Source organism: Episyrphus balteatus, chromosome 3 (assembly GCF_945859705.1).
Source record: "Episyrphus balteatus chromosome 3, idEpiBalt1.1, whole genome shotgun sequence".
Classification (NCBI taxonomy): Eukaryota; Metazoa; Arthropoda; class Insecta; order Diptera; family Syrphidae; genus Episyrphus; species Episyrphus balteatus.
Genome location: NC_079136.1, coordinates 101,437,327 through 101,573,207, shown reverse-complemented (window position 1 = coordinate 101,573,207; position 135,881 = coordinate 101,437,327). Strand labels below are relative to the sequence as shown.

At 31.0% G+C, this 135,881-nt stretch overlaps 5 protein-coding genes across 15 annotated transcripts in view; 3 read left to right on the top strand and 2 right to left on the bottom strand.

Moving 5' to 3' along the window:
• Window positions 1-31,939: 31,939 nt before the first annotated feature.
• On the bottom strand, window positions 31,940-35,058 carry LOC129915604 (protein TAPT1 homolog). Its single transcript, XM_055995222.1, has 2 exons — window positions 34,753-35,058; window positions 31,940-34,670 (listed from the first exon to the last, which is right to left on the bottom strand). The coding sequence occupies exons 1-2, from the start codon at window positions 34,940-34,942 to the stop codon at window positions 32,920-32,922; spliced, it is 1,941 nt and encodes a 646-aa protein (XP_055851197.1). The 5' UTR covers window positions 34,943-35,058; the 3' UTR covers window positions 31,940-32,919.
• A 3,185-nt stretch (window positions 35,059-38,243) lies between these two features.
• On the top strand, window positions 38,244-49,368 carry LOC129913977 (peroxisomal N(1)-acetyl-spermine/spermidine oxidase). 2 transcript variants are annotated; one of them, XR_008772121.1, is made up of 5 exons: window positions 38,244-38,808; window positions 45,529-46,694; window positions 47,108-47,228; window positions 47,300-47,537; window positions 47,602-49,368. XR_008772121.1 is itself a non-coding variant. In XM_055992994.1 (4 exons), exons 1-4 carry the CDS (start codon window positions 38,572-38,574, stop codon window positions 47,480-47,482), a joined length of 1,707 nt encoding a protein of 568 aa, XP_055848969.1. In that variant the 5' UTR covers window positions 38,244-38,571; the 3' UTR covers window positions 47,483-49,368. The 2 variants fall into 2 exon arrangements, 1 of the variants encoding a protein (XP_055848969.1); XM_055992994.1 differs by having other exon boundaries at window positions 47,300-49,368.
• Window positions 49,369-52,687: 3,319 nt separating this feature from the next.
• On the top strand, window positions 52,688-120,112 carry LOC129917149 (protein CREBRF homolog). Of its 6 annotated transcripts, XM_055997529.1 has the most exons (8): window positions 52,688-52,920; window positions 91,184-91,205; window positions 114,870-116,227; window positions 116,294-116,804; window positions 116,863-117,080; window positions 117,193-117,448; window positions 119,540-119,659; window positions 119,780-120,112. In XM_055997529.1, the coding sequence occupies exons 3-8, from the start codon at window positions 115,019-115,021 to the stop codon at window positions 119,902-119,904; spliced, it is 2,439 nt and encodes an 812-aa protein (XP_055853504.1). In that variant the 5' UTR covers window positions 52,688-52,920; window positions 91,184-91,205; window positions 114,870-115,018; the 3' UTR covers window positions 119,905-120,112. The 6 variants fall into 6 exon arrangements, with proteins under 6 accessions (XP_055853504.1, XP_055853508.1, XP_055853506.1 ...); XM_055997533.1 differs by lacking the exons at window positions 52,688-52,920; window positions 91,184-91,205 and adding an exon at window positions 96,992-98,312 and having other exon boundaries at window positions 116,863-117,071; window positions 119,798-120,112; XM_055997531.1 differs by lacking the exons at window positions 52,688-52,920; window positions 91,184-91,205 and adding an exon at window positions 96,992-98,312 and having other exon boundaries at window positions 116,863-117,071.
• On the top strand, window positions 54,355-56,546 carry LOC129917150 (BUD13 homolog). The gene has a single exon (XM_055997534.1). The coding sequence runs from the start codon at window positions 54,881-54,883 to the stop codon at window positions 56,465-56,467; it is 1,587 nt and encodes a 528-aa protein (XP_055853509.1). The 5' UTR covers window positions 54,355-54,880; the 3' UTR covers window positions 56,468-56,546.
• An 11,535-nt stretch (window positions 120,113-131,647) lies between the features above and the next one.
• The window catches only part of LOC129913145 (extended synaptotagmin-2), a 19,466-nt gene continuing 15,232 nt past the window's right edge, over window positions 131,648-135,881 (bottom strand). For all 5 annotated transcript variants that reach the window (XM_055991675.1, XM_055991673.1, XM_055991672.1 and 2 more), the window contains 5 exons: window positions 133,811-133,859; window positions 133,571-133,747; window positions 133,049-133,504; window positions 132,501-132,986; window positions 131,648-132,436 (listed from right to left, as the gene is read on the bottom strand). In XM_055991675.1, coding sequence (XP_055847650.1) covers window positions 132,350-132,436; window positions 132,501-132,986; window positions 133,049-133,504; window positions 133,571-133,747; window positions 133,811-133,859 — 1,255 coding nt within the window. In that variant the 3' untranslated portion in view covers window positions 131,648-132,349. The remainder of the gene's footprint in view (window positions 132,437-132,500; window positions 132,987-133,048; window positions 133,505-133,570; window positions 133,748-133,810; window positions 133,860-135,881) is intronic.

The following is a 135,881-nucleotide window of genomic DNA, read 5'->3' as shown; positions in this document are numbered from 1 at the left end:
CCTTATTTTCTCTCTATGTAGAGCTGGCTGGAAAAGCTTGTTGGTTTAGGGCCAGAGTAACTGTAGTATGTTTTATGGTCATGCAGTTTAAACCGTATTTCGTGGATTTTTGCCTTGAAAACAGCGGATAAGTATAATATTGGGCATTGTCTTCGTAGCAAAGATTTTTTTTGCATGTGTGGTGGTTGTTCATAATTTAGCTTTTCAAATACTTACGCATGAAGATCCTAAAAAACGATTGCCAAACAGTTACGCAACCGAAAAATGCAATACGTTATTGAGTCTTAAACAAATTAACATAATTGTACATATTGCTTTTGAACAGTTACTTGTAGCCGAGTTTAAAGTACACTATAAAAATTCTTGCGAATCTAACAATTTTTAATTATTTAAAGATTATGTTTTAAAGGATCCCAAACGCTGAATTTCAAATTAAAACAAATAAAGATCATGACAAAACTATAACGGCTCTCAACGGCGCCAGTTAAGTACCAATTCACACTTTAATGACCCCAAGGAAAAGTGTTACCCAACGACACGAATAGAGTAAACACCTTATACTCGTCACAGTGAAACCAAGTTACCTACGTTAAAGACGATGTGCAAAGCTGTATGCAAATTTTGTGTTTTCTTTTTGTCTTAGCTTGTTCAACTATTATTTGTTTAATAGTTTCTTTTTTTTAATGCACACGAACCTTTTAGGTGCTACCAAGATGGTCAAGTAATTCCAAGCTTATCTTTCGTTTGTGATTCTCCGGCGCGCATCATTGAGCGGATCCAAAATTATTAGCGGAATGTCTATAAATAATAATTTAAATGACAGATTAAAATCATCTTAAATAATTTTTTTCTGGGACAGACACCAGTGCGGATGCAGAAAAGAAATTGACTTCCATCTCGTGAAAATGTTAGCTCAATTAGCAGACGGCGACGCAAGACGGCTGATCGTATTCCAAAAGGTCTAGGGACTTTGTTTTATTTTCCGGTGCGCGTGAAGTAAGAAGTTATGACAACGGTGATAGTCAGCAAGTTGCAGATTAGGGAAATGAAGAGAAATGGCTCAATACCGGTTAAAATTGAAAATCCAATTTAACTGCTTTTATTTGGTTATTGGTAAAATGGACCGTGAAAAATCATGCGGAAACGTTGTATGGGTAAAGTGATTTCACCATCAGTTAAGGCTTTTTGTCCATAGGAATAAGATGGTTTCTGAAGAAAGCATCTTAAAAAGTTTATTGATTTTAGAATTATATCATGAAAAGGTTCTTTGATCGACCGATAAAGATTTCTCGAAGGAGGAAATATGTATGTTATAGAAAACTTTTTTTGGACTTGGTAGCTAAAAATTAGTTGTAATCTGTTGTTTATAGACTTTACACCTGCTTTGAAAGAATTCATTGATAAGCTTAAGCCATGTAAATATTAATTTATTATTAATTTTAATATGGGACGTGTGAATAGTTATATATGTGCAGGTAATGGAATGTGTTGTTTGTAATGTTTATTAATGAAGAACTAAGTCGATGATTTTGAAGCCCAAAATTTAGTAACAATAGTTTTTGCCGAGGATGGAAAGAGTTTTTTTTTGTTAAAGATAAAATGTAAAACGTTCATTTGCTTTGTGATAAAAAGATAAAAAGTAAGTGCAACCGCAACCGATAATCTGAAACGCACAATAGCTTACCTTGTAAACATTCTGAGGTCCACCTGAGTAAGATTGCACCACCACCATCAATGGAAGATATAATAAAAGATCGAGGGATTCGAAGTGAATAAAAGATGCTATGTGGTAGAAGAAGAAATGCAGTTGGTTGAAATAAATCAGCATTCCTTGTTATTTATAAAATTTATAAAATTTGATTTCTAAGTGTTTTTAGTTAGGTAGGTATATCCCCTAGTAGCTTTTACTATTGTTTTCGCACCCAAGTATCTTTTGAATATAATCTATTTAAAAGAAAGTCTGCTGAATATACAAAAACTACTTACAAGCTAAACTGGTGGACACATTTTTCATATAGGTAAGCTGATAATGTCAGAATACCCTCTTTATTATTAAGCACACTTATTATCGATCAAAGCACACGATTAAGCACACAAATCGTTCAAAGTAAAATCATATACATCGAACGTGTGTCATGTATACTTTGTGAACCAAACAATTTTATTGAATATTTAATTATTGCAATCATTTAAGACCCAAAGACGTGTGTTGTTTATCTTATTTAGAATAAAGCATTTTCTTCCTTTGGAGTTGCATGCCGCTGAGTTAAGATTTTTATCTCTCTTTTAATGAGAAGCTATGGAGACTCAAAAAAAAAAAAAACAAAACAAAGGTACCCAAAAGTTATATTATCTTTCCATCAAACTTTCGAACACAAAATTATTACAAATTTATTAAATAGAAAAAGAAACGCTTCATTCTTCTAAGATGTTTACTAATTGCATTCCAACAAACGGTTTTTTTTTTACATAGATTCAACCAAATGATTTTGATAATATTAATTAAAAAGCGATTTTTAAATTAATTTCTAATATGCCCCCTGCTTGTTTGATAGGCGACTGGTCATTTAATTAATACCTTCTTCTCCTGGTGGGCTCGATTGGGAAGTGTCGATAAGGAGGAGCTTTACAGAAAGGTTACCGCTAAAAGATTTTGACAAAAGTTAAAAGACGCTCTATGAATGAAGTAAGTCGCAGGGCCGGACCGCAGCGAAAGTTAACAGTTCCAAAGGAAGTTATCAATTTTTTTAGCACTATCCTCAGGCTAAGACTTATATTATATTAGGGCAAATTCGAATAACTATCAAATATTCGAAACCTATTTGCACTATCTTATGCCTCAATTCAATTGATTTCACAAAGTTTTTAAAAAAATAGTTTCGATTGTTCTTACCAATAAGATCAATTTTTTTTTTTAAGAAAGTGTAGTATTAATCTTCCAGCAATCGATGGTAGGTGCTATAATTTTTTTGATATTGCAACGCCTTTACCAACTAACCCATGAAGATACAGCCGTTTAAACTAAATTTATCATCACTTGTAAAATAGCTTTGCTGAGTCTTTATGTCGCCCTCAAAAACAAACTTTTCATAACTTTGACCGTCTCATCGGTCAACCTATTATTTTCGTTACATGATAAAGATCAAGATCAAGGTTGAGGCTTTTCCCTATAGTTCTTCATGATTGTCTTACAAAAATGTGGCGCCAATTTTTATTTGAATACACAAATATTTTATTTTTTTTTTTTCCTTTTATTAGTATCTACATAGTTTTTATTAATTTTTGTTTATCTAAATTGGGAAAGAATTTGTAATTTGTGTTTAAAAGTCGAAAACTGCACGCGCCCGAGATAAGAATCATTTCGAATAATTTCGATGAGTTATGAGTATTTATTTAACGGTAAAACTTGGCATCAGGTTGAATTCCATTAGGGATTTGTATGGAAAGAATAGTGGATCCCCTATAAACTCCCTCACATGCATAATTTGCATTTAAAACGTTTTGTAAAATTAACCAAACACACAAATTGTGTATAAATTTGTATCTGATGAATAGATTTTTGAGATGATAAGTTTCGGATGTATCAAGCCAGAAGCTTTTTTCCTGCCTTTCGTTCAAGTGATGATGTCGTGTGTTGCTGATGGAGTGTTGGTGGATTTAAGGTGCAACGTTTCTGACAACAAAGTAATGATAAAGTGGTCGTTTTGGGTAATTTTTTGAAAATGAGAGAAATTTGTGTGTGAAACAAACTGATGATGGTGCCGGGGAGGTGTTGTATCATCGTCGCTGGTGGCATTGGGCTTTGGAATAAAGCTGATGCATAATTTGGGTGGTCATTAGTAATTTGAGAATATATGAAGGTATTGACATTTTGATATGACCAATATTTTCGTTAGTGTCTTTAAACAAAAAAAAAACAATAAAAAAGAAAAATATAATTAAGTTCTAAACGAAGAATTTCATATCATAAAATTAGAAATTTAGTCAAGATAAAGTGTCAACTAAATGTATTAGTATTAAAGGTTTTGTGAACCTTTTGACAACTTTATTGGGCATTTGAAGTGTTGTTGGTTTATAAAAAAAAAAATAAGATATTTTACATAGAAATTCCTTTCCTTTTTTTTAATTTAAGCAAAAACAGATAGAAACGGATATGGAAGAACACAGTACATTTTGAGTGTGAGTGTTGGCGCACTATAGGTACCTATTAATTGAGACTTAAATTAAGGCATTTGGAAGTATGTAGGTATATAAGTTAACAGTTTTTGATGATTCCATGGAGAAGAAATTGAATTCATTTTAGTACCAAAACTAATTGTACCTGTCATATTGTGAAAATATGTATCAAAATTAATTTTTTGGAAAAATGGCTCTAACGATTTTGATTACAATTTACATACGTAATGTAGCAAATAAGTTGGTAGGTACTTTTGTAACAAGAAATAGAACGGTTTTTTTTATTTCTGAATTCCTGTGAAATCAACTTAAACGTGAATTTTTATACAGAAGTGCTTAAGTATTTCCAATACAAGAATTTTACAAAACAAAAAAAGAAACACTTTTTGGGATCTACTTACATTTCATTTTTATGTGTTAATTAATATTTCATAAAAAATAGCATATGTTAAAAAATGTTAGAAAATACATATTTATACAGGGTGTCCCAGGAGTAAATAGTCAAACGAAATATGCTGATAGGCTAATTTGTACTTGTGAATCCCAAATCCTTACGGGTTTCGATTAAATGCTGTTCCTGTGAAATTTCGGAAAATCCGTTTTTTACAGTATTTTGCTATTTTGCTTCCTCAGCCCATAATAGATTTTTATTTTTTTACAATTCTTTCACTAAAACATTGCCTAATAATAAGAATTAATTAATAATTCAAAATATTTTCTATTTCATACGCCATTTCGCTGCAAATTTACAGTTCCAAGTTTTATAAAAACTCAATTTCTTACACTGAGGGAAAAAACAACTTAAAATCAACGAAAGCCACGTTGATTCAACAATTTTTCGGAATGATTTTACGTTGAAGACGAAAATTTTAAAATCAAAGTAGAACATCGTTAATTTAAAGTGGTTTACCGTAATAAAACATCTTTAAATCAAAGTTGTTTCAACATTAAAAAAAGGCATCAATTTATTAAAAAAAAAAGAAAAAATGGGCAGCCGCTGGGGATCGAACCTACAACTCTTGGGTTACTAGGCGAATGTTTTACCAACGTACTATCTCACTGTTGAAAATTAGAGTGATAAAATGCAACAAAAGCTGAAGTCCGACAAAAATAAAAAGATTTCTTACGTTGTTTCAATTTTATTTTGAAGAAGTTTCATGTTAATTTTTTCAACATTAAATCAAAGTTGAACATTTTACATTTTACGGTGCGTTTTTTCCCTCAGTGTACATTTATTTCAGAGCAACACTGTTTTATATAGAAACTTTTCCTGTTATTAGATACAGTTTTCAAAAAAGTATAAAAGTTTCCAAAGTTGAAGTAAGATTGAAAAATATTACAATTTGAATTCAACAAAACAGGGCTTTTCAGAGCGAAAAACAAACATGCATTTAATCGAAAACCGTAAAGATATGTGATGAGTTACCAAATTCTGAAAGCCCTTAAGTTGGTCTATCAGCATATTTCGTTTGATCCATTACTTTTGGGAAACCCTGAATAAAAAAAATAATGTAAGACGACTCTAACGATATTCGAAATTTTTGTCTGAAAATTATATGTTTTATTCAAGGAATCATATAATACATAGTATATGATTCCTTGAATAAAATATGCCATATTATGGCATATTTCGTTTTGTGGTCAAAATCATTTAAATCGGTGTTTAAGTCCCTAGTTCTAAAAATAAAACTTCATATTTGCTTTTTACAAAAATCAAATTATTGCATACATTTTTCCATAACAAAAGCTTTTTTCACCATATGAGCAAGAATTTACACTGGAAAAAAAATGGAAAGTAAAAAGCAAGTCTAAATCCTTAAGTTTGTCATTTGGAACCTCTTGTCAAGGACTATTTCCCAATTTCCCAAAACTTTTATTTTAGCCATGGAAAAAAGATCTGTACCAATTTTCAACTATTACTATTCGAGCCAAAATTTAAAATATCAAAACTTAGCCTATCTGGTCATAAAAATAACTTCCAACAAAGTAATCTTCTTCCTTCTAAATTAAATTCCTCATATCTATTTGTCACACACACTTAAAAATAAATGTTTAAGTCTTCTTTGAAATATACCATAACACTCTGAAAATGAAACTACCTACATAGGTGTGGCTAAGACGAAAAAAGTATAAAAACCTATTTTTGTGACCATCTAGTAATCGAATTTTATAGCAACACCAGGAACAACGCATATAAAATCTTACCACAAACTCTCCTGACAAATCGCCATCATTTATATCATTTAACGATCTCTGCTTCTTTAAAGCTGACCTTCAATATTGCCTTATTAACACCTTGGTATTCACACCATCTCTGCCATCTTCTTCCATCATACCCTGTCCATGTTTTCGAGTTAAACTAAAAATCAAAATTCATAACCGAACTCTTGACCATATTAACTAAATCACTTTAACGATACCCGGATGCTGTCCTGTGGCTTATACCAGGGTATACTTCTTATTCCTTCACTGCTCTGAGCAGTGAAAGCGAAACAGCTAAAAAAAAATAATATTTAACTGAAAAACTATAAAATCAACATCCAGCTCCTCTTGATTTGAAGACCACTCCATCAGAACAAATAGCTTTGAATAAGACTGCAGAGCTATATGGCTCCAATAAGCCGCAACGACCACAGGGGGTGCCTCACTGTTATGGTCACTGTTTTGCGGCACTTAATTGGAATACAAACAATCACAACAAACCATGTCAGGAATTCTTTTTGGGGTCATTATTATCAATGAAAAACTATTAGAGCTTGTATGGGGCCTTGGATTTAACTGCAGAGATTTTGTCATTTAACAAGTCTCCATATTTCAACATCCGAAAGGTCATGATCACTAGAGTCTGCATCTTATACAAATGCACCTGCAAGTGACAGCGTCATATGGTTTATTTAATTATTGAAATTTTTGGTGCTCCAATATATTGTTTTTTTTTTTTAGAATTCCTGGAGTGCTGAGGTGGATAACAAATTGTGGGTTTCTTTCAAATTCCATACGGCACGTGAGGTTATCAAAACGCACGCCTTACACATAACAATTACTATTTTATGTTTGAACAGGCTTGACGCTTGAGTAGACTTTGGAGGTGCTAATGAGAACAGAATGATATTTTATTTTGTTATTTTTTGTGCAATAGGTCGTTCTTGAGAAATTAAAAACTACTATTTTCTTTAATTACGCAAACTGAGATTGATACTAAAAACATACCCCTCTTCAATATTGCATTCTAACCTTGCTGACGTCAAAACTTTTTTCAGATCCTCTACATTTGACTCCACATTGTAAAAATGCACCATGACATGCAACAAATTAATTTTTATGTGCTATCACTGGTTATCAGAGTTGAGTTTTTTTTTTTCTTGAAATATAAGTTATACATTTTAATAATAAAATGTTTCACTTCATAAATCTCAAGACCGTTGACAATTAAAATATAAAATCACTTTAGCGTGTGCTGACCAGGACCACAACCTTTACCCAATGCCTACTATTTAATGATCCATGGTAAAAGCGGAGTTTCTTTATTGTGGTGAGTAATTTCTTAAAGTTGTAGAACAGGCGATGACAAGAACATAAAAATGATTGTCGGCAGTAAAGGATTATGGGTTCTTCTTATATTTGCCACGCTTTGTGGCAAGTATTGATTGTTGTTGTTTTTTTTAAGCGAAGACGGAGATGAAAACGTGTACCATTTTGGCAATGTGTTTAAGTGTGCGATACTTTAACCTAAACGAATTGACTTGAAACCACAAAAGAAAAAGCGACTTAATCATGGATTCTGCTTATACACTGAGGGAAAAAATAACTTAAAATCAACGAAAACCACGTGTATTCAACTATTTTTCGTAGAACATCGTTAGTTTTACGTCTTTGCCGTTATACATAAAACACCTTTAAATCAAAGCATCAATTTTATTTAAAAAAAAAGACGAAATTGGCAAAAGGGTGTAAAATGCAACAAAAGCTGAAGTCCGACAAAAATAAAAAAAAAATACTTACCTTGTTTCAATTTTAATTTAAAGATGTTTCATGTTAGTTTTTTCAACATTGAATCATCGTTGAACATATTACATTTTTTACATTGCGTTTTTTCCCTCAGTGTATTACCGAACCGAGTGACTATAAAGATGTAAGTAAATTCAATTAAAGATTGTTAAATTGAGAAAATGCATTCGTCAAAACAAAAGGCTTAAAAGTCCGGTACAATTACTCATATATGTCTTTTTGTAAGGACATGAGCCTTTTACTCGTTCAGAGAAAGACTTAAAGCGATCTTCTTTCAATTGCATTTAATAAGGGAATCAATTTAATCTTCCTCCTAAGAGTTGTATGATTTTTGCTCTAAAAAAACCTGTTTTGTTGAATATTTCTTTTATCTAACTTCAACTTTGGAAATTTGTATACCTTTTTCAAAACTGCAATATCGGGACAAGTTTTTAAAATAATAAATTTTTTTTGATATGTTGCTCTGTAATGAATGTAAGAAATTGAGTATTGAAAAAACTTGGAACTATTTATTAATTTGCAGCTAAATGGTGTATGAAATAAAAAATATTTTCATCAATTAATTGTTTCTTATTATTGGTGGGCAATGTTTTGGAGAAATAATAATAAAAAACATAAATCGATTTGGGGGAGAGGAAGCAAAATACTGCGTTGGAAAATAAGGATTTTTCGAAATTTCACAAATACTGCATTTAGGTAATTGAAAACCGTAAGGATTTGGGATGAACAAGTTACCAATTTCTGAGAGCATTTATTCATCTCTGCAAAATTTGTTTGCAACTCTTAAAACAGGTCTTTCAAAATTGTCACCGCAGATTCTTCTAATATTCCAACAACGTAATGTTAATCGACAATTTTTGAATTTTTGTTGCTAGTATAACACTAGTCAACGAAATTGAACTTTTTTTTTGCCACAAGAACCAAGATATACTTTTCTATAGGTTTTAGACTGTGCTGAACTCGAATCTGAAGTCAAAAAAATTTGATTGGCCTCCGTTTTTTTAAATATTACCGTTATAAAATGCTAAAAAAAAAGTATATTTTGGTACTTGTGGCAAAAATCTTGTTGACCAGTGTAATCAGTGGATGTGGTAGGCCATCCCACTTGCTCTGTTTCTTCAAAGCTTTCTCCATCATCTTTAAACATTTTACACCATTCATATACCTAATTAATAGTATATTTGATAGAGCGGTAGCGAATAGAGAAATTTGTTACAGTTTCCTCAGCCAAAATTTGATTTCACAAGCAAGGCCTTGCAAAAACCGAGGAACTCACTTTTGGTTGTTTACAATTATTTAAGAAATTGAGATGTTGTTATAAAACTCGGCACATATTCAAAGAAACAGCTACCAACTTAAGGGGTAATAAGTAATAACACTTTGTAAGCACGAAATCGAGTGTCATTTTCATCAGCGTATAACACAACTATTTAAGTTTATAAAAAGGTAACAGAATAGGCTGTAGCTTAGCAATACTATTCCCCACTGAAGTACGTTTTTTGAAATATTAAAATTTAACGATTTTATGGTCTTTTTTTCACCGAATTTTGTTTTTGGAATAAATGATTTTTTTTTTTCAAACTAATGCCATTTCCCTAAAAACCAATAAATCATAAAAATCTTATGTACTTCACTGGAGAACAGTATTGTTAATCTTCACAAAACTGTAGGAGTTAGTTGGTCGCCCGATAGAAAAACAGGAGTTTACGATCATACTGAACAACGCCGCCATTTTATCTTTGAAAATTTTCGCATATGCCTATTCCGTTATCTATTGATAAACATAATCAAACTAAACAAACTCCAAAAAAAAATAATGTTTCTCCTTTGTATTATACGCTGATGAAAATGGTGAAATGATTTCGTGCCTAAAAAGTGTTATTACTCCTTAAAAATAAACTGTCCCTTTCGAAACACAAATTTATTTTTAATTAAAATCTCCCGGCGATTTTCGCCCACAGTAGAAAAATATATTGACAAGCTTCTTCAATAATCTTCAATTCAATTCTAACATCACCATTAGTGAAAACAATTATTATGCGTGTTTTATTGGTAACTCAGTACTTAGCTCAGTAAAATTTTACACGATAAACAACAACAAATGATTGCTAAGAATAAACAAAAGTTTTTTATTTAATGGTTTACAGAGAAATATTTTGTATAGACTTATACATTTTTGACCCTTAAACAACATAGGATTATAAAGAATTAATAAAAGTAATCCGTTTTTGATGTTTCTAGCATAAAATGTTTACTCAGTAAAAACTGAGTACCAATAAAACACGGCTATTGTATCAGTTTATGCAACGTTCAATTGCTGACATTTACGACCGCATTGCAAATACTCATACACATCAACATCTCCCATCGTGAAGGAGTGTCAAAAAAAAAAATTCACAAAGGAACGCACACAACACACTTTATACTAGCCAATTTATTCTAACAAATACAGAACTGTCTGACCTCCTCCTTTTTATATACACTATCTGAACTTATGGGGCAAAGAACGCGTCAGATAGATTACAGACTAGAAATAAACGCACCTTTTCTGGTCGAAAATTGTTGCAATATACCAGCAAGTAAACGCATTTGTTCCATTCAATGTAACAAATGATGACTTTTTGTCCATTTCATGTCAGACAAAATGTCATCTTTACATGGTTTCCATTTAATATGATTGTGTTCGCGCGCGCATCATCCTCATCTGCGTGGAGCACATTTACTTTTATAAGAAAGAAAGAATCTCGCAAGTTGAGCGAGAAGATCGTCCACGTCCACCGAACAGGAGTGCAATGTTTTAGAGTTTATAGCTTTGTGGAAAGCAAGGTGGGGCTGTCGTATTTGTATTATAGCATAAGCAACGGAACCACTCAGTCGCAAACCGTCTTAATGCTAACTAATAGTTTGACATGGATTTTTTTAAAGATACATATTAATTATTTTCCCCATCTTTAAATCCTCTTACACTTTACATGTCATAGCGGACGCCGCCATCGCCACCACGCCGAACCATTGTGCATATGAACGCAACGATAGTGTACAGTGTAACGATTTGAAGTGAAAAAAAATTGAAAATTGTTTTACTCGGTTTCATGTAGGCTAGACTTCACAAGACCTCTAAAAACCACATTTTTTTCAGGAAATGTAGATATTGAAATAAAAAGACAAATTTCTTTAAACTTTTAAAAATAGCATAATTGTTAAAGACATTGAAGTACTGTGACGGCCTTATTTGTTTTACTCATATCTTGATGTGATTTGTTTTAAGTTTTATGGCCACAATTCTTATTCTTCCTCAATGTCACTCATAGTTATAGCTCACAAGGCACAAGAATCCACTCTTGGACTGTTTTTTGCCAGATTTGAAGACAATTCATCCTACTGTTTAACGGCCCTGATAAGACATTCCTCGAAGACTGATAGGTATGAGTACGATGAAGGCTAAATAGCTATTGTGTGTGTCAAAGAGGATTGTGAACGGATTGTTCTTTGTTTGGATTTGTTTACATTTATTTTGTTTTTATTTTTAATTGGGGTTATATTTTGGGTATATTCTTTAATGCAAGTTTTCTGGTTGTTGGTCAAAAGTTTTTCACACATTTATTGTTCATGATAAATCATCAACCAAACAAGACCTCAGAAATGCCGACGCATGGTGTTCGAAGTTTTACAATCCGAAACTTTTTAATTTAACGTGTTCGTTCCTTAATTATTGTAGGTAGTAGGAATAGGTACCTAATTTACCGTAGCCGGCTAACCTTGTGAAAAATAAACAAAACTTTTGGCTATGGATCGTCTATGTAGACATGTAGGTATTGCTTTTTAATTATTTTACGAAGGCGCTTTATATTTTCAAGGATTGTATGTGCCTACAACAAACTACAACAACGACTTTTAACATCAATAGATATGTCCCATTTTAGAACAACTGAACTATTTCCACTAAGGTACAATAACATGCGTTTATTGATTTTTTAAAGCCGTTACTGTATAGCTGATTTCAATAATGAGGAAAAGACCTCAGTCGTTAAAGAAGATAAAGTTGGGCGCCATTTAAAAAAAAGTTAATGTTGGGCGCCATTTACAAAAATTATATCGTTTAATTAAGATTAAACTTAGGATAGTTAAACATTTTATTAGATCCAAAATTATCAAAAACTTGAATTTATTTTTTTTTTCAGGCCAACAAAAATCTGTGCAATTCAATAAATTAACATTACAAATAAAAACAAATCCCTGAAAGCTAGTTTTACTCGGAAAAAAAATAAATAATTTTATTATAGGGTTAACATTTGGGAGTATTTAACATTTATTTAGTTTATTTATTTATGTTTGTTAAAAGAGTAGGTATATTCTATAAAAAATCTACTCAATAAAAAAGAAATGTCATTTAATTTTTAGATCAAATGACTATTAAGGTTTGCGATTTTCTGTTTATACATTATATTTAGAAATGTGAAAAAAATATTTTTAAAATAAACAAAATGTGACTTGAGTTCTTGCCCATTATGAAGATCAGTCAAGATCAAAGATAGAGCACAATTCAAAACACATAGTCATTCCATTGATGAACCCATTAACCTGATCTAACATTATTATGTATAAAAATATATAGAACGTTCTCGAGTAGAAACTCTTTCTAGCGTTAAGATTGTAAAGAAATCGTCATCCGTGGATTCGTTTTGAACCAGCGATCTTTGAAATGAAACGTTCACGGATCACCAATAAAAAGAAGTTGTGTAGAAAACACAAAATAGAGTGAGGTCTGAGTCAGATTTGTCAGTCAGCCGTTCAGACGACTCTAAGTGTGTTTTTTATAGGATTTTTTTTGAAGAAGGAAACTTCATCTTTACGATCAGCATCGTCTTATAATCCTGTAGATCGCACATCGAACCAAACCTTCTTTCTATTTCCGGTCGTTTATTTCAAAATTTATCTTTATATCGTGTAACAATTTTTTCCTTTGGCTCCGCACCCTCGCAGAGTTGCAGAGTAAATCAATGTGGTGTGGACTCCACACATGTGCAAAGCACAGGAGGACTCCGAATCCGAATGTCATTATCCATCTCTCCTCATATGCCAACCTGTTGGAGCAATTGAATAGAAGTCGATCATCATCGTCGTCTTATTCTCTTCATCCACGGTATACAGCCGAAAATGAAATTTTAATGTTTTGGCACATGGAACCGCTTTCCGAGATTGCTATCCGCGTAATCTTAAGAGACCTTCCCTGGGGGGATATGCCCTGTTTGGTTCTTTCTATCCCCTCTTCCCTTCATTTTAACAGCCCATGGAGTTAGTATTTTTTTTTTATTTACCTGATGGTTGCTGCTGTAGCTGCTTCGTCATTCTAAAGATTGCTCAGCTGGTGGCTTTGGACAGGCGCGTGCTGCCCGTCGAAGAGGCTTGGAGTTTACAGTCTTTTTGCTTGCTTGTTGTTATAGGTTTGTATTTTCTTGTGTCATATGCTTTGCACGGAGATAAAAGTTTTCATATTGTAATTTTGTATTCGTGTTTTTTTTTCTTGCCAGACTTATTATAGTTTCATTTGGGGTTGGGCACATCCGATTTGTTCGCTCGGTGAAGATTGATGGGTGTGGAGTTTTTGTTAGATTTAGATAGATGTACTTGAAATTGTAAGAAATTATTCCGTCACTCTGGTCAATTGGGTACCAGTTCTCAGTATTTGTATGTATTTTGTGTAGAATATACAATATACCTACATAATATATTTCATCGAAATTATCTTAACTGGCAATACAAAAATTGATTTAGTTTGAGATGTTAATCTAAAGAGACAGTTTCTTAATTAACTCAGACTCAGATATGTTAATAATTTTAGAACCCATCAACCGATAAAACAAAAACAGCTTTTGAGTAGAGGATCCACGCGGAAGAATCTTACAAAATTTTCTGTTATGTTAAGTTGCTTAAGTGAAGAAATTGGCAAGAAGGCTCCAGGTTAAACGGAAATTAAAAATGAAAAGAGTTCATTATAAATAGACCAGTGCCGAAGCCTTCAAAAACATTAAAAAGTAAAAAAAAAAATCAAAGTAGGATGTAACCCATTGGAAAAGGAGATGAATATAAAAATGAAAAGAAAAATAAATTACGGGCGAGCCGAGTTCGGGAAGTGGGTGGGTTTAGTTTTTAATGGTGAATAATGGTATATCTCGATTTCCGGCAAAACTACAAGTCCTATGGAAAAAAGGTAAATGGTGTAAAAAAATTTACTTTAGTATACTAGGTATAGTAATATTTCATGTTCTCGGAAAATGCAAAAAATGAAAAAAGCTTGAATTCGAAATTTTTTTTTATCATTATTCAGAATTTTGGCCTATTTATTAAAAATTTACACTTTAATTACTCAAAAACCGTAAGATTAATCAGAGTGACATGAAATGGGTTTCTTAGAACTTGAGACACTTTTATATCTCAGTTTTTTTTTTGTTCCAAATTTAATTTAATGATAAGAAACCTAGCACCTTTTTATGTTATGTTTTTTTGATGAAATTGATAATTTGGCCCAACATGGTATGGCCAAACACTAGGTTTATAAAGCGTTTTACTGAATTTTTATATTGTGAGCTTTAAAACTGGTCTGCATAAAAAAGATTCGTTGAAAACGGTTGAGCCCTTTATGAGAAAGTCAGATATCTCTATCATCGTAATGTCATTTTAAATGTATTACGAATTCAGGGGTCGAATTACGGCACACGTTCGTTAACGAATGGTTGCTATGTGTCACTATCGTTTTCTAATAATTAAATAGAGACAGAAATAGTCAAAACGTTAACGTATGATCGTAATCGTGTGCCGTAATTCGACCCCTGAACTTTAGCTATAGTACCTTGTACCTACATCATCGCAAGTACAAAAATGAAAATTCGTTGCCATTAATTAGTTAAAAAGGAAAAGATATAGAATATTTAACTATAATACTTAACTACAATCATTTAAGATTGATTTATTGACATTATCTCAAACGTTTGAATTTACTATGCGCATACATAATTTAGATTTCAAGACATCATTACTGTGCCAAGACAATTTTTTACTAAAGGTACTCAATGCTGATGGCTTTACATATTAATTATGCTAAAGAATTAAATTATAGGTATACTTCCAAATCACAAAAAAAAAATTCTCTAATGAGAATTGAAAAATGCACATTGAAACTAGATCTTTTTTGTTTCCTTCATTGAAACTCTGTGGGCGGCCTCTCGTTTAACCCAATCAATCTCATCATCATCGTCGTCAATATTCAGATTCAGGTGTAACTGTGTTCCATATGTAACAACATTTGTAAACGCACACTCTACTAATGTCCCCACATATAAAAACTATTAAGATACTAATCTCATGAGCTTTAATATCTTCATTATAGCATTTTATCTATACAAAAAAGATCCTCGGATGGTTAAAAAAAATATCTTTTCATTTATTTTTTATGAACGGAATGCGTTTGCTATTAGTCAAACGAACCCCTGTGAAGTTTTTATCTCTTTTTATTCTGATAACAATCTTGGAAACTCTAAAAACCTACAAAAATAAAAGCAAATAACCCGCTCAAAATGACGAAGAGATGCAAACAAGGTTCAAACCTAAATACCTATTTTGTTAATATCGGCTCTTAAATAGCTTTGAAAGATACATCAGATCACAATCTTATACAGTTTTCTCTTTATACTCGTTTATATTCTTTTTTTTAGTCAAAGAAATCGAATAGCTACTGTTCAGCGATGTCACCCTATGTACTTGCTGCTATCTCAGCCACCCATCAGAGATTCCTCAAGATCTCCCGCAATCAAAACGGTTGCATTTTAATGCGTTTCAAGCCCGTAGATATAAGATAATGAAATGCTAATATCACCACTCTTAACTACTTAATCTATAAGACATAGAGAATTTCACCGTTGAGTACTTTAAATTTTTAAAGCTCCTGATATCTCTATGTTTTATGTCGAGGCTAATTGTTGTTAGTTGTTACCTACCACATTCCTGAGACGAAACGGTGGATTGGAAAATGAACATGGTTACGATATCACCGCTAGAATTGATAAACTAACGTTAATGGACTTCAATTCATCGATGGTTTGCCCGATAACTCCACCAACTATTTTTCGTGATGTGTAAAAAAGCCCTTCTGTTTTCGCTAGTAGAAAGGTTAGTTAGGTATAGTAAATCAATCAAGTGTTTGCAAAAAGCCAAAATCAAGTAGAAAACAGTTTTTAAGTTCGATTTAATTTAAACAACAAAACGGTAACGACTTTTGCAAATAAAATTTATTTCCAATAAGAAATATATTAAAATTTTATGTGCTTTTATCTGCTTCTACTTACATAAAGTCATAAATAAAATCTTGAATCTTTGGCCTAAGCCTTAAGGATATGGTCTTAATGTAAGTCTTTGGAAATGTGTAACTACAAATAGGTTGTATGTCTTGCAAGTTATTTTATCTCAAAGTATTTTAGATGCAAATCAAATGCAGGAGAAATCTCCGCTTGCAGGAAGTTTTTTTTGTCTTGTATTCAACGCTATTAAACAAGTGAAAATTCTCAGATTTCAAATAAATAAATCGCTGTAATTTTCAAGGCTATGGGTGATATGCATATTACATTTAATAAATAGTAAATGCTTTTACTTGAAAAATTGTAGGTAAAGAATGAACTTTTTATACACATTTTGTGCATATCTCTGCATTGTTTACAGTCGGGGCCCTGGCGTGTTGGGGGCCCCGGGGCGCCGCCCCACTTTCCCCAATGGTGTGTACGCCCCTGCATAGGGTAATGTCTGTTTTCTCAACATTTTATTATTTTCGGAGGATACGTGATTATTTGTTTTAGGAGCTTTAAGTTATTCTTTTTTTTAAAATAACAGCTATCAGTTTTCCTATTTTTCAAATTTCTCAAAAACTAGAAGGCTTAAGAACATATGGTTTTCAGTATTTGATAAGGAATTTATTGAGGTAGTTTATATTATCGATTTATCCCGTATTGAAATTCATAGTCTTGACAAAAATTGTATTCAATGTATCGATTATTTCGAAAACAACTGATTAAAATAACTTGAATTAAAAACTAAAATTAAGGGCCGGTTTGTTGACACTCGATTATCTTTTAATCAAGGATTTTTGTATGGAATAATCCTTGATTAAAAGATAATCGATTGTGAACAAACCGGCTCTAAGTGTACAATTCTAGCTTTTGAAAAAGGTATTATTAATAACTGTAAGTGTGGCTGTTGTTTTTAATAATTTGTTTAGTAGTTTTTTAGAATATTGTTCCTCCTTTTTAAAAGGGGGCACAGTGTGTCGTCCCCTTATGATTAATCACTTTTTTTTTTTTGTTAAAAATTAATATTTTTGCTATTAAAATATAATTAAGAAGTGTCAACTCATATGAAAACATATTTTTCTTAGAAAATAACCCAGGTTATGTATTCAAAATAAGCTCCGAAACATGAGTACCTCGGAAATCGAAAATATTTTGAGGAATTTATGGGAATCTTTGAGAGCGTATATTTCACGTTTGGTAATTGTTTGAAAAATTTTGTTAATGTTATTTTGTTTATTTGAGTGTTGTTGTAAAACGTATAACAAAAAAAATTAAATTTATAAAATTATATATGAGTTGTTAAAATTTCTTTGACAAATGGCCAAAAAAAAAAAATTAATTTTTAAACTTAATTTAAAAAAAAAAACCTATAAAATCATATCGATAATTTTTTTATATTATTTTGCCTTAGGCCTATACTTAATATTGGCAAAGTTTGGTCTGCTTCTGTTTGCGATTACCAGAGATATTCACATTTATGTGCTACGAGTCAAGTACTCAAAATAATTCATTTTTTGAGAAACATCTTCAAGGGGATCACAAAAATGAAAAAATCGATGTTTTTAATAATTTTTAGCCATACAAAAGTAACAAAAAGCTGTTTATGTAATTAAAAATATTTTAAATATTGTTTTCAACAAGAAAAAAATTATATTTTTCTGCATACTAATTACTTGACCCGGCCACGCTCTACTGTGTATTATAGCGTATTTACCAAACTCGCCGATATAAGAATTTACGAAAATGCAAATAAAACGTTATTTCAAAATTTGAAAGAGATTGACAAAAAACTATTCGAGATTTGCTATGAAACGCAAATAAACATACGATTTTTTTGTATAGAGAAGATAAACAAAACAAGTTGACTTCAACTTAAGATTTCTCAAAGTAAAAAAAAGATATTAAAAAGATTTAAACGGGCTTTAAAAGAAAACATTTAGTTCTTTTAGAAACTGTCACAAATTTATTTAAAATAAATCACCACGTTCAAGAACATAACCTCAAAAACTGTTAAAAAACGACATTTCAGATTTTCTAACGGGTATATTTCAAAAACGTGATATGATAGAATTTTTCTGACTTCGGATTCGAGTTCAGCACACCAAAAACCTTACGAAAAGTATATTTTTGTTTATATATAAAAAAAAAATAATTTTGCTCACAAGCGGCTTCTTCAATAAATGTTAATTTCGTAAATTATACTAAAAAAAAAGTAATAGGTTGTTTAATTTGTTAATTTGTAATTTTTTTTCTATTCCTGCCATAAAAACACAAAAAAAGATATTAAAACTCCAAAACCTTAGCTGCAAGTATTTATGATAAACTTTTGTATGGGCTCGACACACTTTGGGGGGGGGGGGGAATAGACCCTCCCTCCCATAACAAAAAATGATTGTATTGAATACCTCTACAAAAAACCGTTTTCACTTCTCGGCGCCTAAGCTATCGTACTCGAGCCTTGCGTTGATATGAATTTTTCTCGAAAAAAAACACGTTTACGGGGGGTAACTCGAAAAAGGAAGCTAATCCGATTTTGGTAAATACGGATTATCATTGCTGAGGCCCTCAGGAACAAAGCCTCATTTTTAGTTTTTGTCGTCATTTTAGGTCAACCTTATAAACTTGTTCAGGCTCACTGTGCGTAAAAATATAAAATTGAATACTTCAACAGTCTTATGAGCACAATGTTGAATTTACAAAAGATTTAACTAGCCAAATAACTAAGTTTTAAAAAGTATCAGATTAACCCGAATTCCAAAAAAAAAATTTGCAGATCTTTGGCTTAATTAAGCCATTTGGGTTTGTACCTATTACAGTCGTTAGTTCAGAAAGAAGTTTTTTCAAGCCAGTGGCGTAACAAGGGGGGGGGGGGCTCATACAGACTGCAGAGTTTAAAAAAAAAATGTGACATCCCCCTACAAAAATAATCCTTTTATAAAATTAAAAAAAAAAAACAAAAAACAAAACTTTTATGGATCTAAAATTATAATACATTATGTAGGTATATTATAGTTTACTCATGGATGCAATAGTCGATTTGAACGATTTTTATTTTTCCTGTTGTGAGATAGAGATATCGCGATAGTAACAGAATAAGATTTAACAGCATTTTATCAGACGAATTTTTGGCAGGTCAGGTTATTCTCAGACTTGATAAAAACTTATTGTTAATTATGAATTCACCCTCTAACTAATCTATAAAACTACTTATGTTGCTTCTTTTGACAATTCTCAAAACAGTTGCCAAACTCAACCTTAAAGGCATTCTTCTTCGATCCATTCATAAATAGAAAAGAGCCAAAGCCAGCATCAATTGGTTTCTAATCATACACATTGCAAATCTACAAATGCCGGTGACGTCAATGATGTAAGGATATCCTTGTGACGTAGTTGAGCATTGCGTAAAAGTTTCTCTAATCATTCATAAGTATTCTCTTAATAATATAAAAAGCAAAGAAAAAAGCTTTTAAATCCATGACGCTGTTTGTTTTAATTTTTTTTCCCAATTCTAAAAATAGAAAGGACCGCTTTCTCCTGTTGGTCGCCGGCATTGTTATTTTGCAGATTCAACATGTCAGATGAAACAAGCAGAACGCATGTTCCTCCAAGCCTGTCACTATATTAATTCGTTTTCAACCTTTCGCAGGAAGGAGAACCGGAAAACGCTTTTCTGTGCGTCAAGTGCAAGGTAAAGTGTGCTGGGTGATGCTTCAGGGCCATGATAGACCGGCCGGCTGTTGAATATAACCACGATGTACTTATAAAAGTACTGATGCAAAAGCTATGAAGAGCTTTTAAGCTCATATAGAGGAAATTAACATTTGCATCATCAGGAGATAAAATCCTCTTTCCATTCAAGGACATGCACTTGCACTTGAACTTAATATCTTTATAGCCAACACGGCTACTTCAGCTTCCATACCTAATATATTATCCGAAGGTGGATGAGAAAGAAATTAGGTTTGACAAAGAGTAGATATGTACATATTTAGGTTCAATCACAACTGGTATTGTAAGCTCTTTCTCAAGTAGCACAAAAGTCTAAAATACACCAAAATATTTGGTGTATTTTTTGCACTTTCGTGATATACATTTTTAACATAAAAAATACACCATTTGCTCGTATATAATAAACTCCGGTGGTTAAAAAAATATATCAATTTTTGGTGTATAAATGGCGCTAGTGGTATATTAAATGATCTGGTTTTTGGTGAAAATTATCCCTTTGGAATTGAAAAATACACAGTAAATCTATGGATAAAATACACCATTTAAATTATTCTGATTTAAAAATTGAGCCAAAGTTTATTTTTTAAATCAAACAGTTCGATGAATTCTATTTCACACCATTTCTTATGAAATAAATGAAAATGAATTTTTTCTGTCTACTAATTTTAGATACTACCCCCTCTAAAAATCGAGCGCCTCAAAAATGTCAGTGAATTAATGATTTTTTTTTTCAATTTTAAAAATCAGTTTTTCAAAAATTATAATTTTGTTGTTGTTTTTACATTTTTTTAGAAGAGTTCTTTTATAGTATAATATACCGAATCGAAAAAAAACAAGAATGCGGGATAATTAGGTCGATAAATATACTATTATAGGAAAATAATGAATTGCTGTCTTCTTTTTTTAAATGGCGGCCAGTGAAAAATATGTCGTCTCCCACTTATGCATTCTGGTGAATTTTATGTCCACAGGGTGTACTTCCTACACCAAAGAGAGTGTACAAAATATACCGTTTTGGTTGATTTCAGAATCGAATAATTTTATGCACCATTAATGGTATATTATAAAAACAACTGAATATAGGTGTATTTTTTGCACTGAATCTTAAAAAAATGTTTAAATTTTTTACAGAAAAGACAGTGGTATAATTTTTATACCAATAATTTTGAGAAATACACCATATTTTTTCAATTTCCTCAATTTTACACCAAAATTAATGAATTTACACCAATTTATACACCAGTGTGCTACTTGAGTTAATGTGAGTTTACCAAGCTTCTAACGGATAGACACTGCGATATATGTAAATGTTACAAAAAACGCAGAGAGATGAAAAAATCATAGCTACAAATGTGCGAAAAATTTAGTTTTTAGTTTCATTTAGGAACAAGTATAATTAGTCCAATAACTTTAGTACTTCAGTTAGGTATAATTTTTTGTTGAATTGCATTTAAAGCCTAATAAGAAGACAATATGTGCTCTATTGAAATTTTTCACGTTTTTCCGTTCGCTTAATTATTGTGACCGTTAAAAAGTTGGAAATGAAAATGACTAAAGAGAATTTTGTATTGCACCTAAATTTTTGTTTTAAATTAATTAAAAAAAAGTTTAAAATCACAAAGAAGTCAAAAAATTAAAATTTTTTGTTGATACATAGTTTTAATTCTAAAAGACTAGTAGTAGTTAGGTATTTAATATAACTGTGGTAATATGACCTAATATAAACTATAAATCCCATAACATAACATATCACCTCGATTACATTTGTGTGTGTGGAGAAAATCTGGTGGTACATATTATGCACATGGTCCATACATGCCACAATAACTGAACTCGTTAAATGTTGCTCTCAAATAAACTGAGAGACTTTCAACCGCTCGTTTAAAAAAAAAAAAACCCAAAGCAGTTTTTGTCTGTTTTAAAATACCAAAAAATATCCCCCATTCTTCTGTTAATCTCAATATTATCCGCATAACCTAGAATTTGGACGAACTTTTAAACATTTTACTGATATTATCATGTGAATTTACCACAACTATATACGCTTCGTTGGCGAAAGGATCTTTATACTTTATTTGTATATTATTTGTTTTAGTGGGTCACTGTGGTGTATGCGTAACTTTTTTTTAATTAAAAAACGTGAGTATGAAGGAAAATTTGAGTTGTATTTACATTTGTTTGATAACAAATTAACTTAACTAAGCTTTCTGTGTATGGTACCTATGTATTTTAACTATATTTTTATTAATCCACTATTAAAAATCAAAGAAAAAGTTGTTGACAATTTTCAACAACCCTAACCCTATCAAATCATTAGTATCACTACATTCAACCAGTGGGGTTTCTAAAAAATCGAGTCCTTGAGAACCCATTCCTATAAAAGCCCCAAACCATCAATCAGTAATGACATATACGGTAAAATTTCCAGTGTTGCCACTAACACCATACCCACGCCCCCTGACTTTTTATTTTAAAATAGAACTTTAATTCATTCTACGCGGTGTTTATCATGCAGTTTAGGTGTTATTTTCCGCTTTTTTGTTATTGCTTTTTCTCCTATTTCTGCACAATGTCGTCTGTCCTTTAATATGGCGTAGGTGCCCGTGTAAACTTAAATATAAATACATGCATAACATACAACGGCGTTCATTTTCATTTTTTTATTTTTTTTTTTTTTGTAAAAGCATGGTTACAATATTTTAAATCAGAAATTTTGCGCAAACTCGATATCAAATAAAAGATGATAAAAAAAAGTAGAACAAATCCTATTTCAAGGACACCCCGACTGACGTTTGCCTATTGCCTTATGTTTGCCTGTTTAGTTAGTCTTCTTTTAAAGCAATGGCGGCTCGGTATTGTATGACACTTGTTGCCGAGGGATTTAACTGGAAAAGTCGGAGAGCTTTGCCTGACATAAAATGATTACGTAATTATTGAAAAATGTGGGTTTACGAAATCATAAGGGCGTTGGTTTTTGCCAAAGAAAAAGGCTTGGTGTTTAATAAGCCCATTAAATCCCAGTGATTTTGTATATTGTTTTTTTTTTTTTTTTTTTGTTAGGGTATTTTCTTACGAATAAAATGCTCTCTGGAAATATATTGCAATCTTTTTTTTTTATAATGGTAAAATTTTAAGTTTCCTAATAATTTAGAATATGGCGTTAAACATGCGTATTGATTCCTGGGTTCAAGCTTTTAGGGAGAGAAGGTTCACTAAAAGTATCTACAGTGAACTTGACTTGCCATCCTCAAAAATGCTTTTAGTGAAACAAGCTGTGGTACATGTGTATATTGGTTGCGTTAGATTGGGGTATGAGTACTTAGAATTGGTATATTGTAATAAATATATATTGAAAAAAAGGCCTGACAAGTGAAATGAAAAAAAAAATACCTTCTAAATAATATTCAATTACATCATACCTACAGTATAATAGTTTTTAATAACGTTGAAATGCTTAAACAAACTTCAATAATTCTATGCCGCTCACATTTTTTTTTTTTTTGAAATTTGATTCCATCTAGGACCTAAATTATAGATCCATAAAATGGTCATTATTTCAAGTTTCATGATGTACAATTGAATTGTTTTTACGAATGTACAAAATTTCGTCCAGTGAGAATTAGGTACTAGTTGTTAAAGTGTTTTTGTTGCTACCGATTAGCACACAAAATACAGATAGAACGCTTCTCAGAAGAGAAATTCTCTTCTCGATTTCAAGTCAGAATCCATTCGAAATCACTAGCGCCGTGTGTGAATTGGGTTAAATATTTAGCCGAGGATACATTTTTGACACTATTGGTTTGAAAAGATAAATTTTCAGCTGTCAACAATATAGCTTCTTCTTTAGCTGTGTGAATTGGGATAAATTTTTGACGTGGCTAAATAATTTGTTTAAACTGCAAAACAAAAGAATTAATGGTGTTAAAAACTTTTATAAATCATTACAATACACATACTTCCAACACGCATCGTTCTGCGGAGTTTATTTTTGATCCTCATGCACTTCCATTTTTTTCCTTCATCAATTAAGTGAAATATATAAAAATATATTTTTGTTTCCCTTGATGTACCTACACTAGCGTGCGTCACTTTTGTATGGCGGAAAAAAAGTACTCTAATTTTGCAATGTAATAGGGGTCAAAAGTTGTATTAGGGTCTAAGGTTTAATAATATGTAAAAAAAAAAATATAATATCGTTCGCCTTTAGCGCGCTCAAATCGTTTGAAGTTGTTAAGAAAAAAAACGATTTTATATATGAAAAAGTGATTTTTTTCCTTCACTTATTATTTCGCAGCGTCTTTACTAAGTGTTCAGTTAATTAATATTAATATTAATAAAAATGATAATTGTAAACGCAGAATTTAATTTTGATAAGCAATGCAACTTTTAAAAGCTATTACATTTGAAAATTCCATAGTTGAGCACTTTGACACACCCTAATGTACACAAGTACACTCATAATATCGTATTTTTTTCTCAATTTCAATATATTATTTTAAGTTTTTGATTATTATTAATTTAAAAAAAAATACATAAATCCTTCTGTCGAAAATTTATCCTCTGAAGATAAACATTTAAGCAGGATAAATTTTTGACAGCTGAAAATTAATACAGTCAAATAAGGAGAAAAAAGGGGTAAACCTCGGAATGAATGCTAATAGAAATTTTTTGTGCTCAATACCTTCGTTTTGGCATTCTATAACATACCTCAAAAGTCTAGAAAAATCTCATGTCCGCAAGTCGCGATTTTCAAGCTCAAATCGCGAAATGGAGATTTTCAAAATTAGCAAAAATAGATGATGGTATTATATACACATATGATACATGATATCAAGGTATTTTTTAGTTCTGATTCCAAAAAATCTAAAATCAAGGCAATCTGACGTCTATGAAAAAAATTATATCTGTTTTTCATCTGTCTACCCATATTATCATAACAGTTGCTAACTTACTACCAAAAAACCCTTAAAAGTTATGGTAGAGGAACCAAATTTTGCATGAGGGTTCTCATATCCATTATCATTAAGAACCAAAACAATGCAATGAAAAAATCATATAAATCTATTAACAAATGGTATTTTTTTGAGAAAAGGGGAAATTTTGGGATATGCACTAAAAAACATCCTGGTACAATCTTGGAATTTATGCTAATAGGCTTATTTTTTTGTTTCTATGTTTTTTTGGATATTCTATAATTTATGTCAAAAATCTAAAAAAAATCTCATGTCCGCAGTCCTAATTTTCCAGGTTAAACTAAAGTTAAGTGCAGATTAAAAAAAATAATAAGAAAACTTTAGATTCTTACATGTATAGATGTATACCAACATAACTCATATGATTTCAAGGTATTTTTAAACCCTGATTCCAACAAAACCCACAAACAAATCAATCTGACCATCCCTGAAAAGCAATGTACCTTATTCATGTTGATCTGACACAAATATCTGAAGTGTAGTTTTTCGGGTTGGTGATGAATGACCAAAACCCATAATCCCAAAGAGAAAATCCCCAAGACAATCCTGGGTATAGACAAAATCTCCAGGAAAAAATCTCAAAAAAAAAAATCTCCGAGCGAAATTTGATTGCTTGATACACAACTTGCGCATCTTCATTTTGGAAAGACCTATTTTTACTCATATTTAATTGTATGCTGTGATAACTTGCCTCAAAAGATTATGCTTAGTTCAACTCGCTGTATCCTTCCAGTTTATTAGAATCATTGGGCACGTTCAGGAAATATTAGGGACTAGATATTTAGGCAACGTCACTTTCTGAACGGAAATAAAGATAAATTGACTAAATTTGTTTGGATGTTTCATTATTGTCAAATATGGAAATTTACTTAAGATTTTTACAGATCGCGTAGGGCAGACACCAAATTTCACTATTCTTTAATAAATAAATAATATTAATAATAACAGATAAAGCACTTTTTACTCGTTTTTCAAACAAATAGATTTAATTTTGCTAACGTAATTCATTAATTAAAAATAATCAGCTGTCATGTTGACAAAAAAAACTTTCCTAAATGTTTAGGTAAAATTTTCTTGCCTAACTTTCCAGTCAGCTTTCCAATAAAATTACCTAAATTGGAAGGATTTTTTTTGACAGTTGACCAATCAGAGAGTGAGAAATTACCTAAATATTTAGGCCCTAACGTTTCTGAACCTGCCCATTGTTAAGGCACACGAATGGTAGGTCAAACAAGGAAGGTTCAAGTCACGGTTGTTTACACAATTTATTTTTTCTATTCCGTTTTAAAAGAAGAACCTTTATGATTTTAAAATTGTAGTGTTTAGTTCTGATTTTACTTTGACTTACAGTGTTTTTTTTTATCATTCTATTACCTACGTTTTTGTTTTTTCTAATTGGAGATTTTTGGGGATTTGGAGAAAATGGGAGAAAAAATTATTTATTGGAGATTTTGTCCATTGGATGCCTTTCCCCATGGAGATTTTGTCCATGGGGTCAAAAATTTTCTGGAGATTTTATCCGATTGAGATTTTATTTTTTGGAGATAGTGTAGGTTTCCCAAGTTTTCAATTTTTTAAAATCTGCACCTTATCTTCAAACCAGGAAAATTAGAACTTGCGGACTTGTTATTATTTTATTATCTTTGATTATACGTTCACCATTTACATAACAGAGCCGACATAAAATTGACACATTGTGAATTTTGATAATTATTTCTATAAAGTGTTAGCTACCTGAAATAGTACTCAAGTTTCTTAGTGAAATAGTTTTCCCTTCACGGGTTTTCGTTAAAAGTCAGTTTAATAGCTTAGACAAAAATTAAATAGGTAGAACATGTAAAAAAAAATCATTAAAGAAAAACTTTAACAAAACAATAATTATGTTGCGTAACTCTTGAATTCATTGCAAACCACATTCAACAGCTTGCTTGTGATTTCTTCCCTATGAAAAAGCAAGGTACACACAGACACGATAAAATTTATTGATTTCCGGCCGGCCATATTTTTGCCTCATAAACCCCTATTTTTACATAACTGACATCATTCCATCTCGCTCTATTCTATCCTCTGTATCACATTTATACTTTCCCTAAATATGCCTCACCCTCTCGAGTCCTGAGCAAAGACCTTGAAAAAAAACCGAAAACAATTTCATTCATGAAAATTGCTCCTTTGCAGACCGATTGTACTTCATTCATAAATTCAGGCCTTGATGGAGATGCCAAAATTAGAATACCAATACAACCAAAGAAATGGGGAATTTTTCGTGCTGTTTTGAATGGGAGAAATTGTTTGCTTAATAATGCCCCCTTTTCGAACTTAAAAACTCACACAAACACATTGAAATGAGACACGTGTGTATCAGAGCCAAGCAAACTCAGCCCAAAACCGCCGGCCGGGATGGTGTAAAATGAGTATGAGGAATGACCCTACCCTTGCAAGCAAGCTCAAGGTCGTTGTGGTGGTTTAAAGTTCCATTCAGTAGAGAATTTCATTCACAATTTAGCCGGAACCATCCACCGTGTGTTAGAGGGTTGCGGTGGGAAAATTTCTGCAAATAGGTGGATTTAAAGCTCGAGGTTAGTTTTACGGTATCTCACCTAGTCATTGTCATGGTCCTTTCACGTTTCACCCCATTTTTCTAGAAGTTACCAACCAACGATGCACATACAATACTTTGTACAGCAATGTGCATACCTATATTTAGGATGAATCAGAACTGCGAGAGGTCGGGTTTGATATATGCAACAGAAATAGATAAAATGGATGCTCTTTTTGTTCAGTGGACATGTAGGATGTATATACATAGGTTTCTTGAATTTGTTTTTTTTTTTTTTCTACATTAAGGGTTTTAAAAAAGCAATCAATATAATTTCGTATAATCTTTTCACAAATGTAGGAGGATAAATTGATTTGGCATTAGGACCAAAAGAGAATTCCGCAAAATACCTACCTATTTGTTGTACAAGCTAAAAAAATGTTGGAAATGTTGCGAAAAAAAATATCACTTTCTTAGATATTTTAGGTGTTTATCTATAGGTGTCAAGCAAAATAATTGTCTTTCAGCGTTTTTTGATACTAACTTAATCATGCGAAGCAAAAAAAACAATATGTTACGACGTTTTTAAATAAACTTAAGGTTAAGTAGGTTAGGTATCTACATTGTAATTTGTATAAAGTAAATATGGCCAAAAAATACTCTATATCATATGTTTTGCTCAAAATGATCACAACATGTACATATTTTAAAAAGAAAGTGTATCAATCAAATTTGCATGTCCCTTTTGGAATCCATTTTTATATAACTAAAAATATGACAATGTAATATCACTTTTATGTTATTTGAGGTTATGAGACCAATGGTAGGGCATAAAATTCAGTTTTGAGCTATGTACGAGAGATTTAAGAAACAGGGTTTTTCAAACTAAACTTTTTTGAGTGCCATCTAGTTTTGAATGTACATATCTAGCTGCATAAATCTATTTTTGTATTAAAATAGTTATATTAATAGACCCATTTTTATGAAAAACTCATTTTTGAAAAAAAAAAAAAGAGGATTACGCCACTATTGTTTTCCTAGCCTCATTTATAGTTCGAAAATATGACTTAAAAGTTTGCAAAACAGAATCTCAAAATTATGTTTAAAACTAAGTTATTAGAGAGGTTTCACAGCTATATTTCATAAAGATTTGGTTAAGAAATTGCAATATTTTCCATTAATAAAAAACCGAGTTTATCTAAGAAACGTCAAACGGAATAAAAAGCGATGGATTTACGTTGTTTTTTTTTAATGGAAATTAATTTAGACGAGTAAAACACTTAACGGAAATTACAATTAATTAATTAATTACATTTACGCTACTATAAATCGTCATAGTTCCGGGGATGGTTTTCTGAAAGAAAAAATTCATATTCGCTATCTTCGACGAATGCCCTTTTAAGCCGTATAAATATGTAGGTCTCATTTTCATATCCATCGTTGAATCGTGGGTCGTTCGAATGTGGATGGTAATATAGACCTTTTAACCTCTTATGCTGCATAAGAGGATTCAAGGTGAAGCGTGTGACTTGCTACAGGATGGTTTACTTTCAAATTTTCTTTCGGCTATTAAAATATACCTAAATTAATTCACTTCTTTTCATGTGCCATAAATATCGTAGGTAAAACCAGATTGCCAAGGATAGGTTATTCTTACGAAACAATATTTGAAAGAAAGTGAAAGCTTTCAGGTGGCGTTAAGAGCATCAAGGAATTAGGAATTGCTCAGAAAATATTTGTACCCTCAACAAAGTTATAGGGGCACCTACTATGTAGAATGTATGGGTGACACTGGCACCGCCCATTGCAGATGGGCAGTAAAATGACATTTTTGTTGTAGGTGTGGGTTGTTTTTTTTTTATTAAAAATATAAATTTTTTTAAAATACCAAAGGACACGCATTCGAATATTGGGATAATGTCTAAGTTGAATTTTGTGCAAAAAGTGCTATGAGATAGAGAGGGTTGAATATGCCTGAGCATATGTGTCTGTGCTCGTGTAGGTGGAATAAAATTCAATATAATATGTTTCATTGATAAATAGTATATATTTTTATATTAAATAAACACCTACACACTTTTCTTACACATATCTAATAGAAATTAAAAAAAAACTTATTGTGTATAAATCAAGATAAAAAATACTTAGCAAATTGTTTTTGTTTTTCGTGTGAAGTTGTTTGGGCTCTCCAAAATATGAGGTGTGTTTTTTTGAACATTGATTAATCCTTTAAGTAAAGTCGTTCTCATTCTCAGGTGCGATTAAAGGTTGATACCCCGCCACCTTGGTTTTTTTTACAAAGTTCAGTCTTAAATTACATCATTTTTTTTAATTTTATTGAAACATAAAAGTTTGTGCCTTTAGACCTAAAAAAGATTCAAAGATAGAGAAGCTAAACGTTTTAAGAAGAAATTATAATAGAGTCACTTAGGTGTATGCGTACTCTTTTTTTCCATTTTTTCAAGGAAAATATTTTACCTATCAAATTTTCAAATGGCACTATTTTTGTTAGCAAAAATTATTTTATGTAACATTTAAATAAAACTTATGAGGTATTATTCAATTATGTACATACAGATTTAAACCAACAAAAATTGATTTTTTGGAAAAAATAATTTTCTGGGTCGAAATTTTGAAAAAAATATAGGGGAGAGTGGGGCACTTTTGAACACGGGGCACATTTGAACACTGCATATAAAATTTTAGTTTATCAATCTTTTTTAGAAGGTATTCGATATTTGAACCTATTAACACCACATCCAAAAACGACAATGACTTTCCTTGGATATCTTAGCTGGCTTTCAGATTTATAGGTGAAAGGTGATTTTTATAGGTAGTGGTTTTGCATTATTTCAGTTTTTTAGTTGTAAGAGTTTAAAAAAAAAATTGGTGCGTGATTTCAAAACGCAATACAATTTTTGTTAATGTTTAATAAATTTTAAACTAAATCAGGGTGAATTTCGGAATGAATATATTAATGTTAAATATTTATTCAACATTTTCTGTCGTTGACACAGTTGGGGCACTTTTGAACATGTTCAAAACCGCCCCCAGCAGTGTGTATCAGACATTTTAAGGAAACTTTAATGTGTTTCATTTAATAAATCGTAGTGTTCTTATAAAAAGAATAATGAAACTACCAATTGTGGGCAAAATTAGAGAAAAAATGAAAATATGTACAAAATTATTGAAGATTTAAAACAATTACTGAATTCTTCAAGTTCTACGAGTACTAGACTGATCTCGATGAGAACTTGATTATATACCGCTTAAGCGGTATATAAATTAAAGTCAAGCTGCTTACAACAATTAACGGTTCTGGAATATGAAGAACATCCACTTTGTTAACATTTGTATTTAATGTCTAGAAATATATAGAAATATAGGTTGATCACAAAATAAATCCATTTTACTCTGAGAAGCATAAATGGTATGAATTCCGTTTTTCTAAGTTATGTTTAAAATTAATTTTTCTTGTTTTTTGTTTTTCTTTTCAACGAATAAATGTGATAACTTAAGTTTAAATTTAAAGGTTATTTTTTCTGAGTTTTTATTATTTTTTGGTTCCTTGAATATAATAATAATAATCAATTTTGAGTTTGTGTACCTATGTTCTTATTAAAAACTAAATACTGCTGTTCAAAAGTGCCCCTTCCATGTTCAAAGCTGGGCACTTTTCAACATAAGAGCCTATATTGGTTAAACATCAAAATTTAAAAATTTCGTCTAACTAACCAAATGTTATTTGAAATCGAAGTTCAATGTTACTGTTCAATGTTAGTAAACTTTACAGATCAAGAAAACCAACATATGTATATCGTTCAAGCAGCTGCGAAAGCAAAAAGTGTTCAAATGTGCCCCACTCTCCCCTACTTATTTTTTTCACTTTTTTTTATTAAGAATTATTCCTGTTTTTAACATTCATTGCTCTAAGGTAATTCACCGAAATGCAGAACAACGAATTTCACTTTCGGCATGTGAATTCGCAAACAAAAACACGCCTAATGAATTGACCATTGTTTCAGTGGATATAAGGTTCAAATACAAGTTTATATCGTTTCCCAAACACCCTACAAAAATATCTATCAGAGAGATGGAAGTATTTTTTGTGATAGAAATTAAAACTAAGATTTCATTTTTTTATTATTATTATTATTATATACATAGTACTTCGTACATGAATGTACGAACTACTGACACTTATCAGCGCGGCAACTGAGGCCATTTGGCTGAGACAACACCAGACAATGACAAAGAGAAGGACAGATAGACACAAAGAAAGAACATATAACATAGAACTACGTGGCACAGAGGAGGAGACATAGTTGAAAATTGTCTCATATTATCGCACAGGTGGCTTCAGTTAAGCTGGCGATTTAGAAAAAACTTCTGAGCCGACCGTTGGGCTCGAACCCACGATGTCTGGCTCTGAAGTCATCTACTTATTCCTCTGTGCCATGGCCACCTGCTTCATTTTTTTACTTTTTGTATATGTATAAAAAAGCCATCAAAGTAATATAGTATGTTATTCCAAGATTTAATTTCTTCTAATTAGGTCTTAATTATTTTCGAAAACAATGGGTATTTTCAAAAAAAACTAATTTGGCGACATTTATGATCCCCCTGTTGGGTTCGCCTCAGAAGGTGGCGGCAAGTCTCTCGTTTTTGTATTGGTCCATTTCTGAGACCAACTGAATGCTTTTGTTTTTGCACATGCTCTTTACATGTCTCTCAAGGTCCCTCATTTCAAAATGGCAGTACCAACAGAATCGTTCGTGCTCTCTATTTTGAGAGCAAGAGGCATAATAATAAATAAAAGTAAATATTTGTTTTTGTTTAAGAGTTTGAAATGTTTACTAACCTGTACCAATCAAACACGGCTTACAAATTGAATAGAATTGATCATAATTTAAGAAATGCTAGAAGGCCATTTATTATAAACATTCATAAAATTCATTTATGTATTTTAATTATTATATAAATATTATTTTTTTTTTCAATTAAACACAATATGTTATCAATATAAGGTTTTGTTTATTAATGCTGACAGTGCCACAAAACCGTTAACCGTTTTCAACAAACATACAAAAGGAATAGTTTTTTTTTTTTAAATAAAAACCACAAAAAGCAAAAACAAACTTGAATTGAGTAATCTCTATTACGCTGGCGCTTCCTTCTCTCCCATAATGCTCTGCATTGATGGCTCTGATTCGGAACGCTTATGCTTTCGCACGATTTTCTTTTTAATTGGTCTCTCCGAAGACACATTACTCCCCACACCACTCGACTCCTGTTGCAAGTCTGGAACACTACGAGTCAGTTCCTTTCCCTCTTCAAACACTTCATCGCTGCCAGCCGCAGTCGATGATTCGAGGACTTTCTCATTTAAACAAACATCATCCAAGTCAACGTCACTATTTGAAAACAACGCAGTTGCTCCAAGTTCAAGAGAGTTTTTCGCATCCAAAAGCGAATCCAATTCTTCAACATTAACCGATTTGTTGGGAGTAGATGTAGCTCCCATAGAATGACCATCATTGATATGCGATTGTGAACGACTTAATCCTGAAGATAAAACTGTTGATGATGATGTCGTCTCTGGTACTGGAATCGGCGCTGCTTTTGGCCGCGTCGGACTCTGAACTGTTGGCACTGGGCATACATTAGTTACCGATGAACCAGGCGTTGAATTGTTTTTCTCCTCTTGATGCTGCTTCATCAGCTCACAAGCTTTTCCCAGTGCGCATATTGTATTCAGTATTCTACAACCCATCAATGTCAAATAAGCTATGAAAAACAAAACAATCGCCGCACAGTTATCAAATGAGACGGCACTGTGAATAGCTTTAATTAAAACAACTCCCAGAGGAAAGGGAATGAATCCCATTCTTCTAGCCACTAAATCAGAGTGATCGGAGAATGCGTGTTTTTGACGCGTCTGGGTCATGTCGTAGGCCAAACTAATTGTATACTCTCGATATACATCCACTGGCAGTTCATTAAATCTAGTGATAAATGCATGCTTCACCCAATCTATTAGAATCTCAGTGACCAGAACATAGATGCAATCGGGTAGCATGACATAGAATTGCGTGGCACTCCAATTGAACTCCTTCATGGTCTGAATGACCACGATAAACAGGAGAACAGAAAGATGAAACCGTTCACGTACATCGCTGCAAGTAAGCTGGAAGAGATTGTTCTTATCGAACTTCTTAAATACACTCCCTTTCAATTCTACAAAATTGTTGGAAATCATAATTGTAAGAAGTCCTTTGTTATTGGAGTTCACAGCCACATTGAGTGTGGTTGCTTGGAACATGATCAAGAAGCTATGCAGCACAACATAGATCAATGCGAAAATAATGTGTGGAATCAAACCAAAGTGCTCGCGTTTCTTGTTTTTCGGCTCAGTTGCTGTCCAAAAGAGGGCATCTATAGTGTCCTGCCCAAATGCCGAAAGCAATCGATCACCTACTTCTAGCATATTGTAAAAAATGTACAGTTTAATGATACTCTGTGATTTAATAATATGATAGATGCGATTTGTGTCTACAGAGAGCATGAGAAATGTACACGCAATCCAGATGACACCTTTCAACAAGTCACAAATCTCAGCTGGCGTTAGTAGTTTTTGGGTTCTTCTTCGCAGTCCGAGGCAATTGGCTATTGGTCGACTTATGACAGCCCAAACAGCCAGGAAGAAACGTATCGGGAGAAATGTGTGAATATAGAGGAAGGAATCGGCACACTGAATCACTCCATAGCCCATGAACTTTTCCACTTCACGGGGTATCTTCATGAATGAGTATATTTTCTGGCGTCGCGCAGAATAGCGCTCCTCGTCGTGCTCTAATATGTAACCTCGTGTCATTTCTACTTTAACGAAATCTATGAACGATGGTGTTCCTGGTGGATATTGGAATAATGATTTAATTGTGATTGTCTTATCGGAGATTTTTTGTTTTTTTTTTTAGTGATTAGGATTTACCTTTGTATTTGTTTTGCACTTCATCGACATTTTCGTCAGAAGGAGGAGTAGTCTTTAGTTTTCTTCGCTCGCTAACGTCGTCGAATATTTCATCGATGCGATTTTGTAAATTAATTTCTGGTCGAAATCTTAGCTTTTTGGATGTTGGAGTGGATGAGAAATTTGTGTGGTCGTCTTTGATTCGTGACATATTTTTTTATTTTTGTGTGGAACGGTTAGCGGGTTTTTTGTTTTGTTTTTGTGGCTGCGGACTTTGTTAACTTTGACGTTTTATGAGGAAATATAATTTACGAATGAGTGAAGAAAAGGAAAACATGAAAAATAAAGAGACTCGAGTATAGTTTGAAAGTTGCAGAGATTGTTAAACTGTGGAAGTGTGTTTGATTTGATTCATTTAATGGAAAACTGATCTGAATAAGGTTTTTTTTTTCTTTTTTAAGCCTCGAACGGAGTACCGACTTGACTGTCAAAAAAATAACTGTTTTAGCTAGGAATTACTTTTATCCATAGTGAATTAGGACCGTACTGTACAAGTGTGGTTCAGCTTTGGTTTAAGAATTTAACGTGAGTGATTATTTCGGTGGGTTAAGCATGGATTTGACTATTTTAACATAATGAATATTTAGGGCCAGTTGTACAAACGTGGTTCATCCTCGGATCAACGTTTGAACTCGGTTCAACTCATTTCCAGTGTTGTACAATCGAGGTTCAGGTCTTAACACACGGTTGAACCACGATCAGAAGTTACCCACCGATATTGGTGGATTAGCAGTGGACAGTGGTTCAGCCATGGATGAGGTGATTTTTAGTGGAAAAAATGTTGCTTTCTCACTTTAAGCCTGGTACGCTGCTCGCGCTAAATTTTAGCTCCCATACAAATTATCGAAAATTTTTAGCCGAGATAAAATGGATCCCATACAAGTTATCGATAACTTGTATGGGAATTTTATCTCAGCTAAATTTTAGCGCGAGCAGCGTACCAGGCTTTAATCTGAATTTTTGTCAATTCAGCTAAGGTGGTGGAAATTAATGTTGTTTTCCCAAATGATTGGGGTGTACCCATGTTTTTTTTTAACTCCGTAGTGATATGGCCATTAAATCCATGATGGATTCAAAAAAAAAATTTTCACAAAAAAACGAAAACCATACGTATGCTGCGTTGCATCCATGTTAGATTCAAAAAAATTTTTTTTAACAAAAAACCAAAAATCATTTGTATATTCTTAGCTACATTTAAAGACCATGACCATTAACATTTAGTTGCGTCGTTCTTGTGTTATAATGGGGACTTTTCACGAGTCGATTTTTGACGTGCGGCGAAGCTTTTTGACTCGTGTGAACGTAAGTCGCAGGCGACTAAAGTGAAATTCCGCATAGAAAACTCCAAGTCGACCGACATATCTTGCGGCTAAAATCGACTAGTGAAAAGTCGGCATAAGCGTTTGAAGGTAGCCATATATTTATTTTTTGTATTTCTAATTTTTCGAAAAAAAACTTTGGTAATTGTATGTATATATTTGTTCAACAATGTTCAGGATCCGTTTTTATTTGAAAAGTGCATTGCGTATATCTCGAAATATAACCATTTCAATGCAACCATGTCAAACAAATTTTTGATTATTTTTTTCTATGAGAGCTTTTTTCAAACCCCATTTTCTCCCCTTTTTTTTTTTGTTAATATTTTTAGATATTCTGTATAAAATACCTATAACACAGCAAATAAAGTTACTTGGCACTACTGTTTTTATCGAGAGAAAGTAAAATCTGGATAACTATATGGATTTTTCAAAAATCTATAGGTACAGATAAAGTTTTTCTTGTATTTAACACGTAAATTGTTTTTATTTCAAATATCTCGATTTCGTTTTTTTTTTGCACAAAACAAAAAAACTAATAACACAGCATTTACTACTTTTAGTTTAATTTTTTAATACTTTATTATAAACAAATACAATTTTCGTCACAAAAAAAAAACAAAACAAATAATGGCTAAAACAGATGTGCGGCACATCTGCACGCATCGCTGCATGCAGCGCTGCACCCAAAATACAAGTGCATCAATTTTCAAATTATTGATTCCGATTTCTGTCAAAAAAATTGATGACCTTGATATTTATTATTATTATTTTTTTTTTGTAAGAAAACGATAAAAATGGACTATAAGCGGTTAAAATGGAAGAAATAATTGAATTTATAAAGCAAAACAAGATGGTTATGTTTTTTCTTATAAATTCAATTAGTTCTTCCAATTTAACAAAATCAAAACGAACGTTATTTGAATTTTTGAATGATAGATTGTGTCAACTGCCAATATCAGAAATGCCAAATAGCAAGTATTTTGTATTTTTGTTGTTTCTTGTTGTGGCTGCATTGAAACTTGGCATGGAATTTAGAAATAGAGATATGATGCAGCTCTGCCCTGCATGCAGATTTTTCTCCCATAACAGCCCGTGTTTTTTTTATTTTGCTGCAGGGAACAAACTGCACTAAACTTGATCCACAGCTAATCCGCCGAAATCGGAGAGTTAAATTCCTGATTCGAGGCTGACTCACGTTTCAGTTTCAGTTGCTTAGCCCTGACTGTGTTTTTTTCTTCAGTTTAACCCGGTCGTAATAAACATAAAACAATTTTAAGCCTTGTTTTATATATTTATAGCCTGTTGAGATAGTTTCCCAAATGAAGTTAGTTCAGATTTCAAATTCATTTTTTTTTCTATAGAATTTGACTTTTTCCAAAAGTACAAAAATAAAAATATTTGTTTTCCCACATCATTATTGTTACACAACGTCTCCTCTGGGCATTCAGCTGCGCAGCATCACAACCGCAATCCAATCCACAAACAACACAATTTTTTTGCCGGGAAAATTATGTCATGTAGTCGTATTTTATTTATCGTGTACGTGTTAGGTTTTCAGGTTTTCTCTTGAATGTAGAGGTAAAACGACTCATTTTACCTCTATATCCAAAAAAAAAATTTTTACACGTACACGAAACTGGCCATGATTTGAACAATGCTCATGTCATGTTCAAAAAACAAGATTCTTCGACAAGATGTCTTTGCAGGTATGGATTTTTCTGGTTCCATTAGATTTTTTCAAAAAAAATTTATGAATCGGGCATCGTGCATGCCCAATCAGAAAACCATCAAAATATACGTTTGAAAATTTTCACTTATGTACATTTTCAATTTTTTTTTTTATTTGAATCGGACTATAAGATGTAAGCACTGCTTAGGGATATGATATCGAGTCTCGTTTAGAATTTCTTCGTCAGTGAACGCTTTTTCCATTTTCTCTACCTCTTCTTCTTTATTATTTTTTATTTTACTTTCGTTATTCATAAATGAAACAGAATTTCATATTCCCATTTTTCTCCAAATATTCTTGAAAAGGTTGCTTAATTAAAATTTAATAATAAGAAAGATTTTCCAAGACACACACATTACCATCAATAATGGGTTTTTAAAAACCCTTGCAACAAATTACAAGAAAAAAAATAAAAAACAAAATATTTTGACATTTCTCCTTCGCACCGGCTTTTAGTGGTGTTTTGCTTTTTCAGTAGAAGATAAAACAGAGGATGCGCACTTCTTTTTTATCCTTCTTCGCCCTTCCGAACTCGTTGTCAACGCATAACCAAAAGAAATGAAAAAACATTTATTTTTTCTTCTGTCAGTTTTTTTCATTCGTCGTCGTCATACATATGCGAATGCGAAAAAAACACCTTATTTCTTAAAGAAGTGAAAAAATCAGATCCCCTTGGATTGTGGTAATCCATTAAATAAAAAATTGGAAAAACATTATTTTTCCCACCGCAATATGAGTAATTCCGAGGATGAAAATAAACCCCATGCTGAGGACACGGAGTCTACGCCCTCAGCTGGAAGTGGTGCTTCGCCAAGCAATAAAGTTAAAGTACTCATAATTGGTGCTGGCATGGCTGGATTATCCGCAGCAAACCATCTCCTCCAAAATGGCATCGATAGCTTTAAAATATTGGAAGCTCGCGGTCGAATTGGTGGACGAATTGTCTCAATTCCTCTGGCGCAACAAAATGTAAGTCCGAAATATCTATTTTAATTATTTTCTCCACTTTCTCCATTTTTTCGTCTTTCATTTCGGGGCAAGTCAGAAAATTATGTAAGCAGCGCAACAGCAGATTCCCATTCCCAAAACACTCATCTGCAATTTGTTGTATGACTCTGCCCATTTTTCGTATCTAATATTGAAAATAAAATGCACTTCCCTGTTCTATAAATGTAAATATTAGTTTTGCTGCCAAATTATTTAACTACCGGGTGTCTTGCCTTGATATCTCGTCTGGTCAGAATCTTTAGTAATAGCGTAATTTGAATTGTATTTTTATTTCGTCACGTTCGATGACGAAATTCTATAAGAGACAGGAATTTGCTGTGTAATTTTGTTGATTTTAAGAATCATGACCTTGAAAAAATGTGGGTTTGCCTTTTGTCGTTTTGTTTGTGTCATTTTACTCCAAGTGAATGCGTTTTATTTGTCACAAATTAAATCATCAGATTGATATTTTGTTGCGTTTCGTTGTTGGCTTTCTGAAAATAATTTGAATAGAATTCATGAAAACAAAAAAATTACGTTCCTACACTGTATGATAGAATAGAAAACCACTTAGGTGCACTACACTACATAAACTGTCCAATTGGGATCGCCATTAATAAAGAGTCATTTCTGCGGTTTTCTATTGATCACCATCTCTGGCATCCGTTATGCCTTATCTAGTAATAAAGGACATCTTTTTACAACTCAAAATATTCATTCTTGTATCTTGTATCTCGCAGAGGGTTTAATATGCGTTGCAAAGCAGTACAAAAATAAAGAGTTTTCTGCAGCACGCTTCACAGCGAGTAAGCAGTTTATAACCAAGAGGCTTCGTATGAAAATTTTTTGAATGCAACATAACTCAAAGATTCTTGCACTTCAGAATTTCGGATGTAGAAATGTTCCTCGGGAACTCATTCATTAATAAAATATTTTTGTTTTGTAATCCGCTATATAGCTATTCTATTTTGCGTTCTTTATCTATAGCGCAAAAAAATAAAAAACAAGTACACTCCTTTTCATCAGAATAAATACACAACTTTTCAAATGTTTAGTATTAGTTTTTTCCTAATAGTGCAGGAAAAATAATAATTTTTTGATGCCAAGTCATTGTTTAAGATGTTAGCAGAATCAAGAAAATAAAAATAATTCAAAACGTCTGGTTATTTTTCTCGTTTCTCTGTGGCAAAGCATTTTATATAAAAAAACTGAGTTAATTTTTTGTTTTATCAGAATAGGTACACATAAAGAATGAAGTCATAGTGGTCCATGAAATGACTTTAAACTAAGTTTTTCTTGAAAATGTATTTAACTTATTTTGTTATTTGTATAGTGGCCTTTATATTCATAAAAAAATAACAAAACTATCCAGGAATTGCATTGTTAAATCTCTTCATGCGATATATCTGAATCTTTTCTCTAAAGCCTGGTACGCTGCTCGCGCTAAATTTTAGCCAAGATAAAATTCCAATAAAAGTTATCGATAGTGTATGGAACTCATTTTAGCTCGGCTAAAATTTTTCCATAATTTGTATGGGAGCTAAAATTTAGCGCGAGCAGCGTACCAGGCTTAAACTGTTAAATGGTGGGTTAGGAAATATTTTTGTCTTAAAATCGACGATCACAAATTTTATCGGTACGGGCTAGCCATTTCCAAACATTTTCAACAAGGTTCAGATCTGTTTTCTATACTTAAGTACTTCCTTATTTTGCACTTTCTCCCAATATTTTACAGAGCATTTTTTGTGGGAGTTGGCGTGGTCCTGTTCAAAAATTCAGTATACGACCAGTATACTGAATTTTTCAGCAGGACCACGCCACCTCCCACACAAATACTAGAGAATTAAGAAAAAGTTTCTTGAAAATTCATTTATAAATAATTGTGATCATTCTTCACGTTTGAAATTCATTATCAGTATTATCATAGTAGATTACTTTCTTCCATGCCTTAGCACTTCTTTTTACTTGCGATATAGGTACTATAGGGCAAGTTTAGGATTCGTAAAAAAAATCGAACTCGAGATAACAATTTTACATGACATTACGATGATGGAGAATGCCAAAAAAGTGGGTCCGGCAATTCTGTCTGTCTGTCTGTCTCTATGTGGAGCTTCAGCCTAAACGAGTGAAGTGATTTTCTTCAAACTTGGTAGTTAGCAGTTTTTGGTGATTCCCTAGAGGGGAAATTGAAATTTTTTTTATGACCAAAACTAACGGTACCTGCCATATAACGGAAATAGAAAAGTTAATTTTTTTCAAAAACGGCTCTAACGATTTTGATTAAAATTTTTGTGTGTAGTACAACACATAAGAGCCAACTTTTTAAATAAAAAAAATATTTTTTATACCGTTATTAACGGTACCTGTCATAGAACGGTTTTTTTCGTTTCTGAATATCTCGTACAACATTAACCCGATTCAAATGAAAATTTTTATACAAAAGTGTGTAAGTAAAGATAATATATAAAAATTTTAGAAAATTTAAAAAAAACGCATTTTTGGTTTTTTAAAAAATATTTCAAAATTTTTTTTTGAAAAATCAATTTTTTGAAAACGGATTAATGAAAAATTTTGAAATTTAGTTTTAATGAGTAAATTAATTATTTCTTCAAAATGGCATCCCAACTTTTTTTTTGAAAAATGTTAAAAAATTTTTATATATAAAAAACTATTTTTTTAAAAAACGGCTCCTACAATTTTCGAAAATTTTTTTCTAAAAATACCTTTTTATACAAGAAATAAAATGGCATATTTGTTTTTTTTTTAAGATAATTTAAAACGGAGTTTAAATAATTATAAAAACAGATTTAATTTTTTTATACTACTTATGAAATTTCTTCAAAATATCAAATTTTAATTTCTTGAATAAAAAGCTTTAACATACTGTAATGTTAACTTTAAGCATAAGAGCAAGTACGTGCGACCCCAGTCGTGCAATTTATTTAACTATGAAGTTGGGCTCAAAATGGTTTTTCCTTTCGCAGAATGTAAAACTGATAGTTTGACTCACCACTGACATCAAAATTAAATGTTCGGCGGTCCAAAAATAACTCGAAATACCACTCAACTTTTTATGTGATATAGGATTTCAAAAACCTTAAACGCATACAATTCTGTTCGTGGTTTAGTGCTAGTGTCTTTTCAAAAATCACGCATTTTAGAAGATTGGGACTAATGCACTGGTCAACAAGGTTTTTGCCACAAGAACCAAAATATACTTTTCTAGTAGTTTTTGGGGTGCTGAATCCGAATCTGAAGACAGAAAAGTTTGCTTGGCCTTCGGTTTTGAAATATTACCGTTAGAAAATGTCAAAAAACGTAATTTTGGCTGTTTTCGAGGTTATGTTTTTATGTGGAGTAATTCATTATGAATAAATTTGTAACGTTGCCTATAAGAGCTAGTTTTATTCTTTCAAAAAATGTTTAAATCTTTCCGATATCTCTTTTATTGCCCGAGATATTTAAAATTTAAGTAGCGGTCTTTGAATCAGAAACAACACTGGCCAACCAAATTAAACTTTTTTTGCCACAAGAATCAAAATATACTTTTCTAAAGGTTTTTGGGTTGCTGAACTCGAATCCACAATCAGAAAAATTCTATTAGCCTTCGTTCTTGAAATATTACCGTTATTAAATGCAAAAAAAAGGGTTTTTTTTATAACGGTTATATTTCAAGAACGGAGGCTAAAAGAATTTTTCCGATTGCGGATTTGAGTTCAGCAACTCGAAAACCTTCAGAAAAGTATATTTTGGTTCTTGTGGCAAAAATTCTGTGACCAGTGACTTATACTTTAGATTAAGTTTAGTTTCTCTTTGGCTTATTAAATGAAACTTAAGATATCTCGAGCAATAAAAGAGATATCAGGATAATTAAAACAGTTTTTGAAAGAAGAATATATGTTATTATAATAACCGTTACAAATTTGTTTATAATGAATTACCCCACATAAAAACAGAATCTCGAAAACAGTCAAAATGACGTTTTTTAGCATGTTATAACGGTAACATTTAAAAAACGGAGGCCAATCAAATTTTTCTGACTTCAGATTCGGATTCAGCATCCCAAAAACTACTAGAAAAGTATATTTTGGTTCTTGTGGCAAAAAAAAAGTTAAATTTTGTTGACCAGTGTGACCATTGTATTTACTGTCCTACAATTACAAATAACAACTGTTTTTCACTTTTATCCTTGTCGTTAATTCACCAAAACTGGTAGCACATGTAAAAATTTACTCGTCTAATGTCGAATTCCTTTCAATTGAAAAATCGAATTTTCGGCGATCGAAGCGAATTTTTTCTGAAAATCATGTTCCATAGAAAAAAAATTCGCCTCAAACGAAGTAGAATTCGAATTTTTTTTAATCCCTCTTTTTTGAGAGATTTACACGGATTTGCACACACACTTGGAACATTTGACATTTCTCAAACGTCAAGCTGAAAGTTTTCTTCGTGTTGTTTTTTTATTTGAGAACACCAACTTTAAATAAAGAGTAAATTTTAATTGAATATCGTATTTTTATTGCGGAAAAATATGAAATAAATAAAAAAAACAATGTGCGACCAAAATATATTTTTTCCTGGCATAGTTCTTGTGAAAAAGTCAAATTATTGTGACTTTTCTTCTCGTAATTGTCGTCAGAAAATTTTTTCTCTGTAAATTCGATTTTTTTGAGGCGATTCAAAAAATTGAAAGAAATTCGACATTAGAGAGTTTTTTGCCATTTTTTTTTTATCACAATTCATGGTTTTTTACCCCCAGAATGTTTGTATCTGAAGTCTGGATAGAGTATATTTACACTTGGTAATTTTTTTTCACCATACCATTTCTTTATTTTATATAGCAATGTGTTTTCGCCAAAATTTGGCGATGTTAATCCACACATGTTTTTCAAAATGGTAGTATGATTATTAAATTACATTTCGGAAACTCCAGTTATTTGTTTTAAAGGCCAATTTTTCCGAAATCTACAAAAACAATAAAGATAACAAGAGTGTACCTATTCTGATGAAGAAAAAAAATAACTAGTTTTTCCTCAAAAAATACTTTACAAGAAAAACAATGGAAAAGTTATGGTTCATTTTGAAATAATTTTAGCCGTTGCTTTTCCTAACATTTTAAACTATCAAAAAACAATAAAACTTTATAAGGTCACGCACCACTTTTGGGGTCGAACGATTAATGAACATTTGAAAAGTTGTGTACCTATAATGATGAAAAGGAGTGTAAATATGTCGAATGAAATCTATAGATCTGAAAATAATTTGAAAAATATACAGTAGGTAAAAATGAGAATAGAATGTTTTTATTGCCTTAACCCTCAAGTTAACTTAAGTAAAGGCTTAAGTTATATTTAATATATTTTTTAACATAGTATATATTTAAAATCCTGCTTGTTTGTGTATGGGTTCTAGACACTGTTGCCGTATGTTTAATGATGCTTTGAAAATATTTATCTAAAAAATCATTAAAGATGATTTCATTGAAATAAAAAGGTTTTTCCAATACTTCACACATAAAAGAACCCAAAAATATGGACTTAGGAGATCTTACACGCAATTGAGCTAGTCTATAAATCCAATAGTAACCGTACCGAAAAAAGTAAAAGTAAGAATGTTGAATCCCTCCTCAAATTGTTTCATGTTAGCTAAGGAGAAGACCAGGCATAGCAGCATCTAGGAGAAACCTAGCATCTCCAAAAATGGAAAATCATGCAAAATAAAACTATTTTTGCAAATTTGTGGGATCAGTTCTTTGGTCTATAAAAAGAACTTTGAACCATTCTTTTGACAATGAAGCATGCAAACATTAAAAATGCCAATTTATTTTTCTGAAAATTAGTTTGACAGCCGTTTTATACGTGTCCAAACATTCGACAGACGAACCCAAAGACGTGGCCGGGCGGCCACTGTAGAAACGCTTAACTCATCGAGCTAAAGAAAAATTACAATTGGAAGTGAAAGAGGGCTACTAATATTTACGAAAACCCCAGGTCTTCCCGTCCGCATCCTGGCACGTTTGGCGTGGTGAAGTGCATCTCATAGAGCTAAATGACGATATTAGTGTCAAATTAAAGGTAATAATCAATATTCAGAGGTCTTTTCTATCGATTCTATTTCAATTCGATTCCTCGATCTTGTATAGTCATCTACCTGGCTCGAAATTTCGATTCAGATTCAATTAGATCTTTAAATCGGACTTATAAACGGAGTATGTATTTCAATCAGGAAGGATGTGTAAGTTTTCCTGATCGCTGTAAACGACCATCAGGAAAAAATATTCAATTTCATACTGTTTCTTTTTTCCTGATGCATTTTTCTGATCGCTATAACGGACCCTTTAGAGGTCTTACGGATCAAAGCTTGTTGTTTCACCCCCAAGCCTGGAGGAACGTCAGAAGTGAAGAACGCTTCTTACCTTAAAACAGGCTGCGTGACCAAACTTCCAATTATTGACTGGGAAAACTTCTTGTTTCCATAAGTAGACGTTTTTTATCTTCAATTTAAAACTAAACTCGATAAGTGCAAACTACAAATACAAAAATACCACCCACTTTTTCAAATACAACTGTGTGAATTTTGTTTTTTACTTAATTCGAAAAATAATCCGTGTGATTTGTTTTCTTGTCTCCAAACAAATGAAACACTTTACTTTACGAATCATCTTGTATACAGTATTTTCTTTTTTTTTATTTTATTTTTTAGGTTGAACTTGGAGCAAACTGGATTCACGGTGTCCTTGGCAATCCCATATTTGAGTTGGCTGTACAACAAGGTCTTGTAAATATTGTTAACATACCTAAACCGCATAAAGTAGTGGCTACCACTGAAGATGGTGCTCAAGTTCCTTTTGGTATTCTTCAAGAAATCTATGAAGCCTATGTATGTTTTCTTCGTCGCTGCGATGAATACTTCCTATGCCAGTTTAGCCCACCGCCCGACATCAATAGTGTCGGTGAGCATATCAACTATGAAATAGAAATCTATCTAAGTTCTGTTGAAGATCCCAAAGAAAAACGACTGAAAAAGTTGATTTTTAATTGTTTATTGAAACGTGAAACCTGCATTACCGGCTGTCATAGTATGGATGAAGTCGACCTTTTAGAATTAGGTAGTTATACAGAATTGCAAGGTGGCAATATAGTGCCGCCTTCTGGCTACAGTTCAATACTAAAGCCGCTGATACAATCGCTTCCAACCGACTCAATTGTGACGCGGTGTCCAGTAAAGAAAATCTTTTGGAAAAGGAAGAAAACCAGCAGTGGCTTAGAGACAGTAGATGAAGAAAACGACGATACTGATGACTCTGATAAAACTGTAACGGATTTTCCTCCTCCCGGAACTAGCTCGAGCCGGGAAGGCTCCTTTGATGCCGATCCTGTTGAAACACCCGTTCGAGTTATTTGTGACGACGGAAGGGTATTTTTTGCCGATCATGTGATATGTACAGTCCCATTGGGCGTTCTCAAAGAAACAATGAAAACATTATTCGATCCTGAATTGCCGCACTATAAGCAGGAAGCTATTGAAAACCTTATGTATGGTACGGTAGACAAAATATTCTTGGAGTATGAAAGACCATTTTTAAGCCCTCAAATTAGTGAAGTTATGCTCTTGTGGGACGATGATAAGTACGAAAGTGATTTAACTGTAGAAGATCGATCCTCTGACGATTATTTGAGTAAACATTGGTATAAGAAAATATATTCATTTGCCAAGGTTACCGACACACTTCTGCTAGGGTGGTTGTCTGGTAAAGAAGCTGAATATATGGAGACCTTGTCGCAAGAAGCAGTTGCAGAAAAATGCACTGAAATTCTTAAAATATTTCTGAAGGATCCTCTCGTTCCAAAGCCAAAGAAATGTATATGGTAAGTTTTTGAACAAAGTTTTCGAAATTTGTTTACCTTTTTTTAAAAGTTCATAACCAAAATAATAAGTAAATAAACATCCATTCAATCTACAATTCGTTCTATTCCTATTCTCAACTTGCCCTATTCTAAACTGAACAAATGCAAGAATATATAATAGCAAGAATGTGGAGCTTAATCGACCTTAAAAAAGTTTAAATATACTTAAAAATTTTCAATTTTCTATTAATTTTGATTTGGACTGTAGGTGGAGCTCAAACTTTCTAATCACAATTTTAAGATCAAGGACGAAGTAATTTTAACAATAACTTGCAAATCCTTAGAAATTTTAGTACAAGAATAAAAAACATTGAATTCCTTCAATTTTTATATTATTCTCTTGTCTTAATAGTTCTTTACGTTTCACTATATAGCACAAGCTGGAAATCTCAACAGTACACTCGAGGATCATATACATCAATACCTCTAGGAGCATCTCAAGAGGATATTGAAAATCTCGCACAACCTCTTTACGCAAATCCCCATCAAATGAAAGCAAGTGTTTTAATTTATCTAAATAAAAACCAAAAATAATTTGCATTTTTATTTTCTTTATACTTATCTAGCCTGCAGTGCTGTTTGCTGGTGAACACACACATTCAAATTTTTATTCAACCGTACATGGTGCCTATTTAAGTGGAAGAACTGCCGCACAATACATCCTCCTTAATGATGAACCCGAAGAAATTATTATGGAGTCCGATACAAGTGACCTAAGTTCATGGATTCGAGGAATATCATTGGACTAAAATTGTTTAGCAATTAAAAGGGGATATAAAACGCACTCGAAGACAACAAAAAATCGTAAGCTGAAATCACAGTTACTATATAATTCATATTTTACTCTCACATCTAAACAAAATAAAAGAGAAAACTGTCCACCCGCTTATGCTGGCATCCACCCCCCAAACAAATGTCCCTTTTCCCTAACCTTACATCATATATTTGGTCCTGCCACAAACATTAAAAATGACGCTTTAGATATTATTATTAAACAAAGTTATGAAGTAAATGACAAATTATGATGTATGTATATTATAAGAACATGATTATTTTAAATATAAAAGCAACGCAGTGATAAGTAAATTTATAACTAACATTTAAGAACTAACTCTAATTCAACGCTGAACAAAAAAAAAATCAAATTTTATGTATAACTTATAAAATATTATATATTTTCTATTTATTGAGTGCGCGATTTAGTTTTGTAAGGTACGAGTGATTCATATGAATAGAATTAAGAAAACGATACCAAGATTGCAATGATTATTATTTTTGTAAAAGCATGTTCTGTTGTGTATTTGATAAATTTTTGTGCAATATTATTTGTAAAATTAAATTGATAGAAGAACTTCGAAACTTAATAAGAGAGATAAAAGTTTTTTTTAGTATAAAAGCCTTTGAAAGTCAACATTAAGGTGTGTCCATATTATGTCGATCAACACGTGAAATATCATTTTTGAATTCAACTGCCATCACTGTCTGCGAACAGGAACATTTGCAAAATTCTTTGATCTTATCGACTTCAATCGGGTTGCGTTCGGGTGCACAACAGTTTAGCAGCGCTATTGAGCAACATTTCTACATTCACTATACTTTGTTGACCAAGCGTGTTGATTATCACAAATTAACATAATGTGGACGATAGCAAACTATGAAAATCAAACGATCTCAATTCAAAACTCATTTGCAGCCATTAGACTGCCTATTACTTCAATAGAAACAAACAGACAACGAAGAAGTTTTTTTGGATTGGCAAAATAGAACTAATAAAAACAACATAAACAGCTAAAACAATGAACCAAATACAGATCGCTTATGTCTGTTAAAATCTCAATTTTATTGGCTCATTTGGAAAAATAAGCTCAAAAGTAACAACAAAATACATTTACTAGTTCTAAATAAAAGCTAGAGAAACCCAAGGAGTTTTACTGCTAAGTTATGGACATTAAATATTTATACACATTAAAAAAAAAACTTCATCAACTGATTAGAGGTCCACATCTCAGAATTTTAATAACGAAACTTTTTTCTCCATGCGTCCATAGTGTGTGCTTTTGATAAAAAAGTACAATAACTATGCAGTCATTTTTAATTATAACATTTGTAACACAACGACTCCATAAAGAGAAAAGACAACTTTCTTTAACCTTTTTTGTGGGCGTGACAATTCCTCACAAAAGATATCAAAAAGTCTTGTTTCTCAAAGCTTTATAAACCGTCAAGTGTGTTTTCTTGTGTGTTTTCAGTTGGCGATCAACACAAGCCTACTAAAATGTTTCAAAGAGTTAGGCCGTGTGTGAATTGCGTTAAATAGTTAACACAGTGTAAAATGTTGGACACTATTGAGGTGACTAAAAAAATTTTCAGCTGTTAAAAATTTACTGGGCTCTGGGACCGGGTTAAATTTGAGTAAAATTTTTTTTGCAGATGGTTTTTTTTTGTTTTTTTTTTTTTTTTTTTTATTAAAAAGGAGTATCATGGCAGAAAAAAGGCAGAATAAATTTTAAACAATACATTTTTTTTTTTTGAAATTTTTTTATTCATCTCAATAGTGTCAAAAATTTTACACGGTGTTAACTATTTAACGCAATTCACACACGGCCTTAGTTCCGAAGTTCCTAAGCTGCTCTTAGAAACAAGTAGGCCTTCAATTGGCTCCCCAGTTCCCACACTCTCTTAAAAAGAGCTGTTCTCATGAGTTAAGCTCTCATTTATGTAGATTCGGCTAGAAATTGTTGAAGTGTTGTTAAGATCAGAAGACTCACATTCGTTCTTTTGGTGCCGATTTAAAGACAGCAAGTAATTTACTTTCCTCCATCGGAGAAAATCTTTTGATAAGCAAAACACAGTTACTATATGTAGATTTTGTTTAAGATGAAAGGCATCGATATATGAAGTTAGTTGAAGGTGTAGCTTGGCAGAAATGGCTTTTTCAACTTTAGCTGGTCTTTCGTCGGATTTCAGTGGTAAGCCACATAAAATCGCGTTACGATGCCGATCTTCAAGTTGCTCTTTAGGATTTTGATAGATATCTTGAAATCGACAACGTTTGAAAACTATTATACACAACAGAATAAGCAATCAAAAGAAGATAATATATGTATATACATTAGTCCGAAAAATAGGACTTTCTGGTCCACCCTAATATACATTAATCTTCATGTCTAGTCGATATTTTCAGTTTTTCATTTTTTTTTATTTTAATATTATTTTTCATTCGAATAAAAAAATTATTTTTTGTATCAGAAAACTATTTTTGTGCTCCTTATTAAACATTACAAAACAACCAAAAAGTTAAAACGAAAAAAAAAACATTAAATGTGCAAAAATTTGTTATTTTGTAGTTAAGTATTTAAAAAAAATAAACATTTGTATTAAAACATTTTAGTTATAAGATAGTGTAAAGAAATGCATTTGAAAATTTAAATAAACTGAAAATTTGTTTCATAAAATTTTAAATTGTTATTAAGAAGTTTTAAATATAGATTTAAAGAAATAAAATTAAAAAAACACGCAAGAAACAATTAATGTTTCAAATGTATTAGTTTTATTACTTACTTACACGTACTGGGTTTTTTTTGTTCGAATTTATATTTTATGTCCAAAGCGATTTTTTCTGGATTTTTTTCACTGAAACACGGCCACGAATAATATTAACCCTTTGTTGCCCGGAGCAATTTTTTTCTCAAAAAAATTACAAAAACGTTGAAAAAACTTTAAATATTTCTTAAATATCGCACCAGAAAAAAATATATCCATTGCACTAGTAAATATCATTATATTAGTAAACTTCTGAGCTAGGTATTTGCTGATATATTTAATTGGGATAAAAAGTAAAAAAATAAAGTTTAAAAGGTGGTTTCTTATTGTAACCACCGGAAAACAAAGGGTTAAATCATAAGAAATTGGGAACATTTCGTCACGTGAGTTCTTATTTGTCCTATAAGCCAAGAACTTAACTTTTCAGGGGAGCGTTTTTAAACTTCAAAGTGGTGGTTTGCTTATTTTTTGAGCCTAATCACAGTAATGTGATGTTTTTTGAAAGATTAGATATATAGCCCTATCGAGGTATCCGTTTGGAGAATTTTCTATCGAGTTAACCGTTCCGATTGACATATCGGAGAATCTTCCGATTAAACATGGCGCCCATCAACGCATTGCGATGAAGTGTGCTAAGCAAAGACTTTTTGACAGTTGTGCTTTGAATTTCATCGGAAATTCTCCGACACAAAATAGTTGCGGAATATTTTCAGAAAAGTTGAATTTCACAGAAAAAAAAATATAAAAATGAAAATATAATTTTGATTTTTTAGTGTAGATTAATAAAAAACAGCGACAAAGCCTCAGCAAGAGAGGTTGGTTGAAATTAAGAAGACTTAAGCATCACAAGGATTTTTATTTATTGAATAAATCATGCTGACACATGTGTCAAATGAATGCGATTGTATACTTTATTTTTTTGTTCAGAAGTGGATACCTTGGAAGAAATGTAAGTTTCGATCGGAACGGGCAATCGTTTCGGAACTTTCTCCGAACGGGAACCTTGATAGGGCTGATTTTCCATACCATACATAAAGCAATTTGCATATTTTGGTTTTTTAAAAAGTTTAAAAAAAAGTAGTAAAATGGACATAGGTTACTGTTGTAATTACATGGATTAATATAATAAATTGAAATAAAAGAAACACGTGTTTTCAGTTGAACGATTTGGAAACGAGAAGAAATTTATTTGAAAACGAAATTCAAAGCTACTAAGGAAATTCAAAGCTACTAAGTTTTTTTTTTTTTTTGAATAAACAAAATTTAATTCTAAAGCCTGGTACGCTGCTCGCGCTAAATTTTAGCTGAGATAAAATTCCCATACAAGTTATCGATAACTTGTATGGGATCCATTTTATCTCGGTTAAAAATTTTCGATAATTTCCTACTAAGGAAATTCAAAGCTACTAAGTTTTTTTTTTTTTGAATAAACAAAATTTAATTCTAAAGCCTGGTACGCTGCTCGCGCTAAATTTTAGCTGAGATAAAATTCCCATACAAGTTATCGATAACTTGTATGGGATCCATTTTATCTCGGTTAAAAATTTTCGATAATTTGTATGGGAGCTAAAATTTAGCGCGAGCAGCGTACCAGGCTTTAAGTACAAAAGAACAAAGTGTTGTTTTTTAACAGTTACAGACACATAAAAAACCAAAGCTAACATTTTTTTCTCCAGTGGAATTTGTATTGGATATAGGACACAAAATATTTTTATTGAAATCGAAACTCAATACATTGTTTATTATATCATAATTTTAGCCGAGCTAAAATGAATTCCATGCAAATGATCGATAACTTTGGCTTTAAGCCTGGTACGCTGCTCGAGCTAAATTTTAGCCGAGATAAAATTCCCATACAAGTTATCGATAATTTGTATGGGATCCATTTTAGCTCAGATAAAATTTTTCGATAATTTGTATGGGAGCTAAAATTTAGCGCGAGCAGCGTACCAGGCTTTAATTGAAAAACGGTGGATACATACGTCTACATTTCCAAATCTGCATTGAAAGAGTACAAAGTATTAAGGAACCACAGATGTTGGATAGTGAGATTAGATGTAAATGCAGAGAATTTCATAAATGCAGATTATAGGAAGATTATGGCGAAGACGAACATGTTCGTCTGCATCATGCTTCTCCTTTATACGTACGGATTTCAGGCAAATAACCTCCTATTCCCCTTTTTTTCTGCATGCAGATCTAGATCTATGTAAATCCAGCAAAATAGTGAGGATTTCAATGATATCGATAAAATAAAAATCTCCTCTCTATTATTCACTTTCATCGATAATTGTTTACGTTACGATAAGTTTACGCCATGAACAAGTTTCGAATGTCAAATAAAAAGAAATGATGAAAAGCTTTTTTTAGTTAAAAAGTAAAAATATAAAAACAAACATCTTGTTCAGTCTTCTTCAGTGCGGATTCCAGTAAATATTGATAAATTGTATGAACATTGCACGAAATTAATTAAGAAATAAACATTTAAGTGCAATATATTCTTTAAGTAATAATCTGATTGCACATTGGACGAAGGTGAATAGTGAATGTTGAAAAAGTTTTAGTTTTATTTTTGCCTCCACGAAAAAATGGATGAATTCAACTATAAAAAATAATCTTCAACAACTATGATCTAAGGAATTGGGTAAGTGTTTGACTTGTTTGTTTATATAATAAATTATAAATACATACATACATAAACGGGTTATTAAATCCATTAGCATTGACAGTTTCAATTTTAACTCAAATAACTCACTTGAATAATGTACTGTTATCACGCTGACTTTGTTTTTATTACATACATATTGGCCTATTTTTTACTCCAGTTCTTTTTCTTTGTTCAAATCTTGTTTGTTTTTGTTTTGGGGTAAAATTCAACAGTTTATTTTTGAGCTTTGGAGGGAATCCCAACACCCAACGAATTATGGGATCAAAACATACAAAGAAAATGTTATCGAAAGTGCTGCCAAAACTCAAAATTACTTTTTATTTCTATAAAATCTATTTGTGGCCTGTTTTCACTTCCAGGTTGAAGTTTTTACTTTTTTTTTTAGCAAAATTCAAATTTTTATACAAACTTAATTACATATATGCGTTATTTGCACTTAGGTGCCCGAACTTTTGCGAAAACTTGTTTTTTATTTTACGAAAACTCCCATACAAGTTTATTGATAAAATGCTCAGATAAAGCCGATATAAAATTCCCATACAGGTTATCGATAATTTGTATGGGAGCTAAAATTTATCTCGAACTCGTACCAGGCTTAAACAAATAATTGAACGCAAAAGTTCCGAACACTTGTCTTGTTTTTTATTTCTAAAGCCTGGGCTCGAACTACAGCATATACGTTCGTTAACGTATGATAGCTATGTGTCCCTATCTTCTACTAATTAAATAGAGAGAGCAATAAAAAAACGTTAACGTATGATCGTAATCGTGTGCGGCAATTCGACCCCTGGTTTGCAGATCGAGCTAAAATTTAGCCGAGATAAAATTCCCATACAAGTTTTCGATTATTTGTATGGGATTCATTTTAGCTTTGCAGAAAATTTTTCGATAATTTGTATGGGAGCTAAAATTTAGCGCGATCTGCGTAGTAGGCTTAAAAAAATCACTTTTTGATCATATTTATATTTTTGCTTAGTTTTAAATTCCTTAAATTAAATGATTTACTTTTAAGCCTAGTACTCAGACCGAGATAAATGTAAGCTCCCATCCAAATTATAGCCTGGTACGCTGCTCGCGCTAAATTTTAGCTCCCATACAAATTATCGAAATTTTTTAGCAGAGATAAAATGGATCCCATACAAGTTATCGATAACTTGTATGGGAATTTTATCTCAGCTAAAATTTAGCGCGAGCAGCGTACCAGGCTTATCGAAAAAAATTAAGTCGAGCTAAAATTTATCCCATACAATTTATCGATAAATTTATCTCGATCTGCTCCCCTTCAAGCAAACAAGTCCGACCTCGGTCCGAATCCGCTCCGTCTCAGGCGGCGCTGAGTCTGACTTCGGCTCAGAAACGGGTCCGAAGGCGGCTCAAATTAGTATGGAAATTAGAATCACCGCGGAGCCACGATTTCTCCTTCGACTTTGTGTTCATACCCAAGAAGTTGCAAGTGTGTGAGTGCAACCCCGTTTTTCTCTGTCGGAGGTCGGAGTGTCTTTTCTGAACTCCGTTTTCTTGCTTGAAGGGTCATCAGGCTTTTGCGTCAAAAAACACATCGACTTTTATTTATTGTGGATGTCAAACGAATTTTGACAAAACACATATTTTAGGGTACCAGGCTTAAGTAATTTGGGTTTAAAATTTGAACATTTATTTGTTTTGGGGCGTACTCAAACGAACCTTCTGAGTACTGTGATAACAATTTTATTTTCATCCCGGAACGAACGCGATTTTTTTTTTTAAATAAAGTAATTCTTGTAATTTATTTTGGCACCACTTTCGATAACTTATATCGATAGATCTTATGTCACCTAATCTTGTCATTTTGACATTTGTGTTTAAATCGACTGAAGCTGAACGTTTATCGTGTTTGTGTTTTTTTTTGTGTGGAAATTCTGTATTGCTTGAATTAATTAAATAGAATTTAAACAAAATGTCTACAAAAATAAACCAGAAAGAATATTTAAAAAAGTATTTATCAGGTGATAAAAAAAAGAAGAAAAAGGATAAAAAAATAAAGACCAAAGCCACGGTAAAAATTATTGACGATGATATGCATGTTAATAATGATTTGCAAATCGATGAAGAACTCTTGTTAACAGGTGAAGATGCTCCCCAAATTGTTGGTATAGTTGACACCTCGGGACAGCCTGTCGAAAGTAAATGGAAAAGTTTTAATGCCATTAAGAAAGAAGAAAATCTTGATGATGATTTGTGGGGAAAAAAAGCGGAAACTATCACTAACTTAAGAGAGGATTTATCGCCAAAAAGACAGAAGTCGCCAAAGAGCCGCCAATTACTGCCAACTCGAAGAGATTCTGATCAATCTCCTCCTAGAATTGCTCCAACAAAACGTATCCATATAAATGGTAATAATTTACATTCTGAGAAGCCTTCAAGAGATAGAGATCAATCACCACCAAGAAAAGCGTCCTTTGCTCGCCCAAGAAGAGACTCAGATCAATCGCCACCAAGGAAGCGTTCTCCAGCTCGTTCAAGGAGAAATTCAGATCAATCGCCACCAAGGCGAGTATCTAAAACTTCGAGAAAGGATTCTGATCAATCTCCTCGACGAAGACGATCTCCGGATCGCAAAAGAATTGACCAATCCCCTAGACGCAGACAATCTCCATCAAAGAAAAGAAGAAACTCTGATCAATCTCCACCTAGAAGGAAAACGGCAGGTCAATCTTCACCGAGTCGCTTTGATAATTCCTCTGCCATTCGAATCAAGAAAGAAAATTCACCAGATCAATCTCCTCCGAGACGAGGAGAAAGAGAAAATCCCTTCAAAAAGTCTATCAAATTGGAAAACCCATCTCCGGATTCTTCGCCGAGGAATCGCCGCCGATCTGATTCACCACCACCAACACATAAACCTTCTTCATCAAAAATGACCAAAACTCTTGATGGCAAGCGTGCTGGTCTGCAGGATGCTCAAACATTGAGAGTTGAAACCGAAGAACGTCGCCGAAATGAGGATAAAATGTATAGCAAAATGTCAAAGGAAGTCTCTGGACGTGATGCTGAAGTTCAGATCCGTAAGAGTTCTTATCGCCGACATCGCAAATATGTTGAAGAAGATCCAGAAGTTCAACGTCAGAAGGCCGAACATGAGGAGAAGAAAAAAGTACTATACAGTCGGTGGAATAAAGGTGTTAAGCAAATAGAAGCGTTTCAGGCAAAAATATCTGATGATCAATACGAAAGTAGTAAACCATTGGCTAGATATTCAAATGATGCAGATTTAGATGAAATGCTTAAGCAAAAAGAACGCGAAGACGATCCAATGTTGGAGTACATACGAAGTAAGAAAAAGGATCAACAGCTGGCAAAAAATGTTCCAGTTATGCCCAAGTACAAAGGATCATATCCAGAGAATAGATTTGGCATACCGCCTGGATATCGGTGGGATGGAGTGGATCGATCAAATGGTTATGAAAAGAAATGGTTTGATGTTCAGAGCTCAAAACAGGCCGTAGCCGAGGAGGCCTACAAGTACAGTGTAGAAGATATGTAAACAAGTATGGAGATTGTAAATATGTACTATGTAAATAAATATTAAACGAATTTTTACAATAAATGTGCTGTTCTTTGAATTTTGTATATATTTTTCACTTGATAAAGGTTCATTTATTTTTAATTTTTTGCTTTATGGTTCATTTTTTAAAGACTAAGAATATTCGGTTAAAAGTTTAGCGATGCACAGTCGATGTTTTCGATTGATTTCAGTCAAGTATTCACTTATTCTGATATCCAACTCAAGTATGAAATTTTCTTTGCTGTACATGTCCTTGAGATTCGATTTTGTTATAAAGAATTAATTAATTGCTTGGGTACAATTCGTTAGTTTAATGAACTGGACCGCATTTTTTCTCGATGTCAACTTGTTTAAAAGTCCTTAAGAAATCTTAATGGGGAAAACAGCCATTAAGTCAGAGGTCGGCAATTAGTTTCTGATGCGGTCCAGATTATATTATTCGTTTCATACCAAAGTCCAGAAAAGATTAAAACCAATTTTGTATGCAAAAATTAAAACAATAAAAACGAGCAATGTTTATTATTTTTTAAAATTTTTTATTTAATTATTTTTAATTCTTTATTTTTATTGAAAATAATAGTGAATTATGACAACGGAATGATTAGTTATAATGCAAGAATACAATTAATGAGAAAAATGACACATCTGGTCCTGAGATATTTCTTTATAATTTGATTCTCGTGGTGTAGAAGCTATACACAGATTTTCTTCCAAGTGTGCATTTGTTACCCTTTAGCGATATTTATTTTTAACGAAGTTCATTTTTGAAAAAGAACTCTCCTATATGTAGGTGGACCAAAACATGGTAATATGATTTATGGCATTTTTGTCTGTAACATGTGCACAGTGGACCCAAATAATCTTCTATGGGCGAAGATTTGTACAATTGCAAAGAAAGCAACAGCAAGGTGCATTACGCAAAAGTTCCATTAATGTGGTCTTATTTTCTGCTGGCAAATTTTCTGTTTTTCTTGTACTGCTTTTTGCCGATAGTGGAATACCTTGAATAACTGCAGTAATATCTATTTTTTTTTTTTTTTTTTTTTCAAAAAGTGTCTTGCTTTTCTTAACGACCTCCGAGTCTGAAATGGTTTTTGACGCCCATTAAGGGTGCATACACTCAAGGTCGCTTCGGAAGAAACTTTCTATTCTCATCGTCAACTTTGCGCTTCTTATTATTATGCATTTTGTTGTCAATATGTTAAATAAAAGATCACTTGAGATCAGAAAGAAACCGTTACGAGTAAAATAGTAAAACAATAAATTATGTAGTTTAATTGAAAATAAAACATGATTAGTATTGCAATAAAAAATTATCGTCACTTGTTTGAAGAAAAAAATGTGCATGTACGTAAAATCATTTATGATTGGTATGAAATTTTTTGCAGGTGAGTGAATGTACCTTTTTTTCAACAAAGTCTGAAAAATCAACGGTCCGGACTTAAACTTTTCGCTCTTCGGACGCGGACCACGGTCCGCCTATTGCCGACCCCCGCATTAAGTCAATATCAAACCTAACTCACGTTCTCAGGATTGAACGACTTAAAATTGATCCAGAATTTTAAAAATACTTGATTAAACTCAATGATTAATTAATAATTAGTTTCAGATTTTAATTTAGTCTTTAAACACTGTGTTACATGTGCTATAAATGTGAAACGAATTTTTGGGCGTTCCGATTGTAAAACCCTGAGTATTTTCTAGACTTGTGTATTTATTTTGCTGTTATAAATTAATTTTTCTCACAAGTCTTTGGGTTCGCAGTTTAAAATGTGAAGTTGTTCAATATATTGCTGGTTAAAGACATTCTTAAAAGATCTATTTATCGGAAGAGTTTAGGGATTTTCAAGTTATATTATGAGCAGAAAATTGTTCAACTTAAGTCCAAAATAAAAAATTGGAATCCAAAAAGTGCCAAATGGGCACTTTTGGGTACCGCTGCTAGTGGTGTTTTTATTTAATTTGTCTTTGAAGTTAGTTGATGAAATGCGTAGACTACAATTTATTTTATGTTTTTTTCCCTTGTGTTTTTGTAGATAAATTAAATAATCATAATTGGAGTAACCCATAGCTACGGGTGAGCAGTTGAATTTGAATTTTTTTCCCTTTCACATTCTACTCACATTTGTTAAAAAATTACATAGACTTTGACAATAGCAACTATTATATTTGTAAATTAATTAAACCGTTAAAAATATGTATGTGAGCTTAATCTTAGGAAATATAAAAGGTATATTTTCTGTCACGGGTAGATTAAAAAAGAAACGAGTTTTAAGGTATATGCTTACACAATTGCTGCAAATTTATTCTAAATTACTACACAAAAAAAGAATTATTATAATATTGCTTCTTTGTATCAGGTGTTGGGCATCTTTTTGCCACGGGTGAGACACGTGCCAATTTCTTAGCTAGAAGATCAACATTTGTCCACTCGCCTCTGGCATCATGCAGTGCATTGATTCTTCTTAGTAGACTGTCATACCCTTATTATCTCTTCAAGGATGTTTTGCCAGGTTTCTATGATTGCTCCTTCAATTTGTCTTTGTTGTTGTATTGTTGACCGCTTTTCCAAACCCCATTTATGGGATATATTCGCTGTTTTAATTTAACTTCAGTTGTTTAAATCAAGGCATGGAATGTGGAGAACAGAACTGCATAATTACTTTGAAAAAAGCGAAAAGTGATTTTAACCCCTTTTTAAAAGTCACTCCTCATTTATTGCATGTTTCTCATATATAAAATCATTCTCGTAAATTTAATTTAAAAACCAAATTATTTATTTGATCTTTTATTTGAAAGTGGTATAATAAGTCTATGGAAAACTGACCACGTTAAAATAAACCACAGTTAAATGGTATAACATTGCGTTGATTGGTCTTTTTTATTATTGAGCAAAAAATTCGTTCTTTTATTTTTTATTTAAGGAACAAGGAAGGTATTGAAAGTCTTTGTCTTACACTAACTATCGATTAAGTATAAACGATTATTAGGTGAGCGATAGATGTCCTTGTATTTGAATGAAACAGAGTAAAGGATGTTTAACACACGTTAAATATTCGTTTACTCTATTTTATTCAAGAAAAGCTGATGTCTTGGCATCTTGGTGGTAATACAAAATACAAAGACTTAACCTATTTACCTTTATTCAGATATATGTAATCTTCCCCCGTAAATATATGCACATTGTACAATGTACATATTTGCTATTATTTTCTAAACACCCTGTACTTATAAAAGAAAAGTTATATGTTCAAGATTCAACCCCCTTAGTCAGTATGCAATTAAAAACAAAAAAAAATTGAAAATTTATCATTTCAAAGGGAAATCTCCCCTGAATTCAGATTCCTTTTTGGTACAGTTTACCCACAAGAATTCATAAATACATGCCTCTACTCTATATAAGTTCTTTTTACCTACTGACATGGTAATTCAACAAAAAAAAAAGAACTTCTAAGAGCACGTGTGCTCTATAAAACTAGGTTTCTCGCGGTGTTCGGGATTTTCTTTTCTTAAGACTGGATTCCCCTTTTATATCAGACAATTCGTTCCTCAACATGTTAGGTATTTTTCTTATATTCGCGATCCCTAGATGTTTTAAATGATAGCGGGGTGCAATGTTTAATATTCCTGCTTTTTATACAACAAATACACCCTGATTCACTTGAATTGGGTTGTATAATATGTTACTATTAATCAAGAAAAAATATATTTGGTTAAATATAGATTTTATTTTATATTGTTTAATCTCATTTATTCTTTTTATTTCACTATTTTTTTTTTTTTTTTTTTTTTATTATTAATTTATTTTTAAGTAAAAGCTAATAAATACATATTCATAAACACTGTCTGAGCCCATTATAAAAAAGACTGGAGTTTATCCTATTCAAATAACATTGGATTAACCTCTGTTTAAATTAAACTTGAGTCTGAAAATGGCTTTGAATTTGCCCTATAATCTTTCTTCTTTTTCCTTTTTCTCGGCGCTGTTATGATCTCGATGTCGAGGGGATCATAACTATCCCACGTAACTGCTTCACACTAGTGATCCGCCTGTGGGGTTCGCCGGGTTGACCTCAGAAATCGGCGGCAAGCCTCCCGGTTTTGTATTGTTCCATTTCTAAGGCCAACTGAATGCTGGTGGTTTTGCATTTGCTTGTACCAGGAGTTTTTAGGCCTACCTTTCTTTCTATTTCTTCTTCTTCTTCTTCTCCATTATCGACGATAGTCATGATCTCGGATGGGGTCACAACTCTCCCACTCTACTGCTTCACACTACGGCTCCGCATGTGGGGTTCGCCGGGTTGACCTCAGGAAACGTCGGCAGGCTTCTCGATTTTGAATTGTTCCATGTCTAAGGCCAACTGAATGCAGTTGTCGTTGCATTTGTCTTCTCCATGAGTTCTTAGGCCTGCCTCTTCTTCGCGATTGCGTTGGAACGTCGTATGCGATCGCCTTTTGAACTGGGTTCTCAGGGTTTCTTCTTTGTACATGACAGTACCAGCTTAAACGGTCATGCTGTATTTTATCCAAGACGGTATTTTTGACGTGAAGACTTCCTCGGATTTTCTTGCTTCTTATTCGATCAAGCTTTGTTACTCCTGCTGTCATACGAAGCATCTTCATCTCTGCTGCTGTCAGTTTACTCTCATACGTTTTGTACATTGTCCAACATTGTGAACCGTATGTAAGTGCTGGGCGAACAACTGCAGTATAGAGCTTTCCTTTTAGTTTAGGGGGCATTTTTCGGTCACAGAAGATGGCAGAGTTTTCGCGCCACTTCATCCACCCTACACTTATTCGGTGGTTGATGTCGTCATCACAAGAAGCTTGGTTGTTGATCATAGATCCAAGGTATTTGAACTTTTCGCACTTGGGAAGTATTGTGCCATTCAGGTAAATGTCCGGAATAGGGCCGTCTGGGTCAGAAAATGGACAGCAGAGATATTCTGTCTTTTTCGCGCTTATCCGGTACCCACTTCCCTCCAGAACATCCACCCATACATCAAGTGCTCGTTGCAGGGATGTTGGATCTTCACTTATGATGGCGCCATCATCAGCAAAGAATAACTGACTCACTTTCGGATCCGTCACTTTTTCTTCAAGCAGAAAGTGAAGGACGGTAATAAAGAGCAAAGGACTCAGGACGCTTCCCTGGTGCACACCGACTTTAATTGGGAACTCTTCGGTGACTCCTGCGGGGCATTTTACCTTCGTTTTTACTTCCTCGTACATGTCCTTGATCATCCGCACGCAGATTTCCGGAACCCCTCGCTGTCTCAGGGACACCCATATCAGATCTCGTGGTTGTCTATCGAATGCCTTTTCGAAATCAACCAGCACAATATGCAAATCCCTTGAGGAATCACGGTGTTTTTCCATTCGGATTCTTAAACTCTGTATGGCATCTGTGGTTGATTTACCCGAGACAAACCCGCACTGGTAGGCTGTTGCTACTAATTACCCCCCCAACGAAGGAGTGTTCCCACCAAGGCACTCCCAACAATTGACGGTAGCGGAAGAATTCATTTACAGAATCAACGGTAGCGTCACCAGTTCCAGTTAGGCCGAACTACTTGGTGAACCCCTTATATGAGCTACTCCGACATATTCAGAGCACAGTTCTATAAGGAGCAAATCACATCTAGGCAAAATAACATCAAGGTGAGCCTAGCGACACACACCAACATCTAAGAGCTTTCCATTAAGCGTGCATGCAATTCCTTGGGTTAGGCGACTGGAGATCACCGGCGTAGTAAAAGACGATCACATTACAAAAACAGGAGCATGCCAGTGTCGACAATTTGCGAAAAACGTTTCGCGAAATTTTCCGAAAAATTTCGAGCATTATGGAAGTGCTTGCTAACACGAACAGCACTACCCCGCCAGGCAGTACCGCTGCTACACACGGTACTGATCCTGGACCGATTAGAAATAATCGGGTCAGAGCTATACGGATTCCGGGGGCTAGCAAAGTAATGCACGAGGTTAGAAGAAAATTGAGAGTCGCGAGTTGGAACGTGGGTAGTATGAACGGCCGAAGCTGTGAATTAGAAGAGATGATGAAGAGGAGGCGAGTAGACATCTTGTGCGTCCAAGAAACCAAGTGGCGAAACACTGGAAACAGAGCCCGTTTCTTAGACGTCAAGACAAAACAATACAAGATGTTCTACTACGGAACAGAGCAAGGTAGAAACGGAATCGGTGTCATCCTTGCGGAAAAGCTTCTTGGAAACGTTTTGACTATTTCGAAGTCCAGTGACCGATTGATGTCTCTAAAACTGGTGATGGAAGGAAAGGTGTGGAATATAGTCAGTGCATATGCTCCCCAAATTGGATGTGAGCAGGTGGAAAAAGATGCATTCTGGCTAGACTTCCACAACCTCATTAAAGACATCCCAAAGGAAGAGCTTTTGTTTGTGGGTGGAGATTTAAATGGACATGTAGGGAACGGCAACGAAGGCTATGAGGACTGCCATGGTGGCCTTGGATTCGGAGCTAGAAACCCTCCTGGCGAAGAAATTCTAAGCATGTGCAGGTCACATGGTCTTATAGTGTTGAATACCATGTTCATTAAACAAAGCCGACACCTTATGACTTATAGCAGCGGTGGAAATGAAACACAGATCGACTACCATCTGGTATTTAGTTTCATGAAGCCGCTAGTGAAAGACTGCAAAGTGATATTAGGAGAAGCGATCGCCCAGCAACACCGTCTCCTACTGACAGAATTTTTTATGGAGACGAAGGCGGCAAACAAACAAAGAGAGGCTACCGGTGGTATCAAGTGGTACAACCTGGAGAAGGAAAAAGGCGATGCATTCATCTCTGTTATGAGAAATTATCTGTGCGAGACCACCAGCAGATTACAAAACGAAGAGTGCAGAGTACAAAATATGTGGGACTCTCTGCAAAGAACTTGCTTGGTGAAGGCGAGGTCACTGCTAGGAACATCTAAAGGAAACTACCAACGGGAAAAAGAAACATGGTGGTGGAGCGATGAAGTCAAAGCAGTGATATCAAGGAAAAAGACCGCTTTCCAAGCTTGGTCCAAATGCCCCTCTCATAATAGAGATGAAAAAGCACGACTCGAAGTGGACTGCAAGCGCTACAAGAAGGAAGCAAAGAAGAAATGCGCCCAGCATAAGGCAGAGAGTACGGAAAGCATGTATCGCGAGCTTGGGGAAATATCTGATCCAGCTGCTGATGCAAACCAGGCTCTCCAGGAACTGCGACATGCCAAGATGAACAAGGGTGCAGCTATCTTCAAAATTGCCGCTCAAAGGAGAAGGAATGCTCAGGAAATACGTTCACCAAAGTTCATTAACGATGCTCAAGGCCTACTACTTGTGAATGAACTCCTAAATGAGCAATTTCCCAGGATTTACTTTCCAACAGCCGAACCTAATTTAGAAGAAGTACCCGACCTTACAGTCGAAGAAGTTAGCGTGGCGGTGAAAAACTCCAAGAAAGGAAAGGCGATTGGTCTAGACGAAATACCCTCTGAGTTCTGGAAGAAGATGGGAGACATTGGGTGTAAATGGCTCACGATTCTCATCTCCAAACTCATTAGCGGTGACCAAATGCCAAATCAGTGGAGAGAAAGTTTCCTTCTCCCAATCTACAAAGGAAAGGGGGACACACGAAACTGTGATAACTACCGATCGATTAAGCTGATGTCACACACTATGAAGATCGTTGAGCGGATTTTGGACGGCCGATTGCGAAAAATAATACGGCTGTCCAGAAGGAACACTCCTTCGTTGGGGGGGTAATTAGTAGCAACAGCCTACTCCGCTTCGACCTGTCGACCATGGGAGGCCCTTCTGCGAAAACAAGTTTCGCGATCGCATAGCTCTTAGCTTCATAGTAGTAGTCACCGTAAGCCCATCCGCCACGACAAGGCTTACCCCCATGGATGGGTCAGTGTACACAGAGAAAAAATAAGGCAGGGATGACTATGCTTCTGGTATATTTAACTTTATTTCTGGTATATTCAAGTTTATTCTGATTAAATATACTAGAAGTAAAGTTATCCTGGCGTTATGTTTTCTCCGTGTAACCTTTCTATTTCTATAATCTTTATTTTTTTATTAAAAGAACCATATGACCTACAAACTTTTTATCAACAACTTCTTGATAGCTTCCATGGTTAAACAGTTAAATAAATTCGAAAAACTGTTATTTTTAACATTTAACCTTCACTAATTTTTTTTTTTTGGGACTTTTGGTATTTTGGGAAATACATAATTTCTAAAGATGAAAATGTATGCATTTTTTTTGTAAAATAAGTTCAGGTACCTGTTTGCAGAACATAATTTTTATCTTAAACCTACCTACCATTTTAAAAATAAAAAATGTTATAGATTAAATTCAAACATTTTTTCAGTTTTCAAAAAAATACTCTCTCAGAAAAATTCGTTTGAGTTGAAAACAATTTGCGGTGTCAATCAAATGACACTCAGTGTAACCTTATATATATAAAGGTTCTTTGCGATCCGATGCTAAACTGACATTGCAATGGGTAATTGTGCCAGGGGTGAGCTTTAAGTAAAGAAATGAATATAAGACTAGGGTGACAAATTCAGTAGTAAGAAAGAAGGAAAGTCGTAGTCAGGTTTTGCGACTTTCACTATTTTAACAAGTTTGATATTATTTCGTGGATATTCCATACCTCTCTTCTACACATCAAGTCCTTATAATAAATAAGAATGTAAAACTAGTTTTCCTTTGTTCCTTAAGCCTTATTGTTTCAATATAAACAGTAGATAGTGACATGAAAAGGTTGAAAAACTAGATGAACAAGACCAATATTATCCATTTTGGTATAGAAAATCCTTTCAGTATTTTCCTGTCATAAGAGACACAAAATCTAGAAAATTATTAAACAGAATAGGGAAACAATATAATATAAAAAAAATAGGAACAATTTAAATACAATCGATCAAAGTCTCATTTTCTTTGTGTATTCTCTCGATGATGACGAAAAAGGAGGACAATTTTTAATAAGGAATAGGTATGATATTGTCAGGGACAATGTAATTAGCATTTTGGCACCTCTTTTTCAAGATTTGAAACTAAAAAAAAAAGAAGAAGAGCAATATGTATCAGATCAAAGGTATAAGAGTTTTCTAAATTAAAGGTAATTTTTCACTTTAACAAAAGACACTCGAAAAATCGTTTTCACAAAGATTTTAAAGGTTAAATGCAGTAATGCACCTTTGATATAAAATGTAAAATAAAATAGAAAAAGATTGAGAGAGGAGGCACAAAAGTTTGTAAACAGGGAAATCGAAACGTTTAGATGAGTTTCGACAACTAATGAGATTTTCATTTGACGGTAACACGGTAAAACTGACTGCTAAAGTAGATTAAATTGTGTCCATAAGAGTTTTTTTTTCAATTGATGCAGTAAATTTTTGTTTTCTAGTGATTAATTAATTTCTTAGAAGTCAAACTAATAATTAAAAATCATTCATGAAACAATATCACGAAAAGAATTCTAAACGCGATAAATTTATGAAAACTGGTGTTTACGAGGTACGGAAACCTATTTGGGCAAAGTGCAGTACAAAATTAATTTTTAAAAGGTGAGACATTCCAAGTGTTACGGACTGTATTTTAGAACTGAAGGTAATTAAAAAAATCTACAGCATTGAGAAAAATGCCAAAAACTAGTTTATTGGTTTATAATTTTGTCTTAAAAAAAAAAAAATCACCATAATTTTTTTAAATTATAGAATTTGATGCGATGGAATCTTATTTGTCCAAATTCCTCAAACACTGTAGTAGAATATTGTAATGACCTAGTCCTAAAATTTGGAAGTATGTACATATCTATTAATATAGTTTCAAACCATGGTATAAGGAGACAAAGTAATATCATGCGCAGGTTGTCAAAAACGAGCACTTTCAGAAGAAATATTGTAAGATGGCTCTCTAAGTTTTTGACAGTTGCGTTATTGAAATTTTGTCTTTGTTTTGGAAATTGTTGTTGCTTTTGACAAATCAAACTTCATAAACTTACGATCCCATTTTGCAATTTTGTACAAATGAGAACCATAAAAAGCTGTCCGATCTTGTGGCAAAAGTTTTCAAGATCTGTTTTTTTATACAATATTTTTTTCACCTTTTTACTTGCTCTATAGGGCAAGTATTGGTTTCGTGTCAAAAAAATAATTCGAGGTTTTAATCAAAACTAACATTACGATAATGGAGAAGTCTGAAAAAGTGGTTTTCGTCATGACGTCCGTCGGTCTGTGCGTCGGTGCGTCTGTGCGTCTGTGCGTCTGTGCGTCGTCAAAAAAAGGTGTACAATAAGCTGCAGCCTAAACAGGTAGACGAATTTTCTTGAAATTTGGTACAGATGATTATTTCGTAATTTCCAAGGTTTGTTTTTTTTTGTTTTTTAATATCTCGCCTAGAACGTATACCTCCCATACAAACTTTTCGAGGTATTGCAAATTTCTCGAAAACGGCTCTAACGATTTTGATTAAATTTGACACAAGTAATGCTGTACGTATATCTAATATAACTGCGTTTTTAGTTTTTCTCAAAAAATACGGATAGTGGAAATATGACAATTTCTTTTTTTTTAATCGCTAATGTCGGCTCTTCCCGTGTATCGTTAATGAGTTATTGCAATTTTCTCGAAAACGACTCTAACGATTTCGATTAAATTTGGTATTCGTTATAGTCTTAATGAGTCTAATAAAACAGCTTTTTTAGTTTTTCACAAAAATTTCCTAGAACGGTATGGCGTTGCCGTTTTCTGCCAAATTGATGTATTTTTTAGTTAATGTCGTATATTTCATCAAAGGCTAAGCCAATTTTATTCAAAATTTGCAGACAGATATTTCTTGTCATTTAGAAGTGTAAAAAAAAATCTAAAAAGTTTTGAAAAAAAATTTAATTTCCAATAGTTATCTAAGATATAGATACTTTCAACTACAAGAGCAAGTACGTGCGGCCCCAGTCGTGCATTTTATTTATCTTTGGGCACATTTATACATATTTAGCCCTATCGTGACTTCACGTTGACAACATCAAGATTTCATGCGAAAAAATTAAATGCACTACTCCTAGTTAACAGCAAACCAGTAAAGCTCGAACTGTCCAATGAAACTCGCAAATCACAATAGCCGTTTACCGCTCTAAAAAAATATTTCGGATGAAAATAATTCCACGTGAAACTCACAATAGGCAAGATTCATATAGATTATTTTACCCTTATTTAGTGTACCTAAGTCTAAAAAGTCAATCGGTCAATTCCCCAACCCTGATATTCCTACCGTTGGAATTTTTTTTCACTAATACCTACCAAATTTATTATATTCAAACAAAAATACAAATTAAATGTTTAATACTCCATAAATAAAATGACAAACCATTTGAATGTCATGGTCGATTTAAATAGCTTATCTGTCAGTCTTTAATTTTTATTCCAAATTTGCTTGTTCATGTCGAATCTTCAATTTAAAATGTTTGCTTTTCAGAATTGAAAATTTTATTTCAACCAATTTGGTTTACGATTGCGATTCCTATTAAATAGGAGCTTTTACAGGTAAATCACCCAAGATTCAGAGCAGCACCCCACAAGTTCGATAAAATACCTAATGAACGTGAAAGGCCTTGAAATCAAATGAAAATATGATTTCATTTCCTTGGATTGGCTTGGCACATGATTCTGATTTTTATTTTGCTCTTAAATGTGTATGTATTTGTTTTTACATTGAATTCCGACCAATACCTATATATGAATAAGTAAAATTTCAGTGATGTCAGAACTGTGCCCCTTGGGGAGTTTCCCAACGCCCACAAGTTCTGATATAAATATTTCTTCAAACGTTCCCATTTCGTATGTTTTGCTTCATGATCAATTGCATTTTTTGTTTGTTTTATTTATATTTTTTTTCACCATTTACAGAGTAGATTTTTTTTGGCGTTTTCTATCGTTTAACCCCATCGACATTGAAAGTTCATTAACCCGCGTTTTTAGTTGGTGACCAAAATGACAGCACAAATCTAATGAAGTGGTACCTCGTCATATGCGATGCCGTCAGATAACATGTCAAAGAGAGAGGTTGTTTGAAGGGTTTTCAAAGCTTTGCAACAGCTGCTGATCGTGAAAAGCTCAATTTTAGTTTTATTTTTGTTTGCTTGTTAGGTAGTAGGTACCTAAAAAAACAGGGTTACCAGTATTTTCGTTGATAATTTTTAATTATAATTCAAAAGGTTTTTTTTTTTAAACAAAAAAAGAGTTTGATATTTTTGAAATATAAATAGTCTAGAAGAAATTTAACGCTTTTTCAATAAAAACATGCATTAAATATAATTTGCATTAGTAACTTTATCTTGAACTTATTGTAACGGATCCATTTTTAGAACAGTGAACAAGCTGCACATAATCAAAGCAATTTTTGGGTCTGTTTGAATGAGTATTAAATGTTTAATATCTTAGAAAAAATCTTTCAATTGTATATGTACGCAATGTACCACAGGGGCCTGTTTCACTGCAAACTACATCAGCTATATCAACGATTTTAAACAATAATAAGTGCGGGCTATTTGACTTCTCGAAGCAGTTTTTAGAACATTTTAGAAATTTAAGAACATTTTAGCACTTTTAAGACCATACTCGAATCCAACTACTGATGTTTTGAGTTGGCTGTTGTAGCTGATGTTTTTGAGGAGCGTATATGAATCGCTACTGCTGACATACTTCTTTTTACATGAACTAGACATCTGTCTTGTTTATTTCTGTTTCAATTTTAGTGGGATCAGCAGAGAGTCTTCTACTATAAAGTTTTAAAAATAGATGAAATTATCGATGCACGTCGCTATTATCAACAACTAATTAAATTACATTTTGCTCTGAAAGAAAAAGACAAGAGTAATAGTAAAGGCTAAAATTTTGTTGCTTCAGGAGTATTGCACACACACACACACACACACACACGCACTGCTTGTGCCATTCTGATTCTTTCGAATAATTCTTAAGTATAAGTGAACTTCAAATTTTGATACAGTGGTAAACTCTAAAGATCGTACCACGATTTGCACAAAATTAACAGTATCCTATCCGATAAAAGAAAATAGATTATATTAAAAATGAAGCCGATAAATCACTGATTTTTTTTACATTAAGAGCTTTCATGCAACAAGAATAGTTTGGCAACCCTAATTAGGGCTTCTATCGCTTAGGCGGCAAGTTGTAGGAATTCACTTAAACCCCATTTAACAACATTCACCTTGACAATAAACTTTAATCAGCATGTTACATTGACTTTGTGTGTCCGTTTTGTTTACGATGATGTTTTTGCTTATAATTTTTAATTTTCATTCGAAATAAATCTTTGTTTGTATAGTTGATGTTGTGTTATTTTGTTGGTTAGCTGTGCTCTGTTTTGTGTCTACACTAAAGTCACGACATTGCTAAAATATTAATTTGAAAACAAAGGTGGAATTCTTTTTGGATTTGTTTGTCGCGCAGCTTCAGCTTTAATCCCACGTGTTTTTTACATTTTTTTCTCTTCAATTATGATGAGTCATGATCCTTATGCAATATGTGTTTATTATGAACTCATTTAATTGCAAATAAACTAAACGTTAGTTTTTCAGCTAGCTCCAGAGGAAGCTAATCCTGCAAATTAATTTTACTCGAGGAGAAAGTTTTCCGTAAAGAACGAATGCGAAAGGGTCTAAACACTTGGATCCATCAGAGTTAACTCAAGGAAATAGTTGAGTTAACACGGGATTCACCTTATTTAGGCCGTGTGTGAATTGCGTTAAATAGTTAACTCCGTGTAAAATTGAGGTGATAAAAAAAATTTCAGGGTATGGCTTATTGTTTAATATTTTTCTCTACCTTTTTTCTGCCATAAAACTCCTTTTTATTAAAAGAAAAAACCACACAAAACCATCTACAAAAAAATTTAACTCAAATTTAACCAGGTCCCAGAGCCCAATAAATTTTTAACAGCTGAAAATTCTTTATTCACCTCAACAGTGTCAAAAATTTTACACGGTGTTAACTATTTAACGGAATTCACACACGGCCTTAGAGAAACCATACTCAGATAATTTTCAACCCCCCTCTTACTCCTATTAATAAGATACTAGAAATACAACCTCAGAAAATATTAGCTTCTTATGATGAATTGTTCTTGAAGTATAGGGCTTTAAAATTAAATTTGTAATAGGTACATACAAGATACAAATTAAAAATGTATGCAAAAAAGGTATAGATCATTTTTCTATGACCAGGGCATGCCCTGACTAAACCCCTGGTCCTAGAAAAATGATCTATACCTTTTTGAAAACGTTGTTTAACGTAGACAAGGACCTCATCAAAAAATTTACATATATAAAAGTCTATATCTAAAAAAATACCTATACCATACCTATTTCAAATGTTAAAAAACTTTAACCCTCTTGGGGCGCCATCTAGTGTCAAAATAAAAATCTGAAACAATTAGGGGATTTTTTTTTTTATTATTTAGAAACAGTTTTTCCACTTAGGAACTTGATTCTCGAAAAAAACCTTAATAACGAACGCCCTAATGTACATGAAACAGCAAGTCCAATTACGATACCATCAGATATCCAGTGTTACAAAATCTGATATTTCAAAGCTGATGAGCGCCCTCTTCCCATGACTTCAGAGGGCTAAAGCTTTCAGCATATTTGCTATTGATGTGCCTTACAAAATAACAGATGGGGAACTAATGATTTATATGGTTTACTTTTTTCTACATACATATATGTATGTATATGTATTATTATTAAACATTACATTACATGAGAAATGAAAATATTGTTACCCTCATGAAACTTGGCGAAACGTTTGGTCTTTGAATAAGAAACAATGTTCAAAAGAGTCTATACAAAAATTGGGTGGAAGGGTGTTTTTCTCGGGAAAAATTTTTTTATTTCAAAAATTAATTTTTTTTTAAATTCACTCAGTTTGTTTATTTTTTTTAATTACTTTCAGTAGTCTTTTTTATGAAAAAAAACTTATTTTTTTAAGTAAATAAACTGCGCTTTAATAATAAGCGCTAAAAATGAATACTCATTAACGTGTTTTTTTGACTTAATTGATATGAAAGTGTAAAAACAACTTAAATAAAATGCACGACTGGGGTCGCACGAACTTGCTCTTAGAGTTAAAGTTAAGCTTAAATTTTTAAGAATTTTTATATAAAAATTTGGAAAAAAAAATAAAATTCGTTTTTAAAAAAAAATAAAATAATATCTGAAATTAAATTGCCCTCCAAAACAAGTATGCAGTTTTGATTGATATATTAACATGCATTTTTAGAAAAAAAATTTTCTAAATCGTTAGAGCCGTTTTTTAAAAAACTAATTTTTTATAAATAATTTTTTGGAAAAAAAGTTTAAAAATAAAATTGGTATGCCATTTTGTAGAAATCACTAATCAACATCTAAAAACAAAATTTCAAAAAAATTAAATGTCCCGTTTTCGAAAATTTGATTTTTCAAAAAAAAATTTTCAAAATTTTTTTAAAAATCCAAAAATTATTTTTTTCAAAATTTTATTTTTGGCTTATATTTAAATTATATAAATGCTTCTTCACAAAAAGTTTCGTTGAAATCGAATAAGCAGTTTTGGAGATAATCGGATTTGAAAAAAACGGTTCTATGGCAATTACCGTTAATAATGATTTTCAAAAAAAATTTTTTTCATTAGAAGATAGACCTTAACTTTAAACTAACATTTGAATTTTTTAAACAAAATCGTTTGAGTCGTTTTTGAGATATTTCAAACTAAAATCGGTATATGACAAGTACCGTTATTTTTGGTCCAAAAAAATTAATTCCAAAAACCCCTCTGGAGAGTCGCCAAATAACGCTGCATACCAGGTTTGACATCAATCGGTCCATCCGTTTAGGCTGTAGCTCCTTATACAGACAGGCAGACAGACAGACTGACAGACTGACAGACTGACAGACTGAGAGACTGACAGACTGACAGACTGACAGACTGACAGACTGACAGACTGACAGACTGACAGACTGACAGACTGACAGACTGACAGACTGACAGACTGACAGACTGACAGACTGACAGACTGACAGACTGACAGACTGACAGACTGACAGACTGACAGACTGACAGACTGACAGACTGACAGACAGACAGACAGACAGACGGACTTCCGGGACCCACGTTTTTGGCATTGTCTACCATCGTAATGTCATGGAAAAATGTTATCTCAACTTTTTTTGTTTTTACGAATGCATAACTTGATATATAGTACCTATATCGCAAGTAAAAACGAAGAAAATTGTGTTTGAAGCAAAATGACGGAGAAACGGTTATCCGCAGACAAAAAAGTTTTGAGACAAACTTAAACTGCAACAAATTCTTGATTGATTGTAAAAAAAATCATTCGCATCCGACGACCTCAAAATCCGGTCAAAAATAAATTTTAATGTTTTTCTTATTGGAATTGGCCTAAAACATTACTTATAATCAGGGATAGGATCTTGTGGACCTAAAAACTTAAAAAAAGGCAAAATAAAACTCCAAAAAAGGCATAAAAAGGCATTTATTGAGAAAAGAATGAAATATAAAAATTAATTGCAGTAATTTGGAACAATCATGAGTTTTTTAAAATTTTCAGTTAACAAGCGCCTGCGATTTTCCCTTAAAGCCTGGTACGCTGCTCGCGCTAAATTTTAGCTAAAATAAAATTTCCATGCAAGTTATCGATAATAATTTGTATGGGACTCATTTTAGCTCTGCTAAAATTTTTCGTAATTTGTATGGGAGCTAAAATTTAGCGCGAGCAGCGTACCAGGCTTAAGAGTGCTCTAAAGGAGCTAAAATTATCTCTCTACATCTGTAGAGACGACTGGACCCCAATTAAATAACTCGACATCGCCCACTTCAACATTTGCAGGGTGCTCTGGGGTCGAACTACGGCATAAGTTCGTTACCGTTTTGACTATTGCTTTCTCTATTTGATTAGAAGAAAATGATAGAGACATAAAGCGTCAATAAGTTAACGTACGTAGTTCGACCCCTGGATTTGTGTTCCAATGTATTACGCAGTTTATTTGTTCAACTTTTTCGAGTCCCTCAAAAACATCTTTTGCGACTGCCCCTTTCGCAGCTTCCAAATCTCTCTGGATTATGTCCAAAATCTGGAAAACTTATTCAATGGAGTATTGTAAATTGAGAATGTTAGCTTTTGAACTCTGATACGTGTCGGTTGTCGGCCGCGCAATAGAACGTAGAAGACAATAAATGGTAGCAATAGCAGACAAACAAGTTGCATAGGTAGATCTTTTCATTCGAATTTTGTTTGTGTGGGGTAATTAGTGAATTTTTAATATAGAAGAGATATATTGAGTAAGTAATATACTGAGTAAGTTAGCTTTTTGTTTGTATATTTGAGTGTTTTGTGTGTAGACATTACCTTTAAGATGCTAAAAAGATAAAAAACATAGGAAAAGACAAAAAAGGCAATAACAAGAGAAAAGGCAAAAAAAGGCAATAACGAAAGAAAAGGCAAAAAAAAGGCAAAATAAAATACATATATTTGGAACGAGGGGGACGTAAAACGTGTTTGTATTTAATCTATAATGTCGTACGATTAAGCAAGAAAAAAAGGCAAATTCCACAACATCCTATCCCTGCTTATAATGCATTAAAAAGTTACACTGAAAAAAACTTTCGGGTTAATTTTATTTAATTCATACCTATAACTAATTTTTACATGAAATTTTTAAATATTGTTAATATTTCAGGTTAAAGAAAACAAAAATTTGAAAATAAGTAGTTTTTGTAAGCAACAAAAAGCAATTTGATTAAAAATACCTCAAGACTAAAACCCCCATTAAAAAAAAGGTGGAAACATGTGTAAATTTTTTTTATGTGCATGAGAAGACAAATTTGTACAGTTAAATATATAAGAAAAATATTTGCCCTATCATACCCGATACTATGAAAAAAACCCTTTTTTTCTACCGGAAATTACATACATTTTCACGTTTTTCTATGCACTCTTTTCATTTCAATTTTTAATATATTTTCAATAAAATATAGGGAAATTTCTGTATTAACATAAAGTACATACCTTGACCTTGGACATGCATAAAAAATTTTTCACAATATTATCACAAATCACAATAAAAAACAGACTGCAGTGTTAATGATTAAAAAACAAAATAAGCTTTTGTGGCCTGAGCTTATAAAATAGACTAGATTTAGACTAAGATCTTGGGGATTAAGGGGTCAACAGTTATTATTTGAAACCGGTTTTAGTAAGCATGGGTATTGAGGAATTCGAAAAGCAAAAAATAACGCGTCGAATGCGATTTTTTTTGTTTTCACTTATGACCGGATTTTGGGGTCGAATACTCCTCTGTGCGTCGTTTGGCAAAGATAAGACCACTTAAAGGAAAAGAGAGCAAAAATCATTAAAAACGCCATAAATCGAAAACGGGACGAAAACGAGGAAATTGCCACTTAAGTTTTTCGACTTAAAATGACCCCAGGAGTGTCCCGGGATGATATAAGAAGATTTTGAGGGATGATTCTTGGGTATATTGTAAGAAAATAAAATGCACGACTGGGTCGCACGAACTTGCTCTTAGAGTTAAAGTTGCTTAAATTTTTAAGACTTTGTATAGAAATTTGGAAAAAAAAATAAAATTCGTTTTTTAAAAAAATAAAATAAAATCTAAAATTAAATTGCCCTCCAAAACAAGTATGCAGTTTTGATTGATACATTAACATGCATTTTTAGAAAAAAAAATTTCAAAATCGTTAGAGCCGTTTTTAAAAAAACTAATTTTTTATAAATAATTTTTTGGAAAAAAAGTTTTAAAATAAAATTGGTATGCCAATTTGTAGAAATCACTAATTAACATCAAAAAACAAAATTTCAAAAAAATTCAATGTCCCGTTTTCGAAAATTTGATTTTTCAAACAAAAATTTTCAAATTTTTTTTTTAAATCCAAAAATTATTTTTTTGGAAATTTTATTTTTGGTTTATATTTTAATTATATAAATGCTTTTTCACAAAAAGTTTCGTTGAAATCGAATAAGCAGTTTCGGAGATAATCAGATTTGAAAAAAACGGTTCTATGGCAGGTACCGTTAATAATGATTTTCAAAAAAAAAATTTTTTCATTGAAAGATAGACCTTTGCTTAAAACTAACATTTGAATTTTTTAAACAAAATCGTTGGAGCCGTTTTCGAGATATTTCAATTTTACCTAAATCGGTATATGACAAGTACCGTTATTTTTGGTCCAAAAAAATTAATTCCAAAAACCCCTCTGGAGAGTCGCCAAATAACGCTACATACCAAGTTTGACATTAATCGGTCCATTCGTTTAGGCTGTAGCTCCTTATACAGACAGACAGACAGACAGACTGACAGACGGACTTCCGGGACCCACTTTTTTGGTATTGTCTACCATCGTAATGTCATGGAAAATGTTATCTCAACTTTTTTTTTTTGTACGAATGCATAACTTGATATATAGTACCTATATCGCAAGTAAAAATTGTTCTACAGTAACTCTCTATCTGCAAAAATAAATTTTTAACTCGTACCCATTTTGTACTTAAGCAAAAAAAAATTAATTTTTTTAGAGATTTTACCTGGTGCAGGTTTTCCCAAATATCATAAAATCTATATTTTTTCTGGCAATATTGAGAACAACATTTTTGTTTATAATTGTTTTCTTCATTCGAATAAATTTATAAAACACTATGATTATAACACATTTTTCGAAGAAAATCGGCCCCGAAGTCAAAAAATTATCATGGGTGAGAAAAAAATAATTCCATTTAAAAATTAATATCTGAGCAATAAAAAAAGATAATAACATTTCTTAAAAACGAGTACAAAGAATAGCGTTTTTTCTAAAAATCAAGACATTAATGAAGTTTTCATCATAAGTATTAACGGAGTAATTAACATTAACATGAGTAAAGTCATACCAAAGTAAGCGTTTTCTTAAATCATCGCTAAAGGGTATCAACTTTGCAGATAGAGAGTTACTGTAGAACAATTTTTTTTTTAGAATATACTCAAGAATCATCCCTGAAAATCTTCTTATCTCATCCCGGGACACCCTGTATAAAATGTTGGCACATACACTGAAAATAATAAATTTCGTAAAATTACGAAAATTGTTTCATACACTACATTTTCGTTGGCCCAACGAAACTTTCGTTGGCTCAACGAAAATATGTAATTTTTCGTAATATGAAAACCTTCATCAATTAATGAAAACGTTTCATACACTTTTTCTCCCTTTTTAGTGCCAAAAAATCCAATTCAATGAAAAGATTCATCAATTAACGAAAAATTTCATTCTCATTTTGAAGAACAAAAATAAGAACTTTTTCGTTACTTTATCAAAGTTTTAATTAAGTAACGAAAAAATTCATTAACTTATGAAATTCAACATTAACTAACGAAAATCTTCATAAGCTTATGAAAATTCTTCATATACTAATGAAATATTACATTGGCTTATGAAAAAATACATCAGTTAACGAAAAAATATCGTTGCCGGGCGCATTTCTGTTTTATGGACTAAAAATTTAATCTTGCTGGATATAGTTCACATTAGGTTTTTGTTTAAAAATCTATGTAAGTTGAGCTGAATATAAAAAATATTTGCGTTTTGACAAGGTGTCTCACGGATAAGTCAAGTGATGAGTCCAAGTGAGCTCTACCGGGTCGAAACGCCAATTTTTTGTTTGGACTGTTAATAATTTAACAAGTCCAATAAATGTATACCTACTATAATCTTAAAAAAAAAATTATTAATACAACGAAAAGTTTCTTTAGCTAACGAATATTTTTTCGTAATTTAATTAAAATATTCATAAAATTTACGAAAAAATTCGTTAGCTAACGAAAGTTCTTTCATAAATTAATCAAAAAATACATAAAAATATCACCGTGTTTGATTAAATTTTACGTTAATTGATGAAAAACTTTCGTAAAGTGATGTAAAAATTTATTAATTCGCAATCGAAAATTTTAATGAAAAATTTCATTAAAATACGACAGTTTTCGTTAGTTGATGAAGTTCTTCATTAACGTATGAAAGCCATTTCGTTGAGCCAATTAAATTTTTCACCGGCTGAAAATTAATTAAATTTTCGTTGGCTCAACGAATTTTTTCGTTGTATTTACGTAAGGATTTGGTTCAGTGTATGGGGTCTAACCTTATTCAATAGAAATAAATTGCACGACTGGGGTCGCACGTACTTGCTCTTATCCTTAAAGTAACTATAATGTTAAAGCTTTTTATTCAAGAAATTAAAAATTTGATATTTTGAAGAAATTTCATAAGTAGTATAAAAAAATTAAATCTGTTTTTATAATTAATTAAACTCCGTTTTAAATTATCTTAAAAAAAAAACAAATATGCCATTTCATTTCTTGTATAAATAGGTAGGTATTTTTAGAAAAAATTTTTCGAAAATTGTAGGAGCCGTTTTTTAAAAAAATAGTTTTTTATATATAAAAATTTTTTAACATTTTTCAAAAAAAAAGTTGGGATGCCATTTTGAAGAAATAATTAATTTACACATTAAAACTAAATTTCAAAATTTTTAATTAATCCGTTTTCAAAAAATTGATTTTTCAAACAAAAATTTTGAAATATTTTTTAAAAAACCAAAAATGCGTTTTTTGAAAATTTTCTAAAATTTTAATATTATCTTTACTTACACACTTTTGTATAAAAATTTTCATTTGAATCGGGTTAATGTTGTACGAGATATTCAGAAACGAAAAAAACAGTTCTATGACAGGTACCGTTAATAACGGTACAAAAAATATTTTTTTTATTTAAAAAGTTGGCTCTTATGTGTTGTATTACACACAAAAATTTTAATCAAAATCGTTAGAGCCGTTTTTGAAAAAAATTAACTTTTCTATTTCCGTTATATGGCAGGTACCGTTAGTTTTGGTCATAAAAAAAAAATTTCAATTTCCCCTCTAGGGAATCACCAAAAACTGCTAACTACCAAGTTTGAAGAAAATCACTTCACTCGTTTAGGCTGCAGCTCCAGATAGAGACAGACAGACAGACAGACAGAATTGCCGGACCCACTTTTTTGGCATTCTCCATCATCGTAATGTCATGTAAAATTGTTATCTCGAGTTCGATTTTTTTTACGAATCCTAAACTTGCCCTATAGTACCTATATCGCAAGTAAAAAGATGAAATATAAATAAATATAGTAGGTAGGTACATGAATAGGCTTAATTTTACAAGTCTGCTGAAAAGGCTATACTCGGGTGTTTCGTCCCGGCTGTCCAGGTACGGGACAAACGTTCCGTATTATTTAGTTATTTATATAACTGTCCCGGGAAAAACGGGTCTGATGGTCACCGTGCCTACAAAAAAAAGTAAAAATCAAAGCTGACTGAACCTACTATTTATGTACATATATGTATTAGTAAAATTGTGCTTTAATGAAACCACTTAAATATTGCACCTTCGTGCCAAAACACACTCCTTTCCCATTAAGAAAAACGTTGTACATACATATTTTTTGGTTTGTTTGAAAATTGTTTACAAACAATGTCGGCAAATTTTGTTTTGGTATAAGAACTGGCGTCCTTTTCTGTATTTATCATACAAAGCGCATGTCCTTGACAGTCACGTAAGCATAAGAATTTTTCTGATAAAGGAAGACTCAGATAAATCTATAGTAAATAAGAATAACGTAACCAGCAAAGTTTGTAAGACGTCTATATACCGCAAAGCGTCATCTTAGAATTTGTATATTTTTTCTTATTTTGGGCTTCTCAATCTTTGATGGTAGTAGTGGTGTTATGTAGATATCTTTTTGAAATTATAGCGTGGGTTTTTGGGGAGCTATACTAGACGTCTTCACCTCCATTTTCGTTTATCGATTTTCACTTTCACTTGTTTGCTTTCTTTTTGTGTGCTTTTCATCAGCTTTTGAAAAAAAAAGAAAGGTAGGTATGGGTTGAAAACAAAATTTTATGTACATACAAAAAGTGAAGTTTGTTGTCATTTTTCGGTGCAAGAGATTGTCAACAAATATTTAACTCAAAAGCTGAATCTTGCATCCCTTAGAAAATACCTTGCCTATACACGCAAGGTGTACCTTGTGAAGTTGGCATAGTTAAAGAATGAAAAAAAAGGCCCTATAAGTTACATCACAGCCAAACAAATTGGCGTCAAAGATGCATATAGATGGATTTTAGATTTAGGTGTATTGTAGCAAGTAGGTGTGTTGTGCAAGTAGCACTTAAATCTAAATCTTAACTAAGCAACATAGTACATACACGTTTAAAAAATATAGAACTATGATAGTTCTCCCGTGTAAATTAGAATTCTCGAATTTCAGCTTTTAAAAATTTATTTTAATCATAAATGTTAGTTTAGTTTTTGGTATTTATGATGTATTAATATAAGACGTATTAGTCATCATAACCAAGAACGGCTGAATTTTTCTATGATTCATTCTGAATCATTTTGTAGTGGTTACAATTGATGTACTCAAAGATGAAGTACATTATACTTGCCTGCTCATATATCCTGCCTGCGGTTCCAGAAAAAAACACATTTCTTAGATAAGGTATATTCCCAGCATCATCCAAGCAATTAACAGTTTTATCTATTCTTTGTTATCGTACCATCTGAATATGAAATTCAACTCATTTGAATTATAATTTACATATTATCTCATATTTTGTAGGCCAAAATAATATTATTGATCTAGAATTGTACATCCCTCTTGTAACAACAGGCTTTGTTGGTTCAATTTACAACAAAAATTATAGTCTGTCATGAAGAGTTGTTGCGAATGAGATATGATATTTGTATGTACACTTTCGAGTAATGAGTTTCTAACTTGCTAATCTTTTGTAGTATCACAACGGACCCATTAGGGTCTAAGTGTGTTGGGTCTTTTGCTCGACAACCACTGTAACCTAACCTATGTACACTTGTACGGGTCATAGTTTTTCATTTTAGAAGCTAATTTGTTATACATATTTTCACAATTTTTTATTTACTCAATCTATTAAGCGTTATTTTGCCAAAAAAAAAAAGGATCCGCTGAAGCCCGCTCATTTCTTATTGGCAGCAGCGCAAAGTTTCGGGTTTTTTTTTGTTATTACATTCAAACCCGCTTAAGTGAAACGCCAAAAAATGTTTGGGTTTATTTCTTTTAAGCAGGGTTTTCAGTTATGCAAATTTTTCAATGAAAAAAAGTAAAACTTAGAAGAAATAACATGTAATATATCTGGGTTTTTCTGTCGAACAGATAAATTAAATTATTTAAAGAAGAAGACTATTTTCTATTAATTATTTAAAGACGAAGAAGACTATTTTCAAGACAAAATAAATCAGAAAATAATTTTGGTCGATTAAATCTGTCAAATCGACCTATGTGCGGCGCGGGTCACCCTAAGTAAGTTAGTAGGTTTAGTTCAAAGGAAGAGAAGAGAGTTCCCGAAACTCGAAAAACAAAACTTTTTAGATGAATTGTATAAAAAAAATAGATTTGTTTTCATTAATGAGCCGCTAAAAAAAATAGTTTTAGAGACCAATAGTTTTATTTGCCCAGAATTTATTTCTACCATTTTATTGAAGAAACATTCAACTTTCAGAGAAGAACTATTATTCTGAAGGCCTCATACTCATATACTCTTATATCCGACTGATATTATGTATAACATGATCTGCCAGATTATAAATTTTTTGTAATTTATTTTTTAGAAAAAATAAGAAAGATAGAAAAGAATTAAAAAAAAAACAGAGTTTCCCCTTTATTAAGAAGCAAGACACGAACGCAGAATTTGAACCGCAAAAGGAAAAGTATGATCAAAATAAACGTCCTCAAAGAGTATCCTTTTACAGTGCCGAGATAAAAATAATTATAGATACATTTTAATAAATACTCATACTTGCAATATCATGTATGAGTTTTAAATTATCTTGACATTATGGCAAAAGAGGATTTGAAAAAATTGAGTTATGTATTCTACACTGTTAAAAATTAATTTCTAAGATTTTTTTGAAAACTACGACAGAATTTTTAACTGTTTACATCTTTGTATAAAATATTGCAGTAGTGGACACATTTTTCACCCTGCAAAATGTGAATATGGGTGCCTATTTGCCAGGTTTAGTCAATATGAAATTTAAGAATGTCAATTGAGAGGTAATTTGGATACTTCATTGAAAATTTCTTCCAATAACGTCTACATTAATAAATGAGTGATATGTACTACAAAAACAACAAGCAGCTCCCAATAAGCATAGATGTTAAATCGAAATGCGGGTAGTATTTTGACACAGTTTATAAGTTTCTCGTTGTCTTGATCTTGTTGGATGGATATAAATTTTGTTTGAATTTTGATATTTTGAAAATAATACTGCGTGCTATAGCTTTATCAAAAAATCATCACCTAAAGATATCGGGGTACTTAAAGTAGTTAGCTAATTTTTAATTAAATTAATTACACATTACTGTAAAATGTTAAATAAGAACAAGTGAGATAGATAGAAAAAAGGAGAGAAATAGTACATCCATTCTTGATATAGTGTTGATCTTTTTGTTCTAAATTCACATCCTTGGTTGTGTTCCAAATCTTTTCTTCGATTCAATAAAAAAATATTTTTATTATTTTTTTCTTTTATGTTTATTTTTTCAAGCAAACATAAAAAAACGACATTCATTGTTTGTTTGGTGGTGATTCATTCAAAAATATCCATGCATGTAGTACTCGTAGCTATGTTCAAAGGATTTAATGATTTATAACGAGTGTCTTCGACTACTGTATAAAACAGTTTCCGCGAAATGCCAGAATACATAGCGACTCCTTTGGCTTACTTTAACTAGGGGAGTTTCCTTTGTTCTCGGAATTTTTTATTCTTCTTTCTTCCTTTTCTATAAGAAAGAGGGGTTGGATTGGAATCCTTGTTGAATCTTGAATCTCTTAGCATGCAACAACTTATAAGCACACACCGCGCCGCGACAGAATATTTCACCCCGCTTTTCGCGGTGGAACGCGTAAAAAATAATAAAATGTTCGCTGTGTGTTTCGGGGATGTTGTTGGTAGGTTTTTGAATGATTTGTTGCTCCTGGTTCCTTTTTTTTTAAATTGCAAATAGGAATACTGAATTTAATCCTGTTGGGAATAAAATGAAGAAAAAACTAGGTTACCAGCGCACGCATTTTTAGTCTTTGAGTGCAATTCGGGGAAGTCGGGTGTGTTAGGACAAAATCTCTGCTTTCGTTCAATACTTTTTCGCGGTCTTCGTTGTCATTGTTGATAGATTTGTGTTTGTTTTTTGTTTTCGTTTTCTTTTCTATTTTGCTATCGATGTTATATCGTATTAGGTTCGGTGTTCCCTCATTTACTCACTTTAAGATATAAGATTGGCACTCTTCTACCTAGGTGAGTTTCGTACTTAACTTTTTTAAAACAATATAATCGCTTACAGAGAAAATTTAACAAGCAAACTTAATTTTATTTTTAACTGAATAAACGGTGTCGAATTTCGATTAATAATAAAAATCTGAAGTTATTATATATTCAAGGAGGTCATGATTAACGAGAAACCTTCGGCACAGCTGGTCGTTCAATCAATTAAGTTATTTTTTGCACAAGTTTTGACAAATGTATTTTGAATGTGAACTGTTAAGAAGAAGGTAGGTACCTAATGAATATAATAATTCTCACTTTTTCAAAATGCTCACGAAGTACATACTATGTATCACAACAAAAACATTACTGTTAAAAAAAGAGCCAAGTTCTCCTATGTATGTTGAAATTATGCTGGCACAAAAAGTATTGAGATATAAAAGTGTACCAAGTTCTAAAGTTTGGGTTCAAATTCGTATCAATAAAATTTTGATTGTTTACTTGACAATTTTTCTTGTAAATACCGATTTTTAAAGTTATTTCAAAAATTTGCCAAACTTTAGAACTTGGTACACTATTATATCTCAATACTTGTTGTGCCAGCATAATTTCAACATACATAGGAGAACTTGGCTCTTTTTTTAACAGTAATTTTTTTGTTGTGATTTCACTACTTTTTGCAAGGTATGGCTGCAAAATTGAAAATCTCTATATTTGATGAAAATTCAGTGAAAATGGACGGTTGTCACGCGCCCTGGCTGAAATTCTCAAACTTTAAGCTCTACCATTCTACCAAATTTCAAGATTCTACGATAGTCAGAAGTGCTCTATAATAATTGATGAAAATTCGTAGAAAATGGGCGGTTATCACGCCCCCTGAATTGAAAATCTCAAATTTTCCATTTTTTCCTTTGTATACACCACAAGTCCTATCACCATGTAAAATTTCAAGTTTCTACGATAGCGGGAAGGTCTCCATAATTTTGATGATCTGTCAGTGAGTCAGTTACGGTTTTCGCGATTTTTGAAGTCCTTTATCTCAGAAACTACTCATCGTAAGAAGCTGAAATTTTGTGAGGAATTTGGGTTCGGCGAGCTCAGCAAATGTAGCGAGTTTGAAATTTCTGGTATCTTTGGTGTGGAAGTTAGAGGGGGGTCGAAAATGGCCTGAGTTGCTTCCTGTAAATAAGGGTGTAGTGCCAAAGTTGCTAGAAAACTTGGCTGGGCACTACCGTGCCCCTTGATCGTATGTTTTTTAACTATGAAATTTCAAATTCACGAGAAAGTTCCTACAAGTTTGTTAAAAAATTGCTCTTCGACTAATTTAAATTTTCTTCCATTGCAAACAAAGTGTCATTTTGATGTTTTTTTCCATCTTTGATGTTACTAATATGTTTCTACCAAAGGTCAGGTTTAGGATGCCTAAAAAAATCAAAATAAAACAAAATTAAAGACGTGACATTACGATGTCAATTCTGTTTGCCTGTTCATATCTTTCTATCCGTTTCTATGTCTCTTTCTCTTTCAAGCAACAGTCAAACTCAATAATTTTTTTTTTTTAACACTCGGTTGTTAATTGTTTTGGATAAATTTTCTTGAAAGGAAATCGGTATTTTAAGAAGTATAGAAATTTAAATATTTAGGTATCAAACAATTATATCATTTTAATTCAAAAATATATCTTCGTTGTAGATCAATTACTTACCTCGTTAATCAGAAAAGTCCATTTTTCAGGAAACGTAAGAAACATCTGTGATTTAATTAGGTTTCATAACTTTAAACCACTTTAATATAACGATATTCTAGTTTGATTTTAAAAGTATCGTCTTCAACGCAAAATCATTCCGAGAATAGTTAAATTATCGTGTTTTTTGCTGATTTTTAGTTGTTTTTTTCCTCAGCGTACAAACTGTCAGAAAAACAGACTTTATACCTGCAAACAGACTGATTAATTTACAGACTAACAAACTTAGAAACTGCAAATTCTCAAACTAACAAAATAAAAAACTGACAAACCAACAAACAGACGAACTAATAAAATAACAAAACTTACAAACTGACAAACAAACTAACAAGCTGACAAACTGATTGACTGACTGACTGATTGTGACAGATTTACAGACAGACGGACCTGCCGGATTTTTTTTTTTTCGGACTTATTATAACTTGATCTTAAGTAAAAAATTATATCGAACACGAAAATGATATAAAAATTACATTAAGTAGAGAATCACCCACATGTATACAGGCACTTAGATTTATTTAAAAAAAAAAAAAAACTTGTTTCCATGAATTCACTTATTCTAACTAAATGTGAGTGGTTTGCCGTTAGTTAATTATTTATTAAAAAAAAAAATATCCATGTATGTATATTATTTATTATAATTATCTGGCTCCTCAGAGAAATGTATAATTCTGCTTAAAAATCAATTTAAAAAATACATGTGTAAGAAAGTATGTACAAGAGTCTGATTATAATTTGCAAGAGTACCAGTAATCTCAAGGCCAAGATGCATGTATTGTAAGTAGTACACTGTGTTTCATCTGAATAGATTTTTTTTTTTTAAATAAAAAAAAATATTTTTTAATTTTCTCGGTTTTAAGTTTTTTGGATGCCGTTTTTTTACAATAGTTACATATCTATTATAACATATCTATACAACTGTTTTATTATTTTTAAATGCAAAAAGCGGGTTATTGAGAAACAGTTTTTAATTCTTCCTGTGAAAAGTCAATTTTTTTCTTTTAAAATTAATTAAATTATTAAGTTATTTTCAATAAAAATAATAGCGCAAAATTTTAAACGATTCAGTAAATCGCTAAAGCCATTTAGTAAGTTACTCAGTTAAAAATCAGTCCGCTTTTTGGCTTAGCAACTTACTAAAATGGCTTAAGCAATTTACTTAGTCGACCATAACTTAAGTAAATTTCAATACCTAAATGTTAAAATTTGTAAATAAAAATTAATAAACACTATCACTGAATTGATGTTATTTTAAAATAATTCAAAAATTTAAGAAAATTCTTAATGCTGATAAAAAAGTTAGAAATAAAATTTCAACTAAACTAGAGATTAAAAGAAATTTAGGTATGTATTTCGTTAGGAGCAAGGAAGGTCGAAAAACTAGCAAACTTAAGGTGCAAATAAAGATTAATTTCTAAATTGAAGTTAGCTTCAAAAAATGTGGGCATATTTATTAAATATTATTAATTTATCCTTGATAACATTGTTAATGAATTATCTCTTTTCATGTATCTTGATTCAATTTGTAAATAATTTAATCAATATAAAACATTCCTTATTCTCCACTAACTTTCATGACCTAACACATTTATTCATAAGGTTCATGTCTACATGGAACGCAGTGTTTATAAACAGAAAAATTATATACCTATAATTTATTTTACATAATATTTTTTTTTTTTTGTTTCATTCATAAAAATGGTTTGGTAAGCTTAAAAGCTATCATTAGATTATCGATTTCTGTATTATGACTGCTACTTTTTTTATAGTTATTTGATTCAAATGTTTGTGTCTATAAATACCATACGTTTCAGGTATGTATGTAGCAATTTACTTTTTCAAAGTGACATTAAAAAAAGAACTGGTAAAAGCTGGTGTTTTCTAAATTCATTAAGAAAACTCGACCAATTAACAACATTTTTATTGAAACGAATTCAAACTTTAAACAAATTGAAACAAAAAAGGAATAAAAATATGTATAAACACAAATATACGAAAGTTTCTCATAAAGTATAAAATTACCTACTGCTTTTAATTGTTGGGTCTTTGAATGTGACTTGATTAGTTATAAGGTAGGTTTGAAATTTATAAAAAAATGAATTTCGTGCTTTTTAGAAACATATTGAGCCCTTTCCGTAAAATTATCGTAAGCGACATGGCGCTTACAATAATTTAGTTAACAGAAAAATCTTTATTACTTAATACCTTTTGTTCTTAGACTTATTTGAAACGATGTTGATGTAAATATTTTCTTGAGCTGATAGGAATACAAAAAAGTTTTATCTAATTCGTAGGTATTTAGTGTTGGAAAAATACAATTAGGTAGGTATATGTTGTCCATTATTCATAACATAATTTGGCGCTCGATATAATACAAAATTAAAATCTTATTATGACTACTGTCAAATAGTCAAATAGAGGTTCAACTTGTTCGATGTGAGTGATAGCAACTATCTAATTACATGTATTTTGGGAAAAATCTTTCAATTCTTCTTCTTCCTTTTCTCGGCGCTGTTATGATCTCGATGTCGAGAGGATCATACTATCCCACGTTTCTGCTGGGGTTCGCCGGGTTGACCTCAGAAATCGGCGGCAAGTCTCCCGGTTTTGTATTGTTCCACTTCTTAGGCCAACTGAATGCTGGTGTTTTTGCATTTGCTTGTACCAGGAGTTTTTGGGCCTACCTTTGAATTATATGTATGATATGTCCAGGTACCAGCTCTGGCGATCTTAAGTGAATTCGAAAATTAAGTTGCAATAGTACTGCAATTTTTTTTTTTTTTAATTAATATACCTATCAAGAAACCAGGTATACAAAACTAAAGCAAAACATATTGCTGTATCCGAATCAATCCATTGAAGCCTTTTTGGACTTGAGCAAATGAGATCATTTTCCATACAAATTTTCAACTTCAAAAGATTTATTTTCCACCTCATTTGCAGGAAATAAGCAAGACTATAAGATCTTTCTTTAAAACCATGTTTTCCTTCACTTTGAATAAGTCGGTTAACTTAAATAAGTTTTTGTATTGTTTTATTTTTTTTTTTTGTCCATGAGCCCTGAGGACCTCATGATACAAGGCACTCTTACCGCACTAGAACCACCTCCTCCCGATAGCATCTTCCATTTTGATTTCACGTCGAGAGTTACCCCGATATACCTTACCTAGTCATGTAGGTAGGACTTGTCATAATTAAAATTTAAGACCTCCATGTCATACTTTATCGAAATCTTGACACACATCTAAATGACCCCTGAATAAATTTTCTTTTCTTCAATAGCTTTTTCAATAACGTCGGTGATTCTATGCACTTGATCAATCGTCAAGGGCCGAGAGTGATCAGAAATATGTTCTTTTTATTAAACAAAAGTTCAAAGTTGATTGAGGCTGATATCCGTTGTGGACTATGAGTTTGAATCAAGTTTGATAATATTTGTATATTTTTGTAAGTCTCTAACGATCCACACCCCCAAACACACAAGAGGGTTTCGGAGATATTTGCATATGAACTTGAAAAACTATTTGCTGATCAATTTATTTTTGTAAAAATCCCAAGAAAATTTCTTTACAAAGGGCAGGTTCAGAAACGCTAGGGCCTAAATATTTAGGTAATTTCTCGGTCTCTGATTGGTCAGCTGTCAAAAAAATCCTTCCAATTTAGGTAATTTTATTGGAAATCTGGCTGGAAAGTTAGGCAAGAAAATGTTCCCTACAAATTTAGGAAAGTTTTTTTTTGTCAACATGACAGCAGATTAAAGAATTAATTTAGCAAAATTAAATTTATTTGTGTGAAAAAACAACTAAAAAGTGCATTATCGGTCATAGTTAATTTTATTTATTCATTACATTTAAGTGAAGTTTGGTGTCTTACCCATGCGACCGGTAAAACTCTTAAATAAATTTTGAAATTTGACAATAGCATCACATGCAAACTAATTTAGTCAATTTACTCAAGTCTTCAAAATAATAATTATAAACTGACAACATTTAAAATCTCTCACTTGGAAAATTACAATTAAAAAAAAGATTAATATGATAAGTCAGTAAACCTTGCTGAAATTAAATAATGTCTTTCAAATCGAAACTCTTTTAAATCTATTAAGTCTATTGTTTGTTATTGTTTCCAAATAGCTTTATGGACTTCTGGACTTTCAATTTTCTTTAGTCAAAACCTTGAGTGATGTCCTTTGCACGTTCTGTCAACATAAACAACAATATACAGAAAAAATTACTTCATTTTTATTTGCCAAGAAAAGAGCGATATCTTCACGACGATGACGCCCACTTGTACTGTTGGAAATTACTATACAGCTTTGTGTTTTTATAATTATTTTTAAACAAACAAATAGGAAATTCAAGACGTAGTTATTTTATTCAAATGAAAGTTAAAATAAAAACAAAATCTCTAGAAGAATTTTTCCAAGCAAAGACTCCTACACATACTTTCACTTTTTCATTGCATAAAAAATTCACAAATTTCATTCAGAAAATTCAAGTTCTTTGTTTGTGTTCACATATGTAGGTATGTATCCTTTGACTATCATAAGCCCACACTTCTTTCACGGGTGCGTATTTTTTTGTTTTTTTTTTTTTTTTTTTGTAAAAGGTCATCAAACATGCCCGTGGCCTTGAAACTTTCCTTAACTTTCATAATGTAATGTGATAGGGAATCCTAAGGATAGCATGAGTTAGAAGGTAAAGTTAATGAAATATTATCAAAACACGAGCGTTCATCGCCCACGTTTCGCAACCTTCAATCGTGGGCGTCTAAAATATTTTTGTTGTATTGTTTTTTTGTTTGTATACCTACTTTTATTATGGTTCTGAACAATCCCTTGACCCTTGTTCCAAGGGTATAACAAAAGCTTTCATGGTGTCTTTATATTATCTCGTTCCGTAAAATCTAGCGCATGTCATCTGGTTGTTAGTATATTCGAAAAAAAAAGTAAGTGAAAGTGTCTCATTTACCTACATTACTTTGTATGAAAAAGGATACACACAATACACAGATGTAAAGTATGAAAAAGTATGAAAAATGTATAGTGTTACCAACAATAAAAAACCAAGACTCAGGCTATCCAAATGTTTCAATGAATTGTTGTTTTAAGAGTTTGTTAGATGTGGATAAACTATATCTCACCTTCAACCTAAATTATGGGTTAAAGCTATGGCTATAAGGAATTGGATTTGGTACTATCTATTTCAACAATAATGGCATGACAGAGAACATATAATATTGGATTCACTATAGGGTAGTAATTTTGTACAAATATGTAGCCACTTAAAAATAAAAAAAAAATCATGTGTGCAATTCACACGTGGTAGAAGTGAAACCTTAAAAAATCATTTTTCTTGCAAAAAAAAAAAAAAAATAGAAAAAATCTACCTATGTATTTTTATTCTATCACCTTCAAATCCATGTTTTTTATATGACAACCTATAAAAATTTTATACCATGTGAAAGCTTATTGTTTCACCTTGTATAATGATGTATAAATCTTATTTCAAAGATGTCTACAAGAGAAGTTAGAATTTTTTTAAAGTCAACCATGTCAAATTTCCAGACTGAGATTACGGTACTTCCTAGACTAGTCATCGTCAACAGATCTCCACAGGTGTTTTGAGGTATTTTTCAATTTTTTCAATTTAAGATTGTGTAACTTGTAGAGCACGTACCGTTATGTGTGATATATCAAATACAAGGTTATGTTATCACCATGCGTATTAAAGTTAAATCAAATTTGTATGTGCACTAGATCAAAAGATATAACGTGTGTTGGAAAAGAACATCTTTTTACCGTTATCTCCGAATTTTGAATATGAAATTAATTGAAATTTTGTACAATTATAATTTATTTAATTACCTATCTACAGTACAAATTTCATTCATCTATCTATTAAAACAAAAAAGTTATAACAAATTGAAGTCGTGTCGCGTTTTCGTTTCATCTTGTTTCAAATCACTACGATACTAAAGAAGTTTTCACTTCAAAAAACAATAATATGGTAACATTAATTTTTTTTTAGATTTGTCTCCCACTCTATTTTATTCCTTATTTCTTTTGGTTTTGTTATGAACAGCAGAATAACAACAAAATTCAAATCAAAATAAAACTGTGTAGGTGTTTGGATTCGTCATCCCTCTTATATCGTACCTAATATAGGTACTTAGGGTAAACTACGGATACGGAGGCTAGGGCGTAGGAATATTATGTTTGGGTGACTAAAAATCGATATGTTTACATTTTTTTTTTGTACCCATATTGCTTGTACCTATCTAACTATACTTATACATATTTATATGTGCGTACATTTATGTGTACATCTGTACATACATTACTTACGCATTTTATTTATTTACACCACTTGTTCCCCTGCCTTAGTGAGATGGATTTAAATTTATTAAGGATTCCTTGCAGGTTTCCAAAAGATTTCAGAAGATTAGTTTTGAAGCCAACATCTGAGTAATTTTTGATCAAAACTAACATACAAATTTGCAACTAATACTATTCTTTTATTTTTTTTTTTTTTTCAGAACAGTTCACAAATTTTAACCGGTAAGTTAAAATGTATATTTAAAAAAAAATTAATTTAAAAATATATTCTTAGTTAAAAAAAATACACCACACCTTGCCATACTAAGTCCATGCATGTCAAAATTCCTTGCATTCGTTGGTCTCATTTACCACGTCGATGCGGATTGAATTAAAAGAAGTAAAAAAAAAATCATACATTTTGATAGAAAATAACATACAAAAAAAGAAACCACCTGTTTTGAAAACTTTTTATGTTTCCCTTTTTCTTTTATAAGTGTCTTCAATCGTTAGTTTTGTAGTTTTGAGCTTGTTATCATTTTGCCAATTAGCATACAACTTTTTCAGCAGCTAGTTTTGGACTGTTATAAAGTTAACTTCAACTTTTTTATGGCATCTTCATTTTAATATTAAGAAAATGTTCCCGAAAATCCATTAGCGAATAAGTTATTCAAAGTCAAACGCCAAAAATATCGATATTTTGCGAGTAACTTTCAAATGGTAAAAGCTATCGAAGATTATTACATACAAAAAAAAACATCTCTTAAAGAAGTTCAACGTGACTTTTGAAAGGTGAATCGAAAAACAGGTGCTTTTGTAATATGAACTATCTTAAAGTCCCATCTTTAACGTACTTTAAACTGATCGCTCGTATCGAAAAAGTTATCATGACACTTTTTGCATGGAATACTTTTGCCTGTTAAGTGAGTATAATTTTTTCGACAACTTTTCTATTTAAGAACAAAGCTAATATGTATCTTTTTTTGAGTTTTGGCTAATTAGTAAAAATAATGACATTTTAAAATAAAAGTGGTTAGAAAAAACGGTTTTATGTTTATTCTTGTTAAATTTCAAAATTCCTATTTATACAAACAGTATAAAAACAATTTTTTAATTAAAAGAAATGTTAGGGATGACTATATTGATCATTATTATGATAAATGATTTTGGAATCTAGTAAGTACCTAAATCTCCAAAAAAAATTGTACCAAATGAAAACTACCTACCTCATCAATACAGTCTTTTAATTATAAGAAGGATTTTTTTACAATTATATTATTTATTAAAGACGTTTGTATTCGTTTTTCACAAAATGTGATTTATTTGGCATCAAAGTAATCAACAATCATATTTTTCGACAGAAAAAAAAAACATAAAACAAATTTTTCAGAAGGGGATACAAAAATCGAAAACACTTAACGCAAAATTGTACTTTTTCATATAGATACGATTTCGATTTTTCACCTGTTTCCTTTGCGTGATAATTTTTTTTTTATTTTCACTTAACATGGGCTGCTTAAATTGAGCGTTGAAATGTGCCAGATTGAAAATTTATTTTAGGTGTATCCTTTTGAAAAAATCACTCCTTGTCATTCGAATATCAAATCCTTTAATCTCAATTCAATCCAGCTTGACATCTACTTTTAAATGTATACTTATTATTTGCTCTTGCATATCCAAGGTTGATTGATACATATGAAAAAAAAATATTACTCCAAACTAAAGAAATTCAAGAATACTGACCAACTGTACCACATTTCAAAACAACCCTCCATTAGTACTTTTAGGTTTATTCTATTTTTCTCGACAAACAATCCATTATTTCTCTCAGGTACTGCAGTTCTACAATACATCTGTTCTTAAACAACTTTATTATTTCATATCCTTTCTTTAACTACTGGCTCCAACTCCAACATACATAAATTTCAACCAGACAAAGTACCATCACAACACACCACTTTTAAAAGAACAAATAAAATGGCATACTACATACACAATAGAAACTTCTAATACATAACGGAAACTGTACCATCCAAAAACCAAAAATTCGCCAAAAATTAAATAAAGAAAATAAATTGATAACAAGCGGTAATCAAACACAAAAGCTTTTTTACCTCCATACAGCTATAGAACGATAGAATACACGAATAAAAGCGATATCAAAAAATTCAATATACGAATAAAAATAAAAACAACACAAACGAACCCCCCAGTAAAATATAATGTAGAATGAGAATAAATAAGAAAATAAATAAATAAAGAACTCTCGTCAAAACAAGACAAAATACAAAGAACTCAGCTGCCTCTAAAGCAGAGTTACCATAGTTGTTAGAAAGATAAGCTTTTAATAAAAAACATATATTTTTCAAATGCGGTTGTTAATAAAAATAAATAATAATAATAATAATTTTTTGTTGTTATAACCAGAGAAAATTATGTATTAAAAACAGTTTTGATTAGCTTTGCACAATTCTGATACCGAATTCAAACAGTCATTTGAAAAAAAAAATCGGTTTCAAAACATGCCTTAAATGTATTTTAAAACTTTAAAGTGAAATTATGAGCTCAAAAAAGTAAATCGGACTTGTCCCGTTATAACTTTGAATGTCTCATATTCAAGAGAACATTATAATAGTTAAGTCAACGAAATAAAAATAAATGCAATGGTCCTTCAGGACCCTATTTCATAAACATTGACAATGCGACAGGTGGCAATTTTGTAAATTACAACTTGACAATTGTCATGAATTCTGTCCTATACAATGGGCAGGTTCAGAAACGTTAGGCACTAAATATTTAGGTAATTTCTCGGTCTCTGATTGGTCAGCTGTCAAAAAAAATCTTTCCAATTTAGGTAATTTTATTGGAAAGCTAACTGGAAAGATAGGCAAGAAAATTTTCCCTAAAAATTTAGGAAAGTTTTTTTTGTCAACATGACAGCAGATTGTTTTGAATTAAAGAATTAATTTAGCAAAATTAAATGTATTTGTGTGAAAAACGAGTAAAAGTGCATTATCGGTTATAATTAATATTATTTATTCATTAAAGTTAAGTGAAATTCGGTGTCTTCCCCATGCGATCGGTAAAATACTTAAGTAAATTTTGAAATTTGACAATAGCATCATATCCAAACTAATTAAGTCAATTTCCTCAAATTTCCGTTCAGAAAATGACGTTGCCTAAATATCTAGTGACTAGATTCTAGTCCCCAATATTTCCTGAACGTGCCCAATAATTGACAGTTTTGTAGAACTAAAGTTGTCAAAATTTAGAATCATAAAAAAATTCTCATGATAATGAATTTTCAGGGATTTTTTTAAAATTCCCACACAAATTTGTCGTGATATTTTTTTGTGGAACCAAAAAAAATATAAAAATGACAATTTTGTCAACATGTAGTTGACAATTGTGACACGGAAATTAGTTTCGATCCAGATTTGGTAGTAAAGTGACAAGCCCGATAAAAAATGTAAAATATTTACTTCTGCAATGATAGTGAAGAAAATTCTGAAATGCAATTATGTGAAGTTCGCTGTCCTCTGCTTTAAAAAAAAATTAACAGTAGTTTTTCTGCATTAAGAGAATATACCTACATAAATTTAATGACAAAATTCTTGTCTGTAAAAGTACAGTGGAAAATATCTTTTTTTAAATTGGTCATAATTTATGTCCGTTAAGCTAGAATTGTACGTTCAACGAAAGCTTAATCCTAGCCTTAGACTGTCTTGGAAGTCGACCACAGTATTAAAAAAATTGTCATGAGAAGATATGTCTATGAAAAATTTCTCTATATATGACATAATTGTCCTTGTTTTTAACTGACAATTATGTCACCTTTCAATATTTTATGAAATGGGTATTTGTCAGACAATTGCGACAAAAATTTAAAATACATACATATTTACGAAATGCGAAGGAAGTTTTAACCCTCTCCTACTTACGATCTAAGATCCGTGAGTAAGTAAATCGAATACATAGTTTTTACTTTTTACTTTTTGACTCATTTGGTCTAAACCTTGAAATATTTTGACTCAAAGCAATACTGTTCTAAAGAGCACTTAAAAAATAAATTGAACTCAACGAAAATACCTTAATACCCCGATTCTTCCCCACTGTCACAACTTTTGAGAGTGACTGTCCACTGTCATAAGTTGTGACTGTGGGGGAGAATAGGGGTGTTAATATCACGGTATATAATTACTTAAATAAAATCTGTTTATAAATAGCGTTTTAAATGATCTTTTACACAAAATCAAGTATTTTTAGAAAAATCCAAAAATGTATTTTTTTGAAAAATTTAAAAACAAAATTTATATAATGATTGTTTTAACATTTCTGTATCAACATTTTTGTCGAAATCTGCTTTGTCGTTAACGAGAAATTCATAAACAAAAAAAAAAACTTTCTATGTCAGGTACCGTTAATAACGGTACAAAAACTATTTTTTTATTTCCAAAGGAAGCTTTTATGTGTTACACTACACATACAAATTTTAATCAAAATCTGTTTCCGTTATATGACAGGTATCGTTAGTTTTGGTCCTAAAAAAACTACCAAGTTTGAAAAAAATCTCTTCATTAGTTTAGGCTGCAGCTCCAGGTACTTAGAGACGGATAGACAGTCAGACAGAATTGCCGGACCCACTTTTTACTTGCGATATAGGTACTATATATCAAGTTATGCATTCGTACAAAAAAAAAAAGTTGAGATAACATTTTTCCATGACATTACGATGTTAGACAATGCCAAAAAAGTGGGTCCCGGAAGTCCGTCTGTCTGTCTGTCTGTCAGTCTGTCAGTCTGTCTGTCTGTCTATATAAGGAGCTACAGCCTAAACGGATGGACCGATTAATGTCAAACTTGGTAAACCCCCAGAGGGGTTTTTGGAATTAATTTTTTTGGACCAAAAATAACGGTACTTGTCATATACCGATTTTAGTAAAATTGAAATATCTCGAAAACGGCTCTAACGATTTTGTTTAAAAAATTCAAATGTTAGTTTTAAGCTAAGGTCTATCTTTCAATGAAAAAATTTTTTTTTGAAAATCATTATTATTAACGGTACCTGCCATAGAACCGTTTTTTTCAAATCCGATTATCTCCGAAACTGCTTATTCGATTTCAACGAAACTTTTTGTGGATAAGCATTTATATAATTTAAATATAAGCCAAAAATAAAATTTTGAAAAAAATAATTTTTGGATTTTTAAAAAAATTTTGAAAATCAAATTTTCGAAAACGGGACATTGAACTTTTTTGAAATTTTGTTTTTAGATGTTGATTAGTGATTTCTACCAAATGGCATACCAATTTTATTTTAAAACTTTTTTTCCAAAAAAATATTTATAAAAAATTAGTTTTTTAAAAAACGGCTCTAACGATTTTGAAAATTTTTTTTCTAAAAATGCATGTTAATATATCAATCAAAACTGCATACTTGTTTTGGAGGGCAATTTAATTTCAGATTTTATTTTATTTTTTAAAAAAACGAATTTTGTTTTTTTTTTCCAAATTTCTATATAAAAAGTCTTAAAAATTTAAGCAACTTTAACTCTAAGAGCAAGTTCGTGCGACCCAGTGGTGCATTTTATTTATCATCGCAATGTTATGTAAAATTGTTATCTCGAGTTCGATTTTTTTTCCGAATCCTAAACTTTCCCTATAGTACCTATGAATATCGCAAATAAAAACACAGCTATTTAGTCTTCTAAACGAACAGTTTTCAAGAAACTTATTTTTTGGTTCAAAAAATGATTTAATGTGCTATTAAATAAAATAAAATTGTTCTTGGAAATTCAAATCTCTAAATAAATTGAACATTTTGTTCAAGCATTTACTCAATGGCAACACTGGCTGCCTTACTCCATCCACATCCCCAACTGTATATGAATGATATAGAGATTAGAGGTAGACTTGTAAAAGTATTTCACTGAGGGAGTAAAAGCACACGACCTAATAAAAGCTCTCCAAAAACCAAACCAATCAAATTCAAATTGTATTTGTGCGAATTGAAAACTTTTTACCAATCGGTCAAGAACGCTTGTCAGTGCTAAACGCGATTCGCAATATCTTCTGAGTATAAAAGATAAAAAAATTCAAATTGTATCTAAAAAAAAAAACAAAAACAAAAACAATAGAAATTTTTCTAAGAAACATAAAAAAAATCTGTAAATTGTGAAGAAACTTAAGTTTTTTTTTTCAAAATTTTACAAGAATAATATTTTGTCATTTTTGTTTTGTTCTTAATTCACATTAACAACAATTTCGTGTGTTTGGTTTTCTTATTTATATAAGTGTCAAATACTATAAACTAAAAAAAAGCTTTTTCCAAATACCACATATTTCTAAATTTATAAGAATTTTGAAACAAGTCATTTTGTAAAAGTGTCAAGTAGATTTGTTGTTAAAGTTCATGGGTTTCAAAACAACCCCCAAATCAAACTTGAAACTTTTAAACTATTATTCCTCTATAAACAAAAACATCTAATAGATGTTAAAAATAAATAAATAAAAACAGCAATTAGGAAGTGTTTTTGGAATATTTATACAAATCTGAGAGAAGCTTAATTCCTTTTTTTTTTAATAAAACCTCGTTGTGTGAATTTGCAAACAATACAACAAAAAAAAAAGAGCAGATAACACCCCAAAACAGAGATAGAAAAAAATATATCATGTCATATGAATAAGTGTGTGAAGCAATGAAATAAATAAAGAAGAAAAAAAAAAAAACAATAATAATAATAATAATAAAAAACAAGTTTTATTTAATAAAAAATATTTTCGGGTGAATTTTTCCAGTGTTGTTTCCTGTGATTGTATTTGTGTCTATCACAATATTATAGTGAGTTGAATGTTCAGTTCACTGAAATCTGGAAATAGCCAGCTAAAATAAAAATCCATAATGGTAATTGGTTAAAAGTGTTGTTTAATAATTTTTCTTACTGTTATTTTGTTGTTGTATTTTAAAATCAGCAATTATAAGCAAAAATATGTACAAAATGTGTGTTGTTACACTTGCTGAATAGGCCAATCAAAAGAAATTATTTTCCTTTTTGTTGTTGTTGTTGTTATTGAATAAAGGTGTGGTGGGGAAAGTAACGGCAAAAGCTTAATACTTTTTGAAAAAAAAGTGAATACTAACAAAATTTCTATTAAAAAAAAAAGAAAAACAAAAACAACAACAAGTGCTGAACCGAAAACCGGGACGGAAGACGAGTTTGTTTATTTATTTCTTGTTCGTTATTGTTTTTTCTTTTGCTGACGTGGAATTCTTTTTTTACTTTCGATTATTTTATCTTGATAAAGCAGAACACAAAAGAGGACGAATTTAAAGAACAAGGACGAAAAAAGGTTAGTTGCTTGTTTTTGTTTTTTTTTTCTTTTTCTTTTTTTTGTTGTAATTTTATTTTTTATTACAGTGTAATAAAATGCCATTATAACGTCATCTCACATGTCATGTAAAATAATGATTCATTTTTTTTTAATTCTGTAGGTGGATGGAATATTTTTGTATTGCATTTAGCTATATTCCTTTTTTCAACTTGTGTCTACTCTTTTTGTATCTTTTATAATATTTCATCAGCTGATGGAAATGGGCTTTGAGGGTTGATTTCATTTAAAAAAGTTAACTTTATGGTGTAATTGAAAAAGTAGATATGGATAGAATATAGGTATTTCATGTATTTTCATGTATCTGATATTTCTGAAAAGATGGCGTCTTTTTATCTAGATATTCTATTTATCGTCTGGTATTTGGTATACTTTTTTTGTTTCTCTTTGTTTCGAACCAATACAAAAAAGGGGGTTTAGAGTGAAATAAAATTACACGACTGGGTCATTTTGTAGGTACATATTTGTGTGCTTGGCTTTTTGTGGTTCAAGGCTATTTAGTGGCATAGGAAGATTAATTGTTTTTTTTTCAGGTACAGGTCATACATTTCGAAAAAGTTTTTACATTTCCACGGTGACATGAAAGGACCTTGGTACATTTAGTGTTAAAATTACAAGTTCCTCTGCAATTAATTTTAAGGAACATTCAACAACATTATAGATGAGTTTGTGATCGCTAATCCGTAAAAATGAAAAAATTAGAGATGTTTTGCACTCCGTCAAAGTAAATGCTCTAATTGAAAAAAAAAAAAAAAAAAAAAAAATACTCCAGAGTATACCAATCGAAGTCTATTAACACTGGGAATTATTAATTGTTCCGAAGACAATTGAATCGTTTATTTTCAAAACATGATAAGTCCACTTTTTTTCAAAAATTCGTTTTTTTAACTGAATATGTTCTTGGGGGATAACCACACCAGCCTTCAAAATATGAAGCATATACTCAGTCTATATTCGATTTTACAGCTAAGCGAAAAAAAAATTTACTGTCAAAATATGATTTAAGTCCCGGACTTATCATCTTTTGAAAATAAACAACAACTTTCTTATGAGTAATTGACTCCACATAAAGAAGCTGACTACTGACTCGAAATCTTAAGTTGAAAGCGTCTTTCAAGTAAAATAACCACTCAAAACATTATATTCTATTCCCAAATGCAATTGTTTGATAAACTAAGTCTTTAAAAATAATTGTATATTCATTTTAAAACTAATTTCACATTCGTTTATTTTCAAAGTACCTATGATAAGTCCAAAACCGTTTTTATTTTTCATCTTTTAAACTATCGGTCCAAAAAGTAAATACCAAACGATATTCTGTAGTTAGGTAAAAGTTCTACAAAACATATTTTTTATACATTTTGCTACACTTAACAAAAGAAAATAAAACGTTTTTTTCTTCTCCTGAAAAATTTTAAATCATGGACTTATCATGTTTTGAAAATAAATGATTCAATTATAAAAGTGAAAAGAATGCAATGCGGTTTTACATATCCAGTGCAAAGCACAGTATATCTTTCATATAAAATTCCTTGAATCGTTAAAACAGTCAATTAAAAGAAGTAACATTAACAAAAAAAACTCAATAAAATCAAACGTTTTTGAGAATAATAATTAAAAATTTCGATTTCAGCCCTAGAGCATCAGCGAGAACCAAAGTAAAATCTCAAGTGGTTAAGGCTGTAGCTCGAGATAGAGACAGACCAGAGACACAGAATTTGGAGACCCATTTTTATGATCCCCCGAAATAAAAAAATATAATTATCAACTTAAGTCGACACTTTATTCATTTCACATTTTTTACTTTTAACTAATATATAAAAAACTAAAACTTTTTACTTTCATGATAAAAGGAGTACCTTGAAATAAACAAATGATGAAAAAAAAATTACGTATACACCAGAGTGACCTTATTTTTTTAAATGTAAAAGTATGTGACGAAAAACGTAAACAAACAACTCCGTTAATGTCAAATACTAAAGAGATAAAAAAATAAGTTCGAGTTGGAGAGAGATTTGGACAAACTTCACTTAGAGTACCTACTATCAAAAGACAAACAATCAGCAACAGAATTAAAATAATGTAATATGCCAAAATATATCAATCAGCTGTTAAAAAACATACCAAACGTATTTCAAAAAATATATTTTACTTTATTTAAAAAGAATCTTTTAACTCCATCCGTTCAAGTTAATAAAACGCTCAATAAATCAATGTCCATAGAAAAAAACAACACTTGAAACCATTCAAGTTAACAATAAAATAAAACAAACCCACATGTATACCAACATACATACACAACAGACTATTCTGAATGATTCAATTGATACCTACACTTACATATGTTTGTTAAAATTTATTTTCTAAAAAACTACCCTAATCATTCGCAAGTATTGCATCATGTCAAATATTGAATACGTTCATTTGACGTCACAACGAATAAAATACAATAAATTCATTTTGTTTTCCTCTCAGTTTAAGTTTTGTTTTTAACTTTGTATGTTTTCCTCTCGATATTCTTTGTTGAGAATTTTTGTTGTTAGAAATTATTGTTATTTTATAAAATTTTAATATATTTTTTTAATTTTGACCAGACAAGTATGAAAGTTTTACAGGGTGGTTCGGAAGAGTTTGCTAATGTTACAATTTTATAAATCGATTATGAATAAATAGTAGATAAAACTCAGGTGTGTGCTGAGTATTCAAACAAACAAAACAACAGTTTAAGAATTTGAAACTATGTACATATTTCAATTATTTACAAAACCAAACTGATGAAGTAATTTAAATTAATTGATATAATATTGTGTTCTTTTAAAAGAAATATTGTAAGAACATGATTCATTGTGGTTGTGTCAAAGCCAAACAAATCAATCGCTCCTTAACCAAACATAATTGGTTGAAAATTAAAGACATAAATTGAATCCACACGCACGATATTATTTGTCATAAAAAAATACTAGCACATCATTTTCTGAAAGGGATCATTTAAATATTTTGGAGGTGTGTCTTAATTCTAATTTTTCTAAAACAAATAAAGCTTTCGTGCTAAACAACAATTTTATGAAAGAAAACAATTGATGATAAAAACATAATTTTTTTAGCTTTGTGAAAAAAATATGTTTGCCCTTCAAGATATTCTATGTTTTCTTAATGATATTTTTCAAAATTGTTTTTTTTTTAATTTTTCGAAACAGAACCCAAAAATAGTTTCGTTCAAAATTCTTCAAGGTCAAATGCCGTTATCATCGTTTTTCCTCAAGTTTAAGCTCTCAAAAAATGATAAAGCTCAAATATTTCAGAAGCGACCTCTTGGTAAGCTGGTTTTAGATAAGATTAGGATTTTCAGTCAAAGCCTAATTTCGCTGAACTATAGATACAAGCTACAAGACACCTTTGGCATTCAATTAGTTTTTTATTTTCAGTTAAATACTCTCTCGAGGATTATTACTATAGATACCCTCTCTCACATCCGTGTAGTGCGGCTTTAAAACTAATCTCTATATTGAAAAGTAGGAGAAACAGAATTTCCTCTGTACGATTTTTATACAAAATATTAGAAACTATTATTTTTGTTTTATTAAAAAATACTAATCTGTTGTTGTTAAACATCCACTGGTGCTCTATTTCAAAGTCTCCAACCATAATACTGAAAAATAGGAAAACAAAACAAAAGATAAAAACTGCGCGTGGTATGCGTATCTGTTATTTATCGCAATTTAGGTTTTATTTACATTTTATTTAAAAATATTTAAGTTGAATAATAAAAATAAAATTAGTAGAATATTTTTATGTATTGTTAATGTATATGACATGATCTGCAATCGATTGAAATTCAGATGCAATTCATATTTTAAGTCCAGATGAGCCATACACATATTTAGCTCATTCATTAAATTGATTTAGCAAATAAATTTAAACTAATTTTTTCTTATCTTATCACTTGTGACAGGCTGGCGAGATTTAAACTGCTAATAAATTGTTTTGTACTAGATTTCCAAGGCAAAGCGCGCGCGCGCTGTTCATTCAATTTTACACACGACGCGCTACCTACTTTATTAGCGTGGTTTATAAAAAAAATATATTAATATGTATTATTTTGTTGTGTTTGATAAGAATATTGCTGTAGAGTATTTGTATATAGCAGAAGTGCCATTTATTGTTATTTAGTTCTCGAAGTGATAAGAAGACGAAGTGAGCTTATTTTATTATATTTATATATAATTGTAGTTGTAAAGGGTGTCAGAACACAACCAGGGTACGGAAGTGATGTGAATATTTTCATCATTGTACTACACGGAAGCGTTTATTGGATAACTTATAGATCTAAGTGCCTCTTCTTCAATTTTTAATTGACTATGATGTGTCACTTGTGAAATTGAAATTTTGCCTCCATAAATATTCATCTGCTGCTCTTCATATCCTTTTAGTTGCCAAGTTTTGTGTAAGCCACGATTTTTTAAATTTTTGATGATTTCGGTACAACTGTTGTCTGGAAAATATCTCATTTCGAAAGCAGTTGATGCATAATAAATTTTCTCGTTCGCCCTGGAAATATCAGCAAATATCCCAACAAACAAATCGGGACTTATTTCTTGATAATATATTAAAATTATAGACAGTTCAGGTTGGTAATGCTTGAAATCAATGAGATCGGTGATGTATGATTTTTGGACGTACCTATTCCATTAAAAAAATGTAACTTAAAAAAAAAAGTTTATTTTTAGTTTTTAATACAAATTGATCGAAATTGTCACGTTCATTTAAATACGACTAGTAAATTAAATATGACTAGTAAATCTTCTCTTGTACCTTATTTTTAAATTTAAATTTAACTTTATAATTTAATACAATTTTATTGTGGTAGGTAAATTCTGTAATAGTTTTCAAAACATTTGTTTTGAAACTTTTATGTCAAGGGTATTAAATTGTATCTTTTTGCTGCAATAAATTGAAATAGAGCCAACTTTGAGATACATCAATGGGAACTGTCTTAGGTGGAATGTGAAATGTGTTAGTCACAACGTAAACATATCGTCTGCGTAAGTTGGATGTCACATGTAATAGATGCAAATAATAGATACTATTTTATTTTGCCTAACAAAATGTGTTTCTCTAGAAAAAATGTAATTTATTGATATTTAATCAAATTAAATTTTTGCATTTATTTTAAAGATTTACTAGTATGTAGTTATTTTATTTTTATTTAATTGTACCTTTTCAATAATCTTTCAATCAATTTAAAATCAAAAATTAAAACGGAAGTTCCTAAACGAATTTTAGTTTTTTTTTTTAGAAAATCTTAAAAAAACGAATCTTATTTCGCTAAAATACCCGATTAGACTCTAAAGAGGTGATGCGCATCCTTTAAAGTACTTAACTTAGTTTACTTATGTAGGTCCTTATGTCTAGTATAGGGTACAGTTTCTGGAGATGTACTTCAGCTCTACAACAAACACCAGGTTCGATACTGGGACTTAGAATTTTTAATTTAAAGTGACGGAATGTGTACGAGTTCAGTGAAAACGTACTTGTACCTGTGCTTTAAGGACTCGTGAATGATTTTATCCCCATGCCAAAATAAAACAAAAAAATCTTAAAAGTTTCAAAAATACATTTAAAACAAATGGTCAAATGTAAAAAAATTAATTGAATATACATAAGTATTGGTCATGGTTTTGATGGGAGTATTTTGATGCTTATTTTCTCACTTCATATGTTTTTCTGTCCCATTGCATTTTCTTTATCTACAGCTGCGTTTCTCTTCCTTTTTATACTCTTGAACTGCAATTCATCTCAGAACTTTGTATTGATTGGAAATTTTAATTCAGTTGACCAAAAATACGAGTTTTAATCTATAATAATGCAGAAAAATGAAATAAAAAAAAACGCTTTCATTTATTTGCTTTATTTATAACTGGAAAACTAAAACAATATGTGATAGGTACACTTCAAGAAGTCAATTTTTACCTACTATTTTCTTTCTTTCTGTTTTTTGTTTTCGAAACCCCAGCCGTATTTTCTTAAAATCTCTTCTTTGCTGTCCCAATCGTGACAATAGAAAGTACAAGTTTTTTTTTTTAAATTACAATGTCTTACAAAAAATTTAAATATACGGGACAAATGTGACGATCAAATATCCTTATTACTTAGTATTTGAAAGTAACAACAACTAAAAAAAAAATCGTCAGAATTGGAAAGGGAAAACGAAGGCCGAGGTCATTTGGTGTATTGACTACATTCATTTTATTTTAATCCTGTACAATTCTAGAAAAAAAATAAATATTGTTTTTTAGACAAATGCATTGGCACCGACAAATTGTTGTGTATTTTCAAATAAAGTATTTACATAACTTTAAACCGTTAAGATTGTCATAGACTTGTTAAAAACTTATTAAATTTATTCTAGATAAATGTTTTTGTGCAAAAAAAAAAATAAAAAACAATAAAGAGGCGGAAAATCCATCGATAATTACACGTGTGACAGTAGATTTTATCATCTTAGCTGATTCTCATACAAAAGCAAATATCACAAATATTATTATTATTATTATTGAAAAATAAATAAAAACAAAAAAAATAAATGTACACAAAAACCAACTTTCTATGTTATTTGAAATTTTTGCAAATCGATTTATTCATAGGAAGAGCGACAGTGTGGCGCCACGCGATTATTCTTAGTTTGCGTCTACATTCACAAGCTTGCTTGAAACACATTGAAACATTTAAAGAATACAAAAATATTTCCCCACTACTACATACCATTAGCTCCGCATTAGGCTGTATTGAAACTGATGTTAAAACTTAATTATTCACTGGGGTTTTTCTTGTTTTTTCGTATCTAAACTTTTATATTTGTTGTTGTAGATATAATCAACAAGAACTCTACAAGTTGCTATTTTTATTGAAACTTAAATCTTTTTTTAGAATTTGCTTAGAATTGTGTACACTACACCACATGATGGTTAGGTAATGATGTTGGTGTTTTGTTTATATTTTATTTTGCTAAACAAAAAAAAAAACGCCATATTTTTTGTTTATTTGTTTTTTTTGCAATAGAAACAAAATAGAACAAATGCATATGACGAAAGAGAAATAATAATAATAATGCATAAAAAGTGCAATGTCACTTGTGTTATGTCTGTGCTCGCAATTGTGTAGGAGCAGACACGACTGCGTCTGGTTTGTTTTAGGGGTAAAGCAGGCGAAAGGAAACCAGACAACTTGATGAACTAGTTCGAGTGGTGAATAAATATCAGAGCGAATGATTTTTTTTACTATGGTGTTCTATTTGTGATTAACTTATTGAGTACCTATCTATTCTAATGGAAATAAAAGGTTTAAAAATAATAAAAATCTAACAACTCGCAGGGTGATTCGAACAACCCGCCATATGGGTGGTATTGTATGAGATGATACTCATCTCATTCTCAACTTACTGTAGAAATCCATTGAAAGTCTTTCCTAGCTTTCTATTTTTTCTAACTAGTGCCTTGCAGTTTTCACTTAAAAGTCTTTAGGTTTTAGTTAATGGGGATTCTAATTTCTTTGATCCAAAATTTTTGCAAGCTCAAAATTGTTAGTAATTTCTATTTTTTGAAAAGAAAATCAAGAACGAAATTTGAAAATTTCAAAGAGACGGTTCTGACATTGTTATCATACCCTTTTTCTCGTTCTGCGTTGACAATAAATCTTAGGTAGGCAATTAAAAATAAAGACTAATTCATAATTGACAACAAATAGAAATTTCGTTAAAAGAGCTCAAAAACAAAATTAAAGATTATTAGTTTGACTGTGTGACAATAAAACAAAGCAAATACATGTATTTTTGTTGGGACTTAGCAGGGACGTTTTTTAGTGCTTAAAGCATAGTTACGTTTTAATAAACGTATTGTAAGTCTAACCTATCGATGTTATATTTTGGTTTTTCAATTAAAAAAAAAAAAAAACATTACTCATACGCCCCAGTTACTGAAGTTTTCCCATAATATGATATTTTGATGATGCAGTATGTATTTAAAAGATCTTACAGGCATATTATGTAGTTAAAATTATTATTATTATTATATTATTATTATTTTTGATTTTCATGATAACTTTTTTACCTCTATTGCTCTTTTGAAAGATAAAGTTACCTACTTCACTTAAAAAATAAAATTGTCGAAAATATCTTCTAGTCAGAAATATTTTTTTTTTTTTAATAAATTCACAATTATTTTATAACCACTACCCGGGTTTGTGGTCAGATCTTGGTAGAATAAAGTGAAAAACTTTCAAATAATTACTTTTATCTTTCTTTTAATATTTAATACTGAAGTTATCAATTAATATTTAATAAATTTGTAAATTTTAATATTTCTTTAAAACAATATCATTATACATACATATATTTTTCCAGATATACCATTACTTTACTCTTTAAAATGGTAAATCATTTAGAATATAGGTTTTTTTTCTCTTTATATTAATTTTAATAATTTAAGAATTTTTATTTAAATAATATCCGTATAATTCTTTTTAAGAGTTTGTCAAAAGTTAAAAAAGTGTTTTTTTTGCTGTTGCTTTGTTGCGGAAACAGAAAAATATAAACTCATTAAATAGATACAAATTTTCATTACAATAATTTCCATGATAACATTTTCGATAGGGGCTAAAATTTATTGTGGCAAATAAGGTTTTTCATAATTCAAAAACCAAGGTACATACTTACTTAAAACTGATCACTCGTATCGAAAATGTTGCCATAAGTAACCCAAAATTTAAATTGAGAAACGGGTAGCGTGTTTGAAGTTTCTTTAATAGCTTACCAACTTACCCCCTTTCCTCATGATAGTGATGAAATATCTTAATCTTTAGGTGTAGCCGTGTTTCTGTGAGATTTCGAAGTCACAAGTCAGTCAGTAAAAATCTTCAAAAACTTCCTTTTATCTTATACCAGGGCCCTATTTCACCAACTACAAGGTACAAGCACAAATTTGTAACTTGTAGATCACAAGTACAAATTTGTACAATGAAATTCTGTTTTACAAAGTACAAATAAGTAATTCACAAATTTGTGATTATCGAAAAAAAAATTACAACTAACTTTTGAAAACCACAAGTTTGTAGAATTACCGTTATATATTTTTTTCTTGTAAACAACAAGCTTATCTCACAAACTTGTAAAGCTCGTTTTAGTCTTAGCGGTGACCGTTGAGGCGTTGAGTTACTTAACTCATAACGACAGAGGTTAAAATTGGTTTCAAATGAAAACTAAGTTGATAATGAATATGAAAAAATAGGATTGCCATTTTTAAAACTTGAGCTCTTATTTGGCAACCCTATTTTAAACGGAAAATTGTCAAATAACTAATACTGGCACATCTTAGTAGTTTAATCAAATAAGAACATTTTTTAAATGCCAAACAAAATTGTAAATATATGTATATGTATTAAGGTTTTTGTATTGCTGGATTATTTTATAATGACATCCATGGATTTATAGAAGTAAAACAAAAGGTAAAATAATAATATTGTAAATAGTGAGGAAAATTAATAAAATAATTTAAGGAATGAAGAACTACAAATATGAGAAATAAAAACAAGCCTCTTTGATCAAAAGAGAACGAATTTTTCATACTTAAGAGGCTGGTTATCAGGAAAATTTTTTAAACAGATATTTTGTGATGTTTTCATTCGATTTGAAACACAAATGCTATACAAATTTTTAAAGCATTTGTTTTCCATTACAAATAAACAAAAAATATTGCAAATAAAAAAAAAAATTGCATTAAAAAAATATTGATTGCAACTGAAATAAATTACATTTAAAAAAAATATTGCAACTGAAAAATATTTGCCTTAAAATAAAATATTTAGGTATTGCAAAAAAAAAATTTTGCATTAAAAAAATATAATTGCAACTGAAAAATATTTGGATTGAAAATAAAAATTTTATTGCAAATTAAAATATACTAAAAACTAATTTTATCGGAAATAAAAACATTTCTCAATAGAAAAAAAATCAAGGCAAAATGTGAGTGCATTGAATATTTTTTCTTAAATTCGTCGAATTTCTTACAATGGGTATCTGACCATACCTATTAGTTATTAGTTATTTCGACGAATATTAAAAAAAATTATTTGATACACACATTTTGCATTTATTTTTTTTTTAATGCAGAAAATGTTTTATTTGTAATATAATTTGTTTGTAATACAATTTACATTTTACATTTTTTTTTAAAGCAAATTTTTTTATTTGCAATAAATATTTTTTTTAATGCAAATATTTTTCAGTTGCAATAAAAATTTTTTTAATGCAATTTTTTTACTTGCAATATATGATTTTTTTTTTAATTTAAAATGAATTTTTACAACCCTGAATAATAATAACATACCTTTTCTAAAAATAATAATAATGGCCTTCGGCGTAAGGCCATTTTAAACACTTTAATCACTCTAAAAACTTGTAACAAAAATGACATACGCCTTTGCTCTTGTAGAAAATTTTCACAAATAAATAGAAACTTGTAACTTTTTTTTTTTTGTGAAACAGAAACCCACAAGAAACTTGAAAGCTTACAAATTTGTTACTTGTAAAATACAAGTTTTGGTGAAACAGAAAATGGATTTTTTCACAAATTTAAAATTGTAGATTACAATTTTGTGATCACAAGAAACTGGTGAAACAAAATTAATCGAGTTTTTCACAAATATTGTGAATATTACTTGTAATTACAAATTTGTAAGTTGGTGAAATAGGGCCCAGATAAAATGCGAATGTTTTGGAACAATTTGAAACAATGAAACCAACATACAAACAAAGCTTTGTATTGAAGCATTTTCATGAATTCGAAGCGTTTTCGTGAAAAGTTTTTGGTTTACTTTTCAAAATTCTCACAAAAACACAACTTGTAAGTACCTATCTAATCTGCAAACCATCTACCTGTACAACTCTTTGTGAACTTGATCATTTAAACCGGTTTAAATTTATTATTTTCTCATTTATTTCATGTCTCCGAACCCTGTTTTGGTATTTGTTTTCGTTTTCTCACCTTGCTAATCACAGGCAACATGCCACGTGTTGTTTAGTTATTCTTTTTTAGGATTTGTGAATTTAATGTGATATGATTGACTCGGATTTCGAACGGAATTTTGATAAATACCCACATGATATTTCGGTATCAATATGTAAAAAATTACCATAAAAATAGGTACCTATTCCTTTTGGATAAAGGGCCAATAGGTACCACAGTTTTTGTTCAAAAATTCATACCTTTCTACATTTTGTATGAATTTCACCACAGAAATTGCTGTGTCATATGATGATCTGATGATGATTTCCAAATCAAAACAATAACAAAAAACTTCTTTTTCCACAATTTACAGTTTATAGTGTTCAATATCTATCTATAGGTAAATATATCAACAAATTGGAATTTGTGTTTGTGTGTGTAATCATTTCTTTCCCTTTACTTTCTATTCTAAAAAAAAAAAACAGAATTATAAAACAGATACAAATTATTATTGTATCTACATTATGTAGGTATAGGTACCAACTATACCAACATACATATTTACATCTACATATACAAAAAAAGTAAATTTAAATTTTCATTGGAAATGGTTAAATGCGAATAAACAAAACTTGCGCACAAAGTGCAAAACTCATCCACAGCCACACCAACCACTAAATTTTCAACAAAAACAACAAAGAATGAAATAAAAACGATAGCAAAATAAGAGGCAACAAAAAAAAAGAGAATTAGGTATACTCGTATAGTCGAAAGAATAATGGCTGATAAACATTGGCATCAAAACAAAATTTGAAATATAAACACGACTGACCTTGATCTAACAAACACACTGAAACAGAACAGCTGCCTACCCCCCCAACCCGCACAATACAAATTCGTCAAACAACCTTCCGTTTCCACCCCCTTCATCCACCATTATAATAAACCATCAAATTCTCAAAGTTAACTCAACTCACTTACATTTATGCATCGAGCTGACGAGACGCGAGACCGAGAGACACACAAAAAGCTCTTTTTCAATTCACGGACTTTACACTTTGTACGTGTATCACCCTATATCTCTGCTTTTCTTTGTTTGTTTTTGTGATTTTTTTTAAATTTTGTTTTTGTATTTTTCTGTTTGTTGTTATTTTTATTTTTATATTAAATCTACCTACCTACATAGGTATAATGTATATGAATACGTGAGCACACAAAAGTGTAACAAAATTATGGAATGCTTCTTTGTTTTTCCCACGTATGCTTGTGTGGTAATAATGGTATCTTAATGCCTTTTAGTTAGAACATTAGAAGAACATACAAAAAGAAATATTAACAGCCAGGTATTCAACTTAGCTTATGCTTCGAAAGGGATGAGAAAAGTGTAGGATAAGTAGGTACCTTTCTGCCATAATATTTGATAGCTTATAGATATGTAGTTATAAATAAATTGAAGAGAAAACAAAACAATAACAGTGAATTGAAAGCCTCATCAATTGAACTTAATTAAAATGGTATAGATATGTATGTGATGTGGTTCTTTATTTAGTTTTTTGTTTTCTTAATAGCAGCAGGACTTCCAAAAGCTATCTGAGATCTGACGTCAATAAAAAATAAATTTCGATTATTGTTTTCTATTTTTATTTGAAAAAGGGGGCGTGCTCATTAGTAGAAACTAATATCAATTCCTTTCATAGAACCGTAAACAATTCAACCGATTTCAACAAAATCGCGAAAATCGTTTTAGTAACTTTAAAAATTAAAAATAAATAAATCGAAAAATAGAGTTTTGGATTTTTTAAAAATACATAAATCTCAATTTAATTTTTTTTTTAATTTTTGAAAAATCTGCATTTTGTTCAACAAAACAGGGATTTTCAGAAAAAAAAAATACAGAAATGTGGAGGCTTTTGTTTAAAAAGAAATAAACAAACAACAATTTATTCAAGGAAATGTTTTAATTTTTTGCTTTGTTGAAAACCATCATTTTCTTAAACTTTTTTTCAAATACATCGTCGGCGTAAAGCAAAATTATTCTTAATCCACTTTTTCCCGAAAATGAGATATTGATGCGGTTTTACTAATTTGAGGGTGCTCTTTCCGAATTTGAAAAGGATTTTTGTCTAAAAAATTTCTTTTCAGCAGATAATATAACTTAATGGGACATAGAACAATAAACACAGGTAAGTAGCCTTCTGAAAATGAGACCCGAGTGTTCTTGATCCACTTTTTATTTAAGGAAAGTGCGTACTTGTATACAAATTGTTCTATGTTCAATTTTGGGTTTTAGTTTTAAAAAATATTTAAAAATAGTATGCACCTACTAATGAGGTAAACTTGTATGGTTTATTCAAGAAAAAAGAACAAACTTTATAAAAAACAGAACTTGAATGGCGAACGAGCAGAAAAGTGTCGCTTTAAACCAATTTGAAACTTCGTCCCGTGTAAAATTTGCTTTTTGTGACTTAGAACCATTTTGCTTTACGCCGACGACATGTATAAGAGAAAACAGTTTACAGCTTTATAATATAATATAAATAAAGCTGTTTTTTGCTTCTGTAGGAGGTACAGTTAATAATGACTTTCGAAATAATTTTTTAAAAAATAGACCTGGGGTCGAATTACGGCACACGATTACGATCATACGTTAACGTTTTAACTATTTCTGTCTCTATTTAATTATAAGAAAAAGATAGGGACACATAGCAACCATTCGTTAACGAACTTCTGCCGTAATTCGACCCCTGTTTTACAAGCCAACACTTGACAAAATCGTTTTTGAGAAAATTTAACCTTTCCAAAATTGGTATAATGTCAGGTACATGTATGTATTTTTGGTTAAAAAAAAAATAATAATTCCAAAATCTCCTCCATCTATTTAGGCTTTATGCTGACAGATGGACTTGTGGGTATGTACATATATCGCAAGTATAAGTTTCATAATCCACTGTAGATACATCGCACACGTTACTTTGTTTTCACTTATTTGAAGTACTAAAGTAAACAATTCTAAGCTCGTGCCACTATCTGTCGCGACATTTTCAAAGTCTTCAACACTCGGAGTGTAATAACAACAAAACAAATTGTAATATAATCAATCAAGTTGAATTAAAAATGCATTCAAAGTGCATTTCAAGCTAAACCATTGTCTATGTCTTCATAAATAGTGGCGTAGTAGAATTTTTTTGTGTAGGACAAAGGCATACTTTCCCTCTTTGAGTAAAAATTTCTAAAAAATTACAGTAATTTTGTATATAATAATTGAATATAATTAAATATAAAAAAACAAAAAGAAAACACAAGCAAAACTTAAATATTTTTATATTTTTTGAACATCGTAGGTAGGTACTATCAAAAAAGTAATGTTTATTCCTCAACTGCATTTATGAGATAAAATAATCATATTTGCTATCCGGCTTATCCGAAAAGCAAAATAAGTGTATCAATTTCAATAAAAAGTAAAATGTCATAAATATTTTGTTTTTATTTTTTAATCAATTGTGGCCAATTATCTGATAAAAGTTTATCAGATTTTCTTTGCCCCTATCTCTAGGTACGCTACTGATTGTGAAGTGATGACCCTATCACTAGCAAAAATATTTTGTTTGACAAATTCATTGGAATGCACATGTAGTGCAAGCAAAAAAGAGGGCATTCATTCAGCAGAAAAAGCACCACGTTTTCTGTTTTTTTTTTTTTTTTTTTTTTCGTAACTAAGGTGATGACCGAGGAAATAATGGTTTTGCATTTTGTTATTGTTTTCTTTTCATTTTAACTGTGTCAATAATAACAAACAGAGTCAATATTTTCATTATTTTTCGGAATTAGAGTTTTATTAAAATGAAGCAAACTTGCTTTATGAATAAATAATAAATTGGATGACGTAGTGACGAATGCAAATTTAATAATTTTGTACATAAACAAAAAGAAATGCAAAACTCAATTTTGCAAAACGACCGCAACCAAATAAATAAAATATTTGCACAGGAGAATTTCTTTCGAGTCGGTTCAATTAAGATGAGATTATAAAAAAACTGAAAAAGATAAAATCCCGAAATACAAATTTTGACATGTGCCTACATTCTGTAATTCTCACCTTCATAAAAGTGCTCGAAAAACAATTTAAATCCTAGTGATAGAATAGCTCGTTAAATTTTTGAAATGCACTTTCATATTCTTTTCGCCCCATAATTATTTGCTTACTTGTGAGATAGTTTGGAGCATTTTTATAATTTTAAATAAAACTCATTTGAAATGGTGTTTTTCGAGGAAAACATCCTTAACCCTTTCGAACCCAAGCTATGAAAATCAATACTAAAAAATGTTTTTTCGGTATTATCGGGTCAAAAACATCACAACTAAGAAATATGAATAGCAAAAAGTTATTTTCCAAAATAATAAATAGCAAAACTAATGTGTTATTCTCATGTTCAATGTAAGTAACATGCACTGCCTATGACCACCAAAAAAAGTCGGAGAACTGAGAAAATAACTTTTTATGAAACTAAAATGTATGTTACTTCTTCTAAGCAAAAAAACAAAACACTTTCTGCATTAAGATTTTTTTTTATCTTTTTTTCAAAATTATGACCATATTTAAAAAAATTTTTTTGCAAAAAAAAAAAAAATTTGAATTTCAGTCCCTTTTTTTTATAGAAAAAAAATTAAAGGTATGATATTAAATTAACTTTTTGTAATAATCCAGTAACTAGGCATTATTATCTTTCAATTAAGCCATCAAAACCTAAAAAATTGTTTAATTTAATATTTTTTACGAATTTTTAAAAAAATGTTACATGAGAGTAACGCTGGGTCCGAAAGGGTTAATCATGTGCTATATTCTTTATACTATCTTGACTAATATATGTACATATCGTCGCCGTAAAGCAAAATTTTTCTAAGTCACAAAAAGCTAATTTTACAGGGGACGATTTTTAAGTTGCAAATTGGTTTAAAGCGACAATTTTGTCCTCGTTTGACATTCAAGTTATGTTTTTTATAAAGTTTGTTCTTTTCTCTTGAATAAAATATACAAGTTTACCTCATTAGTAGGTGCATACTATTTAAATAATTTTTAAAACTAAAAACCCAAAATTGGACATAAAACAATTCCTATTTTTCCTTAAATAAAAAGTGGACTTAGAACAAAATATGATGGGACTTAGAACAATCAAGAATACTCGGGCTCATTTTCAAAAGGCTACTTTCCTGTTTTTATTGTTCTATGTCCCATTAAATTATATTATCTGCGGAATGAATTTTTTTTGACAAAAACGGTTTTCAAATTCTGAAAGAGGACCCTCAATTAGTAAAACTGCATCAATATCTCACTATCGGTAAAAAGTGAATTTAGAACAATTTTGCTTAACGCCGACGATATGTTCATTAAACGGACATACCCGCTGATATCATTAGTTCATATCTTTTTAAATTAGGTACTAGATTATTATTTTTTTACTAAAAATTAAAAAAATGTTTCTGATAGTCTGTATTAAAATTCTTTTTTTTTTTTTAATTTCAGATAAACAAGCGTTATTAACGCTCTTTTTTTGGATATAATTTCACAATCCAAACAAAAGTAAACATCAAATCTAACACATAAATAAAAACAAATTTCGAAGGACGAGGCAGACCTATAGTACATCCTCAAACCTTCACAAATGAACTAATATGACTGAGAGTCAATTATTTTCTATGTCGGCTGATTTCTTTGATACCTCATCGAACAGCAGCAATCCGCTGAAGTTCGATTTGTATTCACTTGGTAGTGGCCTCAGTTCAAGCAGTAATAGTCTTCTATATAGTGGTGGGGGTGGTGGCAGCAATAGTCATCTGGCCTTCATCACCCAACCGACAATATCAATAGCTCAGAGCAATAGTAATAATTCCTATAACTCCGGTACCATCGGTTCATCGAGTGCAACTGTCACCAGCAGCAACAGCACATCGGTAGATAGCGTTCGGGAAAGTTTAATGCTTACTAACGCCATATCGATTCCGCGAAGCAGCAGCAGTATACACCACAACCAATTACACCACCATCCTTTGCACCATCACCATTTACAACCTAGAATAATGGCCGATTTATCAGATATATGTTTGGACTCACTCGAAGCGCCATCATTGTCACCAACTCTCCTGCAGGATGTGAGTTTGAGTGCATCAGCTATTAATTCTCATAATGCAAGCTCAAATGGAAATCTGTTGTTTCCCAATGAGTTGTCGCCACTAAGCAATAGCAGTAGCAATGGAGGTGGTGCTGGTAGCAACAACAGTAATTCTGGAAATGCAACAAATTCACTTGGTTTTGATGCCCACCAACCAACACCAAACTCGAATACAATGTGGAGTGATATTGGCAATGCCATTACTGCAACCAAAAACGAACCATTTCCAACCGAGGACGATTACATATTTCCAATAGATAAATCGGAAATACAAAATGCTAGTTTTCCAGATTATTATGATGAGAATATATTGGAAGATCTTAATATTGAAGACTTAATACCAACGAATCAAGGAAGTTATATGCTATCGCCAAATGTCACTGGATTCCATCAGCTACAAAACTCAACTCAGTTGCACAGTCCACAACCATCGCCAGCAGGTCCGCCACAACAATTGTTGGAACAACAACAACAACAGCACCAACAACAAAGTCAAAATCAAAATAATCATCAACAGCAACATCCAGTTCATCATCACCAACGGATACAACAGCAACAAAATTCCTTGGGAGTTCATCTTCACCATAATAGTTTCGATGAACGTCGACACAGCTCAGCTAGACATCATGGTTCCTCTAGTCCTTATGAAATTTATCATAGCACTCCAAATAAACAAATTAATTCAAATACAGCATTCTCGCCAGGAAATCAGGTATTTTATACTTTTTTCTTGTCCTTTTCCTATCATTACTTTATAATAATTTGTTTTATATTACAGGCGAGTCCAAATTCACCACTCCTTTTGAATTCAGTTACGCCCCCACCACCACATGCCAACCGTTCTCAATATCAACAAAATATGGTCAAGTCTCGTAATGTTCAGTTGCTGAAAAAGGAATTTTCCATGTCGCCAGATCGAAATAATAGCAGTAGTCTTTTGGGTCAGTCAGTTCCTGCACCCTCACCATCGCACATTCTACTTTCCGGCACAGCATTGAGTCCTGGCAGTAGTGGTTTTGGTTCCGCTCGCAAAACTTTGCTAAGCGATACTTCATCACGTTTGTCATCTTCAGCTCCAACACATTTGACGCATTTTGGCATAGAACAAATTTGGGGTAGACGTGAACCACGACAGCATTTATTATCCACTGGTTCGCTGGTCGAAGCAGATTCATACTCCTCCATCAGTACTGGAAGTGTTTTAAGTCCAGAAGGAAATGATTTCTCTCAGGATGACGAAGGGTATTCCGATGATGACAGTGATCACTATGAAGATTTGTCAAGCGATGGTAAAAAAAAAACGATAACTTCTTAAATTCCAATTTTTTACTAACGATGTTTTGATAGGTTCTGATAACGAAGATGATCGTACTTCAACTCCAAATCAATTGTCTAGCAGTAAGGGTAAGGAGCGATATTTTTGGCAGTACAATGTTCAAGCTAAAGGACCCAAAGGCAAACGTTTAGTATTTCAATCAAAGCTCGAAGATCCACATGTATTGAATGAGGTTACAGATCCCGTGTTCAGCCCCAACTGTTCAGTTCGGGGCATCAAGGTATTTAAAGTAAATACAACCCGACAATGTGGCAACAATTGAAAATTATCTCTTGAAGCTGAATTATATTGTGTATAGGTTACTAATGTATTTTTTTTCTCTTTTTATTAACTCTTTTTAGCATAGCGGCAAAGCACGCAAAGGTGATGGCAACGATTTGACTCCAAATCCAAGAAAACTACACAGCATTGGAAGGGAGTTGGATAAGCTGAGTAGAACTATTAATGATATGACACCTGTTAGTGAGTTGCCCTTCAATGTGAGACCTAAATCGAGGAAAGAGAAAAATAAGCTGGCGTCAAGAGCATGTCGACTTAAGAAAAAAGCTCAACATGAAGCTAACAAGATAAAACTTCATGGACTTGAAATTGAGCATAGTAAGTTTATATTTATTATTATTCTTGTTTTCATTTGGTATTGGCATTTACATGTCTTAGAAAAACAACATGCAGCTATCGGTAAGAATAGAAGCTAAATCCAGCTTTTTTCCTTTATTTTGCTGCGTGCATTGCATATTAGTTTTTGTTCAATGCTGGTATTTGTGAAATTCTACTGCCAAAAAAAAACACATTTTTTAATGCTAAGCTCAACATATTCTTGCCACTCATATAATCAGTTTTGACTGAGATATAAGAAATGTGCGAGCGTGTGAAAGAATACACAGTAGAAAATTTTCGAAAATCACTAGATGCTGAAACTTTTTGTCAGAGATGTCAACTTAAAAGTTTAGATCATAATGTTGGAAATTGTAATGATAATGTTAGAAATCCTGTATTCCGTTGTGTTGCAATCGCGGATATTTTAAAATCTTAAATTAATTCAATTACCAACTTTAATTTTCTGAGTGTCACAATAAAACCTTTATAATTGTTTTCGATTGCACGTGCAGAAACGTCCAGAATTATACAGAAGTATAACTAAAAGACAGATATAAGAGAAATCCCTTCTCGATTTCAGGTCAAAATCAACTCCAAAGCTCTAATTTCAGAAGAGAGTGGGAGTGATTTAAAATGTTCGATTGGATTTCAAAATGAGTGCAACGAATCGAAAAAGACATAAGTTACTTCTTTTAATTTTTAATTAATGCATTTTCTCTATTCTATATGAATCCATTTTCTGTTCGTTGGGAGGTAGGTGTTGCTGATTAAATTAGTTTCGTTTTCGATTGGAAGTGCAGAAGCATGAAGTATCAAATTATTGGCCAACACAAATATAAATTAAGCGATATCAGCTGTTCCATTGGATATCAAAATCAGGGAATTCCCCAGTGGAACTAGTCGAAAACTTACTTAGATCGGTATAAATGTATGACCATTGCTAGGCTTAGCATTCCCTCTACCCAAGTGGGTCAAAATTTAAGTAAAATATTATTTTGAAACCTCGCAAAACCTTATATCGTTTAAAATCCCTAACTTTATCTAGCGGCTTGTGTAAAATTTGTTTGTAAGAGAACAAATGGTGAGTTTTATTCGAAGTAAAAAATATTGAATTGAATTCATTTTAAAGGAAATTTCCTGATTCGCATACATAATTTGTTGCGTTGTTTCCAAGGAAAATATGCACATGCATGGATATCCGATCCCAAACTGTCCCACAGTAAAACTTTACAATTTTCTCTTTCCTCTTAGAGAAGAGAAAATCAAAACAAAAAGAATTATGTACATTGATCCTTTTGAGTATATTTTTTTGTTTCTTTAATTTTTTTTAATTAAAAAGTTGCAGCTTCTCAACTTAACATTTCGAAAGTTGAGCAAACCATAAGTTGATACACTCTAGATTTGAAAAGAAAATTAGAAAATCAAAACTCATACAAATGCCTTCAAAACGATTTTGTTTTTTTGCTCTCCTATAAAATTTGCTAAAATGGAGTCACACACTTTTCTGGTTTCACCGACGTTATATATTTAAAACTCTTGGATCAGTAAATTTAAAAATATTATATATGTATATATGTACATAAATTAAAAAAGTTAAATTAAAAAGTTGCAGCTTTTCAACTTAACTTTTCGAGAGTTGAGCAAACCATAAGTTGATACAGTCTAGATTTCAGAAGTTGAAAACAAAAATCCTCGTGTTGTCTTTTACTTTGAAGATTTCACTAGGTTTGCAAACCTTCTTTCAACTTTTACAATATTATCGAATTTCCAGTAAATATTAAAAAATTGAAAATTAAATTGACAAGGCTTAATTAAAATAGGAACTTTAAACTTGGATCAGTATGTGAATGAAAATTTAAAAATATTCAAAATCAACAGTCTAACGCAGACTTTTTTTTGGACTGATCCCCATTAGGATAATATGTAATAAAAGGAACTGCACCTATTTGTTTTGTTTGAATATTTTCATATTTGTTTCGCATTTCGGAATTTTGAATTTCTGAGTTTTTATTGTTCTTATTGTTTAGAAAAATTTTAGTTTTGTTTTTTTTTTTTTTAATATTTTATCATTTGTGTCAATCTTCTTTCCAGAGAGACTTTTAAGTGGAATCAACGACATCAAACAAGTACTTGCCATTAAATATCAAAACCAAGGTGAACCAACTGACGAACTAGATGAACGTATTGAGCAAATCTACAATGCTGCCATAAGTAAGTGATAATCAATTTGGAAAACTTATTTTTTTTTTAATATGTCCAAGCTAATTTATTTATATTATTAACCAAGCTTTTACAACGATTCTAATTGAATTTTAATTTTTCCACGCGCTGATTGCGATGTTCTTCCAGCTGGTCTAAGGATTGCAGGCGGAACAACGGACTTTGTCAACAATGTTTTGGATAATGTTAAAAAAGGTATTTCAAATGGTGGTTTAGAGGATCTACGCAACTCCTAGAAATGATTGAAATCCATTGGAGAGAATGGTGACAATTATGAAGAAAAAGCTCTGATTAAGATAAAAGGAGTCGAAGAAAAGAGAGGCAAGCGGATTAATAAAAATAAATTATAAAACATAAAAAAACATCTTAGAGCTGTGTAAAAAAAAAAAATACAACTACAACAAAATATAATACATAATTCGATAAGTGTTTCAGTTTCTTCAGTGCTGTGTAAATCGAGATTTTTTTTAAAGAAATAATAATGGTGAATTTTATTAAAGATACATATATATTTTATATGAAACTTAAAATACATACATAACTGTAATATGATGTATATTTATAGATATATTTTCTTATTTTTTGGCTTTAATAGTTTTTAGATTTTGTTTATTAATTATGAGTTGGGAAATTAAGAAAAATAAATATAATATATTATAATTAAATAATGCGTAAAATATATAAAATAAAAATTTGTAAGTTAAAAAAAAAACGCAAAAGATTTTACACAACTTTTTAAGCTACCCGTTTTACCTGTTAATTTGTAAGGTTTTCATTCAATAAGAATTTTATTTATTAGTTTTAAAGTTGCTTGTTATTAGGACTATAATAATGTTAAAATGGATTTTATTTTATACTTCAAAATGTTTTTTTTTTTTTTTTTTTTTTTTTAATAATTAAAATGTTAATTTTAAAATTATTTTATTTTTGTTTACGCAAGAGTGTATTTTATGTAGAGCTGCTGCTCGTTTTTTTTTTTTTTATTTGCAACTTGTGATGTTAAGTTTATTTTTTTGTTATTTCACTGATGTAATGTAATATTGTGTCAAAACAAATAAATGATTGAAAGTTCTAGGTTGCACTTTTGTCTGATGAACTAGAAATTTCATTTTTTTTTTAAAGCTTTCGTAGGTTTTTCTTATTCTTGTTAATTGACATTAAATCTGTATCCACTAACATATTGGCTTAAATTTTAAACAATTCGTTATGGAAAAATTAAAAAAATACTATCTAGAAGTTAAATCTTCAAATAAAATAAAGGTTTAAAAAAGATCTGCCAATGAACATGAACATTTTTAAAGGAATAATACCAACATTTTGTCGCTGTGTTTCATTTTTGTACAAAAATAATTTAAAAATATCACTATAACTTAATTCACATTTTCACTTTTTAAAATCTGTTTTACAATATGAATATTAAATTTGTACATGAACTGGTTTTACATTTAGCCATGTTTTGCTGGCTGCTAAATCCTTTGCAGCTAAATACATTTGTTGTAGTTAGTTCTATTGCATTTGTTCCTTCTTAAACTTTTTTTTTATTGTCAGGAGTATTGCCTCTTGCACTTAACATGCCGCCATTCTAACTGGCTTACAACATGTAAACATAATAGTTCTTACAGAGCAAATCACTAGAGTTGTATACCATACAGCGTCATTATTTTAATTTTATACATCTATTTTCTTTTCAACATACTTTTCCCTACCACATGTACATATGTACATGCAAGTACATTTTTATGAGAACAATCCAATTACAATATAATTTGTTATAGGAACTTGAAATTCTCTTCCACAAAAGTACTAACAGCTTTACCAAAATATTGATGTTAGTTAAATCTGAACTCCAATAATGTTTGCCCAGAAAAAAAATTGGTAAGTTCATCAGCGAATAAAATTTCAAGTTTGACTTTTTGAAGCAAAAATTACATGAATCAGAATATGAACATTCTTTGCAGTTAATAAAAATAACCTTTCAAAACATTATGCGTTTAGTTATTGTTTTTTATTATTATGTAATTAAAAAAAGTTGTTAATTTTAACTTTTCTTTTTACAGGCAATCTTTTTTGTTTTGATTTTGAACTGTAAATAAATTTATATACTGTTAAATAAACTTCTACTAAAAATCGCATAAAATCTATTTAAATGGACATTTTATTTACATATAAAGTACATATAAAACACATAATATTTATAAAACATGTTTAAGCTGTAGGTATAAGGAAGCGCAAAGCTTACTATTTAAATATGTTTTCGCAAAAAAAAGGAAAATAGTTTTTAAAATTAATTGAATAAATTAAATTCTTTTTTATAAAGTGATATGTTTAATTTTTTGAACATAATTTATTCATGTACCTATGTAATAATAAAACATAAAATTGATATAAATGTATTTTATATAAGTGATTAAAAATTATATATAAATAATATAATTAATATGCATAATATATTTTGTACCTTATATTTAAGAAAGAAAAAAAAATATGTACAATTACGTTTTCCAAAAAACTGAAAATTCTTGTACACAATCAAAAAACTACAAACTATTAATGTTGTTTTTTGGAGCTCTATTATATTGTAAATATATTTTATAAATTTATATTATATATCCATTATTACCTATATATTTATACTTGAAAATGTAAAATAATAATTGTGCATATAATAACAATACATTACAAAATATGCTTTGAAAATCTAAAGGTTTCAGAGATAAAAACTTATTTTTGTTTTAGTTTCATAGTGTTTTATTTTATATTTTTTTATAATTTTTGTTTGGTAATGGTATATGATTTGACAGAATCTTCAGGATTGGTTAGTTTAAAATCGTGATATTTTTTGATATGAAATTATTATATTTTCTTGTTAAGTATTGGCTAGTAAAAAAAAAACTTCCTTGCCTTTTTTAAATTGAAAGAGTGCTCTTATTTCGATGGAAATGGGATTTATGCACAAATGTTTTTATTCAAGCAATTGCTTGAAAAACAGCTTGATCAACATTAATTTTGGGAATTTCTATCGGCGTTTTTCTTTTTGGATTTTTTTTTTTATTTTGCCATATCGATTTGGGGACTTGGAGTTTTGTTTTCCTTGTTGCGTATTCCATTGTATCGGAACATTTCTACGAATCCTGAAAAAACAATCACAAAATCCGTTTGTAATGACAACTTGTATGAAATCGTTTACTGAAGTAAACGATAGTCACGACAAAGAGCGATTATGTAAACCGATAAAGTCGTTTGGCCAAACTCAACCGAAAAAAATATTTTTTTGAGGCTCACATCCATTATGGCAGCATCTTCTTCCTTTTTCTCGGCGCTGTTATGATCTCGATGTCGAGGGGATCATAACTATCAAACGTAACTGCTTCACACTAGTGATCCGCCTGTGGGGTTCGCCGGGTTGACCTCAGAAATCGGCGACAAAGCTCCCGGTTTTGTATTGTTCCATTTCTAAGGCCAACTGAATGCTGGTGTTTTTGCATTTGCTTGTACCAGGAGTTTTTAGGCCTACCTTTCTTTTTATTTTTTCTTTATTCTACCAGCATATGGAAGAATAATATGACAGCTAAACGAAAAAGAAAGTTAAACGATAGGTAAAAGGCAGTCGTAAAGATTAACGAGTATCGTTGAAGTAAAACGATCATCGTAATACGTAGTCGCATTTCAACGAGAACGAAGTAGTTTTAACGATTATCGTTTTATAAAATAGGGCCCCTGGTTTTCCGTTGTTACATGAAATTTATAAAATTTTGAATTTTGTTGTGTATATTTTATAAATCGAACCTAAGAAGTTATTTGTCGGAAAGGAAATTTGTTTGATTTAGAGCCGATTTTTCAATCTTCTAATAAACAGTCAGTTAACTGTTCGACGAATAAAGTTATTAGGCTCATAAACAATCAGATAAAAACATTGAATTTTTCAATCAAGAATAATTTATTCTACAGAATAACAAAAAAAAAAATTGTCAAATTCAAAAATATTTAAAATTAAACGTCATTTTTATTCATGATTGTTTTTGTTTTCTTGTGTTCCACTGTATTTTTTTTCAAAATTCTTTCAAAACAGCTTTGACAACTGACACAATATTTGTGTTCATATTATTCCTTAGAATAATTTTTATTCGTCTATGAAAGAAGCAGATAGTTCTATTCTTAGGAATAAGCTATATCTGCCTGTTGAAAAATTGATTTTTTCTCTATCCTTAGGAATAAGTACTAACTGACTGTTTAACTGACTATTGAAAAATCGGCCCTTAAAAAAAAAATCCTAAAGTTAAACTCCGAATAAACAACTATCCCAGTTTTTATACACTCCTGCTCAAATTTAACGCACATCATATTTATTTTACAGAAAATTCCTACTATTACTTTGTCTCACAGTATCGTGGTTATTTTCTCAAATAAGACAGGAGTGATCTTAAATTGAAGGTATGAGTAAAATGTTTGTGGGGAAGATTTGGAGAGATATGCTGAAGTCTATCTGTCAACCCGCTAACCTTTTAGAGATGAGTCATAAATTTTCATGAAGTAAACTCTACTTTACAACACCTACAGAGTTAGTGAGCTCTCCTAGACCTACTTTAAATACCCAAAAATACTTGACTGATATCCTCGAACACCATGCGGTTCCAATCACCCCTAGATTTGGTCCACAGTTCAGTCTGATGCACGATAATGCATGCTAGAGTGGTTTGAAAATATCTTCAAGATTAAAATATGCCACCCTTGAATTGACCACACAGATATTCGGATTTGAATTCAATAGAACATGTCTAGGAAATGTTGAAAAAAGTGCATTTGCGGCCGAAATCCACCTCCAAGCATTCTTGATCCACAGAAAATTGGAGTGAAAGAAAAGTTACAATAAAACCTTCAAATGTTAATTCGTGGAATGAATAGATGACTCCAAGTTGTCATAAGCGCTAGAGGAGACAATGCCAAGTATTGAATAAAATTATTGGAAAGAACTGTCACGTGCTTCCATTTTTAAAATTTTTTTTTCTTAAAAAACAAAAATTATTTTAATATCAGTTTTCAGACCTTAAATTGCTAAATTTGGTTCATCTTTTTTTTGGTTGATAATACTGTTGCAGTTTAGCATTTTTCTGACTTGCTTAATAATAACCAAACACAAAAAAATACAACAAATAATTTAAAAGCCATTTTAAATAAGATGTAGGGGTATGACTAAAGAAGAAAAAAGTGTGCGTTAATTTTGAGCAGGAGTTTATAATAAATTGTATATAATTATGGCAGCCAGTGAACGGTGAATAAATGATAACTATGTTTATGATTTTGTCAGTGATTTTTTAAAATATCGTTTGCGTTCTTATGTGGTCACTACGGTGTATGCGTAACCTTTTTTTTTATTGAAAAATCAGATCTGATAAATATAATTGTCTCTTAATTTATCAATCAAGCTATAGTTGCTGGCTACTTCCTCATCTTACAATTATTGCATCATGTCAATAATTCTATGATCTTTTGTTCTCCGATTATTTCTATCTTCGTGACCTTCTTTAATATAACATTAACTCCTATGGCCCACATAGGAGTTAATATTTTGTTATCCGATGTTACGAATTGTCTACTTTGACTTTCATTAAAAAAAAAGTTATGACTATAATAAAGATACATTAGACTGTTAATTACATTTCTTACAGTTGTATGTTAGACATCTGAATTTTATTATATAGTTTAAAAAAAGTCTGGAATTGGAAACTGTCCAAATGCGTGTTCTTTTTTTGTCGTTCACCGAAGCATCATTTATAAGTTAGTAACATCAAATGTTTAAATCTAAGTGAATATACCATACAATATCATTGAAGCCCATTTTAAATGTTAAACTTATTTTTATTTTATCAAAAAACAAGAGTCAAATAAGTATAGCTATCCCAATTTAGCAAACAAAGTTGATACAAGTTCAAAATTTTTAACATCGGAATACAAAATAGCGGTCTTTAACGCACATTGGATCACTCCTTTCCGTCACATGGATCTAGGCTAACGAAACCTTCGAGACGTAACTAAAAAGCGGATTGCATGGGTCAGCCCCTTGAGTTCTCAATTCGAACCTTGTTCCATCTGCTTTAAAAAAAAAACATTTTTTCACTTAAGAGGAATTAAAAAAATAAAGAGCTGCCGCTTGGATTTGACAGGATAGAAGATTGTATGTCTCCTCATTTTCGGCCCATCAACTAAACGCAACACAACATTGATTCACATCATTTATAGACAGTAATCTAATTTCATTTTCATCGGATATAAATGGAGCATGTGAAAGTACCTCGTCTAAAAATATGGTGTTCAAAATATATCAAAATACATTTTAAGGTTTGCTTATTCGTTAGTAATTTTATCATATTTTTTTCAAACAAAATTTAAGTATTAACATAAATTACATTTTTATTTTTTATTTTTCAATTTTAAAAAGTTTTCATTTTAATTCATATACAAAGGTACCTATAAGCAGATACAAAGAAACACAAAAAAGTGATTAAAGTTCAACTTAAATAACAAATTAAAAAAAAAAACTGAATTAAAAACAAAAATTATTTTGTAATAATAAGAAAATAAATTTGAAATATTTTTCTAAAATAAACGATGTATGTATAAATTTAAAATAAACTTCATAGAAATTTGTTATTTTAGCACAGCCCTTTGTTCGTGATATTTATTTTATACATACAAACAAAAAATTATAATATTTTCATTTAATTTTATAGGTCTAGATATAAGAGAAATTAATTGCTATATTTTTTAGAAATGTAAATTTAAAACTTTTGTATACATAATTGCTTTATATGAATACATTTTATTTAGAATACAAAAGATAACATAACTATTACAACTAAATATTTACGACGAAAAATAAAAAAAATATATATAACATTGAAATTCATTCAAAATAAAAGGTTGAGGGTTTATTTCACATTGTATGTGTATGAGTATAAGTCTTATCAGTTTATGTTTTACGTACATTAAATACGAATTTTGGGTTTCATCACATCATAAATTCAAATGTGCCAGTTTCTTTCACTTTCTAGGAAAAATGATTTATTTTTGGAATCATTTAATAACGAACACTATCGGGAATCTTCTGAGGAATTTCGTTTCCCTTGAAGTATTTTTTAAAGTGCAATGCACCTAAATGAGGTTATTAATTATTAAATTGGCTTCCCCTTTTTGAAATTTTAGTCAGATATTGTGAAATAAGCCTTCAATAAACTTTTTACACATAATATAAATATTCATATTTTTATAAAGCACATCATTTTTATAAAATAAGCTATGCAACATCCAAAACATCAAATATTTTTAGAGTTGTAAATCATAATTAAAAAAGATATTCATTCGTGTTAGGAATTGAAACTGCAAGTTGGGTTTTAAAAAGTTCTTAAATAGCTTCTTGACAATTATTTCCTTACTACAACGGCCATATTATTCACTAGTTTAAAAAATACATCTGGATGTAAAGAAATTGAAATGTCAAAAATAAATCCAAATCTATGATATTCACTATCACACAGAGAAAAGAATAGTCATTTTTAACTATTTTCATAGTTAAAATCGGGTTAACTACTATTTGTTCCTATCTCTAATATATTCTAATGGTATTTGCATTGATAGGGGACGCTCGAGACGCTTATCCACTTTCAATGAGTGACGCGGACCGCAAACACGTGCGTTTTCTTTAGTGGCAGCTATCAAAAGAAAATGTACCACGAGCTCATCGAAAGTAGAGAAACCAACGGAAACTAGCGCCCCCTGATAAAGCTTCACGTTTGGAATTGCACAAACTCTCGATATTTTATATTCTCTAAGATCCAAAATGTAGCTGACATCCTAAAAAAAATTGATATCAAATCTTTTGTATAAAAAAGAATTTTTAGAAATTACAATTTTTCAAAAAAAAAAAATAATATATTTTCAAATCCAAAGTTATTTTTTTTTAACTTTTATAAATTCTAACATACTAAAATATTTTTGTACAAAAATATTCGTTAAAATCGGTTAGTTGTTAGTTAGTTACGAGAAATTCAGACATCAAGTAAACGGTTCTATGACAGAAACCGGTTATAACGGTCCAAAAAATTTTTTTTTTTTTAAATTTCAAATGTAAGATCTTATTTTTTTGTCTAAATTAATTTTTTATCAAAATCGCTATTAAAGACATTTTAAAGAAAAACATTTTTCAATTTCCTCTCTAGTGAATACTGAAATACGAAGTTTGAAGTCAATAGCTTCAGTGGTTTAGGTTGCAACTTGAAATGCCTTTTTAATGAATTTACATATAACCAATATACAGAGAAAAAAATTATGCTTATGCAGAACAAAAGAAATTTATATTTCCTACAACCAATAACTTGTTCAGTTAAACCAATAGTTCAGGAATATACATAGATCAATTCGCGTTTTGCTAAAGGGCGTATTTCGCCAGAGGGTGGCATCCCGAAAACCAGAACTTAAGCTTTTCTAATACCCTTTTTTCAAATTTTCGTTCCACGAAAAAGTCTATCTTTCCTACCTACTAAAAGCCCATTTAAGATTTTTTTTTTTTTCTCATTTTAAATGCATTCAAAATGCAACATGCTTCAAATACATAAATCACATATCTGAAACGTTGACTTCTGTTAATTGTCAGCTTATACCCATTGCTCTCATCGTGCGACTTCTAATGAAAATTATTCATCTCGATTTGTGGTTTAAATTCAATAATTCCAAAATGACACAAAATAAAACACATTTTTATCCATTCATTGTAAATAAATATTATAAAACATAACATTAAGATACAATTATATGAACCAATAAGGCTACCTCAATTACATTTTAAATGTATGTAAATCTGTTTTTGCTAACAAAAACAGTAAAATATATTTGATAAATAAGAAAAACATATAAACATATTTTAAAATTATATTTGCCTTTCAAAAAAAAAAAAAAACAAAAACAAATTTTAATAAGAAACAAATATTTAAAAAAAGAAAACAAATTATTATAACGGTGTATATTTATTAAATAAAACTTGTATTAAAATAAAATAATAAATTGATTCAAATAATCAGATACATACATAAATATATGATAAGGCAAAAGGTCATGTCCAAAAAACAAACATAAGGTGTCCTTTATTTAAATTTTTATTTTAAAGCGATCAACAATTCTATAATTTCTCAAAGCAAGAATAGAAATAGCCATAGGAATCTTAAATTAGATTTGTCATATGAGAGCCAATACAAATTGTAAACAAACTGTGTTAACTAATAAATTTGCAAAGAACACAGAAATTAATAATTTAACTGCAAAAGAATGAATAAGTAAGTGCATACAATTCAAATACTTTAAACCTATAATGTATACATTGTGTATTTAAATAAAGGGAAAAATTGAGGAAAAAACTAAACAGATATTTTTCTACAGTTTCTACGTTGCATTTTTATTTATTGAACCAAGTTAGATGCTGCTCTCAAAGGCTCTAAAAGGTTCATTTAAATCAGCTTTTTAAAGTATTAAACTAATATTACTTTCAAATTTCATGGTAAAAAATGGTGAAAATATAGGTCCGACCGAATATCGAAAAAAATGTTTTTTTTTACCACCCGTGTAATAGCGTTTTCGTTTGGTCGTCCGGGACTATCCGGAATTCTTCCAAACGATTCTGAAACTGTTCGTTTGGCACTCAATGACAGTTCTAATTCTGAAAAGAAGAGAAAATCGATTCCGAATTTTGAAGCAGAATCAAAACCAGAATCACGCACACATGTTCACACTTAAGACGTCAAAGTAATGAAATGTCATTCTTTGTTGTTCATTTCTCAATTTTAAGATTTTTAACTCTGCACAAACTTTAAACTATATTAAAATAAAGTGAAGAAAACGAAAAAAAAAAAAAATAGATAACTAAATATTAAAAAAAAAAAATAAACAAAACAAAACTTTGATCACACGTTCGCATTTGAGGTTTGACAAATACAAAGAAACCCAAAAATCAGAATCAAAAAAAATGTATCCAACTCTGATCGTTTGGCATTCCGGATCGGACAGTCCCGGACAGTTCTGAGAATTCCCAAACGAAAACGCTATAAGTTCTCTCCTAGCCTCTCTTTTACAGTCTACCTCATCACTGCACTTGGACATCGTAGATTAAAAAGAAGAAGAAGACATTCCCCGCGTTCAACGCAGGCCACCTGAACTTAAGATCTGAATTTTCAGAGGCTCTGATTGGTCCTCAGATGTCATAAAAAGTTAGGTGACATTTAGTTACGTTTTTTGACATTTACTTACGATTTTCAGGTGGAAATTTTTATCTGAAAATTCAGATGGGTGTGTTTGTGTTGGTGAAGTTGGTAAACCTACCAAATGTGCTACACACTAAAATTGAATTTTGTGATTTTAATACAAGTTATAAATGGATTTGTTTTTATTTCTTTTGTGTTTGGACATTTGTTGCGGTGTAATTGTTATTTGTTGATATGATATTACAATGCATATGTAATTAATATATGTTTGTGTTCTTCCTCCGCATGTTTATGGGCAGAAATGGAATAATGAAAATAAATGAGGAAATAAAAAACCTAATGAAGTTGGGGACCAAAGCAAAATTATTAAATATACATAAGTGGATAGCGGAAAGGGATTTTATGAATCCAACAAAATAATTAAATAAATACTGAATAAATACTGAAGTGATCTCACTGAAAATATTAATAAATAACTCTTTTTTACGATCACTTGAACTACTTTTATTACCCCAGAAAAATAAAAATGTTCTTTTTTTAAAGTCAATCCAAGTGAAGAATAAAAGTAGATTCTTCGTTAATGTCAACGTCACAAAAAATCTGAACTTAAGTTGAGATGGTGCGTTGAACCCGGCCATTGAGTATATTTCGCACCTTTGAAGACATACTCATACTGGGCAATTTTAGAGGATACAAAAATATCCAAATTTGTTTTAATTTACATCATCGCCACAAGAAGTTATTGTATAGGTTCATTTGTGCCCTTGATTATGAAAGTGGACTAAGTCACTTTTTGCATTGTTTAAAGAAAAACTTACATAATAATTTTCTTATAACGATTTAATTATATTTCTTTTATGAAATCACAAGAGGAGCAATAAAGAATTTTATTTACTGCAATTTCCCTTTCAAATAAACTTTACACCTGAAATAATAATTATTTTAAGGCTAGATTTGAGGCCATTTTTAGGAGTGACTTAGTCCACTTTCATAATCAAGGGCACATTTATAAAATTTTGGTTACAAATTAGCTAGGTTATGTACACATTGACAGTACATAAATTAATAAATTTTCCTCTTAAGTTGGTCTAAAAGATCCACTGCACGCAATTTGGTATATAAAAGTTATGGATTGGATTGAGTAACAATTGTGCTGATTTCATTCGCAAACGAATATTTAAATCTATTTGTTCATATAATTGATTTAAAGGCCGTTAGACTCCCATACTTAATAACGGCTACTTGCGCAATCCGTTAGAATTTAATGAAAAATTAATAAACAATAATTTATTTAATATAAACAGAAAGTGAAAAGTTAATTTATATTAATTGCAAGCATTAGCCAGGATATTGGTTTCAACCATTTTTAAGCTCTATAAAAACTTAATTCACCTCAGATCCTGGGGACGTGTATTGCAAGTTCTCATTTCTTCAAACAAATTTCAGAGAGAGTTTAACCCTTCGCCCACTGAATACGGCTTTGTATACACATTAATTACTCGTTTTAGTTGAAGCTATTTATAAATTCACTTCTTCTATACCTACTTATCTTATTTGATATCTTATTTGATCAAATCTGAAGATCGATTTTGTTTTCCGAACTTACCATAAGTTAAGTATCTTAAGATATCGCCAGTAAAAACATTAAAAGTATTTTTCCATATTACAAAGAGGAATTGAAATTTATTTAATATTATTTAACCATTTTTTTAAATGGCAGAAAAGCTCATAAACATCGGCTATTTAGCCAAAGCAGCTATTGTTTTTATTAATTTACAAACTGCTTTACAAAAAAAGCTTGGAAAAACATTTACATACATACATATTTCATTTTTCAATTCTATAAGCTCATATTATTTTTTAATTACATATATGTAATATTTGTAATTATGTTTTTGTAATAGAAAGGCACTAAATATAAAGAAAATGCAAAAGTATATTACAAATTTAAAAAAAATTCAAGAAAAATATAAAAATTATGACTTTAATATTTGAGTATAGTTAGTTAAAAGATTCACAGAGTTAAAGATTAGACAAAATAATTTGTGGACAAATTTTTAAACATTTAACATTTAAGTCCTGAGATTACTTATAAATTTATGTTTATATCAAAAATATACATAGATAAATAGATGAGATATAAAAAAAAATGGTTGGATGCGAAGTATCGCGTGACAAATTTTCGTATTCTATAACTTCGAGTTTCTTATAATCCACTTTTTTTGTGCTTTAAAACTTCTTGTTAGGATTTGGTTTCTAATATAGTTTCTATCATGAGATTTATAAAAAAAAAATATGTTCTGAAAGAAGATATTTAAGAATACGAGATTTTGTTCGTGTTACAAAAGTATCTTAGTCACAAATTATAGACTTCAGATGAACCTTTATAGGTTTTAAATATTTCACAAAAAAATTAATAAGTATAAACATTTTTGATTTAATCATATTTTGCTTCTGGCTGCAAGTCAAACCAAGATGAAAGTCCTTGTGCAGATATATCCGGCTCAGCCAACGATATTTTCAACTATAAAAAATAGATATTTTTTCAGATTATTTCAAGTACAAAACAATTTAAATTATCAACTTACCATGCCAATAACTGGACTTCCACCATACAAGAAACCCTTTTGTGTACAAACGGTCACTTCAAGGTCTGTCTGCATAATTTCAGCAGATGAGATTACATATTCAAAGGTCGCTTCATACACAGGGTTGCAATTATCCTTGATGGTGTTAGTTTTTCTCTTGGACTCCTTTGCACGTCCTGGCAGTAAATACAATTTTACATATGGATCAGGGATATTCGAAGGATCAGTGAGTGGAATATGCATTATCTTATGAATTGTGACCGACAATTTCTGACGAGTTATACTGTAATGAATCGAGAGTTGAATGCGTCCAAGATTGTGTTCTCCAGCTGAGGTTGTGGTGTCAGGGAAACGATGGGTAAGAACAGCATCTGAATTCATACGAGGACTTCTTGGAGGAGTTATGGCTGAAATTGATGATGTTGCTGATTTAATAAGATTGTCTTCTTCCACAATTGAGTTTTCCATCGATGAAGAAACAAGATCCTGGAAGCATTTTAAAAATTTGAATAGAAAAGATTGCATGTTATGGTACAAGTTTTGTAAACCTTTGTCTTGCTGGAAATGGTAGCTCCCTCAACATGACTAGCTGTTCTCACGGAACTTGTACGAGACAAGGCTGGATTAGCTTCGGACATTGAAAATGCATCAATTGAAACGTTATCTTCTGTAGAATCAGCACGTTTTAGTACTTTAAGAGCCAAAGTCATAACAATCTTCGATTCAGGTCCAGATTTTTGTAGCTGGAATGGCTGTGAAACAATTTGCATATCCTTCATTGTTACTAAAGTACTAAGAATATAGGAGAAGCGTCCAATTTCATTTCCTGTTTTTTGATCAAAGATTTTCATCTGGAGGGTATCGTTATCAGGATTACCGACCAAAAAGGTGAAACCTTGTTCCCAAACTGGAGAATCATTGCGCAATTGGACTGGAGTTTGTTCAGTTTGTTTACCAACACTAACAACAAGGTACGGATCGGGGTTTGATGCTGTTCTGGCATGCTAAAAATAATAATAGTTTCATTAGGAGGTAGAGCTATGGAATACTTGAATTTCCAAGTTACATACTGGTAAATTCTTTGCTGAATCTACAAAGACAATGAGCAAGGCTGTACTCATTGATGTCACACGAAGAAGTTGTGTTTCCAAAAGCGCAGCTTGGAGATCTTGTGGGTCCGATGTAAGTTTGTACCACGATAAGCGTACATGTAGAAGACCATGCTTTGCTTCTTCAAGAGTTAACCACTATTTAGAAGAAAGATAAGTACAATAAAGAATAGGAGTTAATATGAATCTTTGGGAACTTACTGTGTCAAGAAGTCCTTTTTTCACAACTTGAGATATATCCACAGATGCTCTAAATTTGGTTTGAAAACATAAAAGTATTAGTATTTAATTTGATAAAACTGTTTTAGAAATAGAAACAAAAATAAACCAAAAAAAACCCAGAACTGAAAATAAAAAAACAAAATGTCTCTTTTGTAAACTTGCGTAAGCAAAATTTAACATGGTTGAAATTATAGACCGCAACAATTATTTTTCACATACACATTTATAAATCTTACAGCTGTACTTTTTTTTATTGATAAGTATCTCTTCGAAAAATAATACAAATACTGAAGGATACATTTTCCACCTGAACTAAAAACATAGAAATTTCAAATACCTTTATAGACATACATAAATATGAATATACAAACACAAATTTTATCTACACGATTTAGGTTTTCGAAAGTCATTGGTTAAATTACCTTTACAATTTTTTTGAAGATCTCTATAAATCTTTTTCTATAGCAGTTTTGTACCTAATTATGAAACTAACTAATGTAATTTTCGACGACCAGTAAGAGAATTCTAAACTGAATTAATTATTACTTATGGAAATTTATAAATCGGTGCAAAGTGAAAAACGAAAAACTGAGAATTTTCATTGAAGGGGTGTTGTACCGACCTATTCGATTCGAAATGTTATACAATATACATATTAAACACCTTTCGACCACCATAGAATCTTGAAAAACGGAAGAACGTTTGGTCATGTAGTGCATATTAAAATGACAAAAAAAATGATCTCAACAACGGATTTTTCGCTGAAAACCATGGAAAACATGTAATTCTTACGATATTGCCATCATAAAAAATAATATACACGACTGGGGGAAACAAACTTACTTTTAGATTTCAAGTTGCCATTGTAGGTAGGTATATATAATTTTGGCCAGGGTAAATAAAAAAAATATTTAAAAAAAAAACCTTAAATTACTTTTGTTTTTTTTTTTTTCAAAAGCAAAGTTTGGAAAAAGTTTCTTATGTCATTAATAAGAAGCAATTCCTATGGCAATTTAAAAATATATACCTACATATTATGCATTTTTATAATTTTTTGAAAACAAAAATTCAATTCAAAATAAATTCAGTAAATTAACGCATAAAACCAAAACTGCAAAAAAAATTCAGTTTTCTGTTTTCCAAAAAATAATTTTAATTACCAATTTTTTTGGAAAAATAAGTATCTGTGCAGTAAATTTTTATGCTCGCCCATCAAATTCTACTGATAATTATGCTTATACAGGGTGTCCCAAAAGTTAACGTCGAAACGAAAACGGTAGATAGGGTAGGTGGTGACAGCTATCAGAAAAATAATAAAAAAAATCGCAGCCATATATTTTGGGAGTTATGGGCATTTGAAAAAAAAGTAGAAAAAATGGTCACCCTGTGACGGTTTTTTATGTGCCGTGACTACAAATCTTAATTTTTCTCACTTTTTTCTGTTGTTACGGAACCTTGAGTAACCCCGCTATCAAATGCATTCAAAAATTTTAACTCAGCTGCATCAGTTTTAAAGAAAATATTACTTTTTTACCCAACTTAGTACTAAAAAATTTTAAATTTTACATGACTCTAATTCAATGAGCCGTAGTGTAAAAAAAATGCACTACGATGTTTCGGCAAGTTGCCTTAAAAGTTGGTGTGTTCAATTCTCTTTTCAAAATGGTATAACATTGTTGAGAATATTCCATAAATAACCGAGATAAAATTTTTTTTCTTAAGAAATCCGACTTTTTTTTAGGTAATTTTTCCATATTATTTAAGTTTTTGTAAACTTGAATAATATGGAAAAAATTACCTCATAAAAAAGTCGGATTTCTTAAGAAAAAAAATTTTATCTCGGTTATTTATGGAATATTCTCAACAATGTCAAACAATGAAATCAGTTTTGGGATAGTTTGTCTACCTACAACCTTTCAAAACAAAAGCCTCAATTTACAAATAGAAGATTATGTTTAAAAACAATCACACAAAATTTTGACTTCATAACTATAAAGTTACATAAAGATACTTGCAAAGATACATACAAGTACATTTAACTAATTATAAC

What these genes read in the sequence shown, in the direction of transcription:
- LOC129917149 (XM_055997529.1), top strand. Translation starts at nt 115,019, where the DNA reads ATGACTGAGAGTCAATTATTTTCTATGTCGGCTGATTTCTTTGATACC. An exon ending in TGAAGATTTGTCAAGCGATG is followed by an intron (nt 116,805 to 116,862) that starts GTAAAAAAAAAA and finishes ATGTTTTGATAG; the next exon opens with GTTCTGATAACGAAGATGAT. An exon ending in GGGGCATCAAGGTATTTAAA is followed by an intron (nt 117,081 to 117,192) that starts GTAAATACAACC and finishes AACTCTTTTTAG; the next exon opens with CATAGCGGCAAAGCACGCAA.
- LOC129917150 (XM_055997534.1), top strand. Translation starts at nt 54,881, where the DNA reads ATGTCTACAAAAATAAACCAGAAAGAATATTTAAAAAAGTATTTATCA.
- LOC129913977 (XM_055992994.1), top strand. Translation starts at nt 38,572, where the DNA reads ATGAGTAATTCCGAGGATGAAAATAAACCCCATGCTGAGGACACGGAG. An exon ending in TTCCTCTGGCGCAACAAAAT is followed by an intron (nt 38,809 to 45,528) that starts GTAAGTCCGAAA and finishes TTTATTTTTTAG; the next exon opens with GTTGAACTTGGAGCAAACTG. An exon ending in AAGCCAAAGAAATGTATATG is followed by an intron (nt 46,695 to 47,107) that starts GTAAGTTTTTGA and finishes TTCACTATATAG; the next exon opens with CACAAGCTGGAAATCTCAAC.
- LOC129915604 (XM_055995222.1), bottom strand. Translation starts at nt 34,942, where the DNA reads ATGTCACGAATCAAAGACGACCACACAAATTTCTCATCCACTCCAACA. An exon ending in AGTGCAAAACAAATACAAAG is followed by an intron (nt 34,671 to 34,752) that starts GTAAATCCTAAT and finishes AATATCCACCAG; the next exon opens with GAACACCATCGTTCATAGAT.